Raw genomic sequence first — 144,179 nt, 5'->3', positions numbered from 1 at the left:
CCATATTGCATCATTTTCCATGCTTTGGTAGAGTGGCATTTGATGCCTTAGGATCGATCCCTTGCATCGTGCATGTTTGTATGTGTTTCGGTTGTCTCATTTCCATCATATGGCCACTGATGTGAGTGTGGCTGAGGTCCACTCATTTTGGTGTAAGTCCATCGTGCATTGTGTATGCCATCTCGGTCCATAGCATTGCGTATGCTACGTTGGATGTTAGAGTATTGTGTATGCCATGTTACATCGAGCATTGTGTATGCCATTTCATAGCATTGTGTATGCTAGTTTGTATGTTAGGCGCATTGTGTATGCCCTCTCATTTGCATTATGTTTGGGATAGGAGTTAGCCCAAGCACAGGAAACGAGGGACGTTTCGTACTCCGAGTGGCGGATCGTGTCTCAATTCCCGGTCGCCGACACTCCGGATTACCCATGATGGAGTTTAGGTCTTGCTGTGCTTTCGTGTGCATTCATATCACATCGAGTCGTGCAATTCGACTCCTCGGCCATCATGCATCAAGATACATGATTGGTGGCACGAGGATCGAAGACTACACTCCCTGAAGAGTTGTCATGCATACATATGTGAAAATACTTTGCTGTGCCCCTTTCCTGCTCTTTGTTGCAGCAAATCAGAAATCAACAGCCTTCCAGAGCCTCGCATAGCATTCCGGGATTAATTGGAAACAGAGGCGAATCGGGGCATCGCAATGGATTTCCGCGCCAGGCAACTCAAGCATGCATCTTTCATCATTCGGAACAGAGCTGAGGCAGTCCATAAGCTTGCATGCTAGTTTATCCGCTTTCCTAGTTAATTTGTTAATTAATTAGGGTTTTGTAATATTTAATTATTTATTCGGACTGTATTTTTTCTTTCGGACCCTCTGAGTGGGGACACAATTGTAATAAGTGTGCGTGCGTGTGATGTATGTCTTCCAACCCCACGTCTTTCTCCCTTTTATTTACCAGTTTATGATGGTTAGATTAGGGCATGTTTCAATTAGCATATTTATGCTTGCATGTTTGCATCATTCATCTGTTTTGCATGCACCGGGCTCGGCGCATCATACTAACTGCATTTGTATTTCAATTCCAAATTGAATACGTGTTAGTTATAGCATCATCACATGCCATCTTTAGAATAGCCGAGCCTATTATAATTGCATTCCTGCATGTGTTGCATTAGGCATTTCTGTATAGTTAGGATCATGAATGGATTTCTAACATAGCTTCTGTTTTGGCTTGGAGTACTTGGTAAGTACTTATGCTTTAGCATTCTTGCATGCGTGTGAGTGACTGCCATGATAGCATGCTTGCCATGAAGCTAATTACTTATGTGATATAACTGCCTGAATGCCTGTGGGTGAAGGTTGGGTTATTTGGATTGAAACAATTCATCAATTGTGAGTTTTAAGCCCACTTGAGAGTGGCAAATCATCATGTTTTCTAAGCCCACCTGAGGGTGGCAAATCCACATTTTAGCCTACTTGCGAGTAGCAAACCGTTTTTTGAAACTAACATGAAATGTTTTGTTCCAATTCAGGTGATCCAGTCTATACTTGTATGCTATGCTCATCACATAGTAAATCTAGGTTAATAACCAGAATAAGAGCACATAACGTTTTCAAAACTAGATATCATGATTAGTAGAGGCCGATCTTTGATCGGGCGAGCGGGGGTGCTCACGAAGTGACCTTCCCCAATCGTACCCAAGTTCCCGAACCGAGGCAACTTTGGTGATGACGGACACGTGGCCTTAGGCAACGAGTCAGGGTTTCCTAAATTTCCTAAAATAAAATATTTAGGTGGCGACTCTGTATCTGGTAAAGCAGTCCATGTTTGGCACTTCTTTCAAAAATCTGTTTTCAAAAACGATTTGCCGGATTTGGACTCTTTGACGATTCATCAGTCTTGCATTGCACTCTGCGAGATTAGATACAGGACCGTGACAATTGACTCCAAACTGTAGTGAGGCCCAAGGGCGCGTCTACAGTTTCTGGCGACTCTGCTGGGGATTTTGGAGAACTTGATTCGAACTCGTGATATCTGGTTTTGACTACACTTATGTGTTTCTTTGCATTGCATTTGCATTTGTGCGCCTAGGACACCGTGTTTGCCGTATGCTATTCCTGAACGGTTTGCCGGAGGCTTGTTTTGCGAAGCATGCCATAAGGCTGACCGGTTGCGGGCTCTGCCACGACGGGAACACAAACCCTGGTTTTACCGGGGCACCCTTTTTGACCATTCGACCTAGTGCATATTCGGAATCCATAGTGACCATTCCAAAGCTAGAACAGGTTGCTTACCCAAGTTTAGGTTGTTTGAAACCGCTGCGTGCGTAGTGAAACCCTAGCTCCTGACAAAATAGGACAGGGAAACCCTACCCTAACATAGGGGTGTTTTGGCTCTCACTTGCTTGCTATGTGCTTTTAGGGTGTGTCCCTATAGAAATGCGTGTAACAGTTTGCAAGTTTGGGTATCAGGCCTGCGGGCATCAGTATTTGGGAATCAATTTTACCTAAGGATATCAGTTTACAGGGCGGACTTTTGGGCAGAATTTGGTAGAGAGCACGGTCATTCAGTTACGTTCATATCTGTTTTGGTGAAATCAGGCTGAGATGTTGCATGTTTTCTCTTTTGCTAGGTAGTCTTGGAACCGTAGCTTCAGAAGGCTCCAATATCTCTTGAGGTTCATCAGACTTGTGCTGATAGACTTTGTCAGGTCAGAGATTCAATTCAAGGGAAATCAGTGTTCCTTTACCAGAGGCAGGGTAAAAAGGCCAGTCAGGCACAGATCATCAGTGCAACAGTCTTCGGATCAGCAATCATTATCCATCTCACATGTGCGCAGTTGGGTTGAGATATCTATTTTTACAGAGATAGATACACCGGCAGTTCAGATAAATCAGGGCAGTATGTCAGGGGGCAATATGTCAGGGATGGAAGACATGGTGCGTCAGCTCCAGGAGAGCATGAAAGCCATGCAGGAGGACGCTATTCGTCAAGCAGAATTTCCCAAACAGCAGGCCGTTGTCATGGCCCAACAGGCAGAGCTAATTACCCGGCTACGGCAACAAACCGGAGCATCTGCTTCGCACCAAGCCCCTCCCTCACCAGGAGTTCCAGCACCCGAGGAGGCACCAAATGTCCAGGAAGGTATGGGCATTCCGACAGGGCTGGCTCCGCCCCCGATTCTACCTCAACTATCCAAGGCACCTACGCCTATCAATCAACCGAACTCTCCCTTTGAGTTCGAAGTGGACCCTACAGCATTGAAGTTGAGCAAGCTCGAAAAGTTGTTCAAGAAATCCCAGGGGGTAAAGTCCATCCCAAACATTGAGGACGGGTATACCGACGTGGCTGTGACGCTGCCAGATAGGTTCAAAATATCACAAATCAACCGCTTTGACGGATCTGGGGATCCCATGGTGCATCTCTGGTTGTTCTCAGATATACTACAGTCGATGGGCCTCACCAGACCGCAGAAGCTTTCATTATTCGGTTGGACCCTGTCGGGTGTGGCCGCTATCTGGTATGCAAAATTAAAAGACAATGTCAAACGAAACTGGGATGAGATGGCCGAGGCTTTTGACGCTCAGTACTCCTATAATACACAGATCGAGGTCACAACCCGTGATCTCGAGACGACTAGGCAAGAGCCTAAGGAGAGTTTTCTGACTTCGTAACCCGATGGAGGGCCAAGGCCTCAATGATGACCCTTAGGCCCATTGACGAAGATCAAATTCGGATGGTTGTGCGCAACCTCCAACCCAACCTCATGCAGAAGATGATCGTACTCCCCTTCCCTACCTTTTCAGATTTGCATGAGATGGGAGTACAGATCGAGGACGCTATGAAACAGGGCCTTCTTGACCAGGAGAAAGAGCAGCCCAGAAAGGCGTTTTCCCGCAGTTCGAATGCGACCACTAGTGGTGATGCAGCTACAAGATCTTCTGAAGTGGGCATGGTCACCACCACCACATCAAAAGCAGCTACCCCATTCACCGGTGCGTCCGGAAGTAGCTCACAAAAAACCAAATATCCGCCTCGAGTCAAGAGGGTTTTTACCCCACTTTATATACCTTTGTCAAAGGCTCTAGAGGCCTTACTCCGGAAGGGATATCTGAAACCATTGGAACAATGGCCTCTACCCAATCCTATCCCTCCAAAGCATGACCAGACTAAGTACTGCGCCTACCATCAACAAACCAGTCATGACACTGACAGTTGCTTTCGTCTGCGCCATGATGTACAGGATCTGTTTGAAAACAAGGTCATCGCCGCACCAGCTCAGCAAAGTCTATCGCCACTAGATCAGTGAACTTGGGGAATAGTGCGAATATGTGATCAGGGGATGAACCACTTGCGAGCGGCACTCAGTTTACTCCAGATGTGGCGTGTGGCACGCACTGTTTTGAGCATTTGCGAATGCTGGTTTTTGTAGCTTCTGACTTGGGTGTTGAGTCAGTTCTGTGGTTTTGTTTTGAGTCTGCCTCTTTGTTTTGAGTCAGTCTTTTTGATTAAGGGTCTGCCTTGTTATATCGAGTCAGTTCTATTGTACAAAAGTTAGGTGATTCCGGGGGTGTTACTTCGGATATCACTATTTTGTTTTATGCTTGTCCTTTTGTTTTCTTTTGAGTCTGTTTCTGCCGGGGAGCCAGTTGTGCCAACAGATTTGAATAAAACAGTAGTGATTTTCACACCCTTGTGTTTGCTTCTGCCTTGTGCCAATTGTGCCAAAAAATTTGAATAAAACGGCCGTACTTTTTTCCTGCTCTTTTGTGCCTTGAAATCATTGTATTGACCTAAGCTTTTCAAAACTTTTTCTAACACTACGGTGAAAACAAAGAGGAAGGAATTCCTCGGGTTTTGCAAAAATTTGATCAATTGAGAGAAAGAGAGGCATGCTAAGCCCTTAATGAATGAGATCATGCTTGTTAATGTGAGTACTGGGAAGGATCCTGGCTTGATCCAGATTGGTTCTACACTGTCTTCAGCGCGAGCGATTTGTCGTTTTCTTAAAAGATTTCAAAAAAATGTTTTGCGCGGTCCTGCGAAGACCTGTGTGGAATCGCTCTTGAGATTGTGCAGCCTAGGATCGTTCTCAGCCTCAAGACTCGACCCCTTACTTTCGAACCTTGAATTTACATTCAGAATGTTTAACGGTCAACCACCATGTAAGGCCTATGTGGCCGGATCAGAAACAGCCCTCGAACTAGGGGCAGGGAAGTCAGATCAAGAAGATCAGATGTCGTCAAAAGAAGCTTGCAAAGCTAGATCAGAAGCACCCCTCGAGCTAGGGGCAAAAGATGCCAGATTGTGCTCGAAGAGCCGAAGATGGATCATTCCACAAAACAACGAAGATCGGCAAAAATGCCAAACCCCAGAAGGGAGGAAAGAAGAAGACATTGCTGAAGGACAACCGAGTTCCTATCCTCAACACTAGGGCCTAATTCAGCCCCCATTGGATGGACTCGTACATCGTCAGTGAACAACAGCCATTCTCCTGGATTCAGATGACTTCAGGATCTCAAAACCATTTGACATGTACAAAGCTACACTTTTACCCTTGAGAGGCTCGTTGGGCCGAAAACCCGGAAGGATGACCCAGGCAAAAGTTAGAGCAAGAAGAAAAAAGAACAAAAAAAAAAAAAAGAGAAGAAAAATGCAAAGAATGAAAAAAAGAAAAAGAAGAAAAATGAAAAAAAAAATGATGACGAAAAAGAAATAAAAAAAATCTTGAAAAGATTGAAGAAAAGAAAATGAAAAGAAATGAAAAGAAAAGAAGAACAAAGCTCGTAAGGTTGAAAACCTGAAAGGGCGGCCTTAGCAAAAGTTAGAGCGCAAAAGGAGAGGTTAATACCCGAGTGTATCTTAACCCCGAACTACGTAAGGCTTGATTCCCATCTTTGGGATACGTAGGCAACTTCACTCTAAAGTCCAGCCGTAAAACACTTCAAATCTGACTGTGTCCATGTGATGGTTTTGGTCATCTTTGTCTTCTCTGTATCCGAGAATTTGGTTGTAATTGTCACTGTGAGGACTGGTTGCCATGTGCTGCGGCGCTAGTGAGGACTGGTTGCTGTGTGCTGCGGCGCTATTCAGACTAGGGGCAACTTTCCGCTGCCATACAATGTGTCGTGGTGCTATTCAAACAAGGGGCAACTTTCCGTTGCCATGCAGTGTCCTTCAAGCAAGGGGCAATTTTCCTTCGGATCTAAGGTTGTGCATCTCGAGGGTAGGTTCCGTGCTCGTTGAGCAGTGGCGGTTTGCAAAAACATTTTTTTGAGAATTTTTGCTGAGGTTGACTATTCTCTCGAAAATTATTCCACTTTTCCAAAATTGGACCATTTCTTGGGCCCAAAAAGGAAAATTTTCAATGCTCATAACCTAACTTGCATGATTTTAAATCAGAAAATCGAACAAGCATGTTAATCTGACTCTCATGTTGGTCAAAATTGTTTTAGCAGAACGTCAAAAACAAAAAATGGTCAAAATAATGAACTAGGGGCACAGTTGAGTCAGGTGTTCTGTCTTTTCCCCATTGTCAACATACTTGCCCGAAAGGGCACTCTACTTGCCAGAAAGGGCATCATGCTTGCCAGAAAATGGCACAACTGAAGCTATCAATGAAGGACAGAAAGCTCTCATATCCTCCGAGCAGCAAGGTATCAAGCCAAGTGTGAAGCACGAACTAAAATGGAGCAAGGTATTCCACTCCCTCATCCAGACAGATCTGATCACGTCCAAACTCCCCAGCGAAGCATCGTCAACCGATGTCAATTGCAAATCTACTGCGCTTCTGGTCGCATTGCAACCGCTCTGTGGGAGAAACTCGCTGTTGTGAACAAGAAAGAGAATCTAGCAGAATGCTAGGGCAAGATCCTGCAACTTCCTGTTTATCCATCAACCACCCTGGGGAGGGATGAAAAATGAGAGATTAAAGAATAAAGAGATGTGCGCTGAGAGGAAAAGCGAGGAAAGGGTTTTGAGAGAAAAACCGAGCTTAAGAGCCGAGTGATGTGAGAATCACAAATGCGAAAAGGTGGGAAATAATACCCAGAGAAACAGGCTCCCTATGCACGTCTGAGTGTCGTGTCTTTTTGTTTTACCTCGATTCTTGTCTTGAGTCATTTTTTAGTGTCTGTGTTTGTGTTTAGGTTTTTTTGCGTTTGTTTTCCTTTGTTGAGTCGTGGTGTGTTGTGTTCAGTCGTAGGTTCAATACCCCGGTCAAAAATTCATCTCTCAATTTCAAAAATAAAATTCTTTTGCGCTCCGAGTGCCGTGCCGTTCTCCACATCTGTGCAAAACAAGATTCGTTCTTTTGTAAAACCGCAGGGTTCAACCCAGGTCATGTCAGAACAGTAAAACTAGGACCTATTTGAAGCTATATGGGTTCCAGACTACAAAGCAAAAGAAAAGAGGGAAAATGTCGGGTATCTGAGTTTGTTTCAACTTCAGTAAGTTTCGAGACTACATTCCGTGTGTACCTCTTCAGGTCTTGCCAATGCTCCAAAGTATGAGTGTGCCTCTACCTTAAGCTCAAGATTAAGTCTGCTTCAAGCCAGAATGGCGATCAAAAGTGCTCTCCTCGAGTACCGTTTCGTGCCAGGGACATCTTGGCCGTATTGCAATGAGTTCCTAGGAGACCAACTGCGACGGTGGAAACTAAAGTTCGAATGGCTGATGCCTAGAACGTAAAGGTTCGGGATTTCCGGGACTAAAGTCTGGTTTAAATACCCAGGGGTGTATCCCCAGCTTGAAATCTGTATGGAAGCCCCATAGGTTGAGATAGCGTGTATGCACCTCAATTCTGGATACTGAACCAACCTAGTCTATCACCCCGTTGGAGAATAGGGAAAGTTGTGAATATGATCAGGAAGAAAGGCAGTATCCAAAGTGTTCTACGTGAAGAACCCTTGTCAGTAGTTCAGAGCCTTTGTACTATAAGTTGAAGGTAAGTGTTCGAAGAGCACAAGAGGAGATCCCCGTCGGAGAAGAGCGGTTCACCGCCACTCACCTCATAAGGTGCTTTCTAAAGCACCGCTGCGCTTGTTTATTACGTTCTTTAAACATCATGCATTGTATTGCATTGTACCTATCAAGTTTCTTTCTCATTCATGCACGATATTGTATGTACGGTTCATTCAAAGAAGTTCCGTTTGAGATCATTTATTTAGTGTATCAATCACACTTCATTCAGTTAGTGTATCAAACACACTTCATTTATTTGGTGTATCAATCACACCTCATTCACCCTTAGTGTATCTATCACACTTTCTTCATTCGCTTAGCGTATCAATCACACTTCATTTATTTGGTGTATCAATCACACTCTCTTCATTTAGTATATCAATCATACTCTGTTCACTAAGTGCATCTATCATACTTCGTGTTCACATTTAGTATATCAATCATACTCTGTTCACTTAGTGCATCTATCACACTTTGTGTTCACCTTTAGTATATCTATCATACTCTGTTCACATAGTGCATCTATCACACTTTGTGTTCATTTTCAGTATATCTATCATACTCTGTTCACATAGTGCATCTATCACACTTTGTGTTCATTTTCAGTATATCTATCATACTCTGTTCACATAGTGCATCTATTACACTTTGTGTTCACCTTTAGTATATCAATCATACTCTGTTCACTAAGTGCATCTATCACATTTCGTGTTCACATTTAGTATATCAATCATACTCTGTTCACTAAGTGCATCTATCACACTTCATGTTCATAGTTAGTATATCAATCATACTCTGTTCACATAGTGCATCTATCACACTTTGTGTTCACCTTTAGTATATCTGTCATACTCTATTCACTAAGTGCATCTATCACACTTCATGTTCACATTTAGTATATCAATCATACTCTGTTCACTAAGTGCATCTATCACACTTTGTGTTCACATTTAGTGTATCCATCACACCTGTTCACATAGTGCATCTATCACACTTTGTGTTCACATTTAGCATATCAATCATACTCTGTTCACTAAGTGCATCTATCACAATTCGTGTTCACATTTAGTATATCTATTACACTCTGTTCACATAGTGCATCTATCACACTTTGTGTTCACCTTTGGTGTATCAATCACACTCTCTTCACTTTAGTGTATCTATCACTACACTCGCTTTGTGTGTCAATCGTACATGCTTACTCACTCTGTGTATCTATCACACCTTGTCCACTTTTGTGTATCTATCGCACATGCTTGCTAAGATTGCATAATCTTCTTATATCCTTTCTGCATGTAATGTAGTTTGATTTTTATTCGCTTGCTTAAATTGTTGTATTTATTGTATATATGTGCTTCATTACAGCTTCCTTTGCATGATCATAAGTTATGTTCGGCTTTGTGCATGTCCCTTGCATTTTGCCCCTGCCTGTGGGCATGCCTGCGGGCACATCTTTGTTTATCTCGCCTATTTGTCTAAGTCTTCGGCCTTGTCAAAAATGGGTCGTCTTTGGGCTTTGACATTCACTCCCGTCACTTATGATTTCCGAGTTCTATCAAAGAGGGGCAACTGTAGACACCCCATTTTTGACCGACCTTAAGACTCAGACGTCACCAATTGAGCGCTTAGTGATGATGCATATTGTGCTCGTTCTGAGGTTTTAGAGTCTCGGCTGCGAGCCTTGCCTCCGGACTTCGGGGCTCTTTTGTGCTTTGCCTCGGTTTGCGAACCAGGTTCTATTTTTTTTGTTTTCTTTTCCTGAAGGGAGGGAGAGGTCTCGTAGACCATCTCTCAGTGGCCGTAGGCTACGTTTCATGGCCGTAGGCCATTTTTCCCGTTTGGAGACCAGTTTTCGATTTTCGGAGCCGTCGACTGTGTGCCTCGGTTCGGGATGGCTTAACTACCTCCGTTTGCTCCCGTTTTTGGCACATGCCTTGTTTCCTCCCTTTAGAGGGACACTGTGGCCCGGGAGACCACCTTCGGGGTCATACGCCACTTCTGGTGCCTAACAGCTTGTTTTCGGGGCCTCGGACAGCGCGTTTTGGCCCCCAAAGCTTCGTTTTGCATCCGTCTTGGTCCTTTTTTGGTAGGGACCCTGTTTTCATTGCTAGGGAGGTGGTAGTATGGTGGGAGGCCACCTTTTCTCCTTGGAAACCAGTTTTCTCTTTTTCTCTCTCCTAAAGCCGATTTTTCTGACAGAAAGCTAGTTTTTCTCACTTTTGAGCCACAATTTCTGGCTTTTCATACCACCATTGTGTTGTGCTCATCAGGGAGGCCACCAATATGGATAGGCCGACCAGTAATTCTTCTTGACCCTTTTGAACCTTGCCAAAAAGCTGGTTTTTCTCTCTCTTGGGTCACATTTTCTAGTCTTCCACCATACAGCTGTGTTGCAATCACTTGGGAGGCCACCTTTTTGGGGTGGCCGGCCAGCATTTCTCCTTGAACCTTTTGACCCCTGGTCGGCCGACCAGGGGGAGTGGCCGGCCGACCACCTTAACTGGCCGGCCTGCTTCCTGCTTTTTGGTCTCTTTGAGTGTAAGCCAGCTGTGCCAGCTGGAAGCCTCAGAATGCATCCTCCATACACGTATGGAGGATGTTTAAGCTTGGTTTTTAGCTTTCTTAAGAAGCTTTAGAGCCTCTCCTCTATAAAGGAGGGGCTGAGCTTCCATTGCAAGGGTTGAACCCTTTGGTTAGAGCATACACACACTTCCCTCCATATCTCTCTCTTCCAAGCTCCAAAACCCCTTTGTTCTTGCACCATTTACACTACACCTCCTAGCCTACCACCTCAACCATCCATTCAACCACCTTGGGACTGATTTTCAGAGGTTGAGAGCTCACTTTATTGGTCCAGAAGTTGCCACATTGCTGTGCTACAAGGGTAAGTCTCCATTTCCCCCATTTTGACATTATTTTGCTCTGTTCTTTAGCCATATTTGCAAGCATTTTTGGACTTTGACATAAACTGAAAAAAGTCTTGTTTTGATCTTCTAAACTTGTTTGTTTCAGAACTTTTTTCTGTTTGGGGTCATCTTCCCTTTTGTATGCTCCATTTCTTCATGTTTAGGGTTATGCATTAGAGCATTTGCATTGGCCTTGGTTTGGCCTTTTGGCCACTGAAATCCAGTGGATTTTCAGTGGCCAATATGTATTTTTGAGCTTCAAAATCAGAGAGGGGTGACCCTCTCACCCCTTGTTCTCTTTACTAGCATTGTTGGCCTTCCAAAGGGGCTCCATCTTGCATGTTGTGAAGTCACATTTCAGGCCCTATTTTGTGAGTTTTAAGGTCTTCCTTGACACTGTCCGGAGCCCCTTTGGCCATATTTTATGTCTATGATACATGTGTAGAACAATCCCACTCAAGGCCTTTCAAAGGGTCTTTCATTTGCATGCTTCCTAGGTTGATTTCAGGGCCTTTTTGGTGAGTTTTAGGGCTTTCATAACCTATTTCTAGAGGTGGTTTTTCCATCATTGATGTCCATCATGTATTTGTAGAGTAACCCTCTTATTGGCCTTTCAAGAGAGCCCATAATTTTTGCATGCATTGACTGAGTTTCAGTGGTTATTTGGACATATTTTGACATGGCATACATCTGTTTTTGGATGGTTTGGTGAGCCCTCATATCCTTCATATAGTTATAGAATAACTCATGGTTCACTAGCTTTCTTTGCATGCTTTATTGGACCTTGATTTTAGCACATTTTGGCCATGCCTTAAACTAATATTGTGCTTATTTTGGACTGTCCTAGCTCTGTTTTTGGGTCTCATGGTTGAATGATGTTGGTTTTGCATGCTTGTAGTTCAATACCCGCGCTTAACTTTGAGTTTTGAGGTTCATTCCATGCATATACTGAGGTGTGTTCATGTTTTGGGTCCATTATATATCATATTTCAGAGCTTGTATCAATGCCATATTGACATGTTTTGTACTCTTTAAATGCGTTTGAGAGTCGGACTTGTATGACTCATTTACTGACCATTGAATGAGCTCCATTTCGTTGCATTCCAAGCCATCATTTTAGGCCATTTCCCCACTGTTTCAGACCTACCTAGGGTCTTTTTTGGGGTTGACTTTGCCATTAGTGCATTGTTTTGGGTACCTCTAGAGTAACGCACTTCACTAGTTTCGGTACCCGGGCCCCCTAGCTTGCATTGTGTGCCATGTTTGCATGTTTCGGGACCATTTTGTATCATGTTTCAGAGCTGAAATTTGTGTGTTTGAATGCCATATTGCATCCTTTTCCATGCTTTGGTAGAGTGGCATTTGATGCCTTAGGATCGATCCCTTGCATCGTGCATGTTTGTATGTGTTTCGGTTGTCTCATTTCCATCATATGGCCACTGATGTGAGTGTGGCTGAGGTCCACTCATTTTGGTGTACGTCCATCGTGCATTGTGTATGCCATTTCGGTCCATAGCATTGCGTATGCTAGGTTGGATGTTAGAGTATTGTGTATGCCATGTTTCATCAAGCATTGTGTATGCCATTTCATAGCATTGCGTATGCTAGTTTGTATGTTAGGCGCATTGTGTATGCCCTCTCATTTGCATTGTGTTTGGGATCGGAGTTAGCCTAAGCACGGGAAACGAGGGACAGTTCCTACTCCGAGTGACGGATCGTGTCTCAATTCCCGGTCGTCGACACTCCGGATTACCGATGATGGAGTTTAGGTCTTGCTGTGTTTTCATGTGCATTCATATCACATCGAGTCGTGCAATTCGACTCCTCGACCATCATGCATCAAGATGCGTGATTGGTGGCACGAGGATCGAGGACTATACTCCCTAAAGAGTAGTTATGCATACATATGTGAAAATACTTTGTTGTGCCCCTTTCTTGCTCTCTGTTGCAGCAAATCAGAAATCAACAGCCTTCCAGAGCCTCGCATAGCATTCTGGGATTAATTGCAAACAGAGGCGAATCGGGGCATCGCAATAGATTTCCGCGCCAGGCAACTCAATCATGCATCTTTCATCATTCGGAACAGAGCTTAGGCAGTCCATAAGCTTGCATGCTAGTTTATCCGCTTTCCTAGTTAATTTGTTAATTAATTAGGATTTTGTAATATTTAATTATTTATTCGGACTGTATTATTCTTTCGGACCCTCTGAGCGGGGGCACAATTGTAATAAGTGTGCGTGGGTGTGATGTATGTCTTCCAACCTCACGTCTTTCTCCCTTTTATTTGCCAGCTTATGATGGTTAGATTAGAGCATGTTTCAATTGGCATATTTATGCTTGCATGTTTGCATCATTCATCTATTTTGCATGCACCGGGCTCGGCACATCATACTAACTGCATTTGTATTTCAATTCCAAATTGAATACGTGTTAGTTATAGCATCATTACATGCCATCTTTAGAATAGCCGAGCCTATTGTAATTGCATTCCTGCATGTGTTGCATTAGGCATTTCTGTATAGTTAGGATCATGCATGGAGTTCTAACATAGCTTCTGTTTTGGCTTGGAGTACTCGGTAAGTACTTATGCTTTAGCATCCTTGCATGCGTGTGAGTGACTGCCATGATAGCATGCTTGCCATGAGGCTAACTGCTTATGTGATAAAACTGCCTGAATGCCTGTGGGTGAAGGTTGGGTTATTTGGATTGGAACAATTCATCAATTGTGAGTTTTAAGCCCACTTGAGAGTGGCAAATCATCATGTGTTTCTAAGCCCACCTGAGGGTGGCAAATCCATATTTTAGCCTACTTGCGAGTAGTAAACCATTTTTCGAAACAAATATGAAATGTTTTGTTCCAATTCAGGCGATCCAGTCTATACTTGTATGATGTGCGCATCACATAGTAAATCTAGGCTGATAACCAGAATAAGAGCACATAACGTTTTCAAAACTAGATATCATGATTAGTAGAGGCCAATCTTTGATCAGGCGAGCGGGGGTGCTCACGAAGTGACCTTTCCCAATCGTACCCAAGTTCCCGAGTCGAGGCAACTTTGGTGATGACGGACACGTAGCCTTAGGCAACGAGTCAGGGTTTCCTAAATTTCCCAAAATAAAATATTTAGGTGGCGACTCTGTGTCTGGCAAAGCAGTCCATGCTTGGCACTTCTTTCAAAAATATATTTTCAAAAACGATTTGCCAGATTTGGACTCTTTGACGATTCATCGGTCTTACATTGCACTCTGCGAGATTAGATATAGGACCGTAACAATTGAGTCCGAACTGTAGTGAGGCCTAAGGGCGCGTCTACAGTCGGGCCCAAAAACCCAGGACTAGACCAAATAATGCAAGGCCAGGTCTAAAAAAGGCACTCTAGACAAGTTTTCATTGAAATCCGGCCGGGTCTAAACAAGCCACGATCGGATCTAAACAAACCCGGTCGGGTCCAAAAAATTGTCTTCAAGCCTGAATTCAAACGGGCATATCTCCCTCATCCGAACTCGGTTTTAAGTGATTCTTGAGCCTAAATTGAAGCCCTAGAAGTCTAATTTCCAATGATAGTAGCCTCACATATAAATTCTAAGTGTACAAAGAGATATTACTAATTTAGTGAAGACTGCTCATTTCTTTTTTAATGGTTTGATGCTTAACCTTTTCCCCAACCAGTTTTCTTGCATCCCCTCCTATTTCCTTCAACTCCAAACATATAACTAAGATGTTTTTAAATATTTTTCAAAGATTTTACCTCCTTTATATTTATTTCCACTTTGCCCATACTCGTTTTACTGAAAAGTGTAATATTTTAATCAAAATGTGAGCCTCAGAACATCGTAGAAACATTTGCAAAAATATTTTGAAAAGAGGGTTTCAAGGTTTAAAATAGTTTGGCCAAAATGGGGTGTAAGGTTTGAGATTAGAGCTTGATCTTCGCTGAGAATTCAAAAGATTGCACAGTGTAACTTTCATCATCGGGTGTTTGGAATAAAGCGCCCAAGTCTTACGAGCGGTCAAAAATGGGGTGTCTACAATGTTCCTTGATACATAACCACAAGAAACATACCAAAGTAGTAGAACATCATCCCCTTATCTTATGACATAGTCAAAGGTCACAAAAAGGTACATACATGAAAGTTATATCAATAATGACACATAAGACTCAAACGGTGAGGAAATAGGGATCCATTCTCTCACCTCATTACTAGGTCGCCAAGCACATGTAGTATGAATACATGCTACGGTGGAGTAACTCTTCCAAAAAGTGGCGTCATACACGATACACCGTACAGATCTTAGTCCTGTCGCTTTCTAGTGCCTAGTCCGAATTCTCTATTTGCTCGCCTTCCAGGCGCTAAATGAGATCTTGCATCTGGCTAATCATAACAGACACAACATGAAAAGTGGGTACTAACATCCATGTTTGGTCTTTAACACAACCTCATCTTGATTGTAACCAAGGTGACATACATAGTGGATAATTTAAGCATCTCTTGGCTCCAAATAAAACAAACCCAGTCTCATCCTTGCTCGCTCCCAAGCGCCAAGGGCGATTGCTTGTGTAAGTGAGCCAATCTTGCCTGCTGACATCATCATTTGCTAATCATTATGACACAAAGCATAATAGTATGAATACCCCATAATCTCACAACAAATAAGTGATTGATTGAAAAAAAACACAACCACAGTTTGCACAATTATAGATTTCAAACATAAGCCTTGTCAGCACCTCTTGCGATAAGCATATACAACGGAATCCACCTTGCGCGCCTCACATGAAGTGGCTCAAGATCACTACCTCTTGCGCAATTACCTCTTTAAAGATATTTTGGTGAGGCTTTCATTCAAGATGCATCCAACAAACGCATTGAATCTTACAAAGGGTAAATTTATACACTACTAGTAAAGCATCCTATCCACAGTCTAATAAGCAATGTCAAGGTCTAAACTACTCAGTTGACCATTTACAAAAGATAGCACTTATCATGCTGAATACGCCCACATAGCGTACTACAGGATCCCACAACAAAAGATCAAGGAATATGAGTCATCTGTTTCTCCCAAAGACAATCCAAGGATTCACTCAATAGCTAAGGCTCTAGCTTTTACCGATAGGTAAGTCAATGGGCTTTCAATTTCGCATCTAGAATCATTCTAGGATATTCCTTATGTAAGTCATCAAAGACAAACCGAGAATTCTCCCAAAACAATCTCTAAGGATCGTACATCTAAGCATATAAATTACATCACCCATGTCCATCATGTCTAAAATAGAGGATTACCAACCCTAGGTGGCGACAACCTTATAAATTCCTGGTTCATAATGACCAAGGAAAAACTTCTTTTGAACCATTGACCATGCCTCAATGGTCTTCACCAATCATCGTTGGCCTATCATGGCTCAACGAAACCTAAGAACCACAATTTAGATAATTGTTTTAGGTCATAAAAGATTTATTAAAACTAGCAATCTTTTTGCACTCCTAACTTTTCACCATAAAAGCAGAAGGCAAATCCCTACTGATCTACTTATTCAATTCTCCAATGAGAAGTGGGGTCACAACGTCCACAAATCAAAGTTTCGAACTCATGTTAATCATAGCCTAAGTCGAAGTAACCTCACTCCCTACAAGGAAGTCTTCTCATGGTCTACACCTTCTTTAATGGTGCAACTTTTCAGTATCTAGCGAGCCTTGTGCCTCAAAAATGATTATCCAAATCGCGCATAACTTTAGAACAGTTTTGCGTCATAGTGGAAAGTTAACCAAATCTTATAAATGGTTAATCCTCAAAACTTTGTCTTAAAATACGCAACTTTGATCCACTTTCCAAAAATAGAGGACTAGAGGGCCTTTAGCATTATCGTAGGCTCTTTATCATCTTGCGGAGCAATCATGAATGTTTCCCTCTCAATCACCTAGTGATGACGTGAAAAATTTTCGCATTCGCTACCATGTAACTAAGAATGTAGAGTATTCTTCTCTAATGGAGTAATCCACTAATAGGCACATCGCTCCCACTGTCCCTAGGATATTGAAAATTTCTTTGCATTCTCAGCTAGGCTACATAAAACGCCATACTTAGCATTCTCTAGAGTTCCAAAACTCTATTCACGTCACTTTTACTAAGAAAACTCTATGTGACTTAGTTACATTCCCACAAAGCTGCTCACCTATAAGTACATGACCCAGAGGGTTTACATGAAAGCATACAATAATAAGCCACATGACTCTAAGCATTTACAAGACATCATATAATAATGCGCCATAGAACTTTAGATCTTAACTTCGCAACCTTATGAGAAGTAAAATAAAGATAAGCTGACAAATGGTTACAGATTGCCTACAAATGGCTCTCTGCTAACCCCTTACTCAAATGGAGTGTGAAATTTGATATAGAGGGCACTTAGTTAAGGACATAGGCAATAAAATAAAGTTCAATTCCCAATTGGGAAACAAATTGCGCCATTATCCACCTAACATAAACAATACTTAATTCCATATCTCTACTACACCATTGTGTTGCTGAGTACTAGGAATAATCAATTTTCTAAGCATCCCTTTCTCTTCACAGAGTTTTCTAAAAAACAACTCAAATAGATACTTGCCACCTCAGTTAAAACTAAAAGCACAAAAGCTTTTATCTAATTGATCTCAATCTCATATGTGCAATGTCAAAAATCATCTCAAAATTTTTTATTTATGGGAGATCAAATAGTCTTGACTAAATGCGTATCGTAATCTATAAATGTGTTGAGATTGGGACTAGCTATCATACCCTTACACATATCTAGTCACAAATATCATAGTGGACTAAATGCGCTAATATAGATGCCTTTCTGCGGCTTTCTTACTTGTGCGTAACCATTGTGAACAAAGTTACACATTTACATGAGAGCAAGATGCCACAAGTGAGTTGGCCTGAGATGGCCTTCTCAAACCATCAATGTCATCTTCTCATTAATGTTATTAAGTACAACAAGCCACCAATTTATGATCAATGTTATAAATTAATTCCAATTAGTCCAATGTGTGAGTTCTCGAATACAAGTGTAAAGGTTTAGGCCCAACTAGGTAATGACTCATGATTAACTAATGTTCACTAGATCATAAAAGGATGTCATGGAGATATCAAGTGCGCCTAAGTCACAAATTTAATTAGTAAGTGCTTATCCCCTGCACCTTCAAGTCAATTTTATTCTCCATACACTTTACTGCATCTAGTTGAAACATAAAGATACTCATCTTGCCATCTCTATTTCTCACTTCATAGTTAGTTGCAATTAACTCTACTATCCACAAGAATGAGAGAATAAGCTATCAATCTATGATAGCTCCTGAAGCAACTTAAGCACGAATTAAGTTAAAGAGTCTAATTCAACACAATACTCTCACGAGTGATGCGTCAAATTCTTAAAATCATAACAACCTTGTTGGCATTGACCTTTTCGTTACTATGCTGTAATTTTTGCTCTTAGTGGTAAATGCCATTCAAAAGTGTTAGCCAGCTAAGGAATCATACAAAGAAGCACCTTCTAGATTTTGCAGCCACTAGGCGCTAATCTTTTCATTTAGTGTTAATAGATTTTTGTAGCTTCTAAGCGCTAATCTTTTAACTTCAAGTGATACTTTAATGCACACTATCTTAGTGTGTGAATTTTTTTCTCCATCTACTCCCATCAGTTGGGTAGACAGCAAAACACTACTCATGCTGGCTACTCGTCTAACACTTAATGACTAACTCATCTAAGCTCGCATTTCTTGGATGACGTGACTCTTGGATGTTGCTTCATCCAATGATGCAGCATTATTACAAGTAAAATTACAAAGTCAATTCACGCAGCTTAATAATCAAGATCATATTTAGATCTATTGAGGGCTTACTCATTTCACAACTCCAAACTCACTAATCAAAACAACTTAGCATGCTGCTAACCATAGCGCCCACATCAGTTTTTATTGCGCCAAACAAGGCAACAAAACCACGGCGACTTTGAGTAATGTTTCCTTATTTTGGTTCAATTAAGGTCTAGCCTGAAGTCTCTAAGACTTTCTACTCATCTGAAGAATAGGATTACATTGTTCACATTTGAACATTGCTACTAAGTCTAGGTCAACCAAATTAACTTCCATAAGCTAAGTCAATTTAGAGAAGAAAAAAATGCGCATTGAGATTAATTTGATTAGCATATTATAATATAATCTAAATTAAATAATGACAATATTACACAAGTTGTAAGATCAAAAATCCGCTATGCTTTAATCATCTCTTGCGCCACAAGTGACAATTATCCAAATTTTGATTTAATTCATGCGCAAAACATTAGTTTTCGGGAGTAAATTTACAAAGATTTCTCTCAACCGAATAACCTCCCACTGACTATGGCACGTCTAAAGCACGATAAAATATTTAACTCCATCTGATAATATCTCAATGTAATTGATAAAAGAAAATATGTTAAAATATTTAATCATGGAATTAAAATTCACCAATATAAATAAATCATGCTATTTAAAATAACAACAAACCACAAGTTCTAATCATTTAAAAGAACTTAATATGCTGTATATAATATTTAAATAATATCATAACATATAATTTCTGTAGTTTTCTGAAATTTTCTAAAATTAAAAGTAGTAAATAATTACGCAGAAAATTAGAAATAAATATTACAGAATCTAGGAAAATACAAAAATTATACTAGTAAATAATATTACATAACAGTAGTCTACTTTAATAATTTCAAGTCCTGAATCCAAGTCGTGCTCCCCCAAGAGCAATTTAATGTAAACATATTGAATTTTTCATTAATGAAAAATATTTTATTTTTCATGAAATTCTGAAACTTCAATATCTTGTAAAAAAATTAATTACGAGTCCAACGGTATAAGCCATGCTTCAATCAAAATTATAATGAATAATTTAGGTGCAATTAATGTAGTTTTGAATTAAAACCAAACAAAGAGAGCTTTAAACTTTTCAGCTCTTGCGCCACCATTTACCTAAGCGGATGACGTCAGTGCACACATCGGCGCGTTAGTCAGCATCAACTCAAACCGTGCAGATGATATCAGCAAATTCGTCTTTTTCTCCGTATGCTTCAACTTTCGCCTAAAATTAGGGTTTGAGTTTTCTCCTTAACCGTAAGTCAGAATCAGACCCATAATATACTGTTTTGAAGGTTTTGAAACAATGATTTCAAATATATAATTTTCACAGCATGAAAACAAAGTATGTAAAACCAACATACAGTTAAAGTTACGAAAATTACATATAAACCTCCATTTTTCTCAAAATCTGACCGTCCAATTTTTGTAAAACTTTACAGATATGGTCTAAATAATATAGACTACAACATAGATGAAATTCAAAACGATCAGACATGGTTAAAAAAATATCAAATTTATACACAAATCATATATATACATATATTTATGCACAAATAACACAAAAAAAACCCAACAATGGCTCTGATACCAATGTAGGAAAAATAAGAAATAATAATCAACAAAAATAAACAGATTTGAAACATACCTTTCACGCTCAAACCGAATCCATGAATCATGTGAATGAATCACGTGCCTTCATTGATGTCTTCAAATAATTCCTAGTGAAGTAGAACTATTAGAGAACTATCCCACACTATTCATAGTACAAAGGCGGAATGGTTTATGAGAAGAGAGAACGTATCATTTTTGTTGTATGAAATACCAAACTCAAGGTCTATTTATATAAGAGAGTTAGAGACCCATATGATAGACGTATTATCCCAGATAATATCTATCCCATATCAATAATATCTAATTAATAATTATCATCTAGTATATTGACAATTATGTATATCAAGATTATCCCATATCAAGATTATCTCATATCTTGAAATATAATCTATTATTTTATTTGGATATCTCCTAATTGGATCATGCCACCATGGGCGACCCCATTAGGTCCAGGTTCTAAACCCAATCCAATTTCTAATAGTGACACTAAGCTCTACAAATTGCCACATCTTCTTGAGTGGTGAATGATTTTTCTCTCTTTGTTTTTGATAAACATTCCATACTGATTGTGTGAAAAATAAGAAAGAAAAATATAATTGAAGATATTTTTGTTGTGAACTCAAATTGGTGAAATAAGGTGTGTGTATTTATATTACTACAAAAAGATGACCCTTTTTTTAGCCGTTCAATTTATAGATGTTGGTGTCTTGTTTGTTTAGAAAAACAACCATTTTTTTACTTCTAGATTGAAATAGAGCCGTTGGGCTCATGTTACACATTCCTGGGCTCATGTTACACATTCCAAGACACTACCCTCACCGTTGGATTTTTATATAATCCAACGGCTAAGATCAACTTCTAGAGTCATCTTCCTCTCATTTCCAAACAATCGTCAATCTCTCTTCTCTCTCTATATCTCTTCCTTTACAAACCCTATATCTCTCTCTCTCTCTCTCTCTCTCTCTCTCTCTCTCTCTTCAATCGACGATGGTGCAAATTTCTCCCCACAGTGAGAACTTCTCTCTCTACTCTCCATCACCATCAATCGCCACCATCTACCCCCACTCCTCTCTCTCTTAAAATGGATCGGCGATGTTGGACAAGATCTAAGAGATGATTACTGATTCTAAACCAAGGACCATTAGATCTACTTTGAACTACTAAAACCAGATCTGCTCCCACTGCCGACGATCTCTTCATCACTTCCTTCGACACTATGACTCACCAGGCGTCTCTCTCTCTCTCTCTCTCTCTCTCTCACAGTTCCGAACTCTAGGCGGAGGAGAAAACGGAGTAGAGATGGTAGTGGTATCTAGCCTTCATAGACGATGGAGAAGATGAAAATGGTCACAAAGAAGATGAAGACGAAGATGATGATTGCTAAAATCTGTTGGAATATGAACAACAAATGGCAAATCTAGGTATATATTATTTTCAATTTTGTTCATATTCTGAGATCATGACATTTCAAGTTATGAAATTGCTTGTTGAGATGTATTGAAATTGTTGAAATTTTTTTGTTGAATTTGTTTGAGATTTTGTTGAGATTTATTGATTGGTGTTGACTGATTCTGTAAAAAAAATAAATAAATAAAACTTTGCCGATTTTGGGTAAATTAAAAAAAAATATTGAATTTTTTTTTTTTGGGTGAATTCTGATAAAAAAATGGTGAAACAAGTTTCTGTTATATTTGTTTTGCTGGGAGGGAGGGTGGGAAACAGTTGGCTTTGGCTGAGTTGACACAAATGGCAGCTGCTGAAGCTTATGTCAAATTTAACACAAGCTTTAGCATTTGTCAAATTTTGCAGCTATCATATTCAACAGTTAGAGCATCATTTTTCAACACAACTGCTGTATTATAGCAATGACAGCGCCAATGGAAAACCATTAGAGATGCTCTAACACCAAGACCTAATATATATTATTTAGAACTCATATCCATTTAAAAGGTTAGATCTAATGGAGAGAGTCCATCCAATGTACATTAAAACCCACCCATTTTACTTTTTATTCGATATGAAACTTTGCCTTCACAAATAGGGCTCTTTTGGGAAGTGCAAAAAAAACCAATTTGTTAACTTTTTCACTTATTTGGGTCACATATGTTGGAATTTTAATATTGAATATACACATCATATTCAATATTATGTTGAATAATAATGTAAAAATGTATACCAAACTCTTATATTCAATATTATGTTGAATAATAACGTAACAATATATACTAAACTCCTTTATATAGAAAAAGAGAAACCAAAGCATGGTAATCTTAAGTATGGTAATGAAATATAATATGATATGTATGATAAACAGAATATATAATTACTATATTTAACAATTATAATAATGTAATGATTAAATGTTATGTATTAAGATTTTCACTTATATTCCTGTGTTTTCTAAAGACGGAAGACACATGAGTGACACATAAGAGACACACAAGAGTCTACATGAGTATAATATATATTGAGATTTTGTTGAAGAGTATAGTTTGATCTATCTTTTGTATTTTTTGGCAACTATGGTTCGTGACTCGTTCATAGCCTTTTGGTGGACGTGAACATCGAATGAGGAAGACTCTGAGTGCTTGGGTTGTATCTTGGAGCCATTGTACTGCGGTTGTACCTTCATGTGGAAAGGAACAACAGCTTTAGGGCAGTAACTATGCGCTTCTCAATCTTACAGGCCAACTCTTTCATACTCTATATGAATTTACGTACTTTTATATTTTATTTATCATAAATCTCTTAATGATTTTATTAGTTAAATTATATTAGTGCATAACATTTTTCTAACAATCTAAAGCCGTTGTGTTCTAAAAAGAAATTTTGTTTAAGATTTTTCAGTTAAAAGTAATCACTGTGTTTGATTTCAGTTTTTTGAATCTAATTTTTTGACAATTTAGATTTTTGTTTTTCGTATTTTTTTCATTTTTAGTGAATATTTTTCAAATTTTAAGAATTTTTTTTTAAAAAAAAGTTTAGGTGCAAATATTTGTGAAAAAATATTTTAAAAAATTAATAAATACACAAAAATATGAAAAATATACTGAATTTTTATATTTTTGGTATTTAGTGAATTTTTAACGATTTTTGTTCACGAATATTATACTTTTTAGATGTATTTATGTTAAGTGCGTCTAAAAATTAAAAAAATACTTAAAATATTAAAAAAAATTAGTGAAAAAAAATACGAAAAACGAAAAAGTAGATTTTTAAAAAAATAAATTCTGAAAACTGAAACCAAATAAAGTGAATGATTTTATAAAATGTGTTGAGCTTATTTCAAAGATTAAAATAAAACTCATTATTTGTCAAATTAAAATGCATATTCTTAATTTGCACCCTGCAATTTTCAGTACATGGTATTCTTTAGATTAATGGCTTATCCGTGGCTCAATGTTGTTTTATGTTGCCCGCTTATGTTTAATGAATAAATAAAAAACCTTAATTTTTGGCTTAATTTTTTTTTCCTATTATCTGACTATATTAAAAATATTATCTAAAGTAAACAGTGTGAATTGCATAATATAGCTATTATCCTATAATATTTCTAATTTGTTGCTAAATGGTACATGGAATTGTTGCATATATAATTTACCATTACTTTGTGTAACTGATAGCATGTGGCTGATGAAGATTAGTGTTTGGATCTTTAATGTTATTTATAAAGATTTATGAAAATAAATTTGCCAAATTAATTGGTTTTAAATTTTGTTGACTAAACTATTGGAATTTGAGACTTATTACCCATTAAGTCCTATTGATAAATTTATTACTTGATGAATTTATCAGTTTCTTGTTTTTTTGAATAAATTTATATTGATAAATTTATTAGTCTCTTTGTTTTTATGAATAAATTTATAGTGATAAATTTATCAGTCTCTTATTTTTATGAATAAATTTATCAATTAGGACCTGTACGTAAATAATGTTGGAAAATTTATAAAGAGGTAGTTGTGAATTGAAATAGACTCCATTTTGAATGAAAGGGTGTAACCTTTCATGGTGTCTTTTTGTTTTAAAGGAATGGTCAAACCTCCATTTGAATGAAAGGATGCAAACCTTTCATGGTGTCTCTTTATTTTAAAGGAAGGGTTATGTCCCTTCTTCATACCTTTTCTATTCAAATTGAATAGGTGCCAACAAAGCCTATATAAAGGCATCCCCATTCCAATTTTGATGGATTCCGAAAATTCATTTTCCTTGCCTTCATTTTGCTCTCTTGCGTCCTTTATTCTTCATATTATTTTAGGGTAATTAAAGAGAGTATAGATCACAGGTTTGGTTCGCCGAACAAATTTATTTAAAGTGCTTCTATAAATTTGTGAAGATCATTGTATCCTGGGAGATAGACGTCATTCAACCGTAAGCACCGTAGCGGGGCAAATCTGTCTTAAAGACAGAGTATCACACACTCGACTTGGTCTTAATTTTAATTCGATTCGATAAATAAATTCGGTATGTTATTTATTTATTTTGTTTGATTTTATTTCAAGTTATTTTATTTACATAGAAGATTGTTCCAACAATCTTAAGACAGATTCGAATTATTCTGTTTACATAATTTTTTGTTTGTTTCCTTTTTTTTCCATTCTTCGTAAATAATTTCGGAAGAAAATTATTTTCTGTGGATTTAAAAAGTAATATTTTGGTTGGAAAAACAAATAGTGATTATATGCTATTTGACAGATAGTAGTAATATACTGTCTCTTTTCTTTGACAACAACTAGTAGTACGATACTGGTGTCATTAACAATTCAGAATATATTTTTGTGAGATTTTTTCAGAAATTAATTTTGGATTTTAGAAATTATTTTCTGAGTTTTCATTAATTAAAATTCCGTTTTAGTATTTTAATTATTGAAGTGTTACAGAAATTTATTTTCTGTGTGGAATTAATTTGGTTAAATAAAATTTTATTTTATTTCCAAATTAATTGGAAAAAAAATAAAAGTTATTTTCTTATTTCTTTTATTGTACAGAATTTAATTTTCTGTGTGGAATTATTTTGGTTAAATAAAATTTTATTTTATTTTCAAATTAATTGGAAATAAAAGTTACAATTCTTGTTTCTTTTATTTTTACAGAATTTAAAATTTTGTGTTTTTTGGTTTAAATTTTCTGTGTAGTATAAAATTCTAATTCTAATTTTATTTTATAATTTAGAATTTATGGCTACTAAAACTGGTCAAACTAATGTTCAAACCAGTACTGATATGGTGTTTGCCATTACGCCAACCTCTCCTTATGTTGGGACTGTACCAGTGAATAATAGTGAAAAGCCAGAGAAGTTCTTAAGAACTGATTTTTGCAAAGGCAAAGGAAGAATAAGTAAGAAGGTTACTAAAGTCGATATAACCGAAATGGATATAATTTCCAATGGTGTAGATGTCATAAATCTTTCTGCAGTTGTTTCCGAGGCAAATCTTGACGAAAATCCTAAAGAATGGTGGGTGGACACTGGTGCTACTCGCCATATTTGTGCCGACAAAAAGATGTTCACATCTTATTCTTTAGTGGACAATGGTGAACCACTTTTTATAAATAACTCCTCAACTTCCAAAGTTGAAGGACAAGGAAAGATTGTACTCAAGATGACATCTGGAAAGGAACTCACTCTCAACAATGTGCTGCATGTACCAGACATTCGCAAGAATTTAGTTTCCGGATATTTGTTGAGTAAGAATGGATTTAGGCTAGTTTTTGAAAGTGATAAGTTTGTACTTACCAAAAACGGGATGTATGTAGGAAAATGTTACATGTCTGATGGCCTTTTCAAATTGAATATAATGACCGTTGTGTAACAGCGCCCGCGTGGGCCTCGTGCTACAGTTCGGACTCGATTTGTGTCACGGTTCTTAATCTGAACCAAAGAGTCCAAATCTGGCAAATCGTTTTGAGAAAAACAGATTTTTTTGAAAGTAGTGCCAAACATGGACTGCTTTGCCAGATACAGAGTCGCCACCTAAATATTTTAAAATGGGGTAATTTAGGAAACCCTGACTCGGTGCCGAAGGCCACATGTCCGTCATCACCGGAGTTGTCTCGGCTCGGGAGCTTGGGTACGATCGGGGAAGGTCAACTATGAGCACCCCCTTTCGCCCGGTCCGAAGACCGGCCTCTACTAACCATTATATCCGCGTTTGAAAACTTTACGTGTTCTTATTCCATTTATTAGCCTAGAATTACTATGTTGTGCGCGCAGCAAACAAGTATAGACTAGATTGCCTAATTTGGAAATAAACATTGCATATCCGTTCGGTTTGAAAATGCTTTGGAATTTGCTACTCGCAAGTAGGCTAAAATACGGATTTCAACGAGTTTTTCCAACTCAATCAATCCGGCCTTCACCCACAGGCATTCAAAACAGTTTAACACATAAGCATCTAGCCACATGTTAATCATGCTATCATGGCAACATTCACACGCATGCGAGATGCTAAAGCATAAATACTTACATCGTACTCCGTGCCAAAACAGTAAACTAGTTAGCAAAACATGCATGTCCTAGTTCATGTTAAATTGCCTAATGCAACACATACAGGATGCAATTAGATAGGCTCGGCTATCCTAAACATGGCATGTGAGAAATGCACAACTATCACATATTCAATTTAGAATTTGATGTACAAATGCAGTTAGCATGATGTACCGAGCCTAATGCATGTAGTACAAATGCATGGATGCACACATGCATAGCATAAGGTATGCTAAATTAGACGTGCCCTAATACTAACCATCAAAGCAGGTAAGTAAAAGGGAAGAAAGACGTGAGGTTGGAAGACATACACACACTCACGCACACTTATTACAGATTTGCCCTCGCTCGGAGGGACCGAATTAATATTACAAATTAACTAACTACGCAAGCTAATTAATATTACAAATTAACTAATTAACAAATTAACTAATTAATTAAAGCAGAAAACGCCTCGGGAAGCGTGCCACCATGCGCAAGCTGCCTCTGTTTTCCTTCCTTTCCTCCTCTGGAGACTGTCAAAGCCTCAGGACTGCATCCTTGGACAGAGGGGATCATCATCGGCTAGATGAAATTTCCACCGGCAGTGTTGTATGGCCATCGGCACAAAGTTGAAGCTGTCGGCAGAGAAAATAGTGCCGGTCGGCACATTACACTGCCGGTCGGCAGAGTATTCCTGCAGAACCTGCAACTCACAGCAACAAAGGGCAAAACAAGGCATGGCAGCATATTTCAAGGCATGTATGCATCAACCATGTCTCTTATCATTGTGATGACTCAAAGGGACATGTGCCTCGGTTCTCGGACCACCAATCACGCATTTCCATGCATGATGGCCCAAGAAACCAAGTATGCAACTTTGGTTTCAAATGCATGCAAACCAATCAAACAAATTAGGCCCAATTCCTATCACCAATTCAAGGAACAAGGCATGCATGCAAAATGCAATGCAACCTAGGCATACAAGCTAGGAATGCAACATGACATGGCAATGCACTTATGCAATCATGCAAGCATACATAGGGCAATGCAAATGGATGGCAAGATGGACTTATACATGAATTAGGCAGCTCTAATAAGGCCTAAAACAGTGGCCATAATGACCAAAACAAGAAGCCAAAGCACATGCACACATACACATGATGGAAGGCCTACACTTGGGCACAATTTAAACAACCCTCAAGCACACTTAAAAGGGATAAACGAGAGCAACTAGCATGCAACCTAAGCATTGAAATCATGTCATAAAATGATGCCAAATCATATTAAGCAAGACAAGCAAATGCATGTAAGCATGGTCTAAGCACTTGAAGCAAGTCATGAAGCTTTGAAGCATGTTTATCACAACAAACATGGCATGCATTGAACAACCTAAAACAGGTTTTTAGCTCATAACATGAGGCCCAAAAGACCACTTAGATGGCGTCTAGATGGCTCAAAGACAAAGGCATGCAAAGGCACCAAAACATGGAGCATTGCAACATATGCTTTCAAAGCATTAAAGAGGCATGCAAGGCAATCAAACAAGCATGGAAATGGGACTGAAATGACATATAGAATGATCCCAAATCACCAAAACAATGCAAAGATGTCATGCTACACATGCACATACTCAAGGCCAACAAGCCCAAATGCAAAGGAGCCATATAATGCATGCTAAAATCGACCCAAACGACTATGGACAGATCTAAAACATGGCAAAATAAGCATATAATCTTCACAAATACAAGCCTAAAACATGCTCCAACAAAGGCTAACAACCTAGACATGTTAAGGCTCAAATAAGGCATTACATGGCAACTATGCTAAACATGCATAAGGTTCCAAAACCAACTTGAAATCATGTTATATTATGGATATATAAGCATGAAAAACAAACCAAACATGCTCAACACACACTCAAGCATAGGCTTCCTTAAGAGGCCAAAATATGCCCCTTTCAAGGACAACAAGGAGAGGGGGTGGCCCTCTCTTTCTTGGGACTTCAAAGCATCATCTTCACCACTGAAATCCCTCAAGATTTCAGTGGTGAAGAGACCTCAACACCAAAATCCCGCAGCTAGCACAAAATGGCTCAAAATGAGGCCTTTTGAGGCCTAAGGGTGGTCAACAACCCTCAAACAACAAAACACTCTTAATAAACAATAAAGAGGGCTTAAAAATAGAACTTTTTTATGTTATACAATAATCACAAAAACAGCTCTAAGATAGATGAAAAATCAATGCAATAAAGGGGGAAAAAGGGACTAGTTTCTCACCCTTGTAGCCTTCTTCAACAAAGATGCTCCAATGGCCTCCTTGAGCTTGAATCCAAGACCAAAACTTCAAAACACACTCTTTAGAACCTCAGCTCCTAGAGCAAGGTGAAACACTAGGTGTTTGTGTGCAATAGTGAGACACAAAACACCTAGTGTGCAAAATGAGAGGGAAAGAGAGATAGGTGAGTGTATCTAACCCTAACCCTAGAAAACCAGAGCTCTCCTCTGTATTTTCCTCTCTCTAAAATGTCTAAAGCCTTTTTTTTTGCCTTAGAGAGAGACTTCCCCTATAAGCCTCTTGTAAAGCTTATCAAACAAGCTTTGCAAGAGGGAGATCCCTCCATACACGTGTATGGAGGGGAGCAAAAGTTATACAGCTGTCCAAAAATATCTGCAAAAGCAGATGAACAGCAATCGGCCGGCAAAAAATGCCATCTTGGCCAAACAAAGTGCCGACCGGCACAAAAAAGTGCTGACCGGCAACAAATAGTGCCGACCGGCAAACTATATTGCCGGTGGCAGCAAAAACCAGCCGGTGGCATCTAGCCACTGCCGGTGATGGGTGGGGATGGTCTACAAGCCCCACCCTGCCTCTCAAAGGCAAGATGCAAGTGTTTGGTGCAAAACCAGACACTAAACGGTCGAATTCGGGGATCCTGAGGCATGGCGCGCGAGCCGAGACCTCCGGGAACTCCAAACGAACACAAACATGGATAATCACCGAGTGTTCAAACAGTGACGTCCAAGTCTTGAGGACGGTCAAAAATGGGGTGTCTACAGTTGCCCCTCTTTGACAGAACTCGAAAGTCATAACAATGACGGGAGTGAATGTCAAAGCCCAGAGACGACCCATTTTTGACAAGGCCGAAGACTTAGACAAACATGCAATACAAATAAGATATGCGCCCGGAGGCAGGGGCAGAATGCAAGACAATGCACGAAGCCGAGCATAACTTATGATCATGCAAATAAAGCTGTAATGAAGCAAACATGCGACAGTTTTAAGCTAGCATACCAAACTACACTACAATGCAGAAAGGATGTAAGAGAATCATGGAATTCTCAATACGTCTCACTCGGAGGATATAATACCTGTGCGGCTCGTCTGGTTGCACCAGCTGCAAATGAACCGTACATACAATATCGTGCCTGAAAAGAAAACAAACTTAACAGGTACAATAATCGTTAGCAACATGCATGACAATGCAAAATGGATTCAAAACGAAATGCAATATATACAAAACAATGTATAAACAATGCAAATGAAGATGCAACGTAATTGAAACAATGCAAGCTACATGCAAAGCATTTGGATCGTGATCCAATCACGAGCGGTTCGAAACCACACCTATGTCAAATAGATTGATGGAGGTAACAAGTCTGTCTACCATAGAACGGTCAACTGAACTATGAGTATTGTAGACAGACGCAGGAACAAGCATTAGGTGGAATTGACATAAGTGGGGAAACAACCCGCTGGAGAGAGGACTACGATCCTAATGCCGGATGCAAAAATTACACTACAATGTAATGGATGGATATGGCACGTAGGCCAAACCAAATCTTGCCTAGGAAAGGCATGCATACATACAAGCCATGTGTAACACAGAAAAGGTGCCGCAACCCTCAACCAACATACCAGCGTGGAATCGGCGCGATACACAAGAACTGCGTTTTAACATGAAAAGTAAGAGTACATACCGGACCAAGCTCAACCTGGAAAGGCGCAAGCCAAAGGCGGAAGGTGATGCAATGAATGCATGCAATCTACAATGCAATATTTACAAATATGCAATGGAATGGATACAATGGATATGGCATACAAGTCAAACCAAATCTTGCCTAGGAAAGACATGTATACATACGAGCCATGTGTAACACAGAAAAGGTGCCGCAACCCTCAACCAACATATCAACGTGGAATCGGCGCGATACACATACAGAACTGTGTTTTAACATGAAATGTAAGGACACATACCAGACCAAGCTCAACCTGGAAAGGCGCAAGCCATAGGCGGAAGGCGATGCAATGAATGCATGCAAACTACAATGCAAATGCATGACAATGCACTATGATGCAATGACTATGATTGCAACTTTCCCTATCTTACCAACAGGGTGATATACTAGGTTGGTTCAGTATCCAGAACTGAGGCGTAGACATGCCGTCTCAACCTATGGGGCTTCCATACAGATTTCAAGCCGAGGGTAAACCTCTGGGTATTTAAACCAGACTTTAGTCTCGGAACTCCTGAACCTTTGCGTTCTAGGCATAAGCCGTTCGAACTCTAGTTTCCACCGTCCCAGTTGGTCTTCTAGGAACTCATCGCAAGCACAGGCAGGTGGCTTTACCGGACCACCGAAAAGTCGTTCGGGCACGACGAACACCAAAGGAATTGCACCTTCAGAGGATTTAAGGTCTCCTAGACCGGGATGCAAAATGTATGCATGACAATGCATGTTTTTTTTTTTGTTTTTGAAATGCAAATGATGCATGAAATGCATGTTGCATGGAATGCGCGACAACACGCGGCTCTCGAAGTGTACGGCAATGCGAACACTAAAGGTCTTACACCTTCCAAGGATTTAAGGTCTCCTAGACCGTACGTGTTTAAGGTCTCGCCAGACCATGCGTGTTTAAGGTCTCGCCAGACCGTGCGTGTTTAAGGTCTCGCCAGACCGTGCGTGTTTAAGGTCTCGCCAGACCATGGTATTGCATGACGGCATGATAATGCGCTGAAGGTTTCGCACCTCCAAAGGATTTAAGGTCTCCTAGACCGTGCGTGTTTAAGGTCTCGCCAGACCGTGCGTGTTTAAGGTCTCGCCAGACCACGGGTATTGCACGACGGCATGATGCGCAAAATAGCGCAATGCGTTAGGCAACGCGAGTGCACAGGACAGTGCGATGGAATGCATGCAAAATGCAATGAGATGCGCAAAACAGCGCGAAATTGAAATGCACAAAACAGTGCAATGCGCAGAACAGCGCGAACAATTCAATGCACAAAACAGTGCGATGCGCAAAACAGCGCGAACAATACAATGCACAAAACAGTGCGATGCGCAAAACAGCGCGAACAATACAATGCACAAAACAGTGCGATGCGCAAAACAGCGCGAACAATACAATGCACAAAACAGTGCGATGCGCAAAACAGCGCGAACAATTCAATGCACAAAACAGTGCGATGCGCAAAACAGCGCGAACAATACAATGCACAAAACAGCGCGATGCGCAAAACAGCGCGAACAATTCAATGCACAAAACAGTGCGATGCGCAAAACAGCGCGAACAATACAATGCACAAAACAGTGCGATGCGCAAAACAGCGCGAACAATACAATGCACAAAACAGTGCGATGCGCAAAACAGCGCGAACAATTCAATGCACAAAATAGTGCGATGCGCAAAACAGCGCGAAATTGAATGCACAAAACAGTGCAATGCGCAGAACAGCGCGAACAATTTCGAAATGCACAAAACAGTGCAATGCGCAGAACAGCGCGAGATTTGAAATGCACAAAACAGTGCGATGCTAAGTGCGACACGTATGCCATACGGAATGTAAATGGGCTTAACTGCGCAACAACGCACGTATTCCAGAATGCATGACAATGCATGGAATGGAAATGCAATGATGATGCATGAGAAATGTGCGCGACAATGCAAAGGGGTGCGTGTTGCGACGCATGTAACACGTGCATAACAATGCAAATGTGTGGCGCATGACAGCGCGATGCAATGCGCCGAAGTAGTGTGATGAACTCGTGCAACACACACGGGGCAACTTTCGAATTTAAAAGGATACAAAAAGGATACACCTTGCACGAATTCGAGTGCCACGCACTGGAGATACGGCCCGCGGTCAGAACGGAGGCCGGTTGAACGTCGGAGATGCACTTTCTTGCACTTTCTTGAGCTATGAAGACCCAAAACAATTCAAATGGCCTAAACAAGGCTGTGGGAACCCCACCAGCAGAAAGAGGAGGCCACCGGCTGGCCATCGGCACAAAAACAATTCCATCGGCACAAAAAAGTGCCGGCCGGCACAAAACATTGCCGACCGGCAAACAGTTGCTGGTGCGGGGCAGTTTTGTCTTTTCACCTTGGGTGTTATAAAATAGGGCTTCATGCCCGATTTCCTTACTTTTCCACCGCCGAAATCCTTCACTCTCTCTCTCTAGAGTGCTTCTCTCTTATTTTTCGCCCGTTTCTTCGCGTTCTACGCTCGTTTCGTCGTCGGATTCGCGATCCTCTTCGCGTTTCGGACATTTTCCACCGATCACATTCTCGTTTCGGTGCCTCGTTCGGCGTTCTCACCTTCTCGGGGTTTGTTCCCCTCACTTTCCTCTTCATTTCCGTGCCTTTTCACATTCCGGCCTTCCCGGCCATTTCCGACCCTCTCAGGAGTTGACTTTTCGGTTGACTCTTCGCATTCCGGCTCGGTTTTCCTTTTCCGACCATTTTCACACCACTCTCTACGTGGCGGACGACATTCCACATGTCGGGACTCCCCCGGACCACGAGATGGATCCCGGGGTCGAGGTCTTACCACTGAGCGAGCGCCCGTTCGACCCGGCGACCTACCGGCCGGCGATCCACGTTCTGCCCCCAGACGGCCTGCGTCAGTTCCGGAGCTTTGAGAGGTACGCGGCCCCTGAGCTACTACTACGCGAGCCTACCTCCCACCTTTCATTCGGCACTCCCGAGGTAACTCTTCATCTTCTGCTTTACTTTCTGCAATGTAGGATACAAAACTGCCATAGTTAGCTGTATTCTTTAATTGCTGAAATCTGATATGCCGTAGACCGTAGTTGACTGTAAACATACATACAACTGATATCTGCTTGAGACTGACACATGCACACACACTGCATTAGCCCTGAATCACTCAAACACACTGCACTCACTGTATTCTACTGCACACACACTGGTACCCAGTATTTGTCTGAATCTGTTAGATTTGCATACATGCCATATCTGTCCTGAAACACCCAAACACGCTGACACATCACACGTATTTTACTGTAAGCACACCGGCACCCGATATTTGCCTGAAACTGAAAAACTTGCATACATGCCATATCTGTCTTTTCAAAACTGTATTTTGAATGTTGTCCTGCAATTGTTGTTTTCTGTTTGCAGGAGGGTTCCCATACCATTCGCGGGTATGGGAATACTGGTGCACGGGAGTGGTATGATGAGCTCCCTGATGCGGTCCGACGCATCGTGGACCGAGCGGGCTTCGGCACCTTCTGCCGAGGACTCTCCAGGTTGTCCACCTGCAGACCTCTTCTTGCCGCTCTGGCGGAGAGGTGGTGGGACACCACCGATTCTTTCCACTTCTCTGCTACAGGGGATATGACGATGACCCCTCATGACTTCTCGATGCTCACAGGCATCGGGGTAGGGGGTGATCCGATCCCCTTCGACATAGCGATGGATGAGTGGACCGCCGCTCAGGTTCATCTACTGGGGGAGGCCCTGCCGCTAGCTCGTCCAGGCTTCGTCCGATATTCCTGGTTCGAGGCACAGTTCAGGGTCCTGCCCGCATTGGGGGAGGAGACTCAGATGACCGAGGAGGACGTGGAGAGGTATGCCCGGGGCTTCCTCATGTTCCTTTTCGGGACTACTATCTTCGCCGACCGGGCGAACACCGTGCCTCTCTACCTTCTCAGCGCACTGGTGGACGTCCGAGATATTCTGCACTTCGATTGGGGCGGCGCTGCTCTGGCCACCCTGTACGGATATATGAGCTCGGCTTCTCGTGGCAGCGGCCAGCTGCTTGGAGGTTACTGGCGGGCTTGGGAGGTACATTTCTTCTCCACTTTTTCATTTCTGTCTCGTACTTTCTGTACTCTGTACACTGCACACACTGCGGCCTGCTTTACACTTGCTGTATACTGTACACACGGCACACACATACATTCTGTTTTACACTGACTGTACACTGCTCACACTGTACACTGCAAACAATACACTGCACAACACACGGCTCTGCCATTTCTGCCTCATTCTGTATATCCTGCTTTATCTGATGGTCATACTGACATCTGTTTTGAAGTTGTGGGTTTACGCCTACTTCCCTAGGCTTGCACCTGTACCAGTTGCGGAGCCTCCTCCGGCTGTTCCCTTTTCGAGTCGCTTTGACGGGGGATGCACCCGGCGACCACGGGAGACGTTCGGCTTCTTCCGCCGATATTTCGACACCATCACCCTCACGGAGGTATGCTTTACTTTTAGTTCATTTAGGCTTCGCTTTCCCACTGCATATTTCAATAACAGTAGATAACAAACTGTCTGCCATTTTCAGATCACTTGGCAGCCATGGGCTTCCTTGCCGTCGGCGATGCGGGGTCGGTTCCCTGGTGCTGAGGAGACCTCGCGTTTCCGGATCTTGCTAGAGGGCCCGGTCTGTCGGGCTTGGTACCTGGGGGAGCGTTTTCTACGCCAGACCCGCGGGTTACCTGAGCAGATAGTCCCGGCTCACCCTCCTGCAGAGATGAGGGAGACCGAGGGGCTGACCCCTGAGCAGCTGGATGATTATTCCATCGGCTGGGAGGAGGCCGGCTTCCGAGGCACTGGAGACTATCAGGAGTACGTGCGGACGTACCTGATGCGACCCCTGAGAGGCCGTCGAGCAGAGGGGGCCAGGCCTGTGGCATCGGCGGCTGGGGCCGGAGCGGGAGCAGGGGCTGGATCTTCGAGGAGGGCCCGGGTCCGTGGCAGGGGCGGAGTGCGGGGAGGACGAGGAGCGGGCTGGCCTGCCCTTCCTGCTGTGCTGACTTTCCAGGGGCAGGGTGGGGCGACCTATCAGATCCCCTTCGCCCCTCCACCAGCTGGTCATGAGTTCACTGACATCCCCGACCTTCCGCCGGTATGTATCATTGCACTTCGTACAGTTATTTCATTTCAGTTTACTTGATATTCCACAGAATACTAATGCATCTGATACCTTTGCAGGCTTCTTCTGAGTACACCCGTCAGTCGTTGGTGATGAATGCCTCGATGATGGGGATGCTCCAGCGGACATTTGACCTTCTGGCTGTCTACAGCATACCGGTATGTCCTTCTGACACTGGCCTCAAACCATTCATACACTGCTTCGCATAATCTGATTCACGGCACAACACCTGACACACTGATCTCACAGTATCTGAACACTGCATATACTGCATTCTGCACTGTTTAACTGCTCACGGCATTCATACACTGTATTCACATACTGCATTCTGCACTGTTAAACTGTACTGATAAACTGCTCACGGCATTCATACACTGTATTCAACATTGCATTCTGCACTGATAAACCGCTCACGACATGCATACACTGTACTCACACACTGCATTCTGCACTGTTAAACTGTTCACAGTATACTGATGCATTTCACTTTTTGTGAACTTTTCAGCCTCCTTTTCAGATTCCCATGGCGGGAGGTGCTCCAGCTAGACCTGCTGTCCCTGCTCGGGGGAGAGATGAGGAGGGCCGGATATTTCCCCGCACTAGGGGTGGGCGTACTCACGTCGGGAGTAGCTCGCGAGCTCCAGTTCCGGACGACGACGACGACGATGAGTCAGAGGCAGAGGCAGGGTCATCGGAGGAGGAGACCGGAGACGGTTCTAGCTCGGGCTCTGACGACGACGCTGACGATGCTCCTGGACCTTCGTCCAGGAAGAGGACCAGGACGGACTGACAGCCCTTGGAGTCGCTGGACATAGATGCAGATTTTTGCTATCTTTTCTTTCTTGTACTTTTCCTTTTGTTGGTAGATAGATTACCATGTACTGCCGCAGGCAGATTTTGTTTCCAAAGCTTGTACATGTGAAAAGATAATGAAATGAAACGGACTTTTTATCTGAAAAAGTGTTTACATTTACACATTTCATGCATTGCATCGCATCTCATCATGTTACACCTCAATGTAAATGGAACTGATTGGTTGTCTGAAAATTGAACACTTGCACTGTAATAATCAGATAACTTAAACAGCCAACAGCAAAATAACCCAAGCAACCCACTGCCTGATTCTTGAACGCACAGCCCTTACTCTGTTGGGGATTGATCTGCATACAGCCCAAAACACAGCATTCGGTTCATTCTACACACAGCAAACTCTGAACAAACGACCCAATCTGACAGGACGGACCTCAAAGATGGAACCGGTTGGAGTCGAGACACGTTCAAATGTAGAGAATGGCACAGCATTCTGAGCATAAGCGATTTTTGAAATCGAATGAGGGTTTTTCAAACCGGGATATCGAGCCTACAACTGAACACAGCGGGGCGGACTCAAATACAGGTGCACGACCTAAACACAACGAGACACGCTCGGGAAAGACTAAAAACAAAAGACGAGAGCGTCAAACCAAAGAGACACGACACACAGACGCGTAGCGAAGATGGGGGACCTCGGACCACGAGGAGCCAGTTCAATCTGGGTATTGTTTCCCACCCTTTCTGATTTGTGATTCTCACATCACTCGGCTCTCAAGCTCGGATTTTCTCTCAAAACCCTTTTCCTCTCTTTTCTCTCAACTCACACCTCTCTATTCTTCATTCTCTCATTTTCATCCCTCCCCGGGGTGATTTGATGGATAAATGGAAAGGTGCGGGTTCATGCTCAACACCGTTAGCTCACGGCTATTTCTTCCGGCGGGCAGAGTGCTCTTCTGGCAAGTACGTTGATGACGGGGGAAAGAGAGCGCCTGACTCAACTGTGCCCCTAGTTCATCATTTTAACCATTTTTCATTTTTGCCTTCTACTAAAACGGTTTTGATCAAAACGAGAGTTGGATTAACGTACTTATTCGATTTTTGATTTGAAATCATGCAAGTTAGGCTGCAAGTACTGAAAATTTTCCTTTCGGGGTCCAAGACAATGGTCCAGTTTTGGAAAATGAGATAGTTTTCGAGAAAATAGTCAACCTCAGTAAAAATTTTCAAAAACTATTTTTCAAACAGCTGATGCTCAACAAGCATGAAACTTACCCTTCGAGATGCGCAACCTCGGATCGGAGGCAATGGAAAATTGCCCCTGGTTTGAAGGAGGGTGGGAGGCAACGGAAAGTTGCCCCTAGTTTGAATGGCGGCTCACAGCGGCTCGTGGCAACGGAAAGTTGCCCCTTGTTTGGATGGTGCCGCAGCAATCCGCAGACAGTCTTCATTGGCGGTGGTCGAACTCGCGGACATAGCGATGACGAAGACGGTTACAACACATATATGGACACAATCACCTTGAAGGGTGTTGGCCACTGGACTTCGGAGATGAAATCGAAACCATTGCATGGACTGAGACGCTTATGAAAGCGTTGGGGGCTGGACTTCATGATGAAGTTGCCTACGTATCCCAAACATGGGAATCAAGCCTTACGTAGTTCCGGTTAAGGTCCACTCGGGTATTTTAACCTTCACTTTTTTTGGCTCTCATTTTTGCCAAGGCGCCCAATGCGGGTTGAATCTTGAGGCTGAGAGCGATCCTAGGCTGCACAATCTCAAGAGCGATTCCACACAGGTCTTCGCAGGGCCGCGTAAAATTTTTGTTTTTGAAAGCTTTTAAGAAGGCGACGAATCGCTCGCGCCGAAGATAGTGTGGAACCAATCTGGATCAGGCCAGGGTCCTTCTCAGTACTCACGCCGACAAGCATGGCTTTATTCACAAAAAGGCTTAGCACGCCTCTCTTTCTCTCAAAATGATCAAAATTTTGCAAAACCCGAGGAATTCCTTCCTCTTCGTTTTCATCACCGCAGTGTTCAAAAGGTTTTTCTTTTTTGAAAAACTTAGGTTAATGCTATGAGTTTGGCGCGCAGGAGAGCAGGCGAGATGTACTGTCAGCCCAATCAGATTCTCTGGCACTTATGCTGAAAGCAAGCATGAAGGTTGAGATAGCAACAGCTGTTTCAATCGGCTTTGTTGGTGCAACTGGCCCCTCGGTAGAGACAGACTCAAAACAAAAACAGATAATTACAAAACAAAACGGTGTTCGAGGCAACAACGCCAGAATCACCTGGTATTATATACAACGGGGACTGACTCGATACAACAAGACAGACCCTTAAGCAAAAAAGACTGACTCAAGACAAAGAGATAGACTCAAAACAAAAGACCGACTCGATATCCAAGCCAGGATTTACAAAAACTCGGTTTCACCGATGCTCAAAAATGCGTGCCAGACGCTTCATCCAAAATGTACCAAATGTTGCCCGCAGGCGGTTCACTTTACATACTCACAGTATCTGAGCCCTCGAAATCCAGCAACTGAGTGGTGACGGGCTTGCCCGAGGTGGGTGGTAGGATAACCTTGTTATCAATCAAATCCTGCACTTCATGACGAAGGCGGGAACATCCATCTGTGCTGTGACCGGACTGTTGATGGTACGCGCAGTACAAGGTAGCATCATGAGTGGCGGGGAGATTCTTCGGGAGTGGCCGGGGCTCCAAAGGCTTAAGATGCCCATTCTTTGCCAATATCAGCAATGCCCTAGACAAAGGCATGTGGAGGTCATGAAAAACCCTGCGCCCTCGGGGCAGGTACTTTGCAGTTTGAGGATTCTTGCCAGATGCGCTGGCGAAAGGATCAGCTGGCGCTGCCTTGGCTTTTTGAACCTTCCCCGATGCAGGGTTGGGAACTACTGGAATTGTCTGGGCATGACGGGGCCCATCCCGGTTTTCTGTCTGGCTTGAACTGCCTTTGGTTGGAGCGGGGAAAGCATCATCTATAGCTTTGGTCACTATTGCAGATGTTTGTTGCTTGTTCATCCCTCTGGCCTTCAAAGCCTCGACTGCCCACAGCAGTTGTGCAATAGGATCGGCATCTATCTTTGCCTTGTCTTTCCCTTTGGCCTCAGCCTGATCAAGGGTCGGGGTTGGTCCTGACATGTCGTGGCTATAGCCGGAAGCCACCTCTGGCTGGCTGAGCTCTATCACAATCCGCCCCAGTAGCGGGGGCTCCTGTGGTACAAAATTCCCGGCGTACGGCGCCGCTGGCGGTGAAGCCGACATTCCATAGGCGAGGTCTGCCACAGACCTTTGGAGATCGCCTATCATCCCCATCAATTCGAAGGTGGTGGGCTCACGAGCCTGGTATAACTGGGGAGCCCAAACCGGGTGCACAACGGGCGACCTGGGCGGGTATGACATACTGATATTGGCCTCACTCTGCGGAGCGGTCCCCTGCTCCGATACAGCTGCCATAACCACAATTTCTTCTGAACTTTGTGCCGCCATAAATCTTGCCTCAGCAAAGGGGGACACTGGCTATTCTGTTTCAACTCTGCGACTCTCTGAACCTTGAAAGGAAAAAAACAGACAGCATTTCAGCCCAAACTGATCAAACACGGGTGTAGCTAAACAACCGTACCCTACTGCTGATCACTGTTCCCAAATTTCTGTTCCCAAAAACTGAACCCGATACCCGCGGATAACTGATTCTCACAACTGATACTGATACTGGTGTCCCCAGGTTTGATACTCAAACTTGCAAACTGACATGTGCGTTCCCTGTAGAGCAACACTCTAAAAGCACATAACAAGTAAAGAGAACAAAACACCCCTATGTTGGGGTAGGGTTTCCCTGTCCTATTTTGTCAGGAGCTAGGGTTCCACTACGCACACAGCAGTTCTCAAACAACCTAATATCGGGTAAGCAACCTGTCCTAGCTTGGAATGGTCACTATGGATCCGAATATGCACTAGGTCGAATGGTCAAAAAGGGTGCCCCGGATAAACCGGGGTTTGTGTCCCCATACTGTCAGAGCCCATAGCCGGTCAGCCTTATGGACATGCCTTGACAAGACAAGCCTCCGGCAAATCGTTCGGGAATGGCAGATGGCAAACACTGTGTTCCTAGGCGCACCAATGCACATGCAATGCAAAGAAACACATAAATGAAGTCAAAACAGGATATCACGAGTTCGAGTCAAGCTCTCTAAATCCCCAGCAGAGTCGCCAGAAACTGTAACAGCGCCCGCGTGGGCCTCGTGCTACAGTTCGGACTCGATTTGTGTCACGGTTCTTAATCTGAACCAAAGAGTCCAAATCTGGCAAATCGTTTTGAGAAAAACAGATTTTTTTGAAAGTAGTGCCAAACATGGACTGCTTTGCCAGATACAGAGTCGCCACCTAAATATTTTAAAATGGGGTAATTTAGGAAACCCTGACTCGGTGCCGAAGGCCACATGTCCGTCATCACCGGAGTTGTCTCGGCTCGGGAGCTTGGGTACGATCGGGGAAGGTCAGCTATGAGCACCCCCTTTCGCCCGGTCCGAAGACCGGCCTCTACTAACCATGATATCCGCGTTTGAAAACTTTACGTGTTCTTATTCCATTTATTAGCCTAGAATTACTATGTTGTACGCGCAGCAAACAAGTATAGACTAGATTGCCTAATTTGGAAATAAACATTGCATATCCGTTCGGTTTGAAAATGCTTTGGAATTTGCTACTCGCAAGTAGGCTAAAATACGGATTTCAACGAGTTTTTCCAACTCAATCAATCCGGCCTTCACCCACAGGCATTCAAAACAGTTTAACACATAAGCATCTAGCCACATGTTAATCATGCTATCATGGCAACATTCACACGCATGCGAGATGCTAAAGCATAAATACTTACATCGTACTCCGTGCCAAAACAGTAAACTAGTTAGCAAAACATGCATGTCCTAGTTCATGTTAAATTGCCTAATGCAACACATACAAGATGCAATTAGATAGGCTCGGCTATCCTAAACATGGCATGTGAGAAATGCACAACTATCACATATTCAGTTTAGAATTTGATGTACAAATGCAGTTAGCATGATGTACCGAGCCTAATGCATGTAGTACAAATGCATGGATGCACACATGCATAGCATAAGGTATGCTAAATTAGACGTGCCCTAATACTAACCATCAAAGCAGGTAAGTAAAAGGGAAGAAAGACGTGAGGTTGGAAGACATACACACACTCACGCACACTTATTACAGATTTGCCCTCGCTCGGAGGGACCGAATTAATATTACAAATTAACTAACTACGCAAGCTAATTAATATTACAAATTAACTAATTAACAAATTAACTAATTAATTAAAGCAGAAAAACGCCTCGGGAAGCGTGCCACCATGCGCAAGCTGCCTCTGTTTTCCTTCCTTTCCTCCTCTGGAGGCTGTCAAAGCCTCAGGACTGCATCCTTGGACAGAGGGGATCATCATCGGCTAGATGAAATTTCCACCGGCAGTGTTGTATGGCCATCGGCACAAAGTTGAAGCTGTCGGCAGAGAAAATAGTGCCGGTCGGCACATTACACTGCCGGTCGGCAGAGTATTCCTGCAGAACCTGCAACTCACAGCAACAAAGGGCAAAACAAGGCATGGCAGCATATTTCAAGGCATGTATGCATCAACCATGTCTCTTATCATTGTGATGACTCAAAGGGACATGTGCCTCGGTTCTCGGACCACCAATCACGCATTTCCATGCATGATGGCCCAAGGAACCAAGTATGCAACTTTGGTTTCAAATGCATGCAAACCAATCAAACAAATTAGGCCCAATTCCTATCACCAATTCAAGGAACAAGGCATGCATGCAAAATGCAATGCAACCTAGGCATACAAGCTAGGAATGCAACATGACATGGCAATGCACTTATGCAATCATGCAAGCATACATAGGGCAATGCAAATGGATGGCAAGATGGACTTATACATGAATTAGGCAGCTCTAATAAGGCCTAAAACAGTGGCCATAATGACCAAAACAAGAAGCCAAAGCACATGCACACATACACATGATGGAAGGCCTACACTTGGGCACAATTTAAACAACCCTCAAGCACACTTAAAAGGGATAAACGAGAGCAACTAGCATGCAACCTAAGCATTGAAATCATGTCATAAAATGATGCCAAATCATATTAAGCAAGACAAGCAAATGCATGTAAGCATGGTCTAAGCACTTGAAGCAAGTCATGAAGCTTTGAAGCATGTTTATCACAACAAACATGGCATGCATTGAACAACCTAAAACAGGTTTTTAGCTCATAACATGAGGCCCAAAAGACCACTTAGATGGCGTCTAGATGGCTCAAAGACAAAGGCATGCAAAGGCACCAAAACATGGAGCATTGCAACATATGCTTTCAAAGCATTAAAGAGGCATGCAAGGCAATCAAACAAGCATGGAAATGGGACTGAAATGACATATAGAATGATCCCAAATCACCAAAACAATGCAAAGATGTCATGCTACACATGCACACACTCAAGGCCAACAAGCCCAAATGCAAAGGAGCCATATAATGCATGCTAAAATCGACCCAAACGACTATGGACAGATCTAAAACATGGCAAAATAAGCATATAATCTTCACAAATACAAGCCTAAAACATGCTCCAACAAAGGCTAACAACCTAGACATGTTAAGGCGCAAATAAGGCATTACATGGCAACTATGCTAAACATGCATAAGGTTCCAAAACCAACTTGAAATCATGTTATATTATGGATATATAAGCATGAAAAACAAACCAAACATGCTCAACACACACTCAAGCATAGGCTTCCTTAAGAGGCCAAAATATGCCCCTTTCAAGGACAACAAGGAGAGGGGGTGGCCCTCTCCTTCTTGGGACTTCAAAGCATCATCTTCACCACTGAAATCCCTCAAGATTTCAGTGGTGAAGAGACCTCAACACCAAAATCCCGGAGCTAGCACAAAATGGCTCAAAATGAGGCCTTTTGAGGCCTAAGGGTGGTCAACAACCCTCAAACAACAAAACACTCTTAATAAACAATAAAGAGGGCTTAAAAATAGAACTTTTTTATGTTATACAATAATCACAAAAACAGCTCTAAGATAGATGAAAAATCAATGCAAAAAAGGGGGAAAAAGGGACTAGTTTCTCACCCTTGTAGCCTTCTTCAACAAAGATGCTCCAATGGCCTCCTTGAGCTTGAATCCAAGACCAAAACTTCAAAATACACTCTTTAGAACCTCAGCTCCTAGAGGAAGGTGAAACACTAGGTGTTTGTGTGCAATAGTGAGACACAAAACACCTAGTGTGCAAAATGAGAGGGAAAGAGAGATAGGTGAGTGTATCTAACCCTAACCCTAGAAAACCAGAGCTCTCCTCTGTATTTTCCTCTCTCTAAAATGTCTAAAGCCTTTTTTTTTGCCTTAGAGAGAGACTTCCCCTATAAGCCTCTTGTAAAGCTTATCAAACAAGCTTTGCAAGAGGGAGATCCCTCCATACACGTGTATGGAGGGGAGCAAAAGTTATACAGCTGTCCAAAAATATCTGCAAAAGCAGATGAACAGCAATCGGCCGGCAAAAAATGCCATCTTGGCCAAACAAAGTGCCGACCGGCACAAAAAAGTGCTGACCGGCAACAAATAGTGCCGACCGGCAAACTATATTGCCGGTGGCAGCAAAAACCATCCGGTGGCATCTAGCCACTGCCGGTGATGGGTGGGGATGGTCTACAAGCCCCACCCTGCCTCTCAAAGGCAAGATGCAAGTGTTTGGTGCAAAACCAGACACTAAACGGTCGAATTCGGGGATCCTGAGGCATGGCGCGCGAGCCGAGACCTCCGGGAACTCCAAACGAACACAAACATGGATAATCACCGAGTGTTCAAACAGTGACGTCCAAGTCTTGAGGACGGTCAAAAATGGGGTGTCTACACGTTGTACCCTCAGTTATTAATAATACTACATCTTCTTCTTACTTGCTTGAGTCTTCAAATTTATGGCATGGTAGACTAGGATATGTGAATTATGGATCTTTGTGTAGATTAATTAATATGGAATGTTTACCTAAATTTAACATTGATTCAAATCATAAATGTGAAGTTTGCGTTAAGGCAAAATTATCTAAAACTCCTTTTCATTCGATTGAAAGAAGTACGGAACCACGTGAATTAATTCATAGTGATATTTCTGATTTTAAGTCAATTTAAGCAAGAGGTGGGAAAAAGTATTTTATCACTTTTATAGATAACTATACTAGATATAGTTATGTTTATTTAATTCAAACCAAGGATGAAGCTTTGGATACTTTCATTCAATATAATAATGAAGTTGAAAATCAAGTTGGAAAGAAAATCAAGAAACTTTGAAGTGATAGGGGTGGTGAATATGAATCACCTTTTGGTGAATTTTGTAAAGAACATGGAATAATTCATCAAACCACCGCTCCTTACTCACCTCAGCAAAATGGAATTGCTGAAAGGAAAAATAAGACTTTAAAAGAAATGATAAATGCCATGTTAATAAGTTCTGGATTACCTCAGAACTTGTGGGGGGAGGCAATACTTTCTGCTAATTATATACTTAATAAAGTACCCCGAAAGAAAGTGAATCAAACACCTTATGAATTGTGGCATGGAAGAGTACCATTCTACAAATACTTAAAAGTATGCGGTGTTTGGCTAAAGTGGCTATTCCTAGTCCTAAAAAGACTAAGATAGGTCCTAAGACCATTGATTGCATTTTCATTGGTTATGCCAAGAATAGTAGTGCATATCGGTTTCTGATTCATAAATTAGAACATTCCGAAATGCATGTAAATACTACTATTGAGTCTCGGAATGCATCATTCTTTGAACATGTATTTCTAAATAAAACTGGACAAGAGACTAGTAATAATAAGAGATCTTTTGATACTATTACTAGTAATGATCAAGAACATGATCAAGAGCAAGAGTTAGACTAAAATGAGGAAGAAGAACCTAGGCGTAGTAAACGTGCTAGAACCTCAAAATCTTTTGGTCCAGATTTTCTAACATTTTTGTTAGAAAATGATCCTTTAACTTTTAAAGAGGCTATGTCCGGACCTGAAGCTCCTTTATGGAAAGAAGCTGTCAACAGTGAAGTTGAATCCATCTTGCAAAATCACACTTGGGAATTGGTGGATTTGCCACCAGGTTGTAAACCTCTTGGGTACAAGTGAATTTTCAAAAGGAAATTGAAAGCGAATGGATCAATAGATAAATACAAGGCAAGACCTGTAGTCAAAGGTTTTAGACAAAAAGAAGCTCTAGATTACTTTGACACATACTCACCGGTTACTAGAATAACATCCATTAGAATGCTAATTGCCATTGCATCTCTATACAATTTAGAAATTCATCAAATGGATGTAAAAACCGCTTTCTTAAATAGTGAGTTAAATGAAGAAATTTACATGGAACAACCAGAAGGGTTTTCTGTTCCAGGAAAAGAAAAGAAAGTGTGTAAATTGATTAAATCATTATATGGTTTAAAAACAAGTGCCAAAGCAATGGCATGAGAAATTTGACAAGGCAATGATGTCAAATGGATTTAAAATTAATGAGTGTGACAAATGTGTTTATATTAAAAACACAGATAAAGGTTATGTCATTAAATGTCTTTATGTAGATGATATACTCATCATTAGTAGTAATAATGACATGATTAAAACTACCAAGAAAATGTTGAATAAATATTTTGACATGAAGGACATGGGCATTGCTGATGTAATACTTGGTATGAAAATTACCAAAACATCATAAGGATATACTTTGTCACAATCTCATTACATTGAGAAAATACTTGACAAATTCAGCAAAGATAATGATCATCTTGTAAGAACACCTACAGATATTAATTTGTATCTTTCTAAGAATGTACAGGAAAGTATTTCTCAATTAGAGTATGCCCAAATTATTGGAAGTTTAATGTACTTGATGAACTGCATTCGCCCAAATATAGCTTATGCAGTAAGTAAATTAAGTAGATATACGAGTAATCCGGGAGTAGAACACTGGAAAGAAATTATAAGGGTTCTTAGATATCTCCGATTTACTCATACTATTGGGCTTAATTATACTAGATATCCAGCAGTACTTGAAGGATACTGTGATGCAAATTGGATATCGGATACTAAAGACTCGAAGTCCACCAGCGGGTATGTCTTTACTCTTGGTGGGGCGGCTGTATCTTGGAAATCTTCCAAATAGACTTGTATTGCTAGGTCTACTATGGTATCTGAATTCATAGCTTTAGACAAAACAAGGGAAGAGACAGAATGGCTTCGTCACTTCCTTGAAGATATTCCAATATGGCCAAAACCAGTGCCTGCTATATGCATACATTGTGATAGTCAATCAGCTATAGGTAGAGCACAGAGTCATATGTATAACGGTAAGTCACGACACATTCGTCGTCGACATAATACCATAAGACAACTACTCTCTAATGGAATTATTTCCATTGATTATGTGAAGTCTAAAGACAACCTAGCGGATCCACTAACCAAAGGGTTAGCAAGAGAGTTAGTTGAGAATTCATCGAGGGGAATGGGACTTAAGCCTATTAAATAAGAGTTACCATAATGGCAACCCAACATAGTTGACTGGAGATCCAAAGATCTAGGTTCAAAGGGACAACCGAGTTGTGAATGACTCAGAAGGATCACTGGGGAGTTTATCTCCTACCCATTTCTTTGATAAAATAGTGATGTCTGCTGCGGTTTAGATTAAGTAATACTTTTAATGATTCTTTTATCTAGGTAAACCTAGTGGAGTATGGCAGGATACTTTTCATAAGAATCACCTACGTGAGTGTGAACTGGGCCGGTTTTATAAGATTTGTGAAGGGCTACAAGTCTTTAGAGCACTCATGAAAGACCAGGTTGTTCAGGGCCAAAATGAACACAATAGTGAGAACTAAACTGTGTCTGGAGATATACTGTGGGAGTTTTATTGTCTTGGTTTACACAAACGGCTGAACAGTTCAAGACATCATGTTCACTGGTTAGCTAGTAAATCCGATAGTGTCTCACAAGGGAAGGTTCAAAGCCAAAAGCTACCTATCCTTTGCAGAATATTTCTAATTTCTGTACTCTCTGTATTTATATCATGTTGTTGCATTTTCTCTCTGTCAATTTCATTCATGTGGGGGATTGTTGGAAAATTTATAAAGAGGTAGTTGTGAATTGAAATAGACTCCATTTTGAATGAAATGGTGTAACCTTTCATGGTGTCTTTTTGTTTTAAAGGAAGGGTCAAACCTCCATTTGAATGAAAGGGTGCAAACCTTTCATGGTGTCTCTTTATTTTAAAGGAAGGGTTATGTCCCTTCTTCATACCTTTTCTATTCAAATTGAATAGGTGCCAACAAAGCCTATATAAAGGCAGCCCCATTCCAATTTTGATGGATTCCGAAAATTCATTTTGCTCTCTTGCGTCCTTTATTCTTCATATTATTTTAGGGTAATTAAAGAGAGTATAGATCACAGGTTTGGTTCGCCGAACAAATTTATTTGAAGTGCTTCTATAAATTTGTAAAGATCATTGTATCTTAGGAGATAGACACCATTCAACCGTAAGCACCGTAGCGAGGCGAATCTGTGTTAAGGACAGAGTGTCACACACTCGATTTGGTCTTAATTTTAATTCGATTCGATAAATAAATCCGGTATGTTATTTATTTATTTTGTTTGATTTTATTTCAAGTTATTTTATTTACACAGAAGATTGTTCCAACAAATAAGTCTAATTAATAGAACTAATTGGTAAGTGTCCTTTCTAAATTTTGTTGTGTAACAGTTAAAATTAAAGTGTGCCATGATGATGGAATTTATGGAAAAAGTGTTATCATTAAATTTTATAATAATCTAATTTTTTATGATAATGTTTTATGTCGTTACATATTGTATATTTTAAAGGTGTTAAATTTTGTAAACTTTTACAGCTCGATAGACATCTAATTGTGGATACTTGCAGTTAGTTATGAGCATTGTTGTGGGAAATAAGGAAAAACGTTAAAAATTCAATTATTAAAATAATTAAACTTTTTTTGTTTAAAAATAATAATAGTGAATAGTCAAGTCCTAAAACAGAACATATTTTATGTTAAAAGGAAAATAGCTTTTACCTTAATATTAGTTTATGTTCTTTTACTAGTGTTAATATCTGTTATGTTTTGAATTTTGGTGTCTTGGAGTGTTACTATTAGCAACAGATTAAAAAGAGGGCAAAAAAAAATGTTCCATTGTATTTAGTATGATATTTATCTCTTGTCATAACAGTTTACAATGCCTATAACATGTCATTTATTTGTAAAGTGATTGGCTTTATCTGTTTATATTCATTTCCTACATGAGAGTTACAAAGAGTTTGTATCTATTGCATTAATTGGTTATGATATATATCATTTGAATATTGATGGTTTTGGGAGTTTTAAAAGTTTGAAAAATGTGAGATAAATTCAATTATGTTATTTGAGTAAGTTACGTAATTATAATTGCTGGTAGAGTCTCTTTTTCTCTTTAAATTTTTTATTATTTTATTTAAAAAAAAAGATTGGAATGTGGTGAATGAAATTATTTGTATGTTTTCAAATTCTTATTTTGAGATTGGTTTGTTATAAGCACTAGTATAATGTTAATCTTGCATCATTATTTAGTATAATTTTATTGATTAATTTCAAAAAGGAAAAAGAGTTGTTATATAAATTAATAATTTTATTTTAAAATGAGGATTCCATTGGGGGGGGGGGGGGGAATTATTTTGAACAGTTAGTTTGGAACTTGATCAATGTTTGTATTTTCCACTCTTAAATCATTCTCATTAGTTGTTAGTTTGGAACTTGATCAATGTTTGTATTTTCCACTCTTAAATCATTCTCATTAGTTGTAGTAAACTGAATTCATAAGTTATAAATATTTGAGAGTTTTTTTTTTTTTTTTTATATATATATTCCATAAAATTACATGATATAATATAATGTGTGATTGTGCATTCATGTACTTTTAATTCCTTATAATGATTAGCTGTTTAATATGTCTATTGCTCGAATTAGTTGTCTTAGCCCTTATTGGTAAAAAATATTTTGGGTTGAAATGTAGTGGCCAAAATTATTTTGTTCAATATTCATATGAAACAATTTCTTTTAATTATGTCTTATTGAATTACATGTAATTTTCATAATGTTAAGAAAAGTTAGTTCTGTGGGAAATAGTTTTGAATTATTACACCATTAATCTTGGTTTTGTAATTTTTAGTAAAAGGTTATTTAAAATATGACAAATTACCAACAAGTCCTCTTTGAAAGAGGTGTGGTCTATTTAGTTCTACAACTTTTTGTTTATACCAAAAAGTCCTATAATGTTTTTCTTCTTCTCTGCCTCCTTCTCTTCCTGATTTTCGGCAACCGGTAACCATGTCTTACTTGCTCTCTTTCTCTTTCTAATATATAGTCACCAGCGATCGATGACCACCATCAATTGGGATTCATCGACAACCATCAACCATCGATTCCTTACTTCACCATCATCAACAGTGAAGAAGATATGTTTTCGATGAAGAAGATAAGTAGGTCTACTCAAATCTGATGTAGACCTACCCTAATCCAAATCATATCCGAGTAGATTTACATCAGATTCAACAAGATCTAAAAAAATAAAGTTGCCGGAGTACAATCATTTCTCTATATTTGTCTATCTCATTCAATCTCTCAATTTTTCTACCTTTTCTCTACTACACACTTCTTTTTTCCTGTTTTAATGGAGAAAATTTTTAAGTTCTGAACAAATTGTTTTTTAATTTTAATTACAAGCAGTGAAAACTGTAAGATTTTGTAGTTTTAATTTTTTTTGGTGTTGAAATGAATCATGGTTTAAAACTGGAAAATTTTGTAGCTTTAATTTTTTTGGTGTTGAAATGAATCATGGTTTAAAACTGTAAAATTTTACAGTATAATAACATTCTTTAGAACTGCAAAATTTTACAGTTTCATAACATGTTTTTCAATTTGATAAATAAGGACAAAATGCTTAATGGATTTTTGCTTTGAAATTATAACATTTTACAGTTTCAGAACTTGCCTTTTAGTTTGATAAATATTAGAGATTATTTGTTTAAACCCTACAAAAATTGAAAAGTAACATATGTTTTTTTCCGATTATTGCTTTTTTTTTAATTTTTAATTTTTTTTATCTTTATCAATATTTAGCACATTTTGCTATTTTTTTCTCTAATTTCTTCATTTATTTATTAATTTTTGGCAATATTCTAAACATTCCAATGAGTCTCCGACGATATTCTTAATGTCCAATGAACGTTCTGGACATTCCGGCAACTTCCAGTGATATTCAGAATACTCTAGCAATATTCCGGCGACTTCCCAGTGATGTTGAACATTCGGACGAGTCTCCAGTGACCATCTGATAGAAGTCCGATGGTGATGGGATATAGTAGCGTTTGCAATTTTTTTTTTAAAAAAAATTCGATTTTTCGGTGACAATTAAAAATATGTAGGACTAATTGGTACAACTATTTTGTTCTGGGACTAGATAGATTTTGAATTTTGTGTATGAGACTTATTGGTGAGTTTCCCTTTAAAATAAAAGTGAGCCCACTTTTGTATGCTCAAAACAGATTTTTATGGTAAAAATCTTATGTATTAGATTGGACGTTCTTGATCAATATTCTTTTATATTTCTATTTTATTTATTTGTATTTTATAACTAATCTATGGCTAATTAATGAATTGTTGTCAAATAATTAAATGAGAAATTATAAATGTTCCGTAATTTTGGTCATTCATTGAGTGTAGGCTAGCATCTTAAGGGGTCAAATTGGAAGTATGCCATTTTCTGGCAGGTTTCGAAGTCGAAATCGGGCAATTCAGCCTTGATTTGGGGTGATGGGCATTGTACGGAGCTGAAGGGAAGTGAAGTTGAGAATGGGAACTGTTCCAAGGATCGAAAATTGGATGAAGAAAATAGGAAAAAGGGGGTTTTGCAGAAGCTTCACGCTTGTTTTGGAGGATCGAAGGAAGATAATTATGTAGGGAATTTGGATTCGGTTTCAGATTTGGAGATGTCCTATCTCGCATCAATGTTTTACTCATTCCCATTGATAAGCCATCTAGTCCTTCTCAATCATTCAACACTGGTAGAGTGATTTGGGCTTCAGATGCCAAGAGTTGTTCAGAACATTATCAATCAAGGTCATATTTAGCCAAATTAGCTCGATTTGAGACGGTGGTTTTTGTCCCACTAAAATCAGGGGTAGTTGAGATTAGTTCCGTTAAATCAGTTCCTGAAGAACAAGTCAAGGTGTGATTCAAATGGTGAAAACTACACTTGGGGGACCTCTGTCTGTACAGGCAAAGGTGGTGCCAAAGATATTTGGGCATGAACTTAGTCTTGGTGGTGCAAAGTCGCGTCTGATGACTACAAGTTTTTCACCGAAAGTGGAAGATAATTCCGGGTTTACATAAAAATCTTAAGATTTGCAAGCGGTGGGAACTAATCAAGTTTATGGGAACTCTTCTAATTGGTCTCGAAGTGATGATGGTGACGCAAAACTGTTTCCACAAATGAACTACGTGATTGTTTTTGGTTTAGAACAGGGTCAGGAGGACTTGTTGATTTAGTCCAATGAAAGGAAACCAAAAAAGAGAGGGAGAAAGCCTGCCAATGGGAGAGAGGAACCGTTGAATCATGTGGAAGCAGAGAGGCAGAGGCGAAAGAAGCTTAACCAACGTTTTTATGCTTTGAGAGCGGTTGTTCCTAACATCTCCAAGATGGACAAGGCCTCTCTGCTCGGTGATGTGATTACATACATCACTAATCTTCAGAAGAAGATAAGGATTTTAGAAAGCGAAAAGTACATGGGCAACAATAAGCAAAAGCAATGCATTGTCCCGCACTACAGGAAATATGGGTTTAGGTGGCGTTTTTTTAACGGCGTTTTTTAAAACGCCACTATTTTTAATATTTAACGACGTTTTATAAACGCCTTATTTTTCTTTAATTGAAACGGCGCCGTTTTATGAATAAGAGGCGTTTATTTACGCCTTCAAATGCGTGTTGTCTCACGCGCCCGTTTCCAATATGAGAATCTCAACTCCCAAATTGAGCCGATGCACTTACAAATAATCTCTCTCTCCATCTCCGCTGTCTAAACCCTGATTATCACAGATTCAGTTGCTTATCAATGGAATCCTCAGAAATCGAAGTGATTCATCAGAGCGATTTCGAAGTTCATCTCAGCGATTCAGATCTTGAAATCGAAGTTCATATCTCGAAATTTTAAAATTCTGAGTTCATATCACTTCGATTTCGATTCAGATCTCAGCGATTCAGATCGGTCTCAGTGATTCATATCTCGAAATCGAAATCGAAGTTCGATTCAGATCGTGATTCAGATATCAGCGATTCACATCGGTCTCAGTGATTCATATCTTGAAATCGAAATCGAAGGTCATCTCAGCGATTCAGATCTGTGATTCAGAAGGTATTTGTGCATGTGCCTTCAGAAATTGCCGCTCATGATGTTCAGAAATTGCTGTTCTGTTGTTTGATTCTCCTCTTGAGTTCCGTTCTGTTCCTCACTGTCACCGCGAGATCGCCGATCTTCAAGGTATGTTTCGTTTCTCTACTTTCTTTTTGATCTATACAAATTGCATACATATATATATATGTGTGTGTGTGTGTGTGTATATATGTATGTATATGATTGTGTTTATGAAGTTTAATTTGATTGTTGATTGTTTGTTATTTGAGCTTCAAATCTGTGATTCTGTCTGTTTAGTTACTGAAAAACAGTTTGCTGGAATAAATTACTGTGTAGATTTTGGGTTCTAATCTAAGGCTGTTTTACTTTTTAAGGCATTCAATTATGACAATGAAGGCTGCCAAGGGTAAGGGGGCACCAATCAGGGTCCCAAAGGAGGCGTTGAAGCCAGTTGATGACGGGTTTGCTAAGTTTGTGTAACATTTTGGTGGTTGTAGTTGCATCTTTGTGGGTTTTTTTTTGTTTGTTTTGTTTTTGGTGTTTACATTAATGTGAATGACTCTGTTTAATAAACTTCTTATCCAATTTTTGGGGCTGCAAAAAATAAACTTTGTCAGCCTCTGACCAGTAAGCAAGTGAAACTCTACTATCCTTGCATTACCCACTTCAAATTAATCAAACTAAAAGCAAGTCAAGAGCAGCTTCTTAGAGTCAGACATGGCAGTTTCATCACTCTCAATGACCTTGGCCCCATCATCATCATCCTCCTCCAATAGGGTCAGCCTAATTGCTCTATATGTGAATTTCATTCAATATAAATATATGTATGTGAATTTGATATATAATTATATACAATGTTTCACAATTTTCAGTTCAATGTGCCCCATTCATACAGTTGAACTAGGGTTACTGCAATTTTTCCACAAAACATTATCACATGTTCAGGAGACACAACTTATGATGAAGACAGTAAGATTACCACTCTTTATCTCTTCACTTTTTCTTCTCCCTACAAATCCCTTCACATATCCAATATCCAAACATAGCTCAAGTATTTTACTTCTTGTTTTGTATGAGTGACATGGGATTTGCTTATATGTCTTTGATGTAATAATGATTTCTTGAAGAATTTACTTCATAACAAATTCTTCTGGTCTTGTGAATTCTGAAATTAGGGCTGTAAATTTGATGCAAAATTGCTGGTTATGCCAAAGGTGGAATGTATAAACTAACTTCTTGTGAGATATGATTGTTTTGATTCTTGCTTTGGATTATATAATGGTAAATTTCAGGAAATTCTAAGAGAAGGGCAATACTGTTGGGAGTAGGAGCATTAGCTTTGAGTTCATGCCCTGCAAGTTCACTCTTTGCTGAAGGTATGATGGTTTTTTAATTTTTTTTCCTTTTTTTTTTTTTTGTCAATTTGTAGGATATCATTTACAAACAGGACATTCATTCAACTATGAAAAAAAAAAGTCCAACACATTGTCATATGCACATAACAAAGCCAACAACACAGGAAAGACAATTGGAGAGTCGAATGCTTGACCCCCCTAGCCTTGTTGAGAGAGAGAGAGAGAGTGCTTTATTCTCCCTTCAAATCATAAACTACCCATCCAATTAGTTTGAATTGAGATGGAGGTGTTTGTGTTAATGCATTTCTCCAAGCTCTTATGATTACATTATTTTCATGAAGAATGGCATTTCGCTTATGTTATCTTACAATCCTATGCATAATTTTTGTTTTTTAGAAATACTACATCAATGTGTGCTAATTGGGCTTTTTTTTTTTCTTTTTTTTTCTGCATAGAAATACCACAAAACTATGAAGCTTTTGTCAACAAATCAGATGGCTATTCATACTATTACCCCTCAGATTGGAGGGTAAGTTACATGTTTACTAGTCAAAGAGAAGCCAAAATTTAGGCTGTGACAACTCTTTGGTACACTAAAAAGAATTTATGAAGTCTGTTGTTTAGGAATTTGATTTCAGAGGGCACGATTCTGCATTCAAAGACCGATATCTGCAATTACAAAATGTTCAAGTGAGCTTTATTCCAACTGACGAGAGATATACATGATTTAGGCCCTATGGAAGAGGTAAACAATTCCACCTTTTTTATTCCTTCTGAATTTTATTGATGTTTTTGTGACTCGTTTGTATTGCTTTGGAAGGTTGTTTCCAATTTGGTTAGACATGTCTACTCAGTACCGACTCAAATGGTAAATGTATTTGACATGCAAGAGGTTTGCAACATTTCACCCACCCTGCTTTAACTAAACCAAGAAAATTAGACGTCATTTAGAGCTCCAAATATGTATCTTATGACATTTTATCGAATGCAGCGAACAATTGATGGGAAAAACTATTATACCTTTGAGTATGCACTTACATCTCCAAACTTTTCTCGAGCAGCTTTTGCAACCATAGCAATTGGAAATGGTACGGTTAATGCATCAGATGATGATATCACTTTCTTGGTTTTAATCTATAACTCCCAAATTATTATATGCTTCTAGTTTAGTAACTTTTCGCTGATGATGAATTTCAATTATAAACTTGTATTTACCATCCAACTCAAAATATTCTCTGATCGTCCGAGATTATTGTATTGTAGTGTGTAACACCTTGCTGATAGGGTTGGTGATGTTAGTGGGCAACAAAAAAAATGTGATTTTTTTATTAATAATATAGATAACCAAATCTGGGAATTTTGGTTTAATTCTCACATACCAAGTGAATTGTTAGGTGGCTTGTTAGTTTTTAATTCTAATAACGTTCAATTCTGGGAATTTTGGATAGGGAGACACGCTAATCGTGGGAGCAAATGAAAGACGGTGGAGACGAGTGAGAAACCAGCTCAAAGTGGTGGCAGACTCTTTCAAAGTGCTCGACATCTGAAATGGACATATTATTGAGTTGCAGACTCATTTTAGCTGTTGTAAGAACCTAGATGTAATTTCTTCTGTCTATTGCTCTCGTACACGCACTTGAGTTACCTTTGATATGAGTCAGGAACGCACATCACACCGTATATGTTGACACTAGAAAGTTTAGCACTTCTTTATTTGTTTATGTATGTTCTGGTGGAAAAGCTCATTTAAGACATGATTAAACAACCATATAAAAGAAATGTTATGTCGATAAAATTGTTTACAATAGAGGTAAGAATTACTAGAAAATGATAGGTGGACAATAAAAATGGAAAATTCTTTATAAGCTGTGTTTGAAGGGCAATTGTGATCTGTTAATAATTTTTCCAGATATTGATCCATTGGTAGAATTCATTTATTTTTTATTTTGTTTCGAGGATAGAGAACCTCTATGTATTGCACTACTTTCTGCTTACATCAGATGGGTGCTCTTAATGATCATCTTCTTCCTTTTAATGAAGAGCCTTCAGTAAATGATTCCACTTTAAAGAGCAAAGGATCAACTTCAAGTGCAGGTATCTTTTATATTTAAATTTACATTTTGACAAAAGTGATTATATTCTAGGTGCTTCATAACTTTAGAAACTTGGGCCTTCTTTGAAAATCTCATTTTCATTTGCTTAGGAGTCATAATTTAAGCCTAAATAGAATAAATTTGACAATTTTTGCAACTGAAGAACCCTAGGGATTATAGATGATACACGAAAGTACAACTGAATTCTTTTCTAGAATTCAAGCTTGATGTCGTTCTTTCTGCATCATAGTAATTACTATGTGCATCACATATCACTTCATTTTACATATCCACCACTAATGACATGGCTTGTAAAATCGAGCACTGACATGCACTAGTATGTCAAAATCTGACTCTAGTAGATAGTTGAGCAGTAATAGAAAAAATCTAGTGAGATGTTAGTGTTGTGCAAAATGTTAGTGCTTTCCGAAGAAGGTAGGGCCATTGTTTGTTTAGTTATGTGTTGCTCATAATATTATATATGTGAACTCTCATTAACTAATTTGTTAAATGTATGTGTTTATCAGAATCTCCAAATACTTCTTGCCTGGAGTGTCTCTCAGAATCTCCAAATACTTCTCAGGCTTCATTATCTGCTCTATGCTATTGCTTTTATATATACTTATTTCTAACAACTTATGTAATTGGGTAGATACACCTCAGGTATTATCTCATGTCTCATTTTATTTTGGTAATTGACAATGGGAGGTGCATTGAGCACGGGTGATGCACCCAAAGATAATATAACAGAGACAAAGTTGATCTCTTTTGAGGCATGTGGTATGTATGACGTAGTTGATCTCTCATTGTCACCAACTTTTGAATGATGTAGCTGCAGGACTGTGTTATGACTGCCCTGGAGAAGAAGACTGTCATTTTAGTGACTTATCAAGTGGAATTTCTCTCCCAGGTTAACAAAATTCTGGTAATGAAATACTTTGAATTGCCACTCTTGTATTTACATACTAGCTTTCAATTCATTGCATAGAATAAATTGTTTTTTTTCCCTAGGTTATAGAAGGTGGAGAAATTACTCAATCCGGAAGCTATAAAGAACTGTTGATGATCGGTACAACATTTGAACAGCTTGTGAATGCTCACAAAAGTTCAATTCCAGTCTTGGCTAATATATATGTATGCCTTGTCTTTGTGTAAATTTATTCTGTAGGGACCTTGCTCGTAACCAGCTTATTGGTGAGATACCGAGGTTAATCTATTGGAATGAAGTATTACAATATCTGTAAGTACTACATCAATTACGGTTTAACAACTGATAGATAAAATCCAATTTCAGGATACTATAATTACGAAGGCTCCAAAGAAACCCTCGTTGGTGTTGAGAATGATTGTCTTGACATTTGCAATGCTATGTGGTCTTTATATCTGCTCAATCTGTCTAAAGCAAATCAGTACCCGCACAAATTTTGGATTGCTAAATGTTCAAGTGATCCAAAGACCGTGTGAGCCACCTATTGTAGAAACATGGGAAAAACTTTATGTGCATTATCCGCAACCCAAAACTTTTAGCAGGTAAGGCATTAATTATTGTCATTCTGAGTCTATATTTCATATCAATGTACTGATATATGGTGATGTGAATAATTAGGGATGAGTGTAAATGCAACCCGGTGAGATATTTTGCCATAATCTCTACTCAGAGATCCGGGAGTGGATGGTTTGAGACATTATTAAATAGTCATATAAACATAAGCTCCAATGGAGAGATTTTCTCTGTAAAAGTCCGGAGGAGTAATATCTCAACAATAGTCGAAACTTTGGATAAAATCTACAATCTTGACTGGTTGACCAGTGCTTCCAAGAATGAGTGCACCGCTGCAGTTGGCTTGAAATGGATGCTTAATCAGGTGAGTGATGCCTTGGTGGAATTATTCAACTTTTTCCTGTCTTACAAATTAGTTTATCAATTTTTCCATATGAGATAACTTGCCATCAATTTAGTAGTTATTATAGGTATGTCTACCATAGCTGAAGTGTGTAAGTCTCAATAATCAGATCTCTCCTCATTCTTGGGTTGCTTAAGAGTTGATACAAACTCTGAACATGATGATTGTTTGATTTTATAGTTTTGTCAACTGTTCCACGCTACACTGACAAAAGCACCCTAGATTAATTATCATATAAATATTTTTATATATGTCAAACTAGGCTTAGATTGGAAGATTGAATTATCTTGACAAGCAATTAAGCTTTTCAGGTGTGAGTTTGTTAGGCAACCTGCTGTAATCTTCTAATTATTGCATAGAACAATTACATAATGTTGAGTATAATCACAGATATTCCACACACTATTGGTAAATAGGGTGTTTCTTTATGAGAACAAACAAATATAATCCTCATGCACTCTTATACATGAATAGAGGGTTGTGACAATAATGGAGGTTAATATTTCCTCCAAGATGAATGACTAGGACAAATAGGAGAAAGACAGGAGTTGCACCACTCTAAACGTAATGACCAAAGAGATTGAGGTGGTGTTATAGATCCATCGAATAAAATCCTAATTAATTCAATGCGCATCTATTGACATGGGAGGTTTCAAATTATTAATATTACTTATTTCTTTGTTTTAAATAAAAGAGCTACAGAGTGTAGGAGGAAGAAAAGTAATGGGGAAAAGGACTTCCTCTGGATGAACAAACAGAGGCACTTCTCAAATGTTCTAATTACAAAGTAAATTTTACCTGATGTACTAAAATAAAGTAATCGCATGTGTCTTGACCGAGAATTAGCCCCCAAATTTTCCAATCCTGGTTCCAATAAACATACAATCTAATTTTTCTGGCAAAGTCAAAATTTCTGTAATTCTGCTCGATGACGTATGTTCTAAATCATTCTGTGGACTTATTCCTCTAAAACTGTATTTTCTAAACTTATTAAAACATCGCTGTCAACAATCTCTCCCCAGAATTGTTTGTGCAACTTATAGCGACAGTTAGTTCAATGCCTTGACTTTAGGATTGGTTGACGGAGTCTATACATTGCATCCAAATTGAAAAAGCTAAGCTCAATTTAGCTAAAACACCCCCCATATACTTGTCCCATTTCAGATGTGTTGATTTTATGCTGCAATCAGACTTGGAGTTGATAAACCTTCTTGTGGATCAAGTTATTACTACTCAATTGTGAGGTCCATGGTCTTCTTTTAAATGTGCTGAATATAGTATGAGTTTCAAACTTTCATAATTTCTTTTTGGCAAATGATTAAACTGTTATTTTGCAACAGATTAAACAGAAGATTGATAACATTGTAATTTTCATTTTGCAGAATTTTACCTGTTAAAAAAACATGTTTTCCGCTAAATTTTCCATCTTTCTGACACGGACAACCTTGAAATTATGCAATTTGACCACACTCATTACTTACTGATGTTATTAATAATGTGTATGAACTTATAATTCAGTTTTGTAATGTTAATTTCCTCTGTTGCATGCATGTTAAATTGATGTAACCACAGTACGGTTTCCTTATTTTTTTTATTTTAAATGCAGGGTTTAATGCAGCATCATGAAGAAATTGTAGAATATTTCAATACCAAGGGCGTTTCATTGATTTTTCTCTTCAGAAGAAATCTTCTGCGCAGGATGATTTCAATTCTTTCAAACTCTTACGATCAAAATGCTAAGCCACTGAACGGAACACAAATCTCATGTGCATTCATCCCATGAGGTCTCTCTCTCTCACAAGTCATTCTCTCTCCCCCTCTCTCTCCCTCTCCTTCTCTCTGTGTCATGAATAAGTGATACTGTTTCAGGCAGAAATACTTGCAAGTTATAAACCTACAATCGATACAACACTGCTGATCCGCAATCTGAGGCAAGTAGAGGAAATGACTGCCAAAGCTTTAGAATACTTCAAGAGCACCCAACACATTATCCTATACTACGAGGACATAATAAAAAATTCCACCGTAAGACATTTCATCGTCTTATAAAACAGTTGATCCTAAAAAGATGCCAATTTTTATTTTTATTTTTCTTTCTGTTTCCATACAAAAGTACTGTTTTCCATGTATTTTGCAGAAATTGAAGGATGTCCAAGATTTTCTGAGGGTTCCACAGAGGGATCTGAAGAGTCAGCAAGTGAAGATACACAAAGGTTCATTGTCCCAACACGTTAAGAACTGGGATGATATCCAGAGAGCACTCTACGGAACGCCATATGAAAGCTTCCTCCATTCAGATTATAACATGTAAAACTTGCGTGCGCCCAGAGACACCAGAGACACCTGGTAGATCTAGTATGGATGTGGATAATGATCCATTTTTTCATTTTTTGGAAGCAAATTATTTTACAAAAGCTTTTGTAATACAAGTTGGTCTAGTTGATAAGAACAAGGCTATGTGTGACTTTTGGCTGGTGTTGATTTTTGCTGCCATAGGACTGCTGATTTTTTGGTTGAGAATTATGAATTTAATTTTTGAATATGTTATTTTGTGGGTAATGATGATTGGATATTAAATTGAATAGGAAAGTCAATTAATGCTGCATTTATAATTTGAATGGGAGTTATTATTTTATATTACGGCTATTCAATTTTATTATAGGTATTTTTTTAGTTTAATCACATAAAATTAGCATAATTTCAAAAAAAAAAAAAGAGGATTTCACGGCGTTTTTAAAACGCCACCTAAACTCCAAAAGGTCAACGGCCAATTTTTTTTAAAAAAGATATGACGGCGTTTTGAAAACGTCGCTAAAATCATAGTGACGTCATGGTAGGGACATTTCACGGCATTTCTAAAAACGCCGCCTATTCTAATATCGCGACGTTTTTAAAACGTCGTAAAGATACAGCGACGGCCGCAGCTTCGACGTTTGGTACTAAACGTCGCAAAAGGAATTAGCGGCGTTTTTGAAAGATATAGCGGCGTTTCTTAAACGCCACTAAAAATCTGTTTTCCAGCAGTGCCGGAAATTGATTTTCAAGCAAGGCACAAAGATGCGGTTGTGCGAGTGAGCTGTCCATTGGATGCTCACCCGGTTTCTAGGGTCATAAAGATGTTCAGAGAACATCAAGTTATAGCACAAGAGTCCAAAGTTTCGACAACAAACAATGGAGAGATTGTTCATTCATTCTCTATACGGACTCAAGATGGTGCTGCCGAGGATTTGAAGGATAAGCTGGTTGCCGCCCTTTCATTATGATCCAGGTTTGAAGTTATATTTGTAAGATCAGTCTTACTTTGTTATAATTGGCTGTATTTCTCAATGTTGACTTAGTAATGCTTTCCTGCTAGAAAAACTAGGAATAGCTTATTGTTGCATATCTGGTTTTGGTGTTTGCTTCAATGATGTATTGTCTGACTGCAGATTATTGAGTTTACTAAGTTAAAATCATGAAGATGATTTTGTGGAGTTTTGTTCTGCATAAAGGCTGTGTGTGTTAATTTCCGACCACACTACCAATTAAGCACTCAGCTAGAGAACACTGGAAGAATATATTAAGCCCGAACGACCTATCACAAAAAGAAGAGATTCCGGCGGTGGTTCGTCCACTCGGGGGTACTCCGATGATCAAGTCAGTAAAATATCTCTAAAAGATAATCAATATTGCTTAACTCACTAGACAAAGCATAAAAGACATATCTTAGACTCATGGGGGTGCCTCCATTTTATAGCCAACACAATCCTAATCCCAATAGAAAGCTAGCTCTAATGGACTTAGGATTACTGCTAATCTTGGACTCTCAGTAGGATTAGGATAAACTCTCTAAGAGTCTTATCTTTACCCAAATTGAAGTCCCCTCTCATTCTAGGACTCTTGTCCTTTATCCGTTTATCCCAGATTCTAGTATCTCAGCAGATAACCTCGACCTAGCCGAGATCATCTCGGCTCCATGACCAGGACACGTGACACCTCAGCTGACACTTCGGTGTCACCTCGGCCACGTGTTGTCATTCAAAAATTATGTCCCCACAATTGCCCCCTAGGTTCTATTACCTCGACATCTTGAGGTGATGGAACCTATATCATTTCTTCCATTTAGCACGTCGGCTAAGCTCGCTTCATCATCTATTACCGAAGTTAGAACTTGTCGGCTCAGTATGACCAAGACCTATGGTCTGCTTTCATCAATGCCTTAGAACCAACGACCAAGTTCGTTCAAGTTTCTCAGCCGAAACCGTCCTCCTAGCTGAGGTATTTGCTTCATTGAATCAAGAACTCCAAGAGTTCCAGCACGTGTATGAGCTGGCACGCACAGTATTTCCACCGTTTTTACCACACGTCTTTTCCCTACCGGACCGTACCTGATACGCGCTATCAAGTCGCATCACTTTTGCGTGCGCTGTCTGACAAGCACGTCGTCCAAGGCACCATAATGCCATTTTGCCGCCATTTCATGTTTTTGATCAAAATCAACTCTCTCTCCGTCTTTTCACTTTTGCATCTTCGTTCTTGTTCAAACTTTCTCTCTCAAATCCTCCATTGCTGCTTTTGCTAAGCTTTCTGCAACCAGTTTCACTCTCTCCCTCCGGTGAGGCTTTCGTTGCACTTCTTTGCTTATTACCACCGTCTGACACCGGCGTACTTCACACCGGCCTTTTTGTAATCAAAATAATCATTCTTCAATGTTAGGCCGAAGTGCCTTCTTTCCTTTTCTGAATGCATTCTATACTTAAAATAATTTGCATGTCTTCAAAATACACCTTAACTGTGCAATCTCCTCGGGGTGTAACACCTCAGTTGTACCCACTAATCTGTTTATCTCTGCCTCGGCTTAACACTTGAAAATATGTTTTACAATATTTTCACAAGTGTTATTTACAACTCGATACTTCACTCTTAGCAAGACTTCTGTTTTCAAATTTCTTCAAAGTCTTGGCAACATGGTAATCTCAGAAACTATGTAGATATTTCTTTCAACATAACCTTGGCTTAACTTGTAAATTTTTCTCAAAATTTCAACAAGTGTTTACACCAATCTTTTTTTAACATAACCTCGGCTAACTTCAACTTGTAAACTTAAATTTCAACAAACATTAAACGTGATCTCGGTTCAACTTCAACTTGTAAACTTAAATTTCAACAAGCGTTAAACGTAACCTCGGTTTAACTTCAACTTGTAAACTTAAATTTCAACAAGTGTTAAACACGTCGTCGGTTTAATTTCAACTTGTAAATTTTAATTTCAACAAGTGTTAAACACGTCCTCGGTTTAACTTCAACTTGTAAATTTCAATTTCAACAAGTGTTAAACACTTCCTCGATTTAACTTCAACTTGTAAATTTCAATTTCAACAAGTGTTAAACATATTCTCGGTTTAACTTCAACTTGTAAATTTCAATTTCAACAAGTGTTTAAACAGGACCTCGGTTTAACTTCAACTTGTAATTTTCAATTTCAACAAGTGTTAAACACATCCTCGGTTTAACGTCAACTTGTAAATTTCAATTTCAACAAGTGTTAAACAGCTCCTCGGTTTAACTTCAACTTGTAAATTTCTATTTCAACAAGTGTTAAATAGGTCCTCAGTTTAACTTCAACTTGTAAATTTCAATTTCAACAAGTGTTAAACACGTCCTCAGTTTAACTTTAACTCGTAAATTTCAATTTCAACAAGTGTTAAACATATCATCGGTTTAACTTTAACTTGTAAATTTCAATTTCAACATGTGTTAAACATGACATCGGTTTAACTTCAACTTGTAAATTTCAATTTCAACAAGTGTCTAAACCAGTCTTAGCTTGTGAAATTCCAACTCCCAAGCATCATTCTTCAACCCTTTGCCCCCTAATGTGAACATAAGTTCCACTTGGGTTCTCATTAGGCACGTGGCTTTGACCTCGTCGCCGATGTAAGATTTGAACAAAGACTGGTCGAGGTTATTAACCTTGGTCTCTTTACTAAGGCACTTAGCTCCAATCTGTGTCTGATTTTGCCGATATGACAAGTCTAGGTTAACCCAGTTTAGTTCAACTTTATTATATGCAAGTAAAGTTTCTACTCTGCTATATAATAAGTCTAAGTCTAAGTCATTCGTCATGTTTCAATCAGAAACATCGTCATCGGACTGGTCGGTCCTATCGCACAGATTTCAAAAATGCCGGCAACCTTTTTCAGGCTGAGGTCCCTAACTTTGAACTCTCTTAGGCTGACCTTCTTGTTGTAAGCCCAAGCAAGTTGTTGCTGGCATGCCCCCAGCCGAATTGCTGTTCTGTCGCACGTTGTAGATGGATTTCAGAGCTTTTTCATGCTTTTTTACATAGGCTTCAGCTTCCTTTTACATGTAAGGCCAAAAGAATCTCTACGATATTGCTCTATGGGCAAGGGATCTGCCCCATGCATGGCTTCCACATACACCTTTGTGGACCTTATATAAAAATTCTTTAACTTAGGCCAAGCTCTTCTCTTCTCAGACTTAATCATTTAGGCCGAGATCTTGTCTTCTGGGATCTGGGATTCGAGATTTGGAATCCGGGATCTGTTCACTTGAGCTAAGCTCTTGTCTTCTCGTATCCAGTGTTATCTTGGTTTGGTTTCGGCGAACCATTTCTCTTCTCTTGTTTGGACGCCTTTGTCTCCGGCGTGTCTTCCTTGGCTCTGGCATACTTTTCTATCCTGGCCATCAGCTTCTCCATGCTTTTCGGCAATGTCTTTGCCAGTGATTTTCGAAGCAGGCAGTCATCCTTTAAGCCGTTTTTAAATGACACGACTGCTACCTCTTGGTTGCATCCTAGTATTCAGTTGAATACCTCATAATACCTTTTGGCATAGGCCCTAAGGCTTTCATCCTTGCCGATCTTCAGGGCCATTAGGGCGTCCACCCTTAATGGCTGTAGCTTGTTCGTCACGAACCTGGCCACAAACATCTCAGCCAGGCCTTCCCAGGTTTTCACAGTTCCTTGTGAAACCAGTCCGATGCAATTTCTCTGAAGGATGAAGGAAACACCTTGCAGAGCAACGGCTCGTTCCCGGTGTACAACGCCATCGAGTTTAGGTACAAGCCGACGTGAAGGTTGGGGTCCGACTTACCGTCGTAGAACTGGAATCTCGGCATGCTAAACCTCTTTGGAGTTTCGAATTTGTCCAATTCTACCGAGAACGGCGTTCTCGGCTTGACCGGGGAGGTTATCTCGGTATCTTGTTGCTTCCTCTGTAGGTGATCCCTCAGATCTTTTTTGGTCCATCCAGGAGCTCAGCTATCTCCTGACTTCAGCCTTTTCGGTACACTACTCCCAGTTTCATTATGGGTCCTTTTGGACTTTCCCTCTATTAGTTGCGTCGAAGCACAACTCTTGCCCTTGAACATGCCGATGTTCTTTGGGGTCGGCTTCCTTTGTGCGATGCGTCCTCCTCGATTCTTCTCTTCTTGACTCTCCTCGCCCGACCTCCCTTGAAGGCCGGTGATAGTGTTTTTCGATCCTGGTGTGTTGGGGGACTGTAGGGACTGTTTTCTGCCCCTCTTTTCGGGCATTCTCCTTTGCCGCTGGAATCGACGTATCTTGTAGTGGGAACGGTGGCTGTATGACGTTATTCTGCATCAGGAATTTGACCACTGTTTGTAGGTCCGCCAATTTGTTCACCATGGCCTTTATCTCATCGTCCCTCCGTGGACATCTTTCTTTTCATACCTGGAGGTCGTTCTCGTTGTAATACCCGCTCCGGTCCGTTTTCTTTGGTACGTTGCTCTCCTGGCCGACGTCATTTCCTTCGTGATTCTTATCACGAGTCTCTTCATTGTAGTTAACTTCTTCGACGTTAGAGTCAATATGTTTCCCATTCTCAGTAGGGATGTCGTCCAAAACCTTCTCTTTCTGTCCGTCGTTGGTCATCTATTCTCCTTTCTTTCCTATAGACGGCGCCAAATTGTGTGTGTCAATTTCCGACCACACTGCCAATCAAGCACTTAGCTGGAGAACATTGGGAGAATAGATTAAGCCCGAACGACCTGTCACAAAAAGAAGAGATTGTGGCGGTGGTTCGTCCACCCGGGGGCACTCCGACGATCAAGTCAGTAAAATATCTCTCAAAGATAATCAATAGTGCTTAACTCACTAGACAAAGCATAAAAGACATACCTTAGACTCATGGGGGTTCCTCCCTTTTATAACCAACACAATCCTAATCCCAATAGAAGCCTAACTCTAATGGACTTAGGATTACTGTTAATCTTGGACTCCCAGTAAGATTAGGATAAACTCTATAAGAGTCTTATTTTTGCCCAAACTGAAGTCCTCTCTCATTCTAGGACTCTTGTCCCTTATCCGCTTATCCCGGATTCCGGTATCTCAACAGATAACCTCGGCCTAGCCGAGATCATCTCGGCTCCATGACCAGGACACGTGACACCTCAGCTGACACTTTGGTGTCACATCGGCCACGTATTGTCATTCAAAAATTATGTCCCCGCAAAGACAATTGTTAAATGAGAATTGATATTATTAGTTTGAAGAATAATAGACTTTTTATTAGATGTCGAATTGTTAAATTAAAACTGATCTCATAACTTCAAATCTAAGAGAGTGATTGGTACAAACCTATCCTTATTATACCATTTTTAAGAGCATATGGTGTACCACGTTCCTATTTCTATTCATATTCCCATTCCTTGGAACAATCTAAGTTGCAGATAACATAAGAAAATCATCGGTGCATATGAAAGTCATCATTTGATGTTGTCCCCTAAGAATCAAGGTCATGGATATATTATGCTTATGTATGACGAAGTCTGTTGGAATTTTGGTTGAAAAGATGTTTTGATTATGTCCGTTTCTATGTGGACTAGGGTATGGTTGCCGATTGTGGATACATGCTTACGTGTCATATTCATCTAATTTTCATGGCTAATGATAGACAAAGACGTATTTTTTTTAAATACTTCATTTATTCAGGATAGAATACTTCATGAAGATGGTTTTGTAGAGCTTTGTTGTGCATAAAGGCAATAAAGAATTTAATGGACGTATAACCTTTAACTTATCAACAATGATTCATCTCACTAAAAATATTACCACTAATAGCATTAATGCATTAAAAAAGTAAAAAAAAAAAAAAATACAACTTCAAGATCAAAACATCACATCATTAATGACGGGACCCACTGTCACCTAATTAGTGGGAGCACTAATTAGTGCTCCCAAACATTTTTCTTAACTTATTGCTTAGGTAAGGAGAGCTAGGAAATTTAAAAATTCGGACCATTATAGTAAATTCAGTATTTTAAGACTCCCCTTCCCTAGGTTACGGCGCTAATGTAAACACACACACAACACACACACAACACCCACCCCCCCCCCCAAAAAAAAAAAAAAAAAAAAAAACCATGATTTTTGCCTCGATATCTTCTTCTTATGGTCTGAATTTCTTTTTGCTTATTTTTTGAATCCATAGTTTTAAATTGACTAGGAAAACATGGACCCTTCCAAAATGAATTGTAGTAACTTGGAGCCCAATCTTGTTACATTAACAAAAGGACGATTCTAATACATCAATAGACAGGCCTCGTTTGATAAGATAATTGGAAATTGCTTTTGATTGTACAAGAAATCAAGGTTTGGTGGCAACACACATAGCATAAGAGAGGTTGAATCTGTTAAGCACTAAAATTTTAACTGCTCTAATTCTTGAGGTGAAATTTCTACCTGGCTTATCAAAGTTTGGCAAAGATTTAAAAGGCAGCTTTCGGCTTGAAATAAGCTTAGGGGGTGTTTGGTATTTGTTAAAATAATACATGTTATTTTAGCAAATTATCCTATTTGAGTGACAATCATCTTATATTCGAGTGAAATCACATTTCTATCGCATCATTTTAAATCCAACTATATTTCTTGTTTTTTTTTGTAAAAAATCTAAAAATATACTTATTTAGATCATCTGAAATACTCTCTTAGTGAAAAGTTGTGACTACAACTTGGGTGGGCTATTAGGATCCTACTGGGTTGGAGTCTGCTACTGGGTTGCTTCTTTGCTGGACTGCTTCTGTTATGCTTAGCTGAGTACTTGCTGGGTGCTTCTGTCCTCTTTCAAGTTTCTTGCTGGGTGTTTCATTGGGTCGAATGTCAATATGGTAGGGTCAATGGGTTGCATGCACATGGTTTGATTGGTAATGGGTTGAAAGCCTATTAGGATCCTACCTGGCTTTTGGTGGCAGCATTTTTTGTCTTTGAAGTAGCACCTTTTGTTTTTCTTTTGTTGGTTCCTCACCAACTGGCGCTTAGAGCTTCGTGTTAGCTCTAAGCTCCTCTTTATTGATGTATCCAATCATACTTTGTATGCGTCATCAATAAAGATTTATTTGCCGATCAAAAAAAAAACTTGGGTGGGCATCTATTGGACCAGGTTGAGTTTGGATCAGGCTTAAGCCACCTAATAGAAATTTTGTATTTATCCAAGCTTGACTCGGCCCGAGCATCAAGCTTATAGGGTCATCGAAAACCCAACCCTAAAATTAATTTAATTTCCAAGTCTATCCACTTAGACATATATATATTATTTATTTGTTTGTTTTAATGCAAGCAAATTGTCGTCCAAATAAAATCCATAAAAAGCATGTAACCTACCATTTTAAAGTACTAGTTCCAGCTTCTACCACTAGATCATCATTACCACCTCATCACTACAATATAAAAAAAAAAAAAATCAAATATAATAAAATTCAAATTTCATTTTATACATATCAAACAATTAATTAAATTTTTTCTTTCAATTCATAAAAAAAAAATATTTACAAATATCAAAATAATTATATTAAATTAAACATTCAACCACATAAGAAAGCCCCCACAAGATAAACAACAAGCCTGGTACCATCAACCATAAGCCAAAAAAAAAAAAAAAATCATAAAAGAAAGAAATAAATCATTAAACAAAGACTATTTATATTTTTTTTATATATATAATTGAGTGTCTGTGCCAATTTGTATGTACATTGATTACTAGAAAAACCTTTTAATAGAAAGTAAATAATTGATATTTGCCTTTGCTAAAAATTGACCATTTGACATTTCAGTTGAGTACACATAAGTAGCAAATTGGGTTAATGAAATTGGTTCTCATTTTAATTTAACATTTAAATTTTTATGAACAAAAAAATTTATTTTAAAAAAAAGGCATTTACACACAAGTCTTAATTTATGAATTTATATTCCATTAAATCCTAACTAAGATTTTTGAACTTTCAAGTCGCATTAATGTTTTTTTTTTTTTTGAAAAAATTGAAAATATGAATTATTTTTTTGTACAAAACTAAAAATTTTGTCTATAAAGGAGCATGATGATGGAATATTGATGTGCAAAATTGGAAAAAAAAACTTTAAAAATAAAAAAAAATGATAATGTTCTCAGTTTTAAAATTGGAAAAAACTATTAATGTTATCGGTTTTATTGGATAGTTGAATCAAATCAATAAGTAGAAAGACATAAATGTTTAATTTCATGCTCTTTTTTTTTATCAGCTAGTGAAACAATTATCTGGAACATTACTATACAAAATTGATAATATTTTTTAATTTTGAACTTGAAAAAACTGATAATATTCTTAATTTTACTAAATATGACTTATTAGTTCAAAAAATCTTAAATAGGACCCGAGCTAGCATAATATTTGTAAATAAGACTTTTAGATAATTAACTCTTCAAAAAATTCAACATTTAATTTTGAATAATTAATTCCCACTCTTTAACTCGGTGCAACAGGCTGATTTAGTGTGACAATTTAGCAAACCACCCTAAGAGCATCTCCAACTTTTACTCTTTTATTTATTTATTTATTTTTGTATTAAATTTGAGTAAAAATTTCATTATCAAGTGTTTCAATGGTAAATTTGCATTTTTTATCAAACCACTAGTCGACTGAGAGGACGATTAGGAGGATGTCGGGCCGGTCAACCGATTAATGTAAATTTACTGGAGGATCAGGAGGATGTCTGGCCGATTGACTGATTAGTGTAGATTTACTAGAAGTCTAAGCAAGGAAGAGGTTATTCGGGAGGATAACCGGGCGGTCATCCTGTGTATGATCCCAATGGCTATCTGCAGCAATTTGATGAAAAACTTCAAGCATCTTCAATTTGATGAAAATTTAAGAAATCTTCAATTTAATATTGGTTTGATGTTAACGTTAGAGTATCAAAATTGAACTTTTTTCATCAAATTTAAATTTAATTGAAAAAAAAATGTTAGAGACGCTCTAAAAAATTTAAAATAATTCTAGCATTTCATTATAATTAGATTTTGTGATAAAAAATTGTCAATACATACAAAATATTCCTATGACAGATTTGATTTAAAATTTGATGGGTTGTTGTTCCATCCATTGTTTCACATTAATGTATGTACACTATCCACAAAAGGTATGTACTATATATATATATCTTATAACAATAAAAAATTGATATAATTATATATTTTTTAAGTTATAATTAAAAAAAATATATATATTTTAATTAAATACTGTTGGCTTATTTTTCCTATGAAGGAAAATATCATAAATACGAGCATGCCAGCAAGGATTGAAAAATCCTTACAGATTAAATTTAAGTCAATTATCAAGCGATTGTGTTGACAGTTCTTTTGTCTCAACAAAGAGGACTCCAAAATTGCCAAGTGTGGAGAAAAGAAAAATTAAAAGAAGAATGATAGAGACGGAGAAAGGCGATTGAGTGTTTGAAAAGGAAATGCTGAAAATAAATGCTTCGAAATATAAATCTATAATAAACTACTCCTAAGATAAGGAAAACGACAAAAAAATATTGAAATCAATTGTCTTTGATTTGAGTTTTGGATCCTTTACAATGTAACCGTGAATGATTATTTATAGACAAACACTTTTAGGAAAAAACTACCTACTCTTCCATCTCCTCCATTTAATATTCCATGATCTTCCATAACTTCCTTTAACCTCCACTTTATGCTCTATGTTCTCCACTTTGTTCTCTATCATCTTTCAACATTTCATAACTTCTCATAACTTCCAAATGAGTAGGAGGATGCTACATATCCTGCAATTATATAAAAAATAAATAATAATAAAATTACAGATTTATGGTGCTAACAAATACAATATGAGATATAATTAAAAAAATCATAAGTCATAATTAAAAAATAAAATAATATAATTAAAAATACATATAATATTCTATTCTTAAAGGTGTATATTTCCAGTTTTTCGTACGTTAAAGGCAAGGGAATGTATTATGTTCGGTAGTAGTATGTAAAAACGTGTTTTTGTGACATTCTACGTTCGTTCAACAGACAAACCACATCCCAAGTCAAACCCAGAAATCTCAGCAAATCCATGCTGGAATAAGTCAAAGACATTTTTAATTTTAATTTATATATTTTTATTATTATTCTTTTTGGGCTTGATATTAGTGCAATAGAAATATAACAACAAAAACTATCTTCTTAGGAGTGGGATTCTTCATCTCAAAAATCTCTATTTCTCCTTGATTTCATTTCCAAAAAGTTATTTTTGTTAAAAAGTCTGTTAAAATTTTTAAAATTAATTTATTGAAAAAAAATTATTTTTATATAATTCTCTCTTTCTTGAAAAACAAAAGTCTTCTCTCTCTTTTTTGGTATATATTTTCATCAAAATATTTTATAGAATTTTAAAAAATTCCAAAAAATAGATTTTGAATGCTAAACACTCTCAATCAATGGCGGGGTTAGAAAATTAGGGGAGAGGGGGCATTTATAATTTTAATTTCAATTTTCTCCATCATCTATGATAGATAACAATAAAATTTTGAATAAATGTTAGAGAAATTTATTGGAAAGTCCTATTTTGGGAATTTCTGTACCATTTGATCTCACGTTTTAAATGGTTGACATGAAGAGTCTTTATTAGGTGTAGTGTGTAACCAGTAAGTCTTTTTTTCAAATGTGGATGGGTATTTGTTAGATAGATATACCCTCACTGGTTAATTGAGGAAGTTTGTTTTTTTTTTTTTTTTTTTGGAATGTGTGGCAGGTATGGGATGATACTCCAATATGACAGATATTAATGTGACACTCTAAAAAAATTAAAAACTTTTTAATGTACTTTTTTCAAATGTGAAAATATAGTAGGTATGATGTAACACTCCAAAATTTTTGCTCATCATTAGTGTACTTTTTTCAAATGTGATAATGTGGCAGGTATGATATAACACTCCAAAAAAAAAAAAAAAAAAAACACAGTAAATTTTTTTCATATGTGAAAACGTGGTGGATGTATTGTGACACTCTAAAAGAATTAAAAACTTCTTAGTGTACTTTTTCTAAATGTGACATGCGACACTTCAATGTGGCGGACCCAATTTGATTGAATTATTACGTGTCTTCACGTCATGCGTCAAAAAACAAGTAGTAAGGAATTTACGTCCCACACTGTGCGTGTCAACATGACACACAAACACCCCACCACATTCTCCATACATAACCACGTCACCTGTCCTCCAATTGTACTAACAATGGCAAAATAGTCAACAAATAATTTAAGGAACCACTCAGTCACCAAAAAAATATTTAGGGCCTTATGGATTACAAGTCTACAAAACGGGATTTACTGATCAATTCTCCTAAATGTTAAGCACAAAATTTGAAATATTTAATACAAATTTTTTTTTTAATATATTCTTACAGTTAACCTCGAGTAAGATTGGAATAAAAAAGATGGTGTTTCTTATAAATAGTATATTATGGGTAATGTCTTATATATAAGTCTTATGGACGATTATACAATACTAATATACTTTTCTCAATTTTTGTACAAAAAAATGAGAAAATTTTAGTATAATTGTAATACCACATCACCATCAACACGTGACATTATTAACCAACAGTAAATTTAACAATCCAAAAACTTCCACATCTGCATAGTGGGATTAACTATATTTACATGTGAATAATACTGATATCGTATCACCAATTCAATAATTTTTTTCACAACATTTTCATACATAATAAGTGGCTTGTTGTGGTCCATTCATTTCAATGATAACTGTTAGTGTATATTAGTGTATCATTATGTAGTGCATTATCATGTTAGTGTAGCATTATGTTAGTGCATTATGTTAGTGTAGCATTATCATGTTAGTGTAGCATTATGTTAGTGCATTATGTTAGTGTAGCATTATGTTAGTGCATTATGTTAGTGTAGCATTATGTTATTGTTCATAGGCATCCAAGGCATCCTCTATAAATAGAGTGCCTTCTTTGTGTAATAGACATGTACAATTCATAGAAACAATTGTGCCTCTCTCTCTCTCTCTCTCTCTCTATTCGCTCATCTCTATCTTCTCTCACTTTCTCCAATTATTATTTCATGGTATCAGAGCACAGTGTTACATTTCTGGCAATTTGCGATTTTGGTGTTTAGTCCCATCCACAGCGGCACTACATCAAACCACTCGGAATTTCCTCACGATTCCAACGGCACCAAGCCCGGCCTCAAAAAACCTTTCACGCGCCCACACGCGCCGCCAGTGTCCACTGCGCGTCATCATTTCCGCCACCACTCTCACACGCGCCCGCACGCGCCATCCGTTGTTTCTCCCTTCCGACACGCGCCTACACGCGCCCACACGACCCGCGACTGACGTCAGCCCTGCCTCTCCCGTACACCGCGCCTGCTACTGTGCGCCTCTCGTGCGCCGTTTCACTACTGTGCACCCGCGTGCGCCGAATCCGCTACCGTGCACCGCGTCTGCGCCTGCCGCTACCGTGCACCGCCGCTTCCTGCTAACGTGTTCCTTCCTGCACTCTGCTAACGTGCGCCGCTGACATATTTGCTGACATCATCTCTGTCCAGCATACCTTTCCTGGCTATTTTCGACCTTCCGGACTCACTGGTACACTCTGTTTTACCTAATTTTGCTCCTACAGGTCTATCATATTACTTTAAACCCTATTCAACTAGTATTATGGATCGTCATGATGCCTCCCATCCTATTTCCGTTATTTTGAATGGTTCAAACTATGTTCTGTGGGCCCAAGCCATGTCTTCCTTCCTAAAAGGGAAGAAGCTCTGGCGAATTGTTACCGGGGATGTGACTAAACCGGTGAAAGACAGTGACACTAATGAAACTACTGTTCCTACTGCTACATTTGAAGACCGACTTGAGGAATGGGACAGTAAGAATTACCAAATCATTACCTGGTTTCGTAATACCTCTGTTACATCTATCAGTCTTCAGTTTGGTCGCTTTCAGCTTGACTCTGTAACTACTCCTGCAAAAGACATCTGGGATTTCTTGAAAGAACGATACCAGACTACTGGTCTTGCCCACCAATATCAACTTCAGAACCAACTTCATCGCATGCGCCAAGAATCCACTCAGTCCATTAATGACTTCCTTTCTCAAATGTACTCTGTTTGGGATCAGCTTGCTCTTTCAGAACCAACTTGGCATACCCCTGAAGATGCTGTTTTATTTACTATCTATCGCAACCAGCAAAGGTTGGTGCATTTTCTTATGGCTCTTACTTCCTCCTTTGAGCCCGTACGTGCCTCTCTGCTTCATCGCCATCCATTGCCCACTCTTGAACAAGCAATTTCTGAGTTGCTATCAGAGGAGACGCGTCTCGGTACTCTTCAAACTCATCATGTGGACTCTGTTCTGGCCACTCCTCCGTACCGGCCATCATTTACCCAACGGACCACTGCTTGCCTCTATTGTCAGAATCGGGGTCTTCCTTCAACCCATCTCCTGGTCAATTGCCCCGTCAGATCCTGCCGCTACTGCAACAAACTTGGTCCTGGTCATCTGCAACAGGATTGTTTTCGCAATCCATCCCGATCATCGTCCAATAGCCACTCCTCTCGCGGTGGCTCTGCCCGGGGAAGCTTTCATCGTTCCGGGAATCAGTCTCATCACACTGCTACTACTGCTTCTAGGAATCAGCCTCATCCCACTGCTGCTGCTGCTTCCGGGAATCATTCTCCCCACACTGATGCTGTCACCTCTGCGGGGTTCTCTGAGTCGTCTGCTCCGTCTACCCCTCGCTTTTCTCCAACGGATGTAGAGGCCATGCTCAAACAACTTCTCTCCCCATCTGGTACACCTCCTCCTACTGCTTTGTCTGTAATCCCAGGTAACTCTTCTTGGTATTTTGACTCTGCTTGTTGTAATCATATGACCTCCAGTTCTACTATCTTTTCTTCCTTCTCTTCATCTCCTCATATTCCCTCAATACATACTGCTGATGGTTCCCTCATGTCTGTCCGTCATGTTGGTACTGTTTCCACCTCTTCTTTATCTATCCCTCAAGTTTATCATATCCCTGCTCTTACCTTAAACCTTATTTCCATTGGTCAATTATGTGAACTTGGTCTAACTGTCACATTTTCTGCTACTGATTGTTTGGTACAGGACCCTCAGACGGGGCAGACTATTGGGATCGGCCGTAAGCATGGACGTCTCTATGAACTCATTCACCTTCATGTTCCTGCCTCTCCTCCGATTGCTGCTCCTACATCTACTTCCTCATTATCTCCCTTTCATCTTTGGCATTGTCGTTTAGGGCATATTTCTGTTAATCGCTTACGGTCTTTGGTTTCTAGTGGACAGTTGGGTCATGTAATTCCGGATAATTTCGATTGTATCCCCTGTCAACTAGCCAAACAACCTGCTTTATCATTTAATAAAAGTACTTCAGTTTCCCTTGCACCTTTTGATCTTATCCATTCCGATATTTGGGGGCCCTCCCCTACTACTACTATGGGGGGATCCCGCTATTTTGTTGTCTTTATTGATGATTTTTCCCGGTTTACTTGGCTTTTTCTCATGAAAACTAGGTCTGAACTTAAACACATTTATTATAGATTTGCCCAAATGGTCCACACCCAATTTTCCAAAACCATCAAAATTTTTCGCTCTGACAATGCTATGGAATATCGGGATTCTGATTTCCTTTCCTTTCTTCAGCATCATGGTACACTGCCTCATCGTTCTTGTGCTGGCACGTCCCAGCAAAATGGCCGTGCTGAACGGAAACATAGGCATATTCTTGACACTACTCGCGCCCTTCTTCTCTCTTCTTCCTGCCCTGAAAACTTTTGGGGGGAAGCTGCCCTCACTGCTGTTTACACTATCAACTGTGCTCCTTCTCCTGTCATCCATAATCAAACTCCCTTTGAACGTCTGCATGGCACTCCCCCTCCTTACGCTAATCTCCGGGTTTTTGGCTCTGCCTGCTTTGTTCTACTTCAATCCCATGAACACACCAAGCTTGAACCTCGTTCTCGTCTTTGTTGCTTTCTTGGGTATGGAATTGAACATAAAGGCTTTCGCTGTTGGGATCCTCTCTCTAAACGTCTTCGTATCTCCCGCCATGTCGTTTTCTGGGAGCACCAAATGTTTTCCTCGCTATCCTCTTTTCACTTACCCGCACTCTCCACTACTGTCCTGTTTACTAATCCTTCTGTCGATCTTTTCTCTGCTGATTTTGATACAGGTTCCTCCTCCATCGAGACGCCCTTGCTCACTCCTGATCCTGTCCAGCCTGCTCTCCCTGAAGGTCTACCTCTTATTGCCACACCTCCTTCTCCATCGGTTCTTCCTCCCACCGATCCTCCTACGGGTCGACCACGCCGGGTCACTCAACCTCCTATCCATCTTCGTGATTATATTGTTGGATCTGCTGCCTTCTCTACTTATGAACCTACCTCCTATCGTGAGGCTTGTACTAATCCTCTTTGGCAGCAAGCTATGACCGATGAACTACAGGCCTTGGACAAAGCTCATACTTGGGATCTTGTTGATCTTCCTCCTGGCAAGACTGCCATTGGCTGCAAATGGGTTTACAAAATCAAAACACATTCTGATGGCTCTATTGAACGCTACAAAGCTCGTCTTGTTGCCAAGGGTTTCAACCAGGAATATGGTATTGATTATGAGGAGACATTCTCTCCTGTTGCTCGGCTAACCTCTGTTCGCAGTTTACTTGCTGTTGCCGCTGCTCGCCACTGGGGGCTCTTTCAGATGGATGTCAAAAATGCTTTCCTCAATGGTCATCTTATTGAGGAGGTCTACATGCAACCTCCACCTGGGTCCACTTTTCCCCCTCATCAGGTTTGCAAACTACAGCGTGCTCTCTATGGCCTCAAGCAAGCACCTCGTGCTTGGTTTGCTACGTTCAGTTCTACCATTCATGATTTTGGGTTCACCTCTAGCTCCTATGACTCTGCTCTTTTTATCCGGACTACTTCTCATGGTACCACTCTTCTTCTTCTGTATGTGGATGATATGATTATCACTGGTAATGATGAAGCTGGTATTCTCCACCTCAAACAGTTTCTCCACCACCAGTTTGAGATGAAGGACCTTGGTACTCTTAACTACTTCTTAGGCCTTGAAGTCTCTCATGATTCTACTGGTTCCTATTTGTCCCAGGCCAAATATGCATCCGATCTTCTGGCTCGTGCTGGTCTGACTGATTGCAAAACTACCTCTACTCCAGTTGATCCTCAGATTCGTCTCACTCCTCTCGATGGGACTCTTCTCTCTGATGCTACTCTTTATCGCCAACTCGTCGGCAGCCTTGTCTATCTCACAGTAACTCGTCCTGACATTGCCTATGCTGTTCACATTGTCAGTCAGTACATGTCGGCTCCTCGCACTCCCCACTATACTGCTCTACTCCGCATCCTTCGCTACCTCAAAGGCACTCTGTTCCATGGTCTTCACTTCTCTGCTTCCTCCTCTCTTGAACTGCGTGCCTTTTCCGATGCTGATTGGGCTGGGGATCCTACGGATCGACGCTCCACCACGGGATTCTGCTTCTTCTTAGGGGACTCTCTTCTTGCTTGGCGTAGCAAAAAACAATCCCTCACTGCCCGCTCTAGCACCGAAGCTGAATACCGAGCTCTTGCTGATACTACTCAGGAACTTCTCTGGCTTCGCTGGCTCCTTGCTGATATGGGTGTTTCTTCTTCTGATCCTACCCCTCTCTATTGTGACAATCAGAGTGCCATTCAGATTGCTCACAATGATGTTTTTCATGATCGCACCAAACATATTGAGATTGATTGTCATTTCATTCGCCAGCATGTTACCTGTGGTACTGTTCGTCTTCTCCCTATCGCTTCCGTCGATCAACCCGCTGATATCTTCACTAAGGCTCATCCTCCTGGCCGCTTCAATGATCTTGTTTCCAAACTCAACTTGGTTGATGCTTCCCCTCCTTGAGTTTGCGGGGGGATGTTAGTGTATATTAGTGTATCATTATGTAGTGCATTATCATGTTAGTGTAGCATTATGTTAGTGCATTATGTTAGTGTAGCATTATCATGTTAGTGTAGCATTATGTTAGTGCATTATGTTAGTGTAGCATTATGTTAGTGCATTATGTTAGTGTAGCATTATGTTATTGTTCATAGGCATCCAAGGCATCCTCTATAAATAGAGTGCCTTCTTTGTGTAATAGACATGTACAATTCATAGAAACAATTGTGCCTCTCTCTCTCTCTCTCTCTCTCTCTATTCGCTCATCTCTATCTTCTCTCACTTTCTCCAATTATTATTTCAATAACAATCACCATTGTTTTTCATAATTTTAAAAATGTCATTAACAAATCATTTTGATTGTTAATAAAAAATTTTAATTGTAAATTATTTTTCTTATAGCATATGTATAAAAAAATCCAAAGTGGGGGGGGGGGGGGGGGGGGGGGGGGTGACCCGTGAAACATTCGTAGTTTCGGCACTGCTTTCGATGACATCATTGTACATCAATATGCTCATGTTTTAAGATTCTTATAACAGTATGTGGCTATGATTGTATTGGAAATAAAGAAACATAAATTTTGAGAATAGATGATTGTAATATATACTTGGCATATAACTGATGTTTATTTGCATTATTAAGTTTTGTGAAATTATGAGTACAATTAAATTGATTGATTGATGGAATTATTAGTGTGATGATATTAGATTAAAAATGAAATTGTATTTATTTATGCACTAGTGTGATAGTATTAATTAGTTGAGATTAAGTTTATGAAATTACATAAAAACTCTTATTATATAATATGTGCTAGTTATTTTTGTAAAGTAAAAGTAATAAAATATTTCCACCTCAAATTTCATATGATGAAACCAAAATTCCCATCAAAATCTCATTCTTAGAAGGGTTTCATAATCTTAATACATTAACATTTTAAAACCATATCATATATCATAATTGCGTTAAAAACATAGATGACTAATAGAATTCTTAAATATATAATTCTTAAAATTGCAATAAATTTCCTTACATTAAGGATATGCTAACATCAATACGTAATGTATATAAAATACAGAAGAATTAAAATATGTATAACAAAAAATATAATATTTTTAGTATTTAATTCAAGAATCAAGTTTACCCTCAAATATTATTCTTAGTAAATTGTGTATTATGTTTTACATTCTGTATTCACTCACAATTTAAGTTTTAATATTTTATTTACAACTTCCAAGTTGTAAAATAATTTGTTCAAAACAGAAAATTTATACTCTAACTGTGTAAGTAGACAAATCAATAACACAACATACTTAAACCTATATGAGTAGATATTTGTCAAAAAGACAAATAAGAATAAAATTAAAATGCCCTTCTCATTTTGAAAATACTATTATTTTTATTAAGTTAATGAATTTTTTTGACAATATCAATTTACATAAAAATATATGTACAATTATTATTATTATTATTATTATTATTATTATTATTATTATTTTAAATTGCCAAAGAAATTTAAGTATTTGTGTAACATATGTATCACACCATATGTCATCACTACAAGAAAAGGAGGCAGAAAAGACGAAAGCTTTAGCGACGGCCTGTTTCCCGTCGCAAAAGATGACCTTTTTGCGACGGCAGATTAACCCGTCGCTAAAAAAGGTATTTAGCGACGACAGTTTTACCGTCGACAATAAACTGTACGGGGAGTGTCATTATATGGGATTATTAGCGACGGCATTTCCTACCGTCGCAAAAAAACATTGTTTTGGAGACGGCAGAATGTTGCTGTCGCAAATAGTTAGTCATTTGAGAGGGCAAAAATGTCCGTCGCAAAAAAAAATCAAAAACGCGCCGGATTAGCAATACGTAATTACCATTTGCGACGGTTTAAAATGTGCCGTCGCAAAAAAAATAATGACAAAACTTTTGCCCCGCTCTCCCCAATTTTGGCGCTCGGTGATTTCGATAGAAATCCCTAATTCTTCGAAATCCCTAAATCTATGAATTCCCTCAAACTTCGACTTCAACTTCCAGCAAATATCAGATTAGAAAACCTTTTAAAATCTTTGAATCATTTGGATCAAAATCCCTAAATCTTCGACTTCGCCTATCAGCCGTCGCCAGCCATCTTCAACCCAGCTTTCAGAGCTTCTTCTCCGGCGAAGTTCTTTGGCTTCGGCTTTCAGCCATCCTCTCTCTGCATGCTCAAAACCGCAGTTCTTGGAAGCTTCAAAAATCGCAACAATGGTGCTTTTGCTGACTCTTCTTTGAGGACTCAAATTCAACTTCAACTTCAACTTCAACTTCGACTTCGACTTCAACTTCAACTTCGTTCAGGTATCGGTTCACATTCTGAAAATCACATTCTTTTTTATTGTCAACACCAATCCAAATTTTTTTTATAATAAAGAATGCATTCCATCAGTCGGCAAAACCAAGGGAATAACAGATAATGAAACCTCTTCCATCCATACTTTTAGTTCATCCTCCCTTAAAATTTTGCTCAGAAACTCATTTGGTAACATGCCAAAAGACTTGCAGGAAGCTTCCTTGCTAAATATATATCTAGGTAGGCACATGATGCGAAAAATGGTAGTGTTAGGCTCACATATGAAAAGGAGACAAAATGAATTCATACTGTTGTTGAGCTATCTCACAAGAGAAGTGTACAAGTGTGCTTTTAGAAACTGATCTCTATGCCTTGACTTGGTGTCCTAACCATGAATTCAAACTGTTCGAACTAATAGAGCCTACCTTATATCTTGACTTGGTGTCCTCACATATGAAGGATGTTTTTCAATAACATTAAAAAATAAATAAAACTACTAGAACAAGGTTGATCTCCAAATGGTTGTTGCGTGGTGTATGTTTAATTCATAAGAAGACTTGTTCTGCTGATGAAGAAATTAGGCCAACAAATTAACTTATGAGAGAGTTTCATAATGAGAAAGAAATAAACAACACAATAAAAAATGTACAGTATTATTATATCACAATATGTAACATTATCATTTAATAATTGACATAATAAATCTCTTGATGTAATGATTTATTATTACAAAGAGATATTAGGCGTCAATTATAATGTTATATCATTCTTTTAAATTTTTATATGATTATAATATACACATTCATGTTAAACATGTAATATGACATACATGATATATGTCCATAATTAAATTTTGAACAAATAGATAAATAAAATAATGCACCATCACAATCACAATCAAATAAGAAAAATTCCAAAGTGGACATTTGAATTTGATTGTTGAACTAGATTAGCAATTAACAAGTGCAGCCTCTAAAACAAAAGGTTTTACTTGAATAGGGGAGGTGGTCAATGATGAGGTAGGAGATCTAGAAACAATTGACCAGGCTTTTAGAATATATGTTCTAATCTTCAGAACTCCATAATTTAAGAATTATTACATTTGAGTTCAACCAATGATTTAAGTATTAGTAATCTTATCTAAGATTTGAAAAAATATATATAATTAATTCTGCATTTTTTAAGTAATTACGTCGACTTTTCTTAATGATACATTTAGGCTCCAGTTCATCTACTATTTAATTGATTACAAATAATAATAAATAAATACAAACAAAAACAAAAACAAAACAAAATTTAATACATGTTTATGTTCTTAAAATTATTTTATAAATTTAATTGTATTTTTGTGCTAAGTATAGCTTATTTTGTGTTTTTTTGTGGGGAGGTTTCTGCCTCACCTTTATGCATGACTGCACAGTTGAGGTCATTTAGGCGGATTCTTTTTTTTTATTTATTAAGTCCCTCTCTCTCATGCATGCACATCCAGTGCTTACTCTTTATTTTATTATTTTTGTGTCTTGTTTTGCCTCTTTTGAAAGGATTCTCTTGCTTTATTCTCATTCCTTTCCCACTCTCTTCAGTAAAGTCCCCTTTCCTCGTTATCCTTTTACTCAATTTACTTTTCTTTTGGAGCTTTGGAATGGATAGCTATATTCATTTCTATGGAATGGAAGTGTACTACTTGTTTTGATAGATGAGGGTGTAATACATAGGTATTATATTTAGAGTTACTTTGATGAGATATTTTTGTGGATGTGTACAGATGATGGATAAGAGTTGGATTGATTTGCCAAATAGGATGTCGAGCGAATACATTAATGGGATTGATGAATTCCTTGTGTTTGCCTACACCAATAGGGTTGAAGGTTCGATGATCAGTTGTCCGTGTAGGAAGTGTGAGAATCGATACTATTTTGTACGAGAGGGTGTACGGGAGCATTTGATTTTGAATGGTTTTTTTAAAAAATACAAACATTGGATTAATCATGGGGAATCTTACGTATCCGTACATGGAAATCGAGAGAATGAAACATTAGCTAATTTAGACATTGGGGATGATATGATTGGAATGATACAAGGGGCTATGGGAAATCCACATGCCGGTACAAGTGTTGAGGGTGATGAACCACAGGGGCCTGATCCCCATGCATTTGAACCCCAGCTCGGTCCAAATGCAGAGACTGCAAAGTATTTCAAACTTATTCAAGATGCACAAAGTGAATTGTATCCGGGTTGTCAGAAGTTCACATCTTTGTCATTCATTGTTCGACTTCTACATTTGTAGGTGCTTAATCAGTGGACAGACAAGTCTATTGACATGTTGCTTGAGTTATTGAATGAGGCGTTCCCGTTGGGTGTAAAACTCCCGGACTCATTATAAAGCTCAAAAGGTCACAACAGATTTGGGCTTTACGTATGAGACGTGGGATGCATGTCCCAACAGTTGCATGTTGTTTCGAAACGAGGATGCCAATCTTGATAAATGTGTCATATGCAACAGTTCTAGATGGAAATCAAGTGGTGATGGTGGTTCAAATGGTCCTAACAAAGGTGGCAAACAAATAGCTGCAAAACAGATGAGGTATTTTCCTTTAAAGCCAAGGTTGCAGAGGTTGTTTATGTCATCCAAGACGGCCAAGTTCATGAGATGGCATGCAGAGGAACAAACTGATGATGGTGTCTTCAGGCATCCTGCTGACTCCCTTGCATGGAAAGATTTTGACCGTCGGAATATTGACTTTAGTAATGATTGTCGAAGTGTAAGGCTTGGCTTAGCATCTGATGGTTTTAACCCATTCAGGACGATGAATATAGTTCATAGCACTTGGCCTATTGTGCTCATTCCATACAACTTGCCGCCATGGATGTGCATGAAGCAACCATTTCTAATTTTATCCATGCATATTGACGGCCCGAAAGGACCTGGTGACAAGATTGATGTGTATATGCAACCGTTGATTGAGGAGTTGAACGAACTATAGAATGAGGGTGTGTCAACATTTGATGCATCAACAAATCAAATGTTTCAAATGCATGCAGCTTTACTGTGGACAATTAGTGATTTTCCTGCATACGCAAACTTGTCAGGATGGAGCACTAAAGGCGAATATGCATGTCCTTGTTGTAATACGGAAACTACATCGTGTTGGTTGAAGCATAGTAGGAAACAATCATACTTGGGTCATCGCAGATTTTTACCTACTGGCCATAAATTCCGGAAGGATAAAGTATCATTTGATGGTAGTCGGGAAGTCAGACTCAAACCAAAATTGTTGTCTGGAACTGAGATGTTGCTACAATTAGAATCTGAGGGTATTTTAACCCAATACAAGAGGGATGACCTTAAGGAGAGGCATAGGAGACAGGTAGAGAAGGAGAAAGTTGGACATCGCACCCATAGTTGGAAGAAAAAGAGTATTTTTTATGAATTGCCATATTGGGAGCACAATCTAATAAGACACAACCTCGATGTGATGCATATAGAGAAGAATGTTTGTGATAATGTGTTGTGGACAATATTAGGGGTTGCAGGAAAATCGAAGGATGGTGTTAATGCTCGGCGTGATTTACAAGATATGAATATTAGAAAACTCCTACATTTGCAGTTAAGAGGGTCGAATAAAGCCTATTTACCACCAGCACAATTCACGATGACCAAGGATGAAAAAGATTTGTTCTTGAAAGTGTTAAAGGAAGTAAGAGTTCCCGACGGGTATTCATCCAATATATCACGTCGTGTGCGCTCACATGATAGAAGTATTGGGGGTCTTAAGAGCCACGATAGTCATATTCTGATGCAACAACTTATTCCATTGGCTATTCGAAGATCGTTACCAAAGAATGTAATTGAACCCTTGATTGAATTGAGCAATTTCTTTAGACAATTGTGCTCGAAAGTGAATCGTGCGATGGATTTGCAATACATTCAAGATCGTATCGCTCTAACACTTTGTCATCTAGAGAAAATATTTCCTCCGAGTTTTTTTGATATAATGGAGCACTTGCCTATACATCTAGCTGATGAAGCCTTATTGGGTGGAGCGATTCAGTTTCGATGGATGTATCCAATTGAGAGGTATCTTCTTACTTTGAAGCAATACGTGCGTAATAGAGCTCATCCTGAAGGATCAATTGCTAAAGGATATCTTATGGAAGAATGCATGAATTTTTGTGCACAATATCTTAATGATGTGGAAACCAAATCTAGTCGACCCGTGAGAAACTATAGTGGTGCTGATAATTTGGGTCATGCTATTGGTGAAAACACAAGCTTTTATCTTGATAATACTTCTTGGGTACAAGCTCATCGGTACATCTTATTCAATACAAGCGCGGTTCAACCATTCATAAAGTAGGTTAAGTCACTCACTCACTCAATATGTTATTATGTTTTATTGAATTTTCAACAAAATTTTTTGTATTGCTAAAATCTCAATCTACACAGCAAACACCTTGAAGTACTTCAGCTCAAAATGCCTCGTGTCGACGATCATCAGCTTCGGCGTGAACATTTTGAAACTTTTCACATTTGGTTCAAGGAACATGTATGTATTTAACTCTATAGATTCTAGTTACTTAAGTCGATCTACATTTTAAATTTTACATTTTCGTGTTAAATAGGTCCAAACTTTGCGAAGGACTACTGATGTCATATTTTCTGAAGAGATTATTCTCTTGGCAAATGGTCCTCATAACCTGGCAAGGAGGTTGAACGGGTATCTACTGAATGGGTTTCGGTATCGAGTAAAGGCCATGGATGATCGTCGAGCCACACAAAATTATGGTGTAACTTTGAAGGCAGATACCATAAGTTATGCTAGTCGAAAAGACAAGAATCCTCGTGTGGGGTCTGTGTACTATTATGGACAATTGACAAACATTGTTGAGCTTCGATATTCCAATGAGAAGAAACATGTGTTGTTTAAGTGTGATTGGATTGACAATATTCATGGAAAAAAAGAAGATGTCTTCAATTTCACGTTGGTAAACTTCAATCATTTGTTGTACCGAGATGATCGAATTACCAATGAACCTTTCATCTTGGCTCCCAAGCAGAGCAAGTTTGGTATGTTGCAGACTCGTTACAACCAGACTGGCAAGTCGTGGTGAAGATGTCTCAAAGAGGTTTATTTGATATGAGTTCGACTGATCCACAAATCGAGCCATACATAAGCCAACAATTGGAAGAAAATATAATGCTTCGTGATGAAGAAGTTGGTTGGGTGAGGGAAGCCGCAGAAGGGGAAATAGTTGATGTTCAAATAGGCTGATATTTAATCAACATTAGTAATTCAATTAAGGCCAAGGTTGTAGTTAATCATCAATTTCTTAATTTACTTTGTCTTTGTAATTGTATTAGTTCAATTAATGTCATATTATAGTTGATGACAACCCATTGTCTATGTTTCTAATGTCAATTAATGTTATATTGCTTGCAGATTATTATGGGAAGGAAGAGGAAGCCTGATCATCCCCGACGCATGATGTCTGATGTGCTACATAACAGGACATCAGTAGCACCACCATCAGAGGACGCATCACATCGGCCACCATCGGAGGGGCCATTAGTGCCACCACCATCTGAGGGGCCATTAGTACCACCGCATCGACCACCATCAGTGGCACCACAGCAGCCACCATGTACTCAGCCTCCACGCCTACCATCAGTGCGTCCACCATCAGTGGCACCACAGCAGCTAGCATCCCGACTAGAGTCATCAGCTTATGAGCTATCCGCAGGTATATAAATTTGCTTTGATTTGTATGAAAATTATTTAAACATACATCTATTTATGCTCATTATATATAACTTGTTTATTCTCATTGTATTTTGCAGACCCTTCGTCTTCTTCACAGCCTACATCAGGTATAAGAATTCGATTTGTATTCACATTATTTAAATTTGCATTTGTTTATTACCGTTGCATATTGTTTATTGTTTTTGTATCTCGCAGGTCATGTTAGTTCTTCATCAATCTCGACTAGGCGTGGTAGAGGATGTGCCAAGGGCATTAAAGAGTGGGGTACTGGTAAAAAGCTGGACATACAATTTGATGAAAATTACTGCCCAATAGGGGAGAACGTCGCTAAGTTAACTACTCAACTTGGCATCATTGTGCGGAATGGTAACATTGTTCCTCTTACTTTTCTTGACTGGAACAATGTGCCTGATGATATTGTTGATGCTATCTGGAAGGATGTGAAGGTAAAAGTATATTTTTGTCCACAAATTCGAATTCCAAAATTATGTTATTATTATTTACACTTTGAAATTGTGTTTTATAGGACAATTTGAATATATGTCCAGAGGAGTACAAGCCAATCTGCATGAAAAACTGCAACAGCATATGGAAGGATCACAAGAACAAGATTAAGGTTAAGTATTTCAAGCCTAGAAGTTCTTATCCTAATCCGAAGGATGATGTTCCTTTGCACATTGTGCCAAACCAGTGGGAAGAACTTGTGGAGTATTGGTGTACTTCTGATGCTGAGGTATACAAATAAGTTATATTTATGATATGTAAACATACAAATCATATTTACATACTTACATTTGTTGAACCTGTTATAGAAAATTGCAAGTAGGAATGCTAAAAATCGGCGAGCTCACGGCATAGCTCATACCATAGGGCGTACTAGTTTCTCTTAGATACGACATGAGGTTTACATTTTATTGTTTTATTTTTGTATATAAATAAACATTGAATATTTTCAAATTATTTGGATTCTAATTTTCATATTTCTAAAAAAATGTAGATGACCAATAAGGGGGAGTCTACTGATAAGATGAATGTTTGGCTTATGACACGTAGAGCAGATGACCCAGAGGTTATCCAGACCTTGGTAGTTTCCAAACACCTTTGATTGTATTTGAATTTTATTTTATGTGTGTCAACCATCTTAATTTGGCATATACTTGTATGTCTTATTTAATACAGGATGAGTTTAATCGTCAACTCTCTATGCTACCTGAGGATGGTCGGACTTTGGAGGCTAGGAATGCCATTTTCCATGAGTTGATAGGTCATGACGGACATGGATATTGTCGCACATACGGGAGAATTGTGCCTCGGAGAGCGGTGTATAAAGATGGTGCTGGGCCATCACAGTCAACACCCCAACCATTGACTGTTGAGCAGATCACGCAGCAGGTTCGTGCAGAGCTAAGGGATGAGTTGAAGGAGGAGCTGCGAGCAGAGTTCTCTACACATTTACAGCAGATGAGAGCTGAGATGATGGCGTTTGTGTCACAGGGGGCGAGTGTGGATCCCAACAGACAGGTTCGATATAAATTAAATTGTTTGATAGTTCAATTTTCACACAAGATTATGTATAAAATTCGAATATGATTAACACATTATGCATTGACTATCATAGGTTCCTGATGCATCGAGCGGCCACCGGGCATTTAGGGAATCTGCAGAAGAAGAGAATCCATATACACCACCACCAGAAGATCAGGTATAAAATGTATCTTTGCATTCTAAGCTAAAATGTATCTTTGCATTCTTTACATTGTAAGTTAAGAGACTTGTGGGAAAAGATGAGACGATTTGGCACGAAACTTGGTACACACGACCGCCTAGGCACGAGAGACTTGTGGGAGAAGACGGGGCTCGAATCGGGTTCCCGGTTTGGGAGTTAGAGTCGGATTTCACTTTAGGCAAACTAGTTTCTTAAGAAACTTGAACTCGAGGTGTTAACGCCCCAAAATCATCAAACGGCGTCGGTTTGGCACGAAACTTGGCACACACGACCGCCTAGGCATGAGAGCCTTATGGGAGAAGACGGGGCTCGAATCGGGTTCCCGGTTTTGGAGTTATAGCCAGATTTCACTTTAGGCAAACTAGTTTCTTAACAAACTTGAAACCGAGGTGTTAACGCCCCAAAATCACCAAACGGCGTCGGTTTGGCACGAAACTTGGTACACACGACCGCCTTGGCACGAGAGACTTGTGGGAGAAGACGGGGCTCGAATCGGGTTCCCGGTTTGGGAGTTATAGCCGGATTTCACTTTAGGCAAACTAGTTTCGTAAGAAACTTGAACTCGAGGTGTTAACGCCCCAAAATCACCAAAAGGCGTCAGTTTGGCACGAAACTTGGCACACACGACCGCCTAGGCACGAGAGACTTGTGGGAGAAGACGGGGCTCCAATCGGGTTCCCGGTTTGGGAGTTAGAGCCGGATTTCACTTTAGGCAAACTAGTTTCTTAAGAAACTTGAACTCGAGGTGTTAACGCCCCAAAATCATCAAACGGCGTCGGTTTGGCACGAAACTTGGCACACACGACCGCCCAGGCACGAGAGACTTGTGGGAGAAGACGGGGCTCGAATCGGGTTCCCGGTTTTGGAGTTATAGCCGGATTTCAATTTAGGCAAACTTATTTCTTAAGAAACATGAACTCGAGGTGTTAACGCCCCAAAATCACCAAACGGCGTCGGTTTGGCACGAAACTTGGCACACACGACCGTCTAGGCACGAGAGACTTGTGGGAGAAGACGGGGCTCCAATCGGGTTCCCGGTTTGGGAGTTAGAGTCGGATTTTACTTTAGGCAAACTAGTTTCTTAAGAAGCTTGAATTCGAGGTGTTAACACCCCAAAATCACCAAACGGCGTCGGTTTGGCACGAAACTTGGCACACACGACCGCCTAGGCACGAGAGACTTGTGGGAGAAGACGGGGCTCGAATCGGGTTCCCGGTTTTGGAGTTATAGCCGGATTTCACTTTAGGCAAACTAGTTTCTTAAGAAACTTGAAATCGAGGTGTTAACGCCCCAAAATCACCAAACGGCGTCGGTTTGGCACGAAACTTGGCACACACGACCGCCTAGGCACGAGAGACTTGTGGGAGAAGACGGGGCTCCAATCGGGTTCCCGGTTTGGGAGTTAGAGCCGGATTTCACTTTAGGCATACTAGTTTCTTAAGAAACTTGAATTCGAGGTGTTAACGCCCCAAAATCATCAAACGGCGTCGGTTTGGCACGAAACTTGGCACACACGACCGTCTTGGCACGAGAGACTTGTGGGAGAAGACGGGGCTCGAATCGGGTTCCCGGTTTGGGAGTTATAGCCGGATTTCACTTTAGGCAAACTAGTTTCTTAAGAAACTTGAACTCGAGGTGTTAACACCCCAAAATCACCAAAAGGCGTCGGTTTGGCACGAAACTTGGCACACACGACCGCCTAGGCACGAGAGACTTGTGGGAGAAGACGGGGCTCCAATCGGGTTCCCGGTTTGGGAGTTAGAGCCGGATTTCACTTTTGGCAAACTAGTTTCTTAAGAAACTTGAACTCGAGGTGTTAACGCCCCAAAATCATCAAACGGCGTCGGTTTGGCACGAAACTTGGCACACACGACCGCCTAGGCACGAGAGACTTGTGGGAGAAGACGGGGCTCGAATCGAGTTCCCGGTTTTGGAGTTATAGCCGGATTTCACTTTAGGCAAACTAGTTTCTTAAGAAACTTGAACTCGAGGTGTTAACGCCCCAAAATCACCAAACGGCGTCGGTTTGGCACGAAACTTGGCACACACGACCGCCTAGGCACGAGAGACTTGTGGGAGAAGACGGGGCTCCAATCGGGTTCCCAGTTTGGGAGTTAGAGTCGGATTTCGGTCTAGTCAAAATTATTTACTAAACTATCTTTGTAATTATATAGTAGTTAATTTTTTTTTTATATTTTTCTGTAATTAAAATATTAACACCATTATATTATTATTAATTATTTTTATTTTGTTTTTTTCAGATATTTCCTTAGTAGCAGTTTGCTTCTTGTGGAATGCGGCGTATAAAGATTATAACCAGCTTTTATTTTTTTAACCCACGAAGGAAGCAAGACGAAAACTTTTGGTTTTGATTTTGATTTATGTTATTTAAATTTGTGAACAATATTATGTATGTATTATGCGACATTATGTAGTGGCATAATTTTTATTGTTATGAATTTTTATTTATGTATTGTTATGAATAGAACAACATTATGAATGTTCATCATGTGCCAACTTTTGTTTATGTATGTATTTATATTATTATGTAATTTTTATATTTTTTTTTAGTTATTTTTCATTTAATACAGGTTTTTTTTTTTATATTTTTAATTATTTTAGTACAGGGATTTTTTTTTAAAATTTTTTTTTGAGACGGCGGAGCTGCCCCGTCACAAAAAGAAAATGGTACCAAGCTTTTTGCGACGGCTCAAATACTGTCGCAAAAGGTAGGAATTAAACTGAGAATAAAACCTTTAGCGACGACTTAGGTTGCCGTCGCCAATAGTCATTAGCGACGACACTTTTACCGACGGGATTTGGCAGTCGACAAAGCTCTTTTAGCGACGGCAAGACTTTACCATCGCAAAAAATCAGATTTTCGTAGCTTTTTTGCGACAGAAGTTTGTCGTCGCACAAATTTTTTTTTACCGTCGCAAAAACAATGGCGACGGCTCTTGCCGTCGCTAAAGCCCTTTTGCAACCCGCTCTCTCGCGACCCCCCACTTGCCGTCGCAAAAAACTATTAGCCGTCGCAAAAAACTATTAGCGACGGCATTTGGAGTATTTGCGACGGCGTTTTGCCGTCGCAAAAAACAATTTTTTTTGTAGTGCATCTATCATATATTACATCATATATTATATATGTATCGTAAGATACATTTAATATATTGATCATAATATATCATAAAATACTGAGAACACTAGTAAGTAACGGATTTTGCAAATTAAAAAAAAAAAACACTCTACACAAAAGAGCTTCAGCAACAACAACAATACCATATGAGGAAGGGGAAAAAAAATACAAGAAAACCTTAGAAATCAATTAAATCTTTTTATTATTCTTCTGTAATCAATCACTATCAAAATACAAACCAAGAGCATTCTCTTGCTATGTCCGTATTCTATAGCAGTACATATCTAGTACAACCAACAACAAACAAAGAACAGAGAAAATATTAAAATTTAGTTCGCACCAAGTCTTATTCAAGTCATTTTTATTTATTTATTTATTTTTTTGGGTGTGGTTTATTAGTTTTAGTCACTAGTCACCCTCAGTTTTTGCAACTTCTAAGATAAATGTGTTCAGATATTGTAAATGGCATTGGTGGGTTGGAATTAACTTTTGGCCACACCAAACGGAACCATGAGTTGTGGGTTTGTAGGAGGAGGAATGGCATGACTTGCAAAGCCTTTCTGGCTAATGGTATTAACTTTGCTGTTACTCGTGGGGATGTAGGTGTCGAGATTTGGTCCTAAAGGGGGGTCCGGGCCCCTCAGAGATTGTAACAAAAGATTTTTATTTTTCATCCGCTCTTCTTTTTCAGGAGGAGGCATAGCATGTCCTACAAAGTTTTTCTGGCTAATGGTATTGGCTTTTGTGCTACTTGTCGGGATGTAGGTAGGGGGATTTGGTCCAAAAGAAGGGACACGACCCCTTAGAGATTGTAACAAAAGATTTTCTTTCCACACTTTTTCTTCTTCTTCATCTAAGACTCTACAAGCCTCATGTGACTTGATGAAACTTAGAAGAAAAGCCACTCCAAAAATGGCTAATAAGACAATGTTTAGACACTACAAGAATTTACACAATTGCCGACCACTTTTGCCGACCAAAAAAATTTTGGTCGCAAAAAAATGACATTTGCCGACCAAATTAAAATTTCATAGTTGAAAATATTTTCTATTACCGACCAAATTTTTTTTGTTGCAAATAAGTAATTTTTTGCGACCAAATTACAATTTTTGTCGCCAAAAATCTGGGTGGGAGAATAAAATCTGGGCGGGAGCTGTATGATCTTTCAGCGACCAATAAAATTTGGTCGTTGATACCAAAACGACGTCGTTTTGGTATATAAAATCGCATACAAACATTAGCCGACCAACAGGTTGGTAGGGGATAATTTACTAATTCAAACACATATAAATCATAAATACGCGCCTCTTTCACACACCTCAGTCGAATTCGATCAAAGCTCAGTTGCGCTAATCACCTCACCTTACCATCGACCTTGCCGTCGTCGCCTCTCCACCGTCTGCGCCTCCGTCCATCTTCGCCATTTCTGTTTCGTCTTCTCCATTTCTGATTCATCTAGGTATTTTTTTCAACTTATAATAGTTTCTGTGTTTATATCTCTGTGTGTCACTTTTTCTCTTTGATTTCTCATACTCATCTTGTTCTACAATATCTCACCCACCAGGGCCCTCACCATTGCGATTTTTCGGATCACCTTCAACTCTCCCTAAAAACAATTTCAAGTATAAATCCTCTGTATCACTCTTATAGACTCAGTCTCTGCCTGTGTCTCCTTCTCACTGTCAATGTTTGTGTTGATGTTTGCTACTGGGATATGTCGATTATAAGATTTCGTTCTGTTGTTTGTGAAGTCCCCCAATTTGCGATGTTCTTGTAGTGTTTTATATCTCCTCTTTCTTTAAGTATCCCCTTTTATATTGGGAAATATACTTAATGAGAATAAAAAAATTTTGGGTGCCTGTTTCTCCCTCTCACTGTCAATGTTTGTGTTGATGATTGCTGGGCTGTAGTATTTTATGGCAGTTCTGTTCTGTTTTGGATTCTCTGCCTGAAGGGCTAGTTGTCTTCTCTGTCTGTTCTGTTTTGGTGATCTGTTTTGGTGCTTGGAAGGGCTGCTGTAGTGCCTCATCTGGTTTTTAGTCATGGCAGTGATTTAAACCAATCTCCTGTATGGGCAGAATTTTAGGGTTTTAGATTGGAGTTTAGTCGAGTTTCTGGGAAAATTGTTTTGTTTTATTTAAATTTGGATGGATTTTCGATGATGTGAAAATTGCCTTCTTAACTTGCATATGTTGGGAAATGCAGAATGCAGGGCAACTTAGGATTCACTCAGGGGGTATATTGTGAAAAAAATCAGGAGGTGGGAAAGCGGTGGAAGTTGACAAGGCTGATGTTGTGGGCCTAACGTGGATGAAGGTACCCTGGTCTAATCAACTAGGGGTTAGAATTAAGGACGGTCTGTACTACAAATTCACTGGCTTCCGTGACCATGTAATTTCTTTATCTGGGATTGTTTTCTTTTCTACATTTGATTTATATCGTGGTAATGTAGTTCCTTAATTAAGTCTGTTGAGTGTCATACTGAAGGGATATTATTATTTCTGTGTACACATTAGGAACTTTTAATTTTATTTATGACAAAGTTGAGTACTTCTGGTTGGGTAACTTAATAGTTTCATCATTATCCAGAAGGTTAAGCCTATTATGGAACCTGTCATATTCTTATTGTGTATATGTTTAATATACAAGCTTGTTGTTGTTTGGTTATGTCCCGGACTGCTGTGTTTATCAACCTTATTAGACATGATGTTGACTATGTGTTTTAATTTATAATTTTCCCAACATTTTTTTTTTCGCACTCTCACGTGTGGTTGGGTTACTGCAAAAGAATAAGGAGCCTTTGCCCAGTAGGGTATTTTTGGTTCTTTTGAACTTTTGTACTATTGAACTCCTTGCTCATATGGTATTTCAAGTTGCGTAGTGGCTTATAATCCCACCTCCATTGTGATTCTTAAATTGCCTCTTTTTATGATTCCAGTAATATACTAACTTTAACCTAGAAGTTTGCTTCTTCATGGTTTACATTTTTTAACTTCAGCCATTGGAGTTCTATTTGTCATATCTCCATGTAAATATTGTAAACCTTCCCATCATTGGGTCCTTGTAAGAGTTATACAATTTCCCTTTCTTAAACTTGTTGATAATTCTTATGTTGTTCATCAGTACCTGCCTTGCAGGATGTGGCTATATACATTTTACCTTTCTTAAACTTGATAATAATTCTTATGTTGTGCATCCATACCTGCCTTTCAGGATGTGGCTACTGTAACCAGTTTTCTTCAGAGCAGTTGTGGAATTGCACCCGAAAAGAAGCAGCTTTCTGTCAGTGAAAAAAATTGGGGTGAAGTTGATTTAAATGGTGAGTGGATTTTGTTGGCATGTAGTGTTGTTAGGTCATTTCTGTATTTATTCCTTTTTTGCCTTAGAAGCAATTTATTGAAAGTAAATTTGTTTTGGTTTTGTTTGGAACTCCTAAACTAAGAAGGAAGAAATTATGAGGCATTACATTTTAAATGGTTTGGTCTTTTGGAAAACCAGGTGTAGAAGAAAATGTGAAGGAAAGAAAAGAATTTTTTTTTCTTCATAAATGGTTCTTTTATTTTATTTTTCATACCTTTTCATTTTCCCTAGTTGGTTCGAAGCTCCAAATAAAGCCTTAGTAACTTTCCCCACCAATTTTGCAAATTATAGCCTCTTTCATTGGTAATATGTAGTTATCATCTTATGTTTGCTCTTTCTTTTTGTATCATAAATAAGAGAATGGACTTGTGCCACCCTATTTCATCATTGGCTTTTGGATGATGAATTAGTTTATATATCTTTTTTCTCATTCAAGCCATTACTTTGGAGTTTGCGTGCGTGGAGGGGCTTGAGACGATTTACCATTTTACTTGTATACATTACTTCCTTCACATATATCCTGTTGTTTTTTTAAAACAACTCACAAGTTTTTATTTATTTTCATTTTTAAATTTGTAGGGAATATCCTGACTTTTCTAGTTGGTTCAAAGCAAGCATTTGAGGTATCTTTAGCATATGTCTCCCAAACACAACTTCAAGGAAAAAATGATGTCATTTTAAAGTTCCATGTGGATGACACAACTGGTGCTAATGAGGTTGATTTGAGTTCATATTGAGTTTTCTGAATCATGCTGTCTTTGTACATCTGATGCTTTCTAGGTTGAATTTATTGGAGCAATTTCATTATCATGATGCTTTGGTGTTATGGTTGCAGAAAGATTCATTGATGGAGATAAGTTTTCACATTCCTAATTCCAACACTTAGTTTGTTGGTGATGAAAATCGTCCCTCTACTCAGGTAAGTTTTTTTTTTCTTTTGGTTTCCTGGGTTTGCTTTGAATTACGGGTAGAAATCGAACAATTGTTCACTTATATTTTTTTCTTTTATGTTAGGTCTTTCGTGAAAAAATCATGTCAATGGCGGATGTTGGTGCAGGCGGTGAAGAGTCTATTGTTACGTTTGAAGGAATTGCGATTCTTACTCCAAGGTGAGTACTGTGCTTCTATCTGGTATCTTTTGTAGTTCCGTGGTATTTATGTGTCTTTTATATTATGTTGGTTTTTCTTTGTGCAGGGGTCGATACAATGTTGACCTTCATCTTTCATTTTTGAGGCTCCAAGGGCAAGCTAATGATTTTAAAATTCAGTACAGCAGTGTTGTTTGCCTTTTTCTACTGCCTAAGGTTATTTATTATTTATAGTTTAGAAGTTTTTTTTTTTTTGATCCAGAAGTTCATTTTCTTTGCTTAATGTTAGAAAAATTAACATGCAAGTTGTCAATTGATCAATATTGACTAGTTGTGTTTTTTGGAAGATGCAACAATATTGAACTTAACTCACATATATTGTCATGTGTTTCTGCAGTCTAACCAACCACATACCTTTGTTGTTGTTACTCTCGATCCACGTATCCGTAAAGGCCAAACTATGTACCCACATATTGTCTTGCAGGTATTGTTGGTTGTGTTTCATTAAGGTCACCATTTAAGCTTTCTTAGAGATCATGTGTCCATGTGATGATTTATATTGTACCCTACCATCTTTATGCAGTTTGAAACAGACTATGTGGTTGAAAGCACCCTGTCAATGAATGAAGATCTTTTGAATAGCAAATACACAAGCATTGAGTATACACAAGCATTGATACAAGCATTGAAAGCACCCTGTCTTTGGAATCTCTCTCCCAGGTAAATAAACAACAAGCATTGAGTATACACAACTCTGAAGATAACAACATGGGTGTGTTCCATGGAGACTTGGACAGATCAGCAGGAGTACAAGTTGCTAGTAGTGCTACTACATCAAAGACAAGACGAAACGACCTTAATGACAATGACTATGATGCAGCAGAAGGATCCAGTGGAAGTCCTGGAATTGATGATCAAGAGGACCTCCTCCACCTCAACAGCAAAAGGCTTAGGTAAGTATCTCTTATAACTCAGTTACAGTTTACTCCAAATAAAAATGTCATTAACTCACACTCCCACTGCAAATTAGAAAATAAAATTAGAATAGACATAACCCATTTCAAATGAGTCAAAATTGGTCTAATTTCAAATGTACTGTCTAATTCGTTTACACAATAGTAGTAAACTATACTTGTGGGTTTCTAAAATATGTGCACTCCGTATCACCTTTTTCTTCAGTTTTTAGTTTTATCTCTTTGGTCCCTAAGCATATAATATATATGATGAAGATGAAGCATGGTCTTATAGTGTTTAGCAGTGAAACTAATAAAATTGAAATTTGGGACCAAAATGACACATAATGCATACTTTAGGGAAAATTTGTGTATTTTATAATTATTCGGTTAATTATTTAGAGGACCGTTTGAAATTAGACCAATTTGACTTGGATTGAAAATTTTATAAATGAAATTGCCAAAATTGAAGTTTGAAGGATTAAAGTAACATGGTAAACATACTTTAAGGACTACAACATATATTTGTCCTTTTTATTTATCTCATTGTAATTGAGAATTTCCCATTTCTCAACCAACAATTTTTCTTCAATGCTAAACTTTAGGTTATGTTTGGATGACATTGCTAGGAATAAAATCACGTGTCGATGTTATTCAAGTGTTTTGTTTGACTAGGAATTCTCTACGAGAAGATTATGAAATTTTAATTATTATGGCCCCATTTATTTATTTTACTCTTATTGAGGTTATGGGTTCGAACTTGAAGGCAACCACTTTATACAATTATTCCAAAAAGTAAATGTAGTTCTTTACCTAATTACGCATTGCTTATATATATATATATATATATATGGGTAAATTGCACTGACACCCCTCGACGTTTATGTTTAATACATATTTCCCCCTAACATTTGAAATCTGACATTTGCTACCCCTGAGAATTTTTGAAATTCTGAAAACCTCTTTAGCATTTCTGGTTTCAGCATTATTTAACTACCCTAATATGAAAATTGTTTGAAAATTATCTCTTCTGTGAAGATAAATGATGCTGTAATTAACACAAAAGACTTTTCCTTAATGCTTATGAGATTTCTATTACTTAATTTTTCATTTGTGAGTGGTTAAGACATTATTCCTTGTCTGGTGAATGCTATTTTTAGATCTTTATTTAATTTTGTTGGAGTGTAGAATCAAGGCTAGAGGGATTCTACTACTCTTGATATATAGCCGTGTTAGTGTCATCCTCTATAGCAATCTATGAGTTATGATACCTTTGGAATTACAATATAACAACTTTTTGTCCACAGGTTGTAAAAATTGTGCCAATGTAGCCCCAGATGTATTTGGCATTGAGGAAGATTTGGAAGAGCCAGAGCATATAGTCAGTGTGGGAAACCTGAATTAGTTCAACAAGGAATAGATAGTTCGTAAGTTCCTGATCAATGGTTATGGCTGTGATGAACTAATTATGGTTTGCTCAGGCGTACTGTAAGAAAGTGAAAAAGTTGCAGGCATTTTACTTCAATCATCGAGTATTAACTTTATCTAGTATGGCAAAAAATGAATCAAACCCTTTTTGCACTATTGTATAGCTCTTAAGTTGTTACTTTTATTTTTCATTTAGTGACAGATTAGAGACAAAAAACATTGTTATTTTAACAAGACGTCATTTTTGAAGATTTTTTATTTTTTATTTTTTGTGTTCAAGAAATGAATCTGATATTTCTATCTTACTTTTTTCTCTGTATTTTGCCAATTATCTTTAGGTAATATACTTATTTTTCTTTTACACATTTCCCTTAACATTCAAACACCCTTTAACAAATAGACCAAAGAATCTTGGAGAGTTGGTGCCTATCTTTTTTTGAGTTTGCTCTTCATGATTTACAATTTTTGTGTAATTGTTCTATAGAATTTACATTAACTTGTAAGAATGATCAACTTCCCTGGCATTTAGAGTACATATATTAGCTGATTTAAGGTAAGGGAAAACCCAGTGATCTTTGTCGTTTAACACTTTATGTGAATATTTTAATGGATGGTGTCACTTTTGGACAACCCTAACTAAGTTTCGAACTAGTGTGAAGTAGTTGCTAGATGAACCAACCTGGACTTTGGTTTTGGCAAGACTTCTTGATATTTTAGCTCCTGAAACCTAGTACATTAGCTGGTTTATGGTTTCTTGATGAGATCTAAATAATCCGTAATCATAGAATTTTTGTCACATGTTAAAAAGTTAGTGCAGTGGACGTCTTTAGATAGTTAGATAGATACTTCTTTTTCATTTCAGCCCAGTTGATTGCATCCATTGGACTTCTGCTGCACAACTATCTTTGCTTGAAGACGAAATGCGGAGGGTAGAAAGAGTAAATGTGAGGCGCACGCTTAAAGTTTCATTGCTTCGCAGTTTATTTTACAATAATTTGTGTATCTGATATCACTATGTTGAATATGTTTATAGTTAACAGAATTTGTGACTTTTTGGCTTGCTGTTGTCTATTTTCAAGTTTAAATATTATCTTTATTGCAGATCCAAGGGATTTAACATCATTTTCAAAACGGGTTCAGGCCCAAAAATCACCCCAAAAATCTGAATATCTGGGCATGACTTGCCTTTTAGACATGATGTTACTTGGGTTTCGCTGGTTTCTTAACATAGAATTCATAATTTCTTTTATGAGTTACATCTTTTGAATGATATTAGAGACTAGTTTTTCTTGCTTGATATTCTACTGTAGAGATGAATTCATCAGGACACCTTGAAGAGACCAAATAATCTTTCAAAACTTATCTTCTAATATGTGACATTGTCAGTTACTTTAAAATAAAAATAAATAAAAAATAAAAAGGAAGAAAATCTTCATCTCACATTAAAAGTATGCCTTAGTACTGTGCATGATAACTTTGTTCATTTGTCAAGTTCATTAAAAATAAAAACTGAAATAGTTAAAAATTAACGGTTTTCATTAATGACAATCAGGTTGCACTGATGCTTTCAGAAATGGGATCTTCTTTGGTGGATGTTTTTAGAATGATAAGACCTTAATTCTTAATTGTTCATTGTACAATTCCTATAGGGATGAACTGAGTGATGGCTTGCTTGTTACATGGTCTTGGGTAAGACTCAACTCAAAAACTAGCTATTGAGGTAAGGGTGCGCTCATGCTTATATACTTAATGTTACTTTAGTAATGTGGGACTTTGCTTCACACCCTCCCTCACGTCCAGCGTGCTCACTCGGCAGCACTTGCGATGTGCATACCAGGGACACACACCCTACCCATACTTGAGTACTCTAGCTTTGATACCATGTTACATGGTCATGGGTAGAACTCAACTCAAAAGCTAACTATTGGGGTGAGGGTGTCCTCACGCTTATATGCTTACTAGTAATTGGGCGATATGGGACTTTTGTATAGGATTTAATGTTGAACTTTTGTGTAGGAATTAATGTTGCCATCTTGGAGACTATTATTTGTTTAGTTGATCAGAACATAGTTTAGTTGAATGGTTTGACCATGCCTCATTGTCCCTGATAACCTCCTAAAATGTAGTAGTGCTCAAACTTTTGATTCATTTATGAAAGTGAATTACTTTGTAAAAACAAAGTTGATATCTATTTAAAGAACCTAAAATATTTATGCTGCTTTTGTGCCTTGTATGGTTTAGTAAACTTGATTGCAATTATTCAGGCACAACGTCTTGTGTTATTAACACCTTTTGAGATTTTCATAGGATTCGATGGAATTTAATTATTTTCCTGTTGACACCTTTTGTGTTTGCCATTGCCATTGCCATTGCTTCACCCATAATAGTTAGATTACATGACAAACTATTTATTAAATGTGTTCTTTTTTTTATGAAGTGATGTTCTTTTTCATTAAATTTTGCACGTCGCCGTAATTAAATATCACTGTAACTACATATTTTCAGCGTTCACATTGCATAATTGCAAGTTTCTTATTTGGTTTGTATTGATAATTATAGGATAAATTTGAAATAGGGGATAATTATGAGGACAATGCACTATCCCAGCATGTTGTGGAAACGAAGTGTAGCGTGTTACATAAAGATTGGAAATGCAGAATGAAGAAGAAATGGGAGAAGCTTGTGGATGCTGGAACTAATCCTTATGCTCATCCATACAAAGGAATCAGATTAGATGATTGGAAGTATTTGATTGACGAAGTATGGTTAGATCCTGCAAACAAGGTATGTTATGATTTAGTTATATAATAATAATGTATTATTAACAAGCTCTATGAAATCATATAGAATGAAGGATCAAATTATGTACCTATAAATGCAAAGTATTTGACCACCTTCACAAGGCTTCTTAGTATTGTTATCATTGTTTAACTATATATGTCACAAACCCTTACAATTTGGATTTTTGTATCTAACCATGACCCAAAAAATTGACTTAGTACTTTAACTATATATGTAATAAACCCGTACAATGTGGATTTTTGTAGCGTCGCTACGACGTCGGAAAAAATAATAGGAGCAAGCTACCCTACAATCACACTAGTGGGTCGCGATCTTTTCCGGCAGCGATGAGTATTGCGGTGAGATGTATTTCGTTGATTTTATTAACTTTATCTACACTTATTTAATATGTTACCATATTAATGAAGGCGTGTTCTTGTTGGTGTTTGGCATATCACAGGTGAAGGAAAATGGTGGATTGTTGCCAGATCTCTGTAATTTCTACAAGGACACTCATCAACACAAGAAGACAAAACAGTGGATTGATCCTATATGCGGTGATTTACATGCAAGTATTCCAACCATTTGGACACTTATACATGCAACTTTTGTGTTTGTCTTATATTAACAATATTTATATTTTACAATTATAGGAGCAAATGACAAGGGTGCGGGATGAGTCTATCGAGGCTGGAACGCCGATGAGGCAAGAGGATATATCAATAGTGGTTCTTGGTAAGAAGAAGGGATACTTGAGAGGATTTGGGGTTGGACCAAAGCCTTCTTCTTGTGATACTGGGTTCTCTGCTGCATCACAAGCACGTGACGAGCAATTGAAAAGGCTTACATCCGAGTTGGAGATAATGCGTGCGGAGTAGCAGAGCAACCGTGAGAAGCAACAAAAAAAAGAAGAGGAGCAACAAACGAAAGAGGCAGAGAATACAAGACAACGTGAGGAGATGCAGCGGCAGCTTTTTGGACTTCAGAGCATGTTGGCGCAAGTATTGGAAAATCGCAATCCACCAAATTCTCGACAATAGATAGTCATGGTAATTGGTAAGTGTGCTAAACCATATTTGATTATATTTATGTTCAAAGTAAAGGCGAATAAACGTTTGATGAGAATATCATAGAGAAATCATTGTCTTTAAACTAATTTTAGTTCAATATTTAAAATATGGAATTTACAGTTTAGTTTATGTTGACTAGTATAGAAGCTTCAAACATTGTAATGTTCCACTGATCCATTGATGACTAGTTAAACAAGAAATTTTGACTGTTCCATGGAAACCAAAATGTGATAGAGAAGGAAAAAACGAGCCGGTTGGGGCAAAAAGTTGGAAACAGCCTGGAAACAACCCGAGATCGTAGTGGTCACCTCGGTCTAGATGAAACAAACTTGTGAAAGCAAGTAATGCTTCGATAGGATGCATTATTAGGTATGTAGGACATAAAAGTGTGACAAAGTAGGCAAAACCGGGGCGTTTGGGGTCCAAAACTGCTCTGAATTAGCTCCTATCTATTTCTTTTTTTTTCCTTCTTTTCTCTTCCTTTGGTGGTCTGCATGGTGAAGTATTGCATCAGTCATGAAGGTGGACTGATCTGGAGCAATTCTGCTGGTCTGCATCAGATCTGTCTGGATGCTTGTGGTGGTGTGCTCCAGATCAATTCTGGTGGTGTGCTCCAGATCAATTCTGGTGGTGTGCTCCAGATCTGTGGTGGTCTGCTCTAGATTTGTGATGCTTGTGGTGGTCTGCAGTAGATCAAATCTGGTGGTCTTCTCCAGATCTGTCTTGCTTTTTCCTCATCTGTCAATCATCCTCATCTGTCTGGATGGTCATCCTGATCAGTCTAGATGCTTGTTTTTGGAGTAAACTGATGGTCTATATTGTGAAATTAGAAATTTTCACAATTTTTGTAAGAAAAAATGTCGAATTTCACAATTTCTCAAATTGAGAAACTAAAAAAATTACAATGCTTAAGAAATTGCAAAAGTGCACACTTTCTGTATAGAAATTGAGAAACTTCTTGATTTTTAAATATTGTGAAATTTCTAAATTTCAAATGCTACACATTAGAAACTCTCCCAGAAAAAAGTGCACAAATCATCATCATGGATTGTGGGCCTTATTCAAGATAATATAGTACTGAGAACACCATACATTTTGTTGTATGAAAATGTTAGTGTTTGTATTTATTTTGATAGAATATGATCTTCAGGTGGTGATGTCAAATGACATCGTTACAGAAGAAAGAATACAAATTAATAGTCAACTATATATGGTGGTGACTATCAACACCAATTCATAGTTTGTATTTATAGGTGACAGTCAACTATCAATACAAAGTATTAATGATCGATGTATCAAATTTATTAGAGAGCTGCTATATATTATTTGCTTGTTTTAAACATTTTTTTATATCACTGATCAATACATGCATGATAAATATAAAGTAATATATTAGTATTTGCTTTTTCTAATACTTATCTCTAAATAAAAACGATTAGAAATAAAACTACCCAATAGTCACAAACTTAACTTTTTTGCAGGTATAAAAAGTTTCGTTTTACAAGTAGACTACCTACCTCCCCTTTGAGGAGTGAATTGGTTTGGTTAATCAATCGAACAACCTCTGGGTAGTCAAGTGCCACACCCCTTATCCGATCTTTCGGCATTGGCATCTCCCTTTGCATCAGTTCTAATATTGCCATGTAATGAAACATGTTCATCATCCATTCATTCATTATTTATCAATCTAGATATATAGGTTGCCAAAATAGGAGTTTAATTTAATTCACATGAAAGGTTCATTGAGGAAGATAGGAGTTATTGACAATATGGATCAATTTTAGTTGCCGTGTTTGGTTTCTGCTGTGTGGCACTATATTGGATCTGGAATGGTGGCTGATCCAATTTATTCTATAGACATAAGAATGCTATTGTTTTATTTACAATTTGATAATGGTAGTCATTTAATTTGTTAATGTGACATTTGCTTTTCATGGACATTTTTCATTATTTGTCCAATTTTAACTGACATTATTTATCTTTTTCTTTGGTACAGATGGATGAACTCGTGCACAAAGCTAAATTGTACAAAATTGACACTTTTTGCATTTTTGGAAGGATTATATATTTTTGTATAGATGTATATGGAAAATATTAGGGTAGACTAGTAGTTATATTTTTGGATACACTACTAGTTATATTTTTGGATGGGTGTGTATAGAAAATATTTGGTAGACTAGTAGTTATTTTTTTGGGTTAATGTACATGGATAAAAATTTCAAACATAATAACAAGTACTTGTTATGTTTTAAATTTTATGCTAGATGAAATATGCAGTTTCGAATTATTTGTGGATGTAAACTTATAATAGTTGCTGACTTTAATTAAACAGGTTCAGAAATGGTTGATATATGTATTTTGTTGAATGTTGATGATTCAACTTATTTGTTGGTTTGAATGATTTCTTCTTTTTACAGATTATATTGAATAAATTGGATGGATTATTATAAATTACAGGTTTTGTTTTTATAGTTTTGGCGACCAATTGATTAGTCGCGAAATGTCACAATTGGCGACCAAAAAAATTTTGGTCGCATCATGTCACAATTGGCGACCAAACAAATTTTGGTCGCAGAATGTCACAATTGGCGACCAAGTGATTAGTCGCGAAATGTGACAATTGGTGACCAAACAAATTTTGGTCGTAGAATGTCACAATTGGCGACAAAGTTTTTTGGTTGCAAAATGTCACAATTGGCAACCAAAATTTTTGGTCGCGAAATGTGACAATTGGCAACCAAACAAATTTTGGTCGCAGAATGAGACTATTGGCGACCAAAATTTTTGGTCACGAAATGTCACAATTGGCGACCAAAATTTTTTGTCGTCAATTGTCACAATTGGCGACAAAAAAATTTGGTCGTTGAATGTGCTAATTGGCGACCAAAATTATTGGTCGTGAAATGTGACAATTGGCGACTAAGATATTTGGTCGGCAAAAGGCGACTTTTCGCGACCAAAATGTTTTTGCGACAAAATAGATTAGTCGCAGTAATGATATATTTAGCGACCAAAAATTTAGTCGGCAAATCAAACTTTTCCTGACCAACCAAAATTTTGGTCGCGAATTACTTTTGCCGACTCTCAATTGGCGACCAAAGTAGCGACCAAATAAATTGGTTGCGGATAACTTTTACCGACTAAAATTGGACTTTTAGCGACCAATTTTTTTATTGCCAAAAGTGTTAATTCTTATAGTGAGAGGTCTCATCATCTTCTTGTTTTAGGCAAGCAAAGAGAGAACTATGCAGCATACATGCAGGGTGGTGGGCTATTTATATGCAACATTATGGAATAAAGTGGTACGATGACTTGAATTTTTCTTGTTCTTCATTTGATGGAAGAGATTTTGACTGTTGACTAGAAGGGGGGTTGGATTAGAAATTGAATAGGTCATAAATAAAGTAGCTTTGTCTTAATTTTCATGTGAAAGTTTTCGTTTTATCAACCTTATTAGCATGAAATTCCATGAACATGGGGCATTTGCATGCAAAAATGGGCACGCGAAAATAAAATAAATGAAATCAATTTCACTTGACATCTCTCCTTACCTAAATTAGATCAAAAGGGTTGGTATATATTACAAATAGATTTTACCTTTATTTATTTATTTATTTTACCATGTATAAGTGGGACTCATAATATCTATATGTAAAAAAAAATATTAGATAGTTTTGAAGAATTATGTGGTACATACTCAAAGTGTGTCATCTTTCGAGTCAACGTGTGTCATTCATAAAAAACTGGAGGAATTATTATTTAGTGGAAATTTGAGAAAATTATTATATATTATAAAAAAAATTATGATTTTAATTATTAATATTTATAAACTTTACCATTTATTTGTAATTACTTTTTCATTTGTGCAATGACATGAAACTTCTCCCAAAAATTTTGACTACATAATTGATTTGGAGCACCACCACTACAGGAAATGCCACTTTTGGCGACCAAAATATTGGTCGCCAAAAGCCCCATTTTTGGTCGCCGAAACAATTAGCGACTAAACTATTTTTGGTCGCTGAAAGTGAACGTTTTGGCTACTAAACTCTGGTTAGTCGGCAAAGGTTATCTTTTGGCGACTAAAATATTAGTCGCCAAAAGTGAACATTCGGCTACCAAACTCTGAGTAGTCGGGAAAGGGTATGTTTTGGCGACTAAATATTTAGTCGCCAAAAGTGTTGAAATAAAATAAATTAAATTTTCAGCGACTAAAATTTTTGTCGGGAATAAGTTTTAGTGACAACATTACTACATTTAGGGACTAAAGAATTTAGTCGCCAAAAATATTATTTTTCATTTTATTAAACTTTTGGCTACTAACCATTTAGTCACTAAAAGTTCTACCTTAGGCGTGGTGACTTTTGCCGACTAAAACTGTTCGTAGCCAAAAACCTATTAAGATTCATTTCTTTACTTTTTGCCACCAAAAGTTTTAGTCGCCAAATGATACCATTTTTTCCGTGACTAAAAAATTTAGTAGCCAATAGTTTATTTCTCTCATTCTCAAATTTTTTAGCTACTAATTATTTGGTGGCAAAAACGTTTTGAGTTATGTTTTTGCTACTAAATTATTAGTAGCCAAAACTTTTGATTACCTATTTGGCTACCAAAACATTTGGTGGCCAAATAATTTTCTGTTTTTTTTTTAAAAAAAAAAAAAAATTGTAAACCTGTATTCATTTATATTACATGTACCCTGTATAAACAATATAATCCATCAACACTAAAATATATTATCAACCATTAAAGCATTCAACATAATACATGAATAACCATGATTTAAATCACATACATAATACATGAATAACTAACGTCAATAATTTAAATTACAACCTGTAAACATAATACTTTCTATTACATTTGTAATTAATACAGCAATGATACACAAACACCAGAGAAAATCAGACCAGCCACCTACAACGAGGAAGATTAGTGATTTGAAGCAGCTTAATTACGTCCTATAACACCCAAAGCAAGAGAGATTTAGTCTTCTGTCCAGCTCTGCTCAACAATTTCACGCACCCTCCGGTTGTATTCACGCTTGTTCTCACAAAACAACAATGTTGCTTCTGAATTTGCAGGTGAGTTTGCATTTGGATCACAGAGCATTCACTGAAATGAGAAAAAGGGGAAACCTGCATTTGGGCTTGGGTTTGGGTTTGGATCACAGAGCAATGACTGCAATGAGAAAAATGGGAAAAATCAAAAAACATCATACCTGAACTAGTGACCAGTAGCTTTGTGGAATCAAAACATTCCTAGAAGTTATATCTATTTGGTATGGTAGAGTCATGCTTGAACAATTGACAAACTGCTGAGTTTATTACATGCATTTGCCAGTTTTGCTCATTTATTTATTAGTAAAATGATTGCACAGTATGAATTTAATACACACCACGCATAAACACGTGCCCCAAGTTGTTATGTTATATCTATGAGCCTGTTAACAATTAATGAAAGGTTGGCCGCTATTTTGCCACACTAAATCCAACGGATAGTATGCATGGAGTGGCCAACATGGGTTCAATTCTGCTACCTTATGAAAATTTGTTTAAAAAAGAAAAGTAAAAGTTCTGTTAAATAAAGTGGATAGATAGGTATGCACAAACCAATCAACTTTATTTTGCTGCTCTCAAATATTTTTGTATTTCATTCTAGATTTCTCATATTTTATATTACCTACATAGAGGAAAGTGGAAACCATAAAGAAAAAAATAAATAGCACAAGAGCCAAAGGAGATATGTTTTGTGCTAGCATACTCTAAATTGGTTTCAGGCTTGACGCCCTTTTTTCTCAAAATCAACAAACACGAGTCTGTCATACTCCACCAAAAAATTGACAGAAAAAGTTCTTTTGAATAACTCTTTTTCAAGCAAATTAACTGTAACAGCTTCAGTTTACCATTTCACTAATCATTCGAAACTAGTATCTTTAAATCAAAATCAGAGGGTGATTTTTTACTACGAGCAATATCATCTGACCATTCCTAGCAATAGATATTTTTGAACCATATATACACTCCATCATACCTGGATAGATGTCAGTATAGCAGCTATATCATATATTGGACTCCACTGATTTTGTAGAATATCCAGACAAATACTTCCATCTGCATAAACTGGTCCAAGCACAAAACAATAGTATGAGCAACTAGCATAGGCATATATCTTAGTGACATTATGTTTCACCACATAAGAGAGGAAATCAAATATCAAGGAGCAATGAAAAGACACAAAGAAAGTAGGATTCTGTGCAACAAGCTCCAGTGGATATGGCACGAAGTGTAATAGAAGCATGCAAACTAATAAACCCCAAAAAAGTAATAGAAACTTATAAAGACAAGTATAAAGAAATGTTGGCAGTCCTAAGAGGAGTAAACAGTATTGAAGTTAATATTAGTGGCAGAGCATGACTTCTGAGGATGCAGTGGCAGAAACTTACACTTTCCATAACACAACACAATAATCTGCTACCCTCTCAATCAAGAAAGCAAAAGGATTTAATTACTTATGACAAATAGATTTTACGTGAAGCCTTCTATAAACATATCCATTACCTTCCCACTTCTCAACTTCAAGCACTTAAAGCAAACCAGGCTCAACAACCGCTTTAGTTCGCTCGCATGGGAAGGATGATATACTGGAATTGGTAATTCTATATACCCAAAGTGACTTGAAAGGTAAAAAAATGAACAAAACTTTAGCAATACTTCAATGTGTCCAGCGGTCATGACCATTCAAACTTCTCAGTGTAATCAGAAAATAAAAAGGATTAAAACATGAAAAATACCTTCGCATGTCCCGGGTTCCGCAGCACCACATGATTCACATTTTCCAAATTCAAGCGGCAAACTAAGGAACGGATTTGAAAGTTGACTAGCATGGCTTATAGGGAAATCACTATTGGATGATGTGCACTAACAAAAAAATAAATAAAAGGAATCATACCAACTTATTCAACCAGAATGGTCACAAGATCCAAAGTTGCACTTAATCAAATGCCAATTGTAGGACAATTTGTTCGGAAGGAGGTTTACATCCATCACAAGATCTAAAATATGTCTCTGGAACAATATTAGGACTCAAATCTTCTACGGCCCATTTTTTTTTTATAGAATTTTTAAAACTATAAATGAAAAAACACATCTGAGAACTGTTTTAGTTTCCAAAAAAAAGACAACAATTTTCAATTTCAAAATCTAAAGAAAAAATATTATTTTCAAAACAATTTTTCATTCCCTATCCCCTGCGTACCTCCTCCCTCCACTCACTGAACATTTTTTCTTAATCTCATTTTATTTTTTAAAAACATATGTATGATGTACCAAATATTGAGCATTAAGACTCTATTTACATTATCAATTATAACTCATTTCTCAATGATTAATTCAACAATTATGTTGATAGAATATATATAAAACCATCTAATTAATAGAAAACACCTATGACAACCTTACAGAAAATAAACCTACTTTGCTGTCCACATCTCTATGGTTATCAATCATTTCATCCTCTGTTATTAATCTTTCTAATTTTCTCACTTTACAGCAACAACTAACATCTATCCGATCCGAGTTTGGATAGAAAACAAATTAATACAGTTGTTACATAACATAGGTTTAACTAACATAGGTTTTTGCATAGAGAAAAAAGAAAAAGAAAAAAACAATGCCTAGTAGCCTCATTGGGAGCTTAGCTGGTTTCTTGTTCTTCATCATCTAGGAATTGAAAGAAAAATGAGCATATTCTCAATGGTAGTGTAAAGAAAGAACAGAGGAAAGCTTAGCACCTAATTGCATACCAAACATAATAATGAAATGAAGATGTGAACTTGTTCATCTCCTCCAACCTTCTCTTCATTTTTTAGTACATTAGTATTGCTTTTGTTTTGCCTTAAGTGGTGATTACATAGTAGATGTGGCTCAATTATTACGCTACTGAAATTTGAGACTAGTGTTAAAATTTCTTCCCATAACATCTTACACCAAGTTCTTCCCATAAAATGTCTTAACATAACATCTTCAATTGTCCTATATTTGTTAGTTATTTCGTCTTTATTATTTTGAAAACAGTACACATTGCAGTGTAGTCAAAAGATTCACCAATTTGAGCTGTAAATTTCTAGTTAATACCCCGATTAAAAGGTTGCATTTCATGACTCCTAAAAGAGGATCTCTAATGTGTTTGTGGAGAAGCTTGGTCCGAAATGCCATTAGATCCATTTGTCGCCTTATTTATGCAATAAAATTCACATGAGTTTGCATAAATTTAGAAAATGATAATATATGATAAATACATCATTTGGATAGTTTCCCTGTGATGATACCAACAATTATAACTCGGACTAATTCCATAGGATACCATGTGATCATGTACAGCTTCTAGGGTCATGTATGAATTCACACATCTCATACATGGACATGGAAATTGTCCATCATTAGATACATTGTGAGAAGCAAACTCCAAAATTCTTTAACCCCTTGTATAGAGTTATATATAGTAACATAAAAAGGCACTACCTAAACCTGCTTTGATAACTTCTAGACTTGCTATTTTATACCATATTTAGTTTCAAATCAAATTCGTGCAAGAAAAAGGCAATGATGATCCATAAGATGCGTATCCTAAGAAACACAAAACATAGAACAAAAAAAAAATAAAAAAAAGGAAGCAACTTGTTTTACAACTAATATGAAAATAAATATTTGCTAGATAAGAACACTAAGACAAACTGTAAGTTCTTTTACAACTTTAAAGCGAAAATTACATGTTTTGCTATTCATTTTTCTACATGTTTTGTGAAGTATGGTGCGAAAATGGGTACTTGTCAAGACTCCTAAGACCATAAACAACAGTGATTCTATGGGTTACATATGCCTAACACATTCTGAAGATATGAATTTGGGTTTGTATGATGGTTGCTAAACTAGTAAAAAGGGTGGGATGTTTCAAAGTTCTTCTTTAGTTGTGTATTTGGATTCAACAAAAAAAAGGGGCAAAATTCAATGTTGTATTTTCTCTAATCACATTATTAGGCCAAGAAAACATTACAAGTATACAAGCATTAAAATAATGGACAACAATTTTCTCACAAAAAATAATAATAAAAAATATATATAATGATTCCTCATTGCTATTCATAAATGTGTGTAGCATCAACAACAATTCATTCACTTCAAGGACTATATTGGTTAAAATATGAATATCATAATCAGAATAGAACATGTTAATCATTCTATATTCAAGTATTTTTTTTTTCTCAAATTAAAATCATTCAAGTGTTTCATGAACCTTTCAAAGTAGAGAAGTTTTGGACATGCTAGAAGAAATGAGTGGAATGGCTTTTATCTTATCATAATAAAATAATGGACAACAATTTTCTTAAAAAAATAAAAATAAAAATAAATAAATAAATAAATAGTATACTATGTTCAATCTACAATCTAGAAGGATATACTAGCAGTGGTAGTTTCTAAACCTGATCTTCATAATTTCTATGTTAGCTATACTCACATATTGATTGGGAATGGGGCTAGGACTCTGTTCTGGGAGGATAGGTGGATTAGGGCTAGTTGTTTAAAGGAAGTGTTCCCTAGACTTTTTAGAATTTGACTTGATAGGTAGAGATCTGTTAAGGAAGTCCTTGAACTCAAAAGGGTCTGTTAGAGTGGGATGAGGGGGTTTACAAGAGAGCTGAGAGATTGGGAAAAAGAAGAGGTTGCTAGACTTGTTAATCTGATAACCAATGCCTATGCTCTTAAAGATGATAAGGATGACGATTTAAGGTGGATGGCAGAAAATTCTGGGTGCTTCAGTGTATTCTCAATGTACAGATGGTGTGAAAACAATATACAACCAAATGATTTTGGAGTTATTGCCAACATGATGTGGCATAATGTATCCCCTCCTAGAGCTAAATCCATTGTGTGGTTAGCTTGGAAGCAGAAGCTCAAAACTGTCACTTTTTTACAAAAGATTGGTGTGATTCAAGGCAATGCTAACAACCTATGAGTGTTTTGTAAATCATTATCAATCATCATTGTCATTTATCAATCATTATCATTACAATAACTTTGTGATTGAAAAAAAAGAAAAAAAATAAAAGATGAATCAAATTTCATAATTATCCAATCCTGCTGCTCCTTAAATAAATAAATAAATAAATAAAATACACAAAACAAAACAATAAACACATCTAACCAAATCAAAAGAATAAAAATAATCTGTAAAGAAATACTCTCTTTTTTAGTTATTATAGAGAGCAAGAGCGAGGTAGAGACAGAGACCTGAGTCTCTTTCAGTCGGTCCCCAGTTACTCCTTGAGAGTCTTTCACTGCCAGCCAGATCAATGAGGTTCAACACGCCCTGTACTTGTTGCTCGGTGTTCTAACAAGTGAAGTAAATCAGCATATGGAATGTGCATATTAGAGGGAGATGAGATTTTCTATGGAAACAAACAAAATTCAGAAATGTACCACATTTACTCCAGATATTCGCAGGGTAAAAACAAAGTGACTTCTGGATGAGTGCTTGCCATATACCTGGGTGAACAGAGCATCATCAGTGGCGAGCCTCAAATCATCCTTGGTGTTTCCATTTTCAGTCAAAAGACTCACCTAAACAAAATGCAAATTTCAGTTGCCATTGTGACATTTTGTCGAACACCTTGCAGACACAAAAAGTATATAGCATGATTCATCTTTGCTATACACAGAGAAACTATACAGATGAGAGAAAATAATATGATTTGAGGCGACACAGGGTAAATACTTACAACATAATCATCAATTGTGTTGCCTCCATGCATAGACTCCGGATTCGAGTGTGCAATTGGGTTAACAGGTAAAGATGAAGTTCTCTTCATTTTGGGCGTGAAAAGTTTTGAAAGAGACAATGTCCTCCGAATTAAAGGCTTCTCCCATGTGTCTGCTGGTGAATCTCCCAAAGCTAGGATTGCAGCCCTCTCAATCTCTGAAGTAGTATTACGGAATTTGAAGCTTAGTTTTGGAAAGAGGCTTTTCAGGGATGATTTAGCCCTAGTTGACAAGGGACTTGGGGAATCATTGAATCTGTAGTAACTAGGGCTAGGGATTGGCGAAAAATTCACTCTTTTGGGAGTTCGATTTGGTGTCAGGGGTATGTTTATTCGGACAAAATCCTCAGTAGAGCCCTCATTTGTTCTTGAGGGTATCTCTAAGGCAATATTTTGCCTCTACTGTTGACAGATTGGTTGTTCTTCAATAATTTCACTAGAATCTCCAACCTACAGTATACATGCCATGAAATATGGAGGAGGGCAGAGGCGAGAGAGAGTCAGAAAGAGAGCGAAAATAAAGAAGTAATATAGTTCCCTCCGATATGAAGCAAAATTTTTAAATTTTGTAATTACAATGGCCGACTAATATTTAGTCGGTAAAAGTAAAATACAATCTAAAAAATTAAAATAAAAGTAACAAATATATTAAAATTATTTTTTTAAAAAAATATAAGTAATAAAATTATAAATTAAAAAAAGGCAAAAATTAAATTATCTTAAATATTTGTCCTAATATTTTATGTACTGAAAAATATAATAATATATTTTCAAATTTTATATTCTTATATTTTCTTATATTCTTATATATATATATATATATATAATAAGAAAGAAAAGAAAGAAAGAAAATTAAAAGAAAAAAGAAGGAAATTTTTTTTTAAAAAAAATTATGAGCCAACTCAACCCGTGTTTTTTTTTTTTTTTGGGACTCCTGCATGACTAACTAGGCACTAATCAATTTTTTAGAATTTTAGAACATGCAATATGTATATTTTCTCATAGATAAAGACAGATAAAGAAATCATGTGTCAAGTGGATTTAATTAATTTATTATTCAGTTGTAACTAGCAGTCAAAATCATTTTCTCAAGCATATCTTAGCAGTCAAAATCATTAACGCACAACTAAAAAATATATACGCACAGCCCCAGCTTATGCATTTAGTTCAATTAGCATTAAATCGCCAATTACTTTTATAAATCCCTCAAATTTAAAAAAAAATATATATCTAAATTAAGTGAGTACTTATTTTGTATTTTAAAAAAATCACAAATATTTTCTTTTTTAAATATATCTAAATTAAGTGAATCTAAAAAATAAACAAATTTGCTTTAAATATTTAAAAAAGTTGAAAAAATTAATTATTAAAAAATTAAGAAAAATTTTAAAATCTGAAATAATATCAATAAGTTTTACAAATATGTATTATTTACTCATAAGTCAGGCCATAGAGTTGAGTTTTTTGAATTTATTTTTTTTGAAAATTGAATATTTTATTTTTCATATTTTTTTGTTTTTAGTGAAATTTTTTAAAAATTTTAAGTAATTTTTTACTTTTTAAAATGCATCTTACTTAGATGTATTTAAATAAAAAAATATTTTAAAAATTAATAAATACACAAAACTAGTGGTGGTAGTAGTAGTAGCAGTAGTAGTAATGGTAGTAGTAGTAGCAGTAGTAGTAGTGGTGGTAGTAGAGTGGTGGCGATAGTAGTAGTAATGGTAGTCGTAGAGGTGAAGTAGCGACAGTAGAAGTAATAGTGGTGGTGGAATGGTGTTTGCAATAGTGGTGAAGGTGATAGAAGAGATGAGTGGTGAGAGAGAGTGATAGACAGAGAGACACAGAGATGAGGGAGAGAGTGATAGACAGAGAGACACAAAGATAGAGAGAAGAGCGATGAGCGAGAGAGATAAAGAGAAGAGAGATGAGCGAAAGAGACAGAGAGAGAAAAGATATGAAAGAAGAGATAGATGAGTGAGAGACATCGAGATGAGGGAGAGAGTGAGCAATGTGAACACAATGGGAGAGAGAGATAAACAGACAGATAGACACATAGAAAGAAAGAGAGAGAGAGAGAAGAGTGAGAGACAGACAAACAGACACAGAGAGAGAAAGAAAGAGAGAAGAGTGATAAGTGAGAGAGAGATAAAGAGAGAAAGAGATATAGAGAGAGAGACAGACAGAGAGACAGAGAGAGAATGAGATAGAGAGAAACATATAGAAAAATAGAGAGAAACAAGCGATGAGAGAGATATATAGAAAGAGAACGAAAAGAGATGAACGAGAGAGAGAACAGAAAAATAGAGACATAAAGAGAAGACAAATGAGAGAGATAAAGAGAAGAAAGATGAACGAAAGACACACAGACAGATAGACAAACAGACAGAGAAAGAAGAGTGATGAGTGAAAGAGAGAAAAATATGAGTGGTGGTAGTTGAATGGCATTTGCAGTAGTGGTAAATGTGGTAAAGAAGATGGGTGGTGAGAGAGAGAGATGAGTGAGAGACGAATAGAGAAAAGAGATAGAGAGATAGAGAAAGAGACAGAGTGATGAGCGAGAAAGAGAAAAAGTGGTCGCTAAAAGTGCATTTTTTGTAGTGGATCGATAAATCGAAAGGGAGCTCAATAAATAAAGAAGACAGATAATTCAAAACTCTTTTCAAAACTTAATTCAAATCAATTTTTTAAATATTTTAAATATTTAAATATTTTAAAAATATTTTAATTTTGTGAGAGACAGATAAAGAAGAGAGAGAGAGAGAGAGAGACAGACAGAGATAGAGTGATGAGCGAGAGAGAGAGATAGACAAAGTGGTTGCTAAAAGTGTATTTTCTTATAGTGGATCAATAAATCGAGAAGGAGCTCGATAAATAGAGAAGATGGGAGTAAGAGAGTGAGCAAGACGAACATAGTAAGAGAGAAATAGACAAATAGACAAGTAGACAGAGAGAGATAGAGAAGAGTGATGAGTGAGAGAGAGACAGGGAGAGAGAGATAGACAGAAAAAGAGATAGAGAGAGAAAGAGAGAGAGAGAGATGAAGAGATAGAAAAAGAGAGAGAAACAAAAGATGAGCGAGAGATAGACAAAAAGAGAGAGACATAGAGCGAATATTTGTTGCTAATTTTTTTCGAGTCAATGAAAAATAGATCAGGCTTGTTAAATTAATATTTTTTAATTTTATTTATTGTTTATACTTTTTACTTTATTAGAGTTTTATGACTCAGTTTGTGAAAAAAAAAATTACAAAATTTAGAAATATTTAGAAAGTATAAATTCAAAAATAAGTCTTACAAATCAGATTTATTTACTCATAAGTCATGAGTGAATTTTTTTTTACACACTTAGCCCTCGTTTTGATAATGAAATTTTTTTAAAACTTTTTAAATATATGTTTTGTGTCTGTAAAATGATTATTTCATTAGTACTGGTAATAATATTGAAAAATTTATTAAAATGATAAATAATTGGGATATTTTATCTTTTATTTGTGAATTTTGATTTATTCTTAATTTATTAGTGTTATTGAAATATGATGATGTAAAAAGTATAAATAGTTTAATTGTACTTTTTAAAAATAATAAATTTATTATTAAAAATTAAATTGATCAGACTGACCTGTAACTATGCCTTTAAATTTTTGCAATGTAAAACTATCGACAAACAACCAATAACAAGTTGCCCATTTTAGCATACCTTTCGCGTGAGGGCCCAATTATTAAAAGATGTGTTCAACCATCAAATGAAAGCCGACTACTTCTTCCATCCAAAAATAATAATCTATTTTCAGAATTTAATTTCTTTTTATAATACAATTATTACATTTTAAAAATATTAATTTTTCAAAATTACCTTTTGATAGTATATTTTTTTAGAAATATCAATTGTCATAATTGTACTTTTTGTATTATTAATGGATTTAAAAAAAAGGACAAAATAAGAAATTCATATTATTTTAATAATTAATTTTTTTTTAAAATTAATATTTTGAGATAATAAAAAATAAAATAAGATATTAATAATTTTGGATGGTGGGTGTACAACCTAAAAATAAAAATAAAAATAAAAATAACTATTTTGTTTAGTCAAATTTTCAAGTGGAGACTAATGGTATTGTTATTAATAAAATAAAATAACTATTTTGTTAATTTTTTTATTTTCATTCGGCTACCAAAAAATTTAGTAGCCAAAAGTAGGTCTTTGGCGACTAAACGGAATTTTGTCGCCGAAAGTGAACATTTGGCGACCACAATTTTGGTCGGCAAAGATTAAAAATTAATTTTTTTATTTTCATTCGGCTACCAAAAAATGTAGTAGCCAAAGGTAGGTCTTTGGCGACTAAACGGAATTTTGTCGCCGAAAGTGAACATTTGGCGACCACAATTTTGGTCGGCAAAGATTAAAAATTAATTTTTTTATTTTCATTCGGCTACCAAATAATTTAGTAGCTAAAGGTACTTCTACGGCTACTAAATTTTTATTTAGTCGCCAATTGTGATATATTTAGCTACTAAAAATTGTTTTAGTCGCCAATTGTAATATCTTTAGCTACTAATTTTTTTTTAGTAGCCAATAATCAACATTCCCCTACTAAAAAAAATTAGTAGCTAAAAAGTTGACTTTTGCCGACTAATATTATTTTTGGTAGCCAATTCCGTGACTTTTGCCGACTAAATTAGTTTTGGTAGCTAAAAGTGGTCGGCAAAAATGCTTTTTCTTGTAGTGCACGTTAATAATAGTTTAGATTTGTTTAAGTTAAAAATCTCTACTTTACAGCTGAAGTTGGCGCATTGTGGGATAAATTTGTATTGATCTCAATGATTTGAACCATTCATCTCGTCTGACAAGCTGAGAAGAACATGCATGCATGTAAAAAAAAAAGAAGAGTTAATCAGACATAAGTAATTACATGATCAAATCACATACATATTATAACAAATAAATTGTATATTTTTATAAAAGTATGTATACCGAATATATAAAAATGATCTCATAGTATGACAATCGATAACTTCACAATGAAATTGAGATCTTCAAATTATCCCACCAAAAAAAAATAAAATAAAAACAACAAGGCTACTAACACTAACATTTAAGGTACCCCTTTCTAAATTTAGTAAAAGTGACAGTAAGAGGAAATACTACAATGCACACACTCTCTCCATAAGAAAATTAAAGTGATAATTTATTCCTCTCATCAAATAATTTTATTAATTATGTCATTATCTCTAAAAAAAAAAAAATCAATTAATATCAATTTTTTGCCCCCTTATAATTGCCTTAAATTCTTTTGACTGCAAAATTGTATAATTTTAACGAAGTTTCATGGCCTTTTAACTTGCATCACTATGCTTTGATTGCCGTAACGGAAAGGTAATGGGTTGAGCCAGTAGATCAGGTCGCAGAGTCTTTGTTTTATGCGTGTTATATTTTTTTCGCGAACAATAAAGGAATTCAATCTCCGCGGATACGACTCCCAAGTCTCATGTCTCTTATTTTTCATTTGGTTGATTGATTGGTATGAGATAAAATAAATTAGAATAATTATTCGTTATACTGTCCTAAGAATTGATAATTCATTTATAATAGTGAATAACAACTTTATTTGTAATGTAATTTTATTATATTTTTAGTTTATCAAATAAGAGAACGAACAATTTGATAGAATGATTATATCTTCCATTCCATTTAAAAGAACCACCACTACTTCAATTAAACACTCATTTGCCAAGCAGCTGATGTAATCCAATAAATGAGGGAAGATTTTAATTCAGTGTAAATTTTTAAAAAATAATTACAAATAAATAGTAAATTTTACAACTATTAATAGTTAAAGCCAATATTTTTCATGAATGTGTAATAACTTTATGAAAATAAACAAATCATGTCATGTCCCACTGGGAAAGTTAACCCGACCCGATTTATTTTGCCCAAATTTGTTTCTTGTCCAAATTTTGGATTAGACGTGTGTGGGTTCAAGTGTGAGGTACCAATCTATTTAGCTGTTAAGTTTTTAAATGCTGTTTTTGATTTTTTTTTTTTTTGTACTTAGCTGTTAGTTAAAATTTTATTTTTAAATGCACTAATTTATATGCATCTAAAAAGTAAATTTTTGTAAAGAAATTAGGAAACAAAATTCACAAAAAAAAAAAAAAAAATTGAAAATGTATTGAATTTTTATATATTTTTTGTATTTACTGAACTTTTTTTGAAAAAAATAAAAATATTTATTTGGAAAGTGCGTTCAGGCTAACTACATCAAAAATAATATTTTAAAAAATTAGTTAAAATATTAAAAAAATTCATTAAAGACACACACAAAAAAATCTATATATAAAAATAAAATTAAAAAAAAACTTAAAAATCAAAATTCTATTTGAAAACTCAAACTACAGAGAGTGGTGGTGCTTCCCACAAAATTCACTAGATAATTGTGCATAAATATAAAAAAATATTACCGACATAAAAATAACCACCAAATATTTGTAAACTCTCTCATTATAAGATCATGATATATTTAAATTCCCTTTGGCTCTTTTCCCCAAAATTTTTAGAGTTGAACTTTTCCTTTTATAATTTTTTTGGACAATTTTATTTGTTATTGAATCCATGACAAAAACTATAGATATCTAGGTAGGGTTATCAATGGATCAGATTTAATCTGAATCTGACCTAAATTTAATTCGAAAATCGAATCTATTACCAAAAAATCTGATTTGGCAATTCGATAATCTGAATCTGTCATTTATTAAACAGATTGATTATGCAAAAATTTGATTTGATTCGATCTGATAATCTGATAATCCGATCCGATTATTCTCGATTTGAATGAAGAAAACACATAATGAATCAAATTATATAAAATTGTAGCTCAATAAATAAATCAATGGATCAGATCAGATACCCAAAATTTTCAAATTCGGATTTGGGTGATCTATAATCGAATATGGGCTAAACGGATTCGGATTGAGTTTAAGTTTGTCTTAATCAAATCAGATTCCTATTTTGACAAATCCGAACCATTTACATGCATACATTTGGGCATCATTAGAATAAATAAAATATTACATATAAGTTAAAATCAATCTAGTTGTCGACCCGGGTGTAAATCTGGCCGGGCCCACAGGCCAAAAAATTAGGCCCAGGCCCAAGGGTATTCGGGCCTTGGGTGGGCCGGCCTGATGGGCCTGACCATTTTTTTTGTTTTTTTTAAATTTTTTCTACTAAAATTTTATTATTTTTCATTAAAAAAGACATTGGGCCTCGGGCGAGCCAGACCTTGAATGGGTCTTAAGCGGGCCGATGGGCTGGGCTGGGCTGGGCTTCAAAATGATAGCCCAAGCCCAAGCCCAAGCCCAAGCTTAGGGGCTTGGGCTGGGCTCAAACCCGTTTTTAAACGGGCCTAAACAAGTCGGGCCCACCCAAGGCCGTAGGGGACTTCAGGCCGCAAGCTATCTTTACGCTACTAGTTGTCATGTATCCACTTTAATCCTTACTTGTGCAGTGGTGTAAAATTACTCTCCATGTGAATTCTTGTACCTTCTATTTTTCAAAGTTTACTTGTATCATTTATATATATGAAATTATTTGTTGATTTTTTATTTATTTATTTATTTATTTTTTATATTTGAATACATAATTTGATGCAATTCTAATTATGTATATAATAATTTATCTCTTACGAATTGGAAAAAAAAATCCTGATCCATTAACTTGGGCGATCTCCGTTTTTACATCAAAGTTTTGGTTGGTGAGACATTTCTTTTGAAAATGAAAATGAAAATGCATGCATGCATATAAGCATTGTTATTTGAGAGACTTACGTACCGATCCTACTAATCAAACTTATATATTTATAAGTTCTATTTCGTTTTCCACCTATTAATATCTCCAAAATTTTTGAAGCAAAATAAGCATTTTAAGACTTATTAGAACATTAAAAAAGTGTACATGACTTGTAAGTATTTAAATCTATCATATAGATGACTGACACATAATTTACTCGTGTTTTTCTTTTCTTTTTTTTTTCTTTCTTTTTTTGGTAATTCACAACAGTATATAAGGATCAAGCAAGAAATTAAGAATAGATTGATGCAATACAACTAACAAATTTAATAAATTCTTACTTATTGATGTGAAACCTATTATATTATTACAGTGCAATGTCCTATTTCGAATTTTAAAGTTTCATCATTGTTTGTCACATCAATTAATAAGATTTTTTTTAAAAAATTTATTAGTTTGTATAACTTTTTCTATAAGAATAATATATATTGTTTGTTCTTGCCTTCTTCTATTTTAGTCAGTAGTGTGTTTTTACAAAACGCTCGTACACGAAAGAGCTACAGTAACAATAACAGCAACATGACAAGAATTAAAGAGGTAGAAATCACTTGGCTCTTTTGTTCTTCCATTATAAGGAGTATCAAAATACATAAACTAATCTTTCTCTTAAGCTTCCTTTATTGTAGTGAACAAGTAAATATATAATACACACCTATAAGAACATATATAAATAATGAGTTTAAAATAATTACAATATGAATTGAACATGTCTTATTTTACTCACTACTACAATTTGGTCTTTCCAACTTTTAAAGTAAAATTATTATTCACTGCGAGAAGGTTTTATTTAAGAGTAATTTTTGGCCTCACCAAATGGAACCATCAGTTGTGAGGTGGTGGAGGAGGCATAACATGATTTGCATAGCCGCTCTGGCGGATGGTACTGGCTTTAGTGCAAGGCGGCCTAGGTATGACGCCAGGATCTGGTCTTGGAGGGCATACGGGAACTTTTGGCAGAGACTGTAAATAAAGATTATGTTTTTTCATTGACATTTTTTCTTCTTCATGTAGGACTCTACTAGCTTCATGTGGTTTGATGCTGGAAAGAAGAGTTAGTACTGCTAGAATGACTAAAACAATGCTCAGAGGTCTCATCTTGTTGGGCATGCATGCAAAGAGTAAACAAAACTATACATAATTAATGCAGGGAGGGGGACTATTTATATGCATCAAGCTATCAAGTTTATTTTATTATTATTATTATTATTATATTTTATTTTTCTATGACCATTAGATGGGGTTTTTTGACTGTTGACCAGTAAGGTTTGATAAGGGATTAAAAATTGAATATGGGTTGTAAAGATAAAAATAGGTCTGAATTTGCATATGAAAGACTTTCATTTATTTGCCATCCCTACATGAACATGCAATACATGAAAATCACAGTAGCATGCAAGTTGGGCAAATGAAAAATTATGAAAGCAGTGTCAATTGCTATGTCTCTACCTAAATTAGAGCCTGTGAATCACGAAGGGCCTGTTTGGTATCATTTTTTGTATTTTTGTGTTCACTCATATTTTTAAAAATAAAATTATATATATACAAGGGGAATAATTTTCATTTTTGTTTGAAAACAGTTTCTAAAAATTCAAAAATGATTTTCTAAAAAGTAGGTTGTATTAAAAAAAAAAAAATCATGAAACAATTTTTTCAAAACGTTCTCGAAACAAGTTTTTTGTATTCTTAGGAAATTGATAAACTAATACCAAACAGACTCGAAGCTTGTTTTCTCCTCTTTTATTTTTTTTATTTTTTATTTTTATGTTTTGTTTTGCTGTGTGATCTTTTTTATTTGGCTTTTTTTTTTTGCCCTCTATTTTTCAGAGAGGTTTGAGTCATTTCCTAATGAAAATTCAGGCAATCAAAAGGTTAGGTTGAATCTCTAATTGCACCCTCTAGTATTGCAAAGCTTTTGGCCAATTTAGATCTCAAAACACAATTATTCTTGAAAAACACGGATAAAATTAAATAATATGAAATTTACTTGGACAACGGAGGGGAAATTTCCTTCAATTAAAATTCAATAATTTCATTAGTCTTAGGAAAATTTCCAAACAAAATTCGATAGAACAAGAAATGCAGGAAAAACAAAGGAAAGGATTTGATATCCAATTGGATAAAATTTGTAATAATAGGTATTTTTAATATATCTAGCCATTTCAAATATGTAATAATATGTAAAAAAATAATCTCAAAGTTGAAACTGAATTCAGTCCAAATATATTTAGCCATTTAATGAATTCTACGGTCAAATTTATTGCCTTCTAAATCCAATTCTTTTTCGGAATTTCACCAATGAAAACAAAATAAATTCAACACATGGTAGTTAAGTCCATGTAGCAGTCCCTTAGGACGTGAGAAAATTAAAAGTTTATGATCCAAGTTGATGGGGCGATTATGAGAAATTCTTCTCTTTCACCTGGAAAGACGGTCCAAATTCATCAAGGTTTCCTCAGACTTTTGACTTGTGTCAGTTTGCTGTTTCTTTGCTAGGAAGGGTAGAATTAAGTTGAGCCTTCTTGAATGGCTTTTTCCCCCCACATTTTTTGGCCTTTGAATACTTCAAGTTTTAGAAAGAGACTTTTTTTTTTTTTTTTTTTTTTTTTTTTTTTTTTTTTTTTTTTTTTTTTTTTTTTGCGTTAAGCTTCTAGTCTAATAAGAGAAATGAATTTAATTCACATATATGGTTCTCACATCAATAGACTCAACAAAAATGTTGGAGCGAATGAGATCCGAAATCTCTAAATTTTGCATCTTATGTCATTTTAGTTTCTACACTTTCAATTGACTTAATTTTGACCCTTAATTATAAATTTTGTTGTAATTTGGTCCAATTGATGACATTATTAGTGTTTTTGATAGAAAATTGTCACTGAATTAGTTGAGATTATCTCACTGAATTGAGTAGGCTTATAATTTGGACCTTAAAATTGTCATTTATGTGTTTATTTTTTTATTAAAAAATACTAACAGTTGTAATCAATTTGACTAAATGGAAACAAAATAATAAATTCAGAGTTAAAATCGAACTAATTAAAATTGTTAGAACCAAAATACTGGACTAGGGGATATGTTTGCCCAAAATGTTGGGTATATATATTCAAAAAAGTGTTTAAAATTTGAATATGTGGTGAATATTTAAATTTGGTGGCGTGCGGTGCACCCAGAAACACTCTTTTGAGAAGATGGTTAAAAACCTTAAGCTTTTAGTTTATTTTGGGTAATATCACCTTTCTATTTTTTCACGTTTTTTCAAAAATAGTCAAAAAAAGTTAAAAAGTCAATTTTTAACTAACTTCCCGAAACAACTCAATGAACCAAATTTACAAATCTCAAATTTTGAACAATTTAACCTTCTTTGGTTTGTGTTTTGAGATATTATTTTAGAAATAATTTTTTGGAGAGAGTTTAGAAATTTTGAAAATTTGTTTGACTGTATATTATGAAATTTGGAGTTTTGGATGATTTGATTTGATTTATTTATTTATTTATTTATTTTGTAATTGAATAGATGAATGTGAGAGAAAAGAGAAAAAATAATTGATTGATGTGTAATAGAGAGAAAAGTGATTTTGATTTTTTAAAAAAAATAATTTTCAACCAAACATATTTTTAAGGAAAAAAAAATTCAAAAATATGTTTTGAAAGACAAACTTGTAGACACCCCATTTTTGACCGTGCTCAAGACTTGGATGTCATCGTTTGTGCACTCGATAATTGTACTTGTTTTTGTTCGTTTTGAGCGTCTGAAATCCTCAGCGGAACACCTTGTCTTTGAGTCTCTAAACCTTATCTGTTTTGTGCATGTTTTTGGACCAAGAGCTTGTTGCCTCTAGCCTAGAAGAGAGGGTGACCTGTCGGTTAGCCCTAGAATTTGTCGGCCATGGCTTGTGCTTGTCGGCTACCAGTGGTGGCCGACGACCATTGGTCTCTTTTTCTAGATATTTGTTGACAGTTGTGCCAGCTGTTGCTCACTGAGCTACATCTTTGTACACGTGTATGGTGAGATGTTCAGAAGCTCAAGACTTGTTTTTTTATAAATTGGGGGGGGGGGGGGGGGGTTCCTCCTCCATTTTTGAGGGTTAGAAGATTTTGGACCAAAAATATCTCTTTCTCTAGCTTTTTCTCTCTTACTTTATATTTTGTGCTTGGTTGCGTAGTTCCTCCACACTTTTGCACACCAACCCTAAATCAAACTTGACCACCATTGAGCTGAGGTCCCTTGGAGTCTTGTTTTAGTTTTGGAAGAAGGTTTGAGCTTGGATTTGTGCCTAAATTGTGCTTTGCTTCAAAGGTGGAGCAGTTACCTTATTTAAGGTTATTGTGCATACTCATTTTCCTATCTTTTTCAATTGTTTTAAGGCTGTTTTTGAAGTGTAAAAAACTCTATTTTTGTGACCTAAAAATGGTGGTTTGAGCCTTTTTGAGTTAGGGGGTTGTCCACATTTTTGGCTCCTTAGCTTGTTAAGCTTTTTGTGCTATTTTTCCTCACTTTCAAATCAATTTTTTTGGGCCTTTTAACCACTAAATCTTAGAGGTTTTTCAGTGGTAAAAATCAACTTTTGAAGTCCAAAATTAGAGGGGTTAGCCTCTCCGCCTTTTGTCTTGTTTGCATGTCTAGCTAGCTTCACATGTTAGCATGTTTTTCTAACTTAACCTAGCTCTAGTCCAGCATATTTTTGCTTCTATTTTGACCTGTTTTAGCTCTATTTTGGGCTGGTTAAGTCATTTGAGCCTTGTATGGCATGGTTGTAGTGCAATTTCCTTCACTAGCTTGATGTTTTAGTGCTTTCTTCATCATTATTTTGAGTTGATACCATGTTTTAGTGTTGTTTTGCACTTAATTTCAACACTTTAATCTCTACAATCTCCCTCAAGTCTTCACCCATTTGTTTGCTTTGAAAGTGGTTTTAAACCCTTTGTTTGCCTAAGTGTGAAATTGAGACATTTATGCTTAATGGTTTAATCCCATTGGGGGTTCATTACCAACGGCATGAGGTCTCTTTCATGCCCAAATCACCTTTAGTTTAATCCTTCTTTCCATTAGAGGACACTCGCTTTTGGACAGATCGATTAAAGAATGGTTTTGGTAATTAAAATGAGTAAACAAAATTGGACAAGTAAAAGAGGCAAGATAAGCATCTTTCGTATTGCATTACATGTGTTCAAATCGAACGTTAATTTGAACACAAGGCAAATGGGAAATTTCATACTCAAAAGTGATGAAATGTGCCACTTTCCTTGGTCACCATCACCATTGATCATGCATGATAGGGTGGTGGGATTTTTGGTCTTGTTTTGCAGTCATTAAGTTTGTACAAACTTGGTTCGTTAGCCATCATGCATGGAAATTGCTTGATTAATGGTTTGAGGGCCAAGAGTTACATTTTTTTGAGCTCGTTTGATGATAAGGAGGGTAACAGTACAAACAACCCTTGAGAATACACTGCTTTGCCTCTCTTTGCTCTCTGTTGCAGCAAAAGGGGAAGTTCTGGACAGGGGTGGCTGACGGGCCACCAGCAGTGGCCGACGGCCACCATTGGTAGCCGACCGACCATCAATGAAGAAAATTGCTCAGTGTGATGGAAAAGGGGAGCAGAGGTGTTCTGGAAGTTGGTAGCTTTTTCGGTGTTCAAGTGTGCAAACAGAGTCTTATTGCAGTGAGGCAGCGGCATTTTCGGGTGAAAACCAACCAAACATACATATGTCCCCCGCCCCCCGCCCCCCGAGACCATTTAGTGGCTTTGCTTAGTTGATTAGGCGTAGCTAATTCATTCAAGTGTTGTAAATATTTAATTAGCTTAGATAGTTAATTATTTAATTGCTTTAATTAGCTTAGAATAGCTAGTTAATTCAAGTGTTGTAATTAATTAGTTAGTGTAACTAGTTATTCGATTTCGGTTTGTAATAATTGATTAGCTTAGAATAGTTAGTTAATTCATTTCAAGTGTTGTATTAGTTAACTTAATTAGCATAGCTAGTTGCTTAGCTGATTCATTCGGAGCCTCCTTCGCGAGGGCGTAATGTTGTAATAAGTGTGTGTGCGTATGTGTATGTCTTCCAACCTCACATCTTTCTCCCTTTTATTTAACCGCTTTTGATGGTTAGATTAGGGGCATTTTCGATTGGCATATCGCATGCTTGTATCCATTCATTTGTCTTGCATGCACTGAGGCTCGGCGCATCATACAAACTGCATTGCTATTTCAATATCTTATTTGAATACATGTTTAATCGTATGTTGTTCAAATCAATTCATATGCCATATTAGTAGCCGAGCCTATTAATTGCATTATTGCATGTGTTGCATTAGTCATTTAGCATAGTTAGGATCATGCATCTTTCTAATTAGTTTTTGTTTTGGCTTGGAGTACTCGGTAAGTTTTTGCGCTTTAGCATACTTGCATGAGTGTGATTGCCATATTACCATGTTTAGCATACTCACCATGAGGCTATGTGCTTACTTGCTAAACTGCATGAATGCCTGTGGATGGAGGCTTGTTGTTTGAATTAGAACGGTTCAACGGATGTATGTTTTAAGCCCACTACGTTTGGTGGCAAATCTGCATCTTTAAGCCCACTTGAGGTGGCAAATTCAAACCATTTTCACAAACAAACATGACTTGAAATGTTCCAATTCTTGCGACGTAGTCTATACTTGCTTGTGCGCGTCACATAGTAATGTTAGTCTAATAATCGGAATAAGTACACATAATATTTATAAAATGACATATCATGATTAGCAGAGGCCGATCATTGATTGGGTGAGCGGGGGTGCTCAATTCATGACCTTCTCCCTTCGTACCTAAGTTCTCAAGCCGAGGCAACTTTGGTAATGATGGACACATGGCCTTTGGCACGAGTCAGGGTTTCCTAAATTTTCCCAAAATAAAATTTTTAGGCGGCGACTCTATATTTGGCAAAGCAGTCCAATTTTGGCATTATTTGATTTAAAATTGATTTTCCAAAAAGATTTGCTGGATTGGACTCTTTAGTGTTTATCAGTTTCACATTGCACTTGTGAGGCTAGATTCAGAATCGCGGGAGTCCCAACTGTGAGGCCTTTCTTTTCAACCTTTTCTGAAAGGCGGGGTGTGGAAAAAAGGCGAGTCCACAGTTTCTGGCGACTCTGCTTGGGATTAAGAGAACTTGACTCGAACTCATGATATGTTGTTTTATCTACACTTATGTGTTTCTTTGCATTGCATTTGCATCAGTGCACTTAAGTCACAGTGTTTGCCATCTACTATTCCTGAGTGGTTTGCTTGGAAAAGCTTGCCAAAAGGCTGATCGGTTGCGGGCTCTGTCACGATGGGAACACAACCCTTGGATCTGGACTACCGCTGTACCGTTTGATCCACCTTTCACTTCTCGGTATTAGGTGTGAGAGGTATATTAGGTAGTCTTGCCGGGGTACCCTTTTTGACCAATCGACCTTGTTGCATATTGGAAGCCATAGAGACAGTTCCAAACTAGGACAGGTTGCTTTACCGAATGCAGGAATTGTTTGAAACCACTTATTTGCGTAATGAATCCCTAGTTCCTGACGAAATTAGGACAGGGTAACCTTACTCCATCATAGGGGTGTTTTGGCTCTCACTTGCTTGATATGTGCTTTTAGAGTGAAATTCTGCAGGAATGTATGTATCAGTTGCAAGTCTAGGTATCAGTTTGAGGGTACCAGTTTTGGGGCAGAAATCAATGTTTGAGTACAGTTCTCCAGCTTGTGTTTCCAACTATGTGTTGTTTGTATCAAAGCTGAGGTGTTGTGCGATTTCTAATTTTTGTCTTCTTTTTGCTATATTTCTTTTTGCAAGGTAGTGTTTCACGATTGCTTTAAACAAGTATGTTACCCCCCAAGCACTCTGGACCCGAGTTAGAAGGATTTGCAGATCTGGGAATCTAGTTAGGGGACAACCAGTGTTTGTTTCAATCCCGCCGGTTACTAGACGGAGAAGGATTCGGCAGAATTTGCCAATTCAGAAGTCACCAATACCTCGTCTGTGTCCAGTCAGGCCCAATCATCTACTTCTACTCTAGCAGAGAGTATTCGCCTGTTCCAGCAGTTCGAAGTCCTCCAGTCAACATGGAAGACATGCTTCGCCAACTCCAGCAGACTATTGAGAACATGCAGCTAGATGCTGCCCAGTAAGTTGAAACCACATCTCGCCAAGCCGAGGTTGTAGCCAGCCAAGCAGAGGTAATAGAAAGGCCTCAACAATAGCAGCCACAACCTGCAGTGGCCTCAATATCACAAGCACCTCCAGCGGGAATCCTGGCACCTGGGGTCATAATCAATGTCCAGGAAAATGCGGGCATTCAGGCGGATCCCATCCCATCTCAGACCTCCAAGGCACCAGCTTACCCAATAGAGGCGCCATTTGAATTTGAGGTCGACCCTACTGTGCTGAAAGTGAGCAAGCTGGAAAAGCTCTTTAAACGGGCATAGGGTGTTAATTCAATCTTGGATATCGAGGATGGCTATACTGATTCGGTAGTGACGTTGCCAGATAGGTTTAAAATGCTGCACATAGACCCGCTTTGATAGCTCAGGTGATCCCATGGTCCACTTGCGGTTATTCTCAAACGTTCTGCGGCCGATGGGCCTATCTAGACTGCAGAAGTTATCCCTCTTCGGTCGAACCCTGTCAGGTATAGCGGCCATTTGGTATGCCAAACTTGAAGACTTTGTGAAGAGAAACTAGGAGGAAATGGCCGAGGCCTTCATAGCGCAGTACTCCTACAACACTCAGATTGAGGTCACTATTCGTGATCTCGAAACCACTTGCCAGGAGTCAAAGGAGTGCTTATCAAATTTTGTGACTTGGTGGAGGGCCAAGGCCCTTATGATGACCATCCGATCGGCTGAAAAGGACCAGATCAGAATGGTGGTTCGTAACTTGCAACCAAGACTGTTACAGAAGATGATAGTCTTACCTCTGTCTACATTTGCTGACCTCCATGAAATAGGGGTGCAAATAGAGGACGCAATGAAACAGGGTCTGATAGACCACGAGAAAGAGCAGTCCAAGAGGGCTTTTACACGTAGTTCCAATGCGACTACTACAGTAGTGTAGCTGCAAGGCTTTCAGATGTGGGCATGGTCACCACCACATCCAAGACCGCCAATCCTTTTGCCGGCATATCCAACCTAACCTCCCAAACCCCAAGCCATCAGGCCAGAGGCCAGAGGGTTTTCACCTCACTCTATATGTCTCTCTCTGCAACCCTGAGAGTCCTGATCAAAAAAAGGACATCTGAAGCTGTTAGAACAACGCCCATTGCCCAATCCTCTCCCTCCTAAACACAACCCGGGAAAATACTGTGTCTTTCACCAACAGTATGGTCATGATACTGACCAATGCTTTAGACTTCGTCATGAGATTCAGGATCTCATTGACAACAAAGAGATAGCACCTCCCGAAAAGCCCAATGCCAGAACAAATCCTCTCTCACCACATAACCAAGCCCCTTCTCCGCGACAAATAAACCTCATCCATACACTGGCCATCCCTTAGGACCCTACCCTCTCCCACCTACCTAAGTCGGCGCTGTTCATCCCGAAAAGCACAGATTTGTGTATGATGAATGCGTCTACATCCCAACCCAAACGTTTGGTGGTGATCGTGGTAGATGAAGGCAGGGTCGCCTTGATGGAGAATGGGAATGTTAGTTTAGTGCCTGGGGGCTTCGTGGATTTATCTGAAGAGGAATACAACCCATGCTGTTATATTATGCCAATCAATTAGGCCAAACCAGAGTTGGAGATGCCAATAGGGATGGAGGTCAGTGTGGTCTGGGAGGATAGACAAAGCCACAGATTGGATGACTTAGCTGACCTCGAGGAGGACATTAACAATCTGCAGTTCTTTGATGAGCAAGATTCGGGGAATGTGCGAATTAACTAGTTTGATCTGAACGAGTTAGCAGATAATTCGGGGTGGCTCAGTGATGAACCTGATGTGGATGAGGGACTTCAACTAAAGCTGAAAGAGCCAAGAGCAGGAAGTGCTACAAGGGCCGAAATGGCCGAGAACAAGGGAGAATTGCCGGAGGGTAGGGTATTAAGAATTCAGCTTAGGAATCGGGCATTACTAGTATTGCTGATACTGAGCAAGAAGCAGCACTAAAGCGGTTTGAACAAGAAAGAGATGAGAATAGTTTGAAAGCTGGAAAAGCCAAATACTCTGCGGGGGATGACTGTGATGTGAGAGTGATTACAATGGAATCAGACAATTGTCTGTCAGTTGACGGAGGATGGAGGAGTATGGTGGGAAGATGATGATCTGCATCTTGCCCATACTGACGAAAATTGGGGCCAAGACTTGCCAGACGACACTTGGTATTTTGAGGAGGTGGATCATATGTCACGACCCAAACCTGGCCCTATGGGTTTAGTACCGTAATCGGCCAGTAATCTGAGATTACCGAAGGCCTGCTTAACAGTAGTACAGTAAAACAGAGTATAGGGCCTGGCGGAAGCCAAAACAGTAAAGAAACAATGCCCAATGAGCTGTGACAGTCTGCATGCAAAAAGACTTTCCAAACGTATTTATATTCAGTGGAAAGGTATACACAATATATACAATCATTCAGAATAGGGACTCAATCCCTATGTAACGGTACAGTAAACATTCAGTCCATAAAATCCATTCAGTTATTACAAAACAGCAAGACAGTACAGAAGGGGGAGTCCTAAAACACCCCTAAGCCTTAGCATGATAGGCTTGGAACCTCGTAGTGAGGCACGGTAGTTGGCTTGACAAAACTGGAGTAACCCTGACGCTCCTAGCCGCGGTCTGGTGCCTGAACACCTACATATATATATATGAGCAGTGAGCTAAAGCCCAGTGAATAACATAATGCGTAAAGAGGTTAAGAATGAATGTCCTTACAGTAATGAAAACAGTTCATTAAATCAGTATTTCAGTCGTTCAGTCAGTACAGTCATATATGGTACATCCATTAGCATAACAGTACAGTAAACAGTAGGTCTTAAAAGACCGAGCAGTAAATGATGGCCATCAGTCAGTAACAGTAGTGGTTCCAACAAGGGAACCGACAAAGAATTCTGTCACAGTAACAGTAACAGTAAAGAGTAGGTGCTAAGGATGCCACAATATAGTTCAGAATATAGGACATACATTCATTCAGTTAACAGTAATCAGTTCAGAAAACAGTACAGTTCAGTTGTTCAGAAGATAATCATTTGTGAACATATCTTTACACAATCGTTACTTACAGAGTTTGGGCTACAGTATGCTAGAGCGTGTCTCCCCAGTCGCCAACCCTACACAGTTAACAGATTGAACACACTAAGCTACACAGCTGGGAAAGATAATAACTTAATCTCTAATTTGCCTCGGTGTGTTCTACATCTATGCCCTTAATAAGATGTCTTAAACTAGGCCTAAGAATGCCTAGGATGAGATGAGGATGCAAAGATGTGATCAGAAAACAGTTTCAGGAGTTTTCAGAAAAACAGAGTCCCGCTCGAGCTCAGGTTTCCCCACTCGAGCGGTCATGCAACAAAGGTACACGCTCGAGCGTCAAATATCCCTCTCGAGCGTACTGTAAAAGTACTGGATGGGTGAAATCTCCGCTCGACGGACGCTCGACGCCCGCTCGAGCTTGAGACACATGACTCCGCTCGAGCGCCCAATCCTCCGCTCGAGCGGACTGTAAAACAGTGCAGAGATACTGGATGCTCGGATTCCCCGCTCGAGCGTCACTATCCCCCGCTCGAGCGGAAGTGTAGAATCTGGAAAACCCAAATTGCACCTCTAAGCTCGAACCAAGTTCAAAAGCATAATTTTCTATCCTCTTGGGCTAATTTCTAGGAAAACACTTGTAAACACATGGAATAACATGATTCAAAGCTCAATTTTGAGAAATCAAAGCCCAAGGGTGTTTAATTCAAACCCAATTTCAAACCATTTTTCAAGAACAATCCTCAAACATGACATGCATGATCTTTAAATAACTTTCAAGCTTCAAAACATGCTCTAATGAGCCAATTGATTCACAAACATGATGAAAACATGGCCTACACTCAAAACATGGACATGCATGTGACAATTTGCCATGAACTCAACTCAAAATCCAACAATACTAACATGCATGCATGAATGGAGTTCTAATACCATACTTTAAGATCAAAACTTGACTCAACTCTACAATTAATCATGAATCATGCAAGAATGAACTTAAATTCCACAATCAAAAGGTTGAATTCCTTACCTAAAGCTTGAAAGGCAAGTCTAGAACTTTAATTATGCAAGGGTCCTTCCAATCTACTCAATCTCCAAGCAAACCAAGCGAAATGAGATGAAACTAACTCTCTCTCTCTCTCTCTCAAGGTCGGTTGTGCACAAGAAATGGGAGAAGAAATGTTGATTCAATGTATAAACACAAGTCTCAAATGTTGCCTAAGTGATCCACTAGGGATGGCAAGGTTGTAATTAAGCCAACTATTGCAATTAGATGCATTTCAATCTAATTTAATCATACCTAATCAGTTTTCAGATAAATATACCATAAATTCACATTAATTCTACTGATCAAGGCAAACTAATCAATTTCGGATTCGGCCACCGATAAGGCCTTCAATTAGCAGGTTAAACACTAAAACATGAACAGATAGTCAAACAGTCAAACAGATGGATTACAGATTAACATACATACTCAGTCAATTCAGTTCCAGTTTTCAGTCAGTCAGTTCAGTTCCAGTTTTCAGTCAGTCAGTTCAGTACTTTAATCAGTTTAATTATCAGTCATGATCAGTTCAGTTTAACGGTAATCAATGTTTATCGGTAGGCAGTGGTGAGGGTTATTACATCATATGACTAGAAGTGGGCGGTACTTCAAGCCCCTACACTTAGACCAACCAGAAGCATCCTGAAAGGATAAGGAGGCCGAAAAATAGAATGACAAGCAATTGGAAGAAGAAGCTGTACTGAAGCAGCTAAAGAAGATCCAAGCAGACATCTATCTGGGGGTTGCTCATGGCTTCGCGAGTACACAGGCAAGCCGTCCTGTCAGCAATGGATAAGGCTAAGCTATCTATTAACACAACTCCCGAGCAACTAGTGGGACTTGTTTTCCTGGGAGGTGATTCACCCACTTTGACTTTTTCAGATAAGGAATTGCCGCTCGAGGGCTCTGCACATAACAAACCGCTCTACATCTCAGTTAAGTGTAAAGAGAAGTAGGTGCCAGTTGTATTAGTTGACACTAGGTCTGCAATCAATGTTTGTCTGTCTCGCACAACCTATGTTATTGGCTTGAAGCCAGCAGATTTTGTACCTACGGCCCAGGTGATCCGGGCTTACGACAATACAAGCAAAGAAGTGGTGGGAACAGTATAAGTCAAAGTACAGGTTGGTCCGGCTCAACAGGATATTGAGTTTCACGTCCTAGATGTTCCGACCACTTTTAACTTGTTGCTTGGGCGACCCTAGCTCCACCAAGTAAGAGTTGTTTCTTCCACTTTGCATCAAATGCTAAAGTACCCCCTGGGAAAGGGGGTAGCCATTGTGTTCGGAAATTCCTCTATACATCCTCCCGCCGGAAGTTACTATACTTGTACTGGAGATTGTACATGGTGACGAGGATGTTTTCCTATCTGAATTTACCTCGGCCGAGGCCCGGGTGGTGTAAAATATCTTGGTTGTCGATGAGGGCCTATATGTCAGTGCTCAATCAGTGTACCTCATGAACAAGCTACAACATATACCCAGGATGGGATTAGGAACGAGTGGCCGGAAGGGCGTTACTATACTGGCCGAAGTGCCATATAACTCTCATGCCTTTGGCTTAAGCTATACACCAACCAAAGAGGACCGGGTGAGGAAAGAGAAGGAAATGGCCGGCAGAGCCAGAGCTAAGCAAAGTGAGAAGCACTATGAGCTTCTGCATAGACCAATTCTGGGAACTCTGAACGACTGCTTTGTCCCGGAGGGGGAAGACTTCCCATTTTATGGTTTTCCTGAGCCATGGTTGAACTCCGAGAAGTGATGCCTTCCCGGCTTCGAGATTTTATTCGATCTACAACTACAAGAAGAGGAAGCCACAGAGGAAAGGGCAAAATCTATTATCGCTGGACCTGAGCAGAGCATAGAAAATGATCCGGACAGCGATGAAATTATAGTGGGGGCAGCACTGACATGTCTTCTTTCGGATCCTTTGATCAACTCAGAGAGCTTGAGGAATGACCTACTGTTTCCATGATTGGAGACCAATTAGGTGTGGACCCTCCTAGTGGTATTTTGGATGCATCTAATGTACCCTCTCTCATTTGGCAGCTAATGGAGGGCTTTTTGTCTAGTAGTTCTCAATCAGGTAGTGAACCAGAATTTGATTCCACAGTGTCTGTGGAGTCGAAATCAAATTCCAATTTTTTTGAGTCGAAGTCTGGTATTCCTAGAATTGATAACCCGGATGCCGTTGTTTTGTCCAGGTCGTCTTTTTCATTTTCTTTTGAATCGGTTGTAACCGAGGAATTGAATGAGCTGGATCTTTTGAATGTGAATGCCACTGCAGGTTTTGAGTACTTCTCTATGCCACTTGTGTATTGCATTGATCATGATTTTCAAAATTTTGAAAAAAATGACGAGGAAGGAATTCCTCTGGTTTTGAAACATTTGATTAATCGAGAGGAGGAGAGGTTTGTAAAACCCCTTGTTGATGAAATCATTTCAATTAATGTTGGTACTGAGAAGGATCCGCATCTGGTCTAGATCGGGTCTACGTTGTCTTCGGAGGAACGCGAGCGCTTAGTCGCTTTATTAAAAGATTTCAAAGATGTTTTCACGTGGTCCTACGAAGACATGCCTGGAATCGATCCTGAGATGGTACAGTATCGGATCCCTCTTGTCCCCGAGGCCCGACCCACCAAACAGAAGCTGCGGAGAATACGCCCGGATTGAGTTTTAAAGATTAAGGAAGAGGTCATCAAGCAGATAGACGCAAGGTTTTTGCTAGTAACTGAGTATCCGACTTGGTTGGCCAACATTGTTCCGATGCTGAAGAAAGATGGAAGAATTCGGGTATGTGTGGATTTCGGATATCTGAACAGAGCCATTCCGAATGACGAGTTTCCTCTACCGCACATCGATGAGTTGGTGGACTTCACCTCAGGCCATGCGTTGCTCTCCTTTATGGATGGATTTTCCGGGTACAACCAGATCTTGATGGCACCTAAGGATAGAGAGAAGACTGTCTTCACCACGCGTGGGGAACCTACTGCTATAGGGTGATGCCGTTTAGGTTGAAGAATGCTTGGGCTACCTATCAACGGGCTGCAACCACAATTCTACATTATATAATCCATAAAGAGGTTGAGGTGTACGTGGATGACATGATTGTCAAGTCCAAGGAGAGAGAGGGCCACTACACCACCTTGAAGAAATTCTTCCAATGGATCAGAGAATATCAGTTAAGGCTGAATCCATAGAAGTGCACATTCAGTGTCACAACAAGGAAAATGCTGGGTTTCTTGATCACACAGAGGGGCATCGAGGTCGATCCTTCCAAAATCAAGGCCATCTTAGAAATGCCATCACCAAGGACTAAAAAGGAGGTGCAAGACTTTTTAGGTAAAGTGCAATTCATAAAACTGTTTATTGGAAAATTAACCCTGACTTGTAAACCACTATTTGGTCTCTTAAAGAAAGGAAACAAATTCCGATGGGATGACCGATGTCAGTTTGCTTTTGAGTAGATCAAGCAGTACCTATAAAATCCACCAGTGTTATCACCGCTAGAGCCGAGGAAGCTGTTGATTTTGTATCTGCCAATAACGGACACAACGATGAGATGCATGCTTGCATAGTAATCTAAAGATAGAGTGGAGAAAGCCATCTATTACCTAAGCGAGAAGATGCTGGACTATGAAACCCGTTACACCCCTTTGGAGAAGGCTTGCTTAGCCTTGGTATGGGTTACCAGGAAGTTGAGGCACTACCTGTTAGCTCACTCTGTAATTCTGGTTTCGAGATTAGATCTCGTCAAATATCTTTTCGAGAAAGCAGCGCTTACAGGTAGGCTAGCCCATTGATTGTTTCTTCTCTCCGAATTTGATTTGAAGTATGTCACTCGCAAGTCTGTTAAGGGGAGAGCAGTAGCCGAGTTCTTGGTAGATCACCTAGTGGAAGGGGATGAAGAGGTAGAATACCTATTTCCAGATGAGGCTATTCTACAAGTCGAGGAAGGAGCCTGACAATGTACTTTGACGATGTATCTAACTAGTACGGTTACGAGATAGGGGTGTTGTTTATAGCACCCGACAATTCCCATATACCTTTAGCCTTCAAACTTTGGTTCAAGGTATCGAACGACGAGGTAGAATACGAAGCGTGTATCGCTGGATTGGAAGCCGCACTGGAACTAGGGGCAAAAAGGTTGGACGTCATCGGGGACTCAAACCTGGTTGTGTCTCAAGCAAAAGGAGACTGGAAGGTTAAAGAAGAAAGGATGAAAATCTATCACCAAACTCTGGACGTTATGATTCCTAGGTTTGAGAAGTTGACCTTCACGCATCTGTTAAGAGAGAACAACAGGTTCGTTGACGCCTTGTCAACTCTATCTTCTATGCTAGACCTCCCGTTGGGAGTCCGGTTGCGTCCGATCATTATTGAACAGAGGTATGCGCTGGCCTACGAGTTTATTGCTGCAATAGATGAAGTACAGGATCAGAACCCCTGGCATTATGATATTTGGAACTTCTTGGAAAATGAGGTTTATCCACTAGGGGCAAATGTCAAAGATAAGAGGGCAATACGGCAAATGACTGTTCAGTTTATCATCTGCGGGGGTAAGTTGTACAAACGAGGCCATCTGGGAATGCACAAGCTGTGCATTGACGCAGAAGAGTCGAAGCACCTAATGGAGGCTATCCGTAGAGGGGAGTGTGGAGCACACATGAGCGGAGTAATCCTAGCCCGGAAGATTCTCAGGCAGGGCTACTACTGGTCTACCATGGAAGAGGATTGTATTGGTTTTGTTCGGCAATGCCACAAATACCAAATCCATGCAAACGGTATGAATATCCTGCCGTCAAAGCTGTAAAACATGACTTCTCCATGGCCTTTTTCAGTTTGGGGGATTGATGTTATTGGGGTAGTTACACCAAAGGGCTCGAATGGCCATGAGTATATCCTGGTGGCAATAGATTATTTTACAAAGTGGGTGGAAGTCCAATCCTATGCCGTGCTAAAAGCGTCGCATGTAGCCAAGTTCATCAAGAATAACATTATTTGTCGCAATGGGGTCCCAAACGAGATTATTTCAGACAATGGCTCCCATTTCAAAAAAGAAGTGATTGGCTTGTTGGAGAAATACAATGTGGCTTTTCATAAGTCATCCACATATCGGCCACAAAATAATGGAGCTGTTGAGGCTGCTAACAAGAACATTAAGCACATTTTGCAGAAAATGGTTGAGACTTACAGGGACTAGCCAGACAAATTGCCATTTGCACTTTGGGGATACAGGACTTCAATTTGGACATCTACCGGGGCAACTTTGTATTTTTTAGTTTATAGGATGGAAGTTGTTCTGCCGATCGAAATAAAAGTGCCATCGCTGCGGGTTATAGTAGAATGTCAGATAGCAGAGGCGGATTGGCAGCAGAGCAGGTTCGAGGAACTAATGTTGTTTGATGAGAGGAGGCTGAAAGCACTGTACCATATTCAAGGTTATAGGATTGCCAAGGCTTTTAACAAAAAAAGTTAAGTCTTGGAATCTTAAGGAAGGGGATTTGGTGCTGAAAGACAATCGAGCTCCGATCCATGACCCTAGGGGCAAGTTCAGACCCAATTGGACTGGTCCTTAGGTCGGGTGGAGCAGTGATTCTTATGGACCTGGATGCCCTATAATTTTCCCAATCGATCAACATGGACAAGTTGAAGAAATACTATCCTTGAGAGGCTTGATAGGCCGAAAACCCGGAAGGGCGACCTAGGCAAAAGTTAGAGCACAAAAAATTTGAAAAAAGAAAAACTGAGCTCGCAAGGTTGAAAACCCAGAAAGGGCGGCCTTGGCAAAAGTTAGAGCGTAAAAGAAGAGTGTTAATACTCGAGTGAACCCGAACCGAACTACGTAAGGCCTGATTCCCATCTCTGGGATACGTAGGCAATTTCATCTCGAAATTCGGCTGTAAACACCTCCAAATCAACTATGTCCATGTGTTTGGTCAAGGCATCCTTGTATTTTCGTTATCTAAAAGTTCAGTCGTGATTCTTACTCTGAGAGAAGAGCTAACTACAATGCTGAGCAGTGCTATTTAGTCAAAGGGTAATTCTTCATTCCTGGATTCAGAATTGTACATCTCGAGGATAAATTCCAAGTGTGTTAAGTTGTGATCCTTATCGAAAATGGTTTTGAAGAGTTTTAATAAAAGTTGATTTTATTCAAATTAATCTTTTTACAACTTAGACCATTTTTGGACTGAAAGGAAAATTTTCAGTGCTCATAACTTCAATTTTATTGATTTTAATACAAAGTTCTTTAACTCTCGATATGAATCAAAGTTACTTTTTATTACATTCAAAAAGAAAACTTGAAAAATAAGATCAAAGCAATAAATTTAGGGCATAGATGAGTCAGGTGTTCCTGCGTCCCCTCCCTACGCTTGTGGAAGCTTCTGATGCTAAAGTAGGCCCAGCTTGTACCTCATCTGCAAGCCAAGTCAAGCATTCACCAAAAAGGGTGCAATTGAAATTGGGAGCGGGAGCTAGAAGTTCTCTTGTCCTCCAAGCGTTAGGGTATCGAGCCAACTGTGAACTTGGGATTGGAAATGAAGCCGGATACTCTGTCCCCTCTTCTGGGCAAGTTTGGTCATGTCCAAACTGACGCCTGAATTGGAACGGAAAGTAGAATACACAGTGTGTCAAGCCATCCAACTAAATGCCAGGTTGCCGAGCCATGCTGTAGCTCATCTCGGGTAGATCAAATCAGGGGCAACGCCAAGTAGTGTTAGCAGCGGACCTGTTGCACATCCAATGGCACCACCACCCGTTGTTCGAGAAATCAACTAGCTATTGGTGAAAGAAATAGCCTCATACTGAATATGTAGAGCAAGAATCCACCACACTCAACCTATCCATGAGCCATATCTGGAGAGGGATGAAAGAAAAGAGAGATTAAAGAAAAGAGAGATGTGCGTTGAGAGAAAAAGTGAGAAAGGGCAGTGAGAGAAAAATAGAGCATGAGTACCGAGTGATGTGAGAAACACATACTCAAGAGGGTGGGAAACATTACCTGTAAAAGTAGTGGACTTCCCGCAAATTTGTTTGTCTCTCACCGATAGAAAGCATCAAATCCTATCAAAGTCTCGGCCAATGCTAAGCCAATGCAGCTTTTGCCTTCTTTCAAGCCTTGGGCTACTTTGATCAAGTGAATGCTAGACCCTCTGAAACTAGGGACAAGAAGAAAATGAGCTAACATGCACAGACAAAGAGCATGCTGCCAAAAACTCTGCCAAAGACGGTTGCCGCGGTCACCGGCATTAGAAAATCGATGAATCAAATTGGGGATGTCCAGTTCATCATTTTGGACCAAGGATTGAGCCTCATGCAAAATGAGCCCACACATCATTCTTAAAGCCTAGATGTGACCAAAACGGGACTGAGGCAAGATTTCCTCATCGCACTGGGATTCCATCAAAACTTGGAATTCTTCAATTGTTGGACATATCTCTTGTCCCCCAAAGCTAAAAACACGTGTTATCGAGTTTCAACACCTAGCCGCAGCCTGAAGGAATGGAAAACACAGTGGAGAGTGACTCAACGAGAATAGTGCATTTATCTTGAAATCCCAGAAATTCACTTTTTCCGAGCCATCTAAAGTTGCAATCCAATTTGAAAGTTTTTTGGTAAAGAATGGCTCCATTTGTGGCAAAAACAGAGCTGGAATGAAGAAATTACAAAGTCCTAACTTTTTTAGAAGATAAGGCACTGAGTGGAAGACAGGTGGCAACAATTTGGAGGTCCCTTACACTGATGGCCGACGACCACCTTTTGTGGCCGACCGGCCACCACTGGTGGCTGACAACCACCATTGGTAGCTGACATCCTTTGTTCATGGCCGACAACCTTTGTTCATGGCTGATGGCCTCCTGGTTTGTGGTTTGTCCTGTGGTCGACCTGTATGTCGAGAGTGCTGAGAACCTGTGTCTTGTTCTGCTCTTTGTGCGTTGTGTTGCCTTGTTTTGGTTAGTTTTGTTGACCTGTTTTGTTTCAATTTGTTTGTTGAGCTGAATTTGTCTTGTTTTGCCTATCGAGTTGTATTTGTTTTGCTTATGGAGTTTTATTTGTATTGTTTTGATGATCGAGTTATTATTATTAGTTGTCCATCGAGTTATTTTACTCTGTTTGTTAAGTGTTGGTCAGTTCATTACCTAATTAAGAAGGTTGTGCCAATACAATGTTCAATTCCCATCAATCTTGTTTTTATGCAATGTGGTGCTCGTGCGGTGCTCAGGAGGCAAAATACAACACTTTTTCACATAAAAAGCTGGTTTTCATTCTGATCACGGTTACTTTTTACAAAAGAGTACAAGTTTTTAAAGAAAATAAAACTGCCTAAGATGTACAATGTGCTAACACTACTAGCAAAAAGAAACTAAGCAAAAACATATGAATCAGTGCCAACTATCTCAATCTCGAGAGGCCCTCTTCATCCCCTTCCTGGGCACGGACTCAGAGTTGTCTCCGTCAGTGCCGCTGTATGTATCTCCCTCTGAACTAGAATTTGAACCAAAGTCATCACCGCTCTCTACCTCAGAGCCTAGCTCAGCATCAACTCCACTAGCAGAACCCAAACCAGCATCATCATCTCCGCTCTCGGATGACTCGGTGTGCTGACCCATAGCCTCCTTAGTCTCGCTGGTCTCATCGTTGTCATTGCTCATGATAGGCTCTAAAGGGCTCCTCTGATCTCAACCAGGACGTCTCCCTCGGTTGCGTGTCGAAGCCTGTCTCTCTCTCCTCCTTGCTGCCGGAGGGGGCACCGTTGGTGATGGTGCTACAGGTGCTGCTGGTTCCATCGGTACGGGTGGAACCTGAAAAGATAGTCCGTATTAGTAACAGCAAGTATATCAGATGTAATGCAGAGGTCAGATACAGTGTGTGAATATAGTGTGTTAGATGTGATCTATAGATGCAGTGTGGGGAAGTGTTCAGTTGAAATGTTAGTTTTAGTATGTCTGCAGAAATTGGATGACTGGAATGTAAGAAAACTGAAGAAAGTGCCTGAATGCTATAGAAGCCGAGCAGTGCCTTTTTCTTTAATATCATGCTCTCGAATGAAGCTACTAGCTCGAGCAATCCCTCGATGTACCCTGCGAGTGCCTGCAAACGTATTGGGAATGATAAATATCCGGAAGGAATGAATATCTAAGTATCTGAGCGAGAATGGAAAAAATGAGAATCGTAGTGCATACCGGAGGTGAATCAGGCACTCTGACATGTCTGTGCCCGACCGGTGTAGGCTCAATAGAAATCCGATAGGCCTCTCTAGTGTGTCGCCAACATGTCAACTCGTTCGGAAGCGCAGGCCAACTGAAGCCCTGTATAATGGAGGACACCCCTCTAGCCCTGCCCCTCAACACTCGAGCCCTGCTCATCGGAGGGGCATCTGTTACTCTCCCTGCACGAGCACGAGTACCCGTCAAGGGAGGCATGAGATGCATCTGGATATATATCGCACAGTCCCCCTCTCCAAGAAAGTAGTCGGCATCCATGCCTTGTGTAAAGTCGATCACCTCCTGGGAGGAGATACTCTTTGTAGCCCGCATGGATGGTAGAGGTAGCATGGGAACTACCTGCAATGGCAAACCCAAGGTCTGGTGGAGGAAGCGCTCGCCTAAGAACCAGGCTCGGCCTACCGGTCCCTCGAGTACAAGCCGGTAACAGGAAGTGCCCCAAGCGCCAACAAATTGGTACCTGACACCCTCAGGCATTGTCGCCCATGGCTGCCACGAGATCTGCAGATAGCAAATACACAGATTGTTAGTTGCCATTAGATATGCAATATGAATCAGAGCTGATGTAAAGTAGAAATAACTGTGACTTTTGAGTTACCTCTGTTGCAGTCACTGTGTCAAAATACCAACGGAAGAATGAGGTCTCCCTGGTCCTCCTCATGTACCTGCTGTCGTACCGATGAGAGTAAGGTACAACAAGAGGCTTCTTCACCTCCGACTCTAGGGTGAGGGTCGAAAAATATGCATATACCCATAGCTGCAAAAAACAAAAGGGCGAAAGTGAGTATACAATAGATAAACACAGGTAATACGAAAAGCAAAATATCTGTGCAATGTATAGAGAATGCAGAATACAGAGAGGATGCAGAAAACAAAATGTATAGTATAGCATACAAAAAGTTCAACTGCAAAGCAGAGATCAGACTATGTGTGTACAATGTACAGAAAGTGTAGAGCAAAAAGCATAGCAGGAAATACAAAGCAAAAAAGTAAAGCATACCTTCTAGGCTCTTCAGTAGCCGCTGACTCTGTTCCCGCTCCTGCAGGATGTCGAGCTCATGTAGTCGTACAAGGTAGTGAGGCCTGTGCAGCCCCAGTCGTAAAGCCGAACCCAAGACAAGTCCACCAAGGCACTCAGGAGATATAGCTCGACAGTGTTCGCCCTGTCGGTGAACAAAGTGGTGCCAAAGAGGAACATCAAGAAGCCTCGGGCGTACTTCTCGATCTCCGCTAGGGTCTCTAGCTCTGTCCCTCTGAAATGATCCGCAAACCAAGTATATCGAACCATCCCTGATCGAAAGAGAGGTGGGCGTACCCCTAGCAGGTAGATCCAGGTGGCCTCTCACTCGCCCATGTCTGTATCATAAGTGATCGGCTGACCCCCTACCTCGATGTCGGTGAGCA

At 38.2% G+C, this 144,179-nt stretch overlaps 3 protein-coding genes, 1 long non-coding RNA gene, 1 other non-coding gene and 2 pseudogenes across 5 annotated transcripts; 6 read left to right on the top strand and 1 right to left on the bottom strand.

Moving 5' to 3' along the window:
* Positions 1–51,182: 51,182 nt before the first annotated feature.
* On the top strand, positions 51,183–62,032 carry LOC114304773 (transcription factor MTB3-like; annotated as a pseudogene).
* Positions 53,763–56,118, top strand: LOC114323521 (photosynthetic NDH subunit of lumenal location 1, chloroplastic). The gene is given in 8 exon segments (XM_082898032.1): positions 53,763–53,833; positions 54,271–54,341; positions 54,665–54,748; positions 55,183–55,256; positions 55,352–55,440; positions 55,442–55,472; positions 55,548–55,619; positions 55,719–56,118. Coding segments are annotated over 8 exon segments (666 nt in total). The 3' UTR covers positions 55,893–56,118.
* Positions 57,353–61,271, top strand: LOC114317796 (uncharacterized). Its single transcript, XR_014346945.1, has 8 exons — positions 57,353–57,745; positions 57,832–57,889; positions 57,989–58,014; positions 58,115–58,350; positions 58,427–58,685; positions 60,331–60,508; positions 60,594–60,749; positions 60,862–61,271. It is a non-coding gene; the product is annotated as an uncharacterized LOC114317796 (transcript).
* A 24,960-nt stretch (positions 62,033–86,992) lies between the features above and the next one.
* On the top strand, positions 86,993–87,403 carry LOC145804694 (uncharacterized). The gene is made up of 3 exons (XR_014346947.1): positions 86,993–87,065; positions 87,163–87,192; positions 87,281–87,403. It is a non-coding gene; the product is annotated as an uncharacterized LOC145804694 (long non-coding RNA).
* A 4,987-nt stretch (positions 87,404–92,390) lies between these two features.
* On the top strand, positions 92,391–96,891 carry LOC114271494 (FACT complex subunit SSRP1-like; annotated as a pseudogene).
* Positions 96,892–101,811: 4,920 nt separating this feature from the next.
* Positions 101,812–102,558, top strand: LOC145804693 (uncharacterized). The gene is made up of 3 exons (XM_082899478.1): positions 101,812–101,916; positions 102,018–102,125; positions 102,211–102,558. The coding sequence occupies exons 1-3, from the start codon at positions 101,905–101,907 to the stop codon at positions 102,433–102,435; spliced, it is 345 nt and encodes a 114-aa protein (XP_082755604.1). The 5' UTR covers positions 101,812–101,904; the 3' UTR covers positions 102,436–102,558.
* Positions 102,559–107,331: 4,773 nt separating this feature from the next.
* Positions 107,332–113,836, bottom strand: LOC145804692 (uncharacterized). The gene is made up of 5 exons (XM_082899477.1): positions 113,405–113,836; positions 113,172–113,246; positions 112,917–113,016; positions 108,661–108,749; positions 107,332–107,808 (listed from the first exon to the last, which is right to left on the bottom strand). The coding sequence occupies exons 1-5, from the start codon at positions 113,492–113,494 to the stop codon at positions 107,740–107,742; spliced, it is 423 nt and encodes a 140-aa protein (XP_082755603.1). The 5' UTR covers positions 113,495–113,836; the 3' UTR covers positions 107,332–107,739.
* Positions 113,837–144,179: the final 30,343 nt, after the last annotated feature.

Source organism: Camellia sinensis, chromosome 12, assembly GCF_055761805.1.
Source record: "Camellia sinensis isolate YWXY chromosome 12, ASM5576180v1, whole genome shotgun sequence".
NCBI classification, from domain to species: Eukaryota; Viridiplantae; Streptophyta; class Magnoliopsida; order Ericales; family Theaceae; genus Camellia; species Camellia sinensis.
This window is presented reverse-complemented; position numbering and strand designations above follow the sequence as displayed.

What these genes read in the sequence shown, in the direction of transcription:
- LOC145804693 (XM_082899478.1), top strand. An exon ending in CTATATGCGGTGATTTACAT is followed by an intron (nt 102,126 to 102,210) that starts GCAAGTATTCCA and finishes TTACAATTATAG; the next exon opens with GAGCAAATGACAAGGGTGCG.
- LOC145804692 (XM_082899477.1), bottom strand. Translation starts at nt 113,494, where the DNA reads ATGAAGAGAACTTCATCTTTACCTGTTAACCCAATTGCACACTCGAAT. An exon ending in ACACAATTGATGATTATGTT is followed by an intron (nt 113,247 to 113,404) that starts GTAAGTATTTAC and finishes CATTTTGTTTAG; the next exon opens with GTGAGTCTTTTGACTGAAAA. An exon ending in CTATACTGACATCTATCCAG is followed by an intron (nt 107,809 to 108,660) that starts GTATGATGGAGT and finishes TTCTCATTGCAG; the next exon opens with TCATTGCTCTGTGATCCAAA.